Raw genomic sequence first — 140584 nt, 5'->3', positions numbered from 1 at the left:
GGAGTGCTGTAGCCCTTAGAAATCACGAGGTATATTTTTATACCATGGATTTGAAAAGAGGGACCACTGCATTGAGGTTTTATTTCATCAGCCACTAGGCGAAAATGAGAAAATATATTTGGATGTTTCAAAGTCTGACATTCAAACACAACCTTTATCAGCTTGAAGGAAAAAACTGCTACCAGGGAACAGCCTTTCTTAGCACATGTAGTTAGTTCTGGAAACTCACAAAGGGAGGATGAAAACTGGCAGCAATGTTAGAAAACCCCTAATACTGCCCACCAAGCAATGGGCTTAAAATCTAGATAATCAAAATAATGAGTGGATTTTCTGTTATTCACCTGGTTTTCTGTTTTTGTGTACCTGTTTCCCTCTCTGACACCAGTCTGCCCATGTTCCATTTCACCCTGAAATTCTGTTGAGTTTCTGGTGAGTGTACTTGTAAAACACATTGAAGCAATGCTTTCAGTACCTCTTTATCCTTTTTAACTACCCCACTGCTGATGTGAGCACACCTCAGTCCCTTTAGTAAGTAATATCAACAAGGAAAGTTGGGAATTAATCCAGTTATTATTAATAGTTTACTTATGTTTAATAGTTTCTGCCTAATAATATAATGCAGTTTGTCATTCCACGCTCTTATCCCATCCCCGGTCCCTTCCTCCCTCTTAATTAAAAATCAAGTGAACTGTAGAGGCAGTTAGAAATCTCGGGGAGTACATATGTGCCACCTTGTGGTGAGGGGGACATAAGTAAACAGGGTGTTTCACTGGACTGATCCAAAATTAACGAAAAGGTGCACCAGGCAAACTTGTAGTACTCAGCCTTTCCTATACACAGAGAGAAAGAGAAATTTCCTTCCTTAATATCGACAGCCTCCCTGTCAGCACTCACATGGATCAGTCCAATTTGTCACTTGCTTTTTAACCATTTTCACATGTAGTCCAAAGTTGATAGATTTTTATGGTTGCTATCTCTATTTCAGCATACGGGGGCTGGTTTCTGTGTTCTGTAGCTCATTTTCCTACTTTGGCAGGAGGCTCAGTATGTGCACCTTTCTGATAGGAAAGATGTGCTGCTGAGGGCTTTCAAAGGCTGATACCTGCAGCTGTTACACAAAGAAGTGGCTGTTGTTAGTTAACTCCTGTAAACTGTGATCACACCTATCTCCAGTTTGACTTCTGGCTGGTTGACCTGTGTCACCATTCTGACAAGGAGTGGGGACTGAAGTGACTTATCCCAGTTGTGGCTTTTGCAGTACGTTTGCTGCGTTTACATCAGCATGTTCTCTGACCCATTCCACAGTCTGAATTCAGAATGATAGCAATGAAAAAAATTTGTGGTATTCAAAAGGCTTATCTCTTGTGTATTATAAAGAAAGCAATCAAGGATAAAAGGTAATCTGTGTTTTACTCAGCAAAATAGGATGCAAGTAGAAATGTTTTTGTAAATATTCTGGGTCTTTTATGTTCAATAACAACCTGCACTTTCAAATCCGTACTGATTTTAATTTTTCTTTTTCCTTGCTAACTTATTGTTTCTGACAGTTAGTACCAGGAGAAAAAATACATACCTGAGGTTTTGGTTCCAGAAAGCTGGAGCTATTCATGGTCCAGGCATAGGCATGTATTTCTCTTGGCTCTGAAAAATAAATCACTTGCTGTAAGTGAGTTTTCTTAAGTGGCGCCTCACTTCAGATCTCTGGAAACTTTTGTAGTTAAGAATAAATGAAAAGTGGCTTAGATAAGGCACTAGCTCTAATTTTGGCTGGTGAACAATGCAGTTACTCTTTAATTATTGCTGCTAACATTCATATCCTTGTATTTTGTAATTATAGAATAATATCTTTCCACTGTGCTTTAGCTGCAGTTTTCTTAATTACACATTTTTATGTCTTGCTAGACAACAAGTCCAATTCTGTTTCTTTTAATGGAGGGATGCTGTCTCACTGTGCATGTGTACATCAGGCTTCTCTGCATGTGTTGCTAAGCCTCTGAATGGCCCAACATGCTTCTGATAAATCAAGCACAACTAATATATCTCTCAAATTAAATTGGTTTATGTTTAGAGAAGATTTATCTTAATTGACATTTGGTTCTCTATCTGTTTAACAAAGTGCATTCCCGGTCTTTGCATTACAATCCCAAGCAAATCTTTAATAATATATAAAATTTTTCCACCTGAAATGCTTATGACTCTCTGTTTCTTTGGTGATGTGTTCAGGCTTCAGGACCACAGGAAACATGGAATGTACAATATGCACATACTGTAAGCCATCCTTTAATACTTAATGCATGCATTGGTGCTTCCTTCTTCCTGTTGATAAGAGTTTTCCACAGCATTGTTACAGTGCACTTACTGAGAAGGAAACTCGAAATTAATTAAAAGCACTTTGCTTCTGATTCTAAAGATTGTGTATTGGTCTCCAGTTAAAATAGAACTCAATAAAGATTATTCCCTTTTTCCTTACATGGGAAAACATGACCACAAGCACCCGTGCTTTCTTCCTTTCAGATGAAAACATGACCACAAGCACCCGTGCTTTCTTCCTTTCAGATGAAAACATGACCACAAGCACCCATGCTTTCTTCATCTCCAGGCTGGCCTGTTCCAAATTTACTGCCCAACTGTGGCATTGGGTCATGAATGTGAATTTAAAAAACCTACATTTTATCCAGTTTGCCTTAGGGCAACACATCACTGCTAAGAAACTTATCATTCTCTTCCCTCTTATTTCCTGATCCATTTCAAATTTGCTTTAGAACATCTTCCAGAATTTCCAGTTTAAGACAGTAGGAAGATAAAAGTCTCTGTATCTGACTTTAAACCCGAGATCTTGGGTTTTAATGCCCTGCAGCAATAGCTAAACTGGGATTGGAAGGTCCCAGGAAAAAATACCGCAGATGTGAAGGTGCTAAATATTCTTGTGGTTAAATCCTCATCCACAGTTTCCAGATCTCAAAAATCAGCATCAGATCAAGGCTGACTGTTACTGTGTGCAGAAGATACAAGAAAAGTGTTACAGTTTGAGCAAATCTTTGGTCAGCATTGCGGTATCTGAGAAACACAGCAACATGTGTGGAAAATATACTCATATAATGAGGCAGTAAAAACAAGAGAGACAGGGAATATTGCACTTCAGTTTGGATTTATCTTTTCAGGTTGTAAGGCTGAGATTAAATACTGTAACTATGAATCCTTTGTCTCCCTGACTATAAGAATTTATTTTTGGTTTTGGTAACTGGTATGGGTTATTAAAATCATATTGAAAAGACAACAACAATTTTTTCCTAGCAATTTTCAAAACAGATCTCTTCAACAAAATTCCTTTTTTTGTTTCCTTCTATTCATCCAGATCATATTGAGCTGATTTAAATTTACAGGAAGAATTGAATGGGATGCAGCAGATACTTGGAAAAAAACTCCGTTCAAATGATCAAATAGTTTGACTGCTGCATAACTAATTCCTTTTCTTTTAATTAGTTACAGCAAATGTGTTTTATATAACTTATTTTAGGGAAAATGAAGGCTGGGAATACCTTAGCTCAGTCAATAGTGAACATAAAGATAAATCCATCCAGGCTTTTTTCACTTGGACAGTGGAGCATCATGATACTGACTTTTGGAGGCGATAGAATAAAACCAGAATGCAACAACAGCCAGATGAGTCCTTCCTTTCTGAATGGAATGGTTATGTTAGAGCTTCTTGTTATTCATAGCTTAATAACCCTCAGCCTCAGGAGATTCTACTTGTGATGACATCAGGACACTCAGGCTATGTTTATCACACTTCAGATATTGATGCAGAATTGTAACAGTACATTTTTGGTGGAGATATAAAAGCACAGAGCTGATATGAGAAAATACTGAGGAGACCCATTTGGGTCATCTTATTTATTACCAGGTATGATGTTCAGAGGTCTCTCTTCTCTTTCTCAAGTGATCCATACATTTGTAGTCAAACTTTTTTTTTACCAAAATACTTAACCATGCAGTGATTTCTTCTGCCTGACTTTAAATATATTCTTTTTGCAAAATAAATAACTTGCAACATCTTTTTATGTACACAGATGATTGGATAAGAACCAGCTTTAAGACCTGGATTTGTGGAATCTGTGTGCTTAGAGTCACCTCCTACAGGTGTGATACATCCAATATCTACTACCTCTGTTGCATACTGTAGGTGTCAAAATGCTCCTGTGATTTATTTCTAAAAACCTGGGCTTACATATATACACACATACACTGAAACCATCCTAATGCTGTAAAATAAAATGCTCAAAAGGCACAAATTCCAGCTATCCATCTCATGCATTCATCAGGGGGGAAATTATGAAGAGAACAATAGTGATAAAACTTAGTCTGTATCATGGTACATACACACTCAACCAAACCAGTGCTTATCAAAGTAAGCTCTTAGCATTTCTATATAATTCAGTGGGTCCAGGATTTCACCCAAAATTTAATGTAAATTCCTTCTTTATGGTTCTCTATTATTTATGAGTGTTGAGATTTAACTTGACATTTTTTTCAGTGGCAGGTTAGTACAATCAATGCAACAAATACAAAATAACAAAAGGTGGGACTGTGTATGGCAGGAATGCTACTGGATTACTACTGTGTATTTATTATTTTATTTTGGGAAACAGCTGGAGCACAACCTTTCCTAACTTTCAGCTAATCATATGGGCTATTGTTACATGTGTTCTAAAAGCAAAATAACCTACAGGGAAACTGCTCTATTCCCCTGTAAAGCTTTGGTCCTTGTAGAGTTCAAAACTCACCAGTTGATTCGGAGTAAGAGCAATTCCCTGTAATGATTACTTTATTTATTACCCATCTGTCAGAGACAGGGACACCACTTAGTCCCAGAACTGTAAGGTTTTCCAGCTGTTTGCTATTTGAGTGGTTGATAAGCATTTGCTAAACTGAGAGAATCTAATAAAAGGGTGTCGTTCCTAGGGAATCTGTGTTAGTAATTGGCTTACAGAGTGAACTCCACCACATTCCCTCACTTTTTCCATTCCCTCACTTACTGATAATGAAGTCCATGATATCCTACTAATTCCTATGTAAATTCAGGCCAGAATAGTCATTTCATAATCTAGTAAGGGTGTGAAAGAAGGATGTGAAGTGCTAGGATTTGAGTGCAGTTCAGCATATCAAGTGCAGGGTCAGAAAAAGCATGTCAGCATCATTCCTGAGGCATCTGGTGTGGGCATGGATTGCTGAGCCAGTTTTTCTAATTATAAAAGAAAGAAAAGAAAGTGTCAAAATACCTTTGCATTCAAAGGGCAAATTGAGGCTATGTCAAAACTGCATTTTCTTTCAGAGCTCCCTCAAGAGAGTTAGGCAAGAAGGGACACTTGATTTCAAACTGGCTGTAATTTAAAGATGCCTAGGCTGAGGGTTACGAGATAGTGCTGTTTATTTATTTGCAGTATGAACCATCCTGCTCCTCTGTACATATGGTTCTGTAGATTGCAGGAGTGATCCCTTCCTTCTGGGAATAGCTGTGCTTGCAAGAGTGGAATGCCTGCCAGTGCAGCTGTTGCTCTGTTAGATGATTATTTACCTGGCTTGTGGCATCAGAAAGGATTGAATTTTGTCAGCGACTGATGAGGGTCAGGCATTGAAATAGATTGTTATCAGACTTGATGTTGTTCTGATCTGCCTCCCTACTCCTGCCTTACTTTGCTTGTCATAACTATCACATTACTAAAATAATTTCTACCCTTTTAGCAGTAATGCCAGTTTTTCATACCTTTAACCAAGAGTTTCCATTGCAATTAAAGTATTCTCCACAAACCTAAATATTCCAGTCTGTGAAGCTGGAATGCAGAGCATTTGGGAGGTGATAGAAAGAGCAGGGTAAAGAATCTGTGTATTCCTTCCTCACCTATAAAAGAGGAGGGAAAACCTGATTCTCTGATAGGAATTTGTCTAGTGTTGTGGTAAATTCCCTTTATCACCCTTTTATGATATTGGGTTGAGTGCAGCATCTGTGTAGTTTGTGTACCTCTTGCATCTTTGTTATCTCTGCTGTGCTTGACAGTAGGTTATTGCAACAGAGGCCTTTTCTGGAGTAGAAAACTTTTATTGACATGACTTTGTGAAAACTTTTCTCACACTGACTGTGTGTATTGGCTCCAGTGCTGAAGTCACTGTGCTAAACTCCACCATGCTGAGGTACAAAGTGTGGTAGTCCCTTGACAGTGCAATCAACTGAACAAGTTTTTGTGGGTTTTTTAATCTAGTTGACTGAAAGCCCCAGAATAAGAAGATGAAAATATTAAAGGGAAGTTACTGAAAAGCTATTTAAAAAAAAACTTTTGACATGCAGTTTTTTGCTAGTCAACCACATTTCAATAAAATTCCTCTCTGAAGATCATGCCATTGTTTGTTTGTTTGTTTCATAGTATTGTTAGACATGAACAATAAGTTGGCAGTGCCTGGTATGAATTCTTGGTCTCTAAAAAGTCTCTGATGAATGGTTTATCAAATTGAACATGTGTTCTATATTCTTAAATTACAGATTCATGTTTTTTCCTCAAGTAAGTATGCCGTGCCCTTCCTCATTATTCCTAATGTTGACTAACACTTTTTATATCTTTTATTGATGAGAAACCTTTGGAGGAAAAGAGAGCTCTCTCGAATTGTTCTGAAATTTAGGGGCTTGTTACAATTCTGACTCTTCTGGGAGGATTGTTACGTTTTATCAGTAATCCCCAATACCAACATGATTTTGATCGCCATTACTTCTTCAAAAGCAAAAAAAAGCTATATGAGTCTCACATTACAGTGATCCCCAATACCAACATGATTTTGATCGCCATTACTTCAAAAGCAAAAAAAAGGTATATGAGTCTCACATTTTACAGATGTGGAAAAAAATGTGCTAATGCAAAGAAGGATCAGCTGTGTACACACACAAGTTGAAGTAAGGCTTCATGAAAAATATTAATTCTGGTGTTTCCAAAATTCTGTGTTTGACTTTATGATCTTAATTTTCTTCTGATATTGGAGTAATTGATAGTTGTAATTGCTGATTTACACAGTTGTCACCAGCATCTCAAATGTAGCAGGGAACGTGTCAGAAAAGGGAACTTTGTACCAGTCTTTCAGCATTCACCAGTGCTGCTTCTCAGGAAGGTTGTTGTCTGAGTACACAAACTCTATAAACTTCTGCATGAAGGCAGTGATGGTTTCCTGAAGTATCCCAAGGGGCTGTTGATGTATGAGCAGGTGCTGGCATGTGGAAGAGAATGGAGAACCAGCCATGGCAAGAGCAAAATTAGGAGCATAAAAATTATGAGCATTCATTGTAGAAGAGAAGAAATAATGGACAATAATTGGTGAACTCTCAGGAAGAGGGAGAGAGATACAAGACAGCACAGAGGAAATAAGGAGGTCCTCAGGTATGCAGTATGCCAGAAGAAATGGGAGCTGGGAAATAGGGGAGCCTTGGAAGTCACTTTAAGAAGATAGAGATCAAGGAATTTCTCATACAAATCCTCTCTTCTGTCTGTTGCTTTTTCAAAATACATCTAAGAGAAATAACATAATTTGGCAAATCAAACATGTATTAGGCTGTAGTGCATGAAATCTTTCATTTCAAAATTTGTATTTTGCCTGTGGTAACCTGTAGTGAAGGACTTCTGAGGTGGAATGATTGCTGTACTGCATGGTGATGAAGCTTTGTTTACCCAAAATATAAGATGCTGATAGCTAAAAGAGATAATTTATTTCTAAATTATCCCTTCTACCTTTATATGATGTGCTATTTCAAGTTTTGCAGGCTTGATTGTGTGGCGTGTGCATTTCCCATTGTGACACCCAGCTGCAGCAAAATGACCTGGCACTACTGGGACAGTGCTCATTAGAGTTGGTGCTGAACAGGGCTAACCAGTCTCTCTTCTAGGTCTTTTGAAAATAGGGTAGATATGTGAGAGAGAATTTTTTAAAACCTATTTTTGAAATTATTATTTTATCTACCCAATGAAGAAATCCCTTCTTCTCCATACTTGCCAAAGGAAACTGCCACTCTCTTCACTGGTCTTTGGTTCCTGGCCTAGATGTAAAGGTTCAAGGGAAAAAATATGGCTTCATTGGGCCACACTATCTGCAGTAGAATCTGTGGTGTTGAGGAGTGGTCCTTTATTTTCCTTTGTGGTTTGTGATCCCTGTTCCTTTGTGACTAGAAATTTTGTTCTTTTCTATTCCATGTAAAGAAACAGATGGTCTACTCTGCAAAACAGTGCCATTAAGTCATACTTAATCTTCAAGATTGCAGATACTGGCCTGCATTTAGCAGAAAAAGAGCTCCCATCAGGATTGGCACAAAGATTTCCATTTAGTGCCTCTCTGGAGTTGAAGATTGATATGTAGGTTCCAAAAAATTTGTCTTTCTTACAGTCCAGTAAACTGAAGTGGTATTCCTGTAAAATGCTGAAGTCTAAATGTAAATTAGTCTTTTTCCTGTGAGCTTTATTTCTTGTGGATTTATGAGCAAAACTGAAAATAGAGATTTTTCTTTGTTTTAGTGTTGGCCGGTACACCCAGTTGTAAGATAATGGTGCATTGGAGCATAATCAAAATAGGTGTCTAAAGAACTAGATTGCTTCATGTTTCTTAGGGATATTTTTTGTGAAAGAGGAGATTTCTGGGTTTGAGTGTTTTTCAGTTCCTACCCCACCCTTCTAAAAGACACATACACTCTCTCTCTTCAGTTTCGAGAAACACCCCCAGGGCATCCTTTTTATTTGAATTGATTTTCTGGTTGTTTATCTTTTTCAATCTGGTCATGAAAAGCACATCTGGTTCCTATTTTAATCAGTATTCCAGTGGGAGCAACATCATATTATAGAAGGCTAACAATGCTAAAATAATAATCCGTAATGATGCAACTTCTGGTAATTTAAAACTGTTTTATCCACTGTTTGTAGAAGTGTGTTAATGATGTTGGCCAACTGATCTCTTTGTAGATTAAACTCACTCTGGGTACTCATGACAGAGAATATTTGACATCCACCTAGGCGAACCCTTCCAACTGTCAGCAATTCCTGAAGTGTCTGAGCATTTCAGTGCTTATAGAAAGTGCAAAACTGACAGTTGTGCAAACTGAAGCAATCACTGGACAAAGAGGTGGGGTAAAACAGCCCCAGTGCTGTATTAGATGTCTTTACTTTTGCCTTTTATTTGACATAGTTCTTCCTCTAGAGGTGACACAGTTGAAGGTCTTGCTCTTGTTTTCCTTCACTTTGTTAGTTGATTCAATACTCAGCATATATGGTAAGACCACCAGAAAGTGACAGTGGTTGTTTTATTACAAAGCTTATGCTAGAGATAAATGGAGATGGGTTACCAAACTGCCTGCAAGTGATAGGACTTTTTTTCTCTATTTCTTGTCTTGGTATTAAGCCAGCAACAAAGAGGAGAGACTTCTACTGTTTCTCTAACTAATGCATATTTAGCAATTATGTAAAAGTGAAACTTTGAATGTCTGCAGTTTCCACTGGAATGGTCCAGCATAGCAGCTACCCCCAATCCCTTTGCTGACAAGGTGTTTGTTGAAGTGTGGACCTCTCAGTCACGTTCATAATGGTATTGCCTCTTTAAAGTGTATAATTCTGAAGCCATCTCCAGACTAGAATTTCACAAGATAGCAGAATAAACTGAAGAGGCTGTCCTTAAAAAATAGCTTTGAGAGATGGGGAGAACATACTCCTATTTGTTGGGAAAGAATCCTCTGTTATCAGATCCGTCTAAAAATTTCATTCAGCCTTCCAAATATTTATTGGAACTGTCTCATTGATATACACCTGCTTCTACCTTGGCTGTTCAGCAAAGTTTCTCAATGAAGAAGGTTGGAGCATATCTTAAATTGGTATGATCAAGTAAGGAGTGGCATTCTTGACAGGATGATGGAATTATACATTAATTATTTTAGAGACTAAATTTAGATGTGATAGTTGACGTTCATGAACTGTCTTTCTCCTCTAACCTGGTGTTAGGAAGAGCTAAAGCCCAAAATGAAAAGAAACATTAAAATTTTGCAATATCAGTTTTTAGATAGGAATGATTATGTTTTAGAGAACAATAACTGCAGTCACTGTTAGTGGAATCCTCCAGAAGGTCTGTGTTCTTGGTAAGAGAGGATGGAGAAGGTGTACAAGTGAAACTCAGCAGCAGGTTTCTCTATTTCTCTAAGAAACTGCTCTTAATTTATCAACTTAATTTCCTATCTTAAGATAACTGGTTAGTATCTTAACATTTCCATGGTTTTATTCTGTGGAGTAAAACAAGCCATTTTCCTCACAGTTCCAAGACAGTACATTATATAAAACATCAGAGCAAAGCAATGCAATTTTCAGAGGAGCTAAGCTTTTGAAACTCTCTCTGAACTTCTGTGAATGATCTGTGCTCAAGGTCGGAATATCAGGTCAGGGATATCCAATGACTGCACACTAAAGCAGGGGAGCTGCAATATCTCTCATCACTGAAGTTTTTGGTTTGCATTTTTAAATAAACCAGGAACAAGTGCAGGGTATATATAGTATCACAGCCTTATGCTGGAAGAGGGAATCTCTACATAATTTTATTCCAGCATCGTGAAATATGGAGTTGGTTATACTGGTGAAATGTTGTATTTTCAGCTACCCATTTACAAGAGAGACTCTCCAGAAGACTATCAGCCATATTCCTTGCTCTCATTTGAATTTATGCTACATTCCTGATTGCTTTTGTGAACTGGATTTAATTATTTGTTTTGCTTTTTTCCTGTTTTGACACTATGTAATTCCAGAATTTAATCTGTATTTTTAAAACCATTCTCATCTTTAGAATGTTTCATTTTGAAAGGACTTTCTTGAATCAAAAAATATTTTTGTTTCTGCAGAAGGAGGGGGAGTACAGAATCACTGTACTGTCCCTTTGGCACGTTTAAATTTCCCTAGTAGCCCATTTCAAGCTGTGGATACTGAAACAAGTTTCCAGTCTGGATTTCTCTTCAAGTTGTAGATGGTGTTCATTGTTTCTGATGTTGAAATTGTATCCTGAATATAAACCAAATTTGTCTTTCTAGATCCTTGGATTAATTTCTTGTGGTCTCCTTTATGTGCTTCCTCTAGTATGTTTCTCATATGTATCACAATTTAAATTCTATATAAATGCTTTCAGGATACTTGAGGAATAACTGTAAATAATGAAAGGGAAATAAAGCTTCCTATATCTAGATCTATGATTTCTGATATTTAGTGGTTTTCTTCAGAAAAAGAGTTTCCTGCATACCAAGAGGCATATGCAAGCAGCAGGCATTCTGAAGAGATGACAGAGAAGGTCCTTGTAACTTGATATCAGAGCTGGGGAAAGTGAGGTACAGGGAGGAGATGTGCATTTTCCATGGCCATGAAGTGATGTAGCCATAGATCTTGGAGTTAAGTGCAGGTGGCCTCACTGCAGGAGGTTTTAGAATGAGATCAACTGCTTTGGCTGTATCTCAAGTGTGCATTTCACTTCCTGGTTTTCCCCTCTTGTCATCTTATTTTTCCTTTTCTTGGTACTATTTACAGAAGAACGTATCTGTTCAATTTTCTGTGTACACGTACTTAGGAACAGCATATGAATTGTTAAATAAAACACAATTCTAGAATGAGATAAAAGCTCAGCAAATTATGAAGTCATGGAACTTCTGCAACTTTTAAGAACTAGTTTTATGTCCCACCTTACCCCCAATATATTGCTCAGCTGGTTGTAGCTCAAGCATGTAATTTTTCACAATTCTCTTCTTGACTTCATTGTCAGAGCAGATGTTCTTTTTGCCAATTTTTTTTCAGAATACTTCCCCTCCTTTTCTCCTCCATGAAAATAATTAGCTCCACCTATTTTGAAAGATGCTACTGTCTTGTTTATGGAAGCCAGTTCAATTTTTCCTTTGGCTCAAGAATTGTTTGGTTTCCTAAAATTGTTCTTTCTGTGTGCATGGTGCCAATTTGGAGTTTTGCTGAATAAATGAGTGAATAAGTTGTGTGGTAAGTAGAAGACACTAAAAGAAGTATTTGGTGTGTACTTACCTTCTCCAAGTAGATACCATGAAATATAAATTTAGAATTAGTTTATAAAGCAAAATTTCTCATTTTCTTTATGGGCAATCTATTAGAATTAGTTTATAAAGCAAAATTTCTCATTTTCTTAATGGGCAAAATTTCTCATTTTCTTAATGGGCAATCTATTCATAAATCAGTGGCATAATACAGCCTTTTATTTTGCTGATTTTCTTTCACTTTCTCACTACAATTAAGAAAATAGTGGATCACATAATTCCTCTATTCTGAAACAGAAAACCCACCTGACTTCAATGGTTTTCCTTAAAAACTGATGATGTGATAAAGTCACTCTATTTAACATCCAATATTAAAAGATAAGAATATTAAGAGCAGCTTTATTGTACAAAATGAAAGCAGATAAATTATCTCTGCTTTATCAAATCTTTACACGTTCTAGAAACAGATGCCTTTTTAAACCAATACAAAATTCCTAGATATTAACTTTTCAAACAATAACAGCTGTTAGAAATCAATCCCTTTTGATTAACTACTCTTGGAATAGGCCAGATTTGTTTTAAAATTAAACACTATCACAGAAAGACTTTCTAAAATCACTGTGTTGTTTTCATACTCAGTCCAAGGAAATTCATGGTAATTCAGAATTCATTGTATATTTAGCCCATATTTCATAATAAGGGGAATCTTTTGTAACCTAAGTTAAAATGTTGCTTTTGCATTTCCTCATCACTTAAAGGTTGTGTAATGCAGCATTCCTATTTAATTTTTATGGGTGTTTTATTCTATTCACAAGAGTGACAAGGGAATTAGGGCTGGTATGGATCCAGTCAGTTGTATTCCTTGATAATATAATTTTTTCTGTCATCTTCTTGAAGAAATAATCAGTTTAGAAGTTGAACTTGTACTTTCTTTTTAATTATTCTTTTTTATCACAAACAGATAAATGTGTAAATTAAATATTTGGAGATAAAGTTTCAAGTTATAGGAGAGTGCCTGGTGTCCCAGAGCTGGACTCTGGGCTGATCCTCTGCCACATGCCAGCGTACACATGCAATTCCCTGGCCCTCTGCACCTGTTCCAGCTTCCTGCTATTCTGAGAATACATCTGTGTGTGTGGCAAGGGAGCTGCTTTTTAAATGGAGATGGATTTCTGGTGCCTCTGGGCAACAGCAACCTGTGTACTCAGAGACTGGGATAGCATCATGCTTTCCCAGTCATAATTCATTTTAAAGGAAAGCAGTCAATGATTCTTTCTTTCTCCCCTCCTCTGATGTTACTGCAATTTTAGACTAAAAGGTTTGGGGAATTTGGATGTTCTAATCTATAAATTGATGTACAGTTTAGTGAGCAGTTTAGAGATAAGGAGCAAAGCTGAAATTATATTCTATTCATAACCCTTGTGCAAGACAGTGATTTCTATTAACCAAAACCAGCTTCCTGCATTTCAGGTGATCAAAAGCAAGATCCAGATTTACATAGAAAAGAGGATGATCTGTGCTTTATTATCCATCTTGGGGAGTAAAGTTCTAACTTTCCCCTCCACTTGAAACAGCAATAGCTGCATGACAGCACTAATGAACTTGCTAATTATCACTGCCAGAGATACTATCATTTGCAGGGATGTAAATCTTTGCTGATTAACTTTATTACAATACTTTGACACTGAAGACAAGTACAATCCATATTTTATTTGATACCTCATACTAGATTCAAGAATTGGAGCCAGTACCTACAGAAGTACATGCTGTCTTTGCTCTGATGTTGAGTCTGTATCCAGAAAATAATTGTGTGTGAACAAAAGTGTCAGACCCTCAAAATAATATAATCAAGTATGATTAAATTTGTGTTCAACTTGGAACAATGCTTCCTAAGAGAGCATATCTGTAGTAAACTTCTAAAAGGACTCAGATTGTGGCAATAATTATTAATGAAGGATTAAGAACAATAAATTATCTGCTGGCATTCAAGCAGACAGGGAGAAAAAAAGCAGACTTCCCATTACTGTGTAAGAAATACAGAAGTGTGGAAAATCTGGTATTATATGTTGGCAGTTTCAAGCAAGAAGCATTAAATAGTTTTCGGTACTTGCTCTAAGAAAAGTAAATATCAGAAATATTTGAGTTCCAGCTACTGCACCAGTTCTTTTCTGCTTCCATCTTCAAAAATCAGGGAATGTATTAAAGTGTTACCAGGTTCTCATCACCTGATAGTTGTTCATTCAAAATTACTGTAATAATTAGAAACAGAATTTTAGCTCCTTCCTTTTTCTAAGTCTTAAATAGCCTCAGAGAATAGAAAGGCCTTGGAGTGTTTCATAATTTAATGAAAAAATGGAAGCAAGCTGAATTCCTAAAGCCTCTTGGAAGTGGCTCTTTCACTCAAAAGTCTCTTGAAATCTGAGTGGCAGTAATGGGGAACAGAATTTCTGTACCTGTTTTTTGAGGTGTGTTTTTTTTGATGTATGCATATTTGAATGACCAAGATATCACTTCCAAGACTCCCATGTAAAAACTTTTGCCACCATGTTAAAAATTCATCAGCTTTCTCTTACCAGTACTGTTCCTGCTGTTAGTCACAGGATTACATGCAATATTACATGAGGATTACATGAGTATTACAGAGGATTACATGCAGTATTTAATCAGAAAGAAATAAACAGTACACATATATTCTACTTCTTTTATTCTTCTATCATGCAAAAATATGCAGAGCACTTTATATTACTTTATGGCAAATAAGAGAGCAAATTTCTTTCCTAAATTTTTTATTTTGACTTAGCCCATTTCTGTACCCTAAAATTGCTGCTCTTGGTTGAAATATTTTTTTAGTACCTCCCAAGCTGAAAACAAAGAGAGACATTTTTTTCCTGCCAGCATGCAAGTGCTGCTTGGAGAGGTTCTGGAAGCATTCATCCACCGTGTAATCTCTGACAGTGCACACAGTGCTGGTGGAATTTCCTAGATAGGCATGCAACACTCATTTGCCTCATCTCATCAAAGGAGCAGGGGAACTTGACCCATCAAAATTGTCATACTTTTTTGACTAGGTAATTATAAATAAAGCCTCACTTTCAGTTGATAATAATTCCTCATTTCTTACTTTCATTTGTGGTAATTTCATGGCATGCTGCAATAACTAATGACAGCCTAGGTACTCTGGTTTTTAAATTAAAAACATTTTTAAGAGTTAAATGCTTTCATTTAAGTTGGAAAAATCCCAGCAGAGTAAAAGCTTATGTAGTACAATTTGTGCATGATACTAGAGTAGACTCAGAGTTCATTCTAAGTTTCTGCATGCTAAGCATCTACTGAAATCAATGACAGCTGCACATGAAGAGATATTGCAGAACCCATCCACAGCTTAATGATAAGTAAATAGCAAGTATGAGATAATCTGACTCGACTTCATTTTAATTAGAAAATTTTGGTTTAGAATTTAGGGTGAAATTGTACCTAGACTTCCATATGACTTTCTAAGGTATGAATTTACTTCTGAATATGTTCTGTACAACAGGATCAGGTACTCATCTCCAGCAGTTTGCTCATGTGGCTTTTCCTCTGCACCTTCAGTTTATAAGTCTGTTTTTGAAATCAGCTCTTTGTACATATGAGATATTTTCAACAAATTCCTCTGAAAATTTATTACAGCAAAAGTGATATTGTTTCCAGCTGTTTCTATCCAGAACTGATATTAAATACTGGAAGATAACACAACCAGATCACTTTCTGTATCAGACTTTGACACTAGGTCATGGAAATTAATAATGTTCAAAATGTATCTCAGATTGAAGCTGGAAAGGCCAGTCAGAGATATCAACCAGCAGCAGATGTTAAAGTCACACTCTGATCCAATTATTACCTTGCACTGCAAAGGAGGCAAAATCTTCTGGAGGGCAGTCACAAGGTCTGGTGTGTCTGGGTGGCCTGCACGTCTTCTCTGCAGCTGACCTAGTCTGAGCAGCACTCAAGACGCTTTCAGGTCATTCACACAGGAGCACACAATTTCATTCCTTCCCACCACACATTGGGATATTGGTGAGATAAGCTGTGGGTAAGATGTCAACAAAAACACTGCCTGAGTTAATAGCATCAGATTTGTTTCAAGTTTTTACTGCCATATTTTGTTAGGCCATCACATAGCTGTAGGTGAAGTTTCCATACTATTTCCCAGCTGTGTGTGGGAGATAACCCTAAGGGTGATATATAAGGAACAATGTTGAAAGAACAAGAGCTCCCAATTGCTTGTTCACTGAAAGCAGCCAATTCAAAGTTATTGCTGATAACCTCTAGTTACTGCTGATATTTCTGGTGGCATGAATATACCAACAGCCACTAATATGTGTCTGCTTAGACATTTGATCATGAAATAAGGAGTATGTTTTGCTCATATGCAGCAGATAATTTTCAGTGCTCTCTGAAGACTTCAGACTTAAAGAACCCTGTTCCTGAAAACACTCTGGAATTAAGGGCAGTGCAGTAGCTGTGCCACTGAGATGAAACATACCTAAAGCAGCCCGGTCTGAAAGATTTCCCATACTTGCTGGGAGGCAGAATTTCTTTTTTCAAGGATCAAGGTAATCACTGAACTCCAGGTGGTTTTTTTAACTTTTTATATGCTGTACAGTAAAATTTGGCTTCTAAGAAACAAAGCAACTGAGGGGAGAATGAATCCTTCTGTTGATAGCAACAATATTTGGTCTGTAGAGGCAGAAGTCTGGGCAGCAGTGGTAGCAGCAGGAAGATATTAAACTGCAGTAGCTGGTGTGCACAGAACACTCTAATTTATTGGGTTACTTTTGGATTGAATGTATCTGAATGCCAGGTAACGCATTGGCCTGTCTGGAATAGGTGACTTTTGTCTGGCTAAAAGATGTAAAATCATCTCTCGGAAAAGTATAATCTAACACCAAAATATTTGATAAAAGTGCTATTAAAAGTTTTGTTTGTAGTATGAAAACTCAGAAATACTGACTCCAGAAAATGGAAATTCTTCTCTATTAGTTTGGGCGTATTAAATGAGCAGAATCAGGAAAAGGAACGTGTAATGAGAGATCAGCGAGCTTTTGTTTGCAAAACATCTTAATATACAAAAGTCTTTGGCTATCTATAGCAAGATTTTATATGTTACAAGTAGTCCTCTGATTATTTCCTAATTTTCAAACAAGCAAGACTACCAGAATATCAGATTAAAATAAAAGAAAAATTGGACTTTATGCAATGTTGTTAAGCACCAAAGGACACTGTAGATATTAAATTTTAAAAAGTTCCAAGGCTTACTGAAGTAGTTTGAAGAAACTTGTACAGAGCTGTCAAATAGAGTCACTACCTCTGGTTCCTGAGCCACAAAATGCTTGTGGCCATGAGAGATTTCTGTGGAAATATCACTGTGTGCTTGCCATGTTCTTAGTCTTCCTTAGGCATCCGATGTTGGTCAGCGCTGGATCTGGATCTTGCGCTCTGTGTACCTTTGGTTTGACCGAGTACAGCTATTCTTGTATTCCTCTGTTGTAACAGGAAACAACCCAGATATGTTTTATTTTTCATTCTGCTAAGAGAAGTCAGATTTTCGAGTAGAGTAAAGCAGATGCAGCATTAAGATGTGACACTTAGTCATACAAACTCTCAATTTGTTAATTTTGACTTTTAATGTCTTCTTATCTGCTGATAAGCAGACTTACTAATCAATAGACTCTATATTTTAATAAGAAGGAACTGATAGCAAATTTTATTGATTTTTAAATTATCTAGTTCTACTCTTACTCAGAGCCTGCATGATTTGGCTCTGTAGGCTTGTTTAGAAAGCCATCTTTCTCTCTCTCTCTCTTTTTTTTTTGTAAGGGTTTGAGAAGATTCAGAGGAACTGAGTGGTATCCAATGGTTGACCAAGTTGGTTTTTTGCATTAGAACTGTGCTAGAATGATGTGTTAGTTATGTTGCAAAATATCCCTCTATCACTGATCTCTTCTTGAACATCAAATTTTGAATGTTCAGTCCATTTGATGTTTTGTAGTTTACCTATCTTGCACTTATCCTTCAGTACTGAACATCTTTCCCTTTAGTATTCCTTGGGTCACTGGTTCTTACTTCTTTTAACAAATCAATGTTTCTCTAAGACTCATAAGAGCTGCAGTGCAAATAATTTCAAGTAGGAGAAGCAGGTGATACCATGTGTTACAGCATATATCGGAGTTGATTTGTTCAGGATACACAGAGTATCACCATACAATTTTAGAAGGCTTCAACCCATACAGAGTAACACCTTACCACCTCAGAAGGATTCAAGCCCCAGCCCTTCTTGTTCTTTAGCCCAGCCTTTTATCCCCTCATGTTGATGCACTGCCCTGTGTGCCCTCTGCTCCCTTTGTGGTTGGTCAGTGCCCCTGGGCACTCCATGGCTCATTGCTGTCAGTGCTGCTCACCTGCTGCTCACAGCTGAGCCCACTGGGGATGAGGCTGGGCCAGCCCCACTGCCAATCCCCAAAACTGTGTGCCTAAAACACAGCCCCACTGCCAATCCCCAAAACTGTGTGCCTAAAACACAGCCCCACTGCCAATCCCCAAAACTGTGTGCCTAAAACACAGCCCCACTGCCAATCACCAAACTGTGTGCCTAAAACACAGCCCCACTGCCAATCCCCAAAACTGTGTGCCTAAAACACAGCCCCACTGCCAATCCCCAAAACTGTGTGCCTGCAGCACAGCCCCACTGCCAATCACCAAACTGTGTGCCTAAAACACAGCCCCACTGCCAATCCCCAAAACTGTGTGCCTAAAACACAGCCCCGCTGCCAATCACCAAAACTGTGTGCCTAAAACACAGCCCCACTGCCAATCCCCAAAACTGTGTGCCTAAAACACAGCCCCGCTGCCAATCACCACAAAGTGGGTAGCTACAACAATGTTGCCTCATGTAGAATTTTGAGTCCCTTACACAGTGAGAAAAGGTAATTTACCCTTACGTAGTGAGGATAAGCTCTTCAGCTTTTTTGGATGACAAAATAAAAGATTGTGGATCTTAATGTAGTAAAACAGGCTCTCATCTATAGAACCTTTAATGCTTATTTAATTCTATTTATTTAAGTTATTTAATTAGCCCATCAATAATTAGCCCATTGATACTACTGTTTTCAAATTAATTCTTTTTCTGTGGGAAAGTAAGGAGCTAAAAAAGGTGCATCTCCAAGCCTAGTCTGACAGTAGACTGGCCAGTTGTGATGCAGAAATCCAGATTACAGTTTCATTTACAAGGCTGTCATGCAAAAGAAGCCATTTGGTTTGGGACCCAAAAGGATGTCGATACTTCCTGTGAAAGAGTAGTTTAAAATTTCCAAAGCCGCTTTTACAGACTTTTTTTTTTAATTTGTAAGAAAAGATTTGTGAGAAGTAGTGGCTGCCTTTGGTTCTTTTGAGTCTGTTCCATAATGGGCTGTGTGGATGAGGTGTCTGTCTGAGGCAGTTGTTGCAGCTCACTTTAAAGCTGACCTTTAAAGTAAAGTTTTTTACTATCTTTTCAGAATGGATTTTGTCATCCTAAAGAGGACTTTGTAACCTTTTCACTAAGCAAACCAAATTTTTCTTCTCCTTTCATTCCATTTCTTTTCCCTTGTTAGTAACTGAGTCCTGTTGAAAAGAAGGCAGTAATTCCTTACCAGTAAGGGAGAAATGGGATAAAATGAAAGCCTGTGAGGCTTTTCTCTGTAGGATGACAAGTTGTAAAAATACAACTGTATGCTGAAAAGTGACTGTAGAGATGGCATCTTGGGAGTGAGTGGGGGAAGGTTATGTTTATTATCTGTTAATGACTTCCAGATCAAGTTTGCTCAGTTTGTGAGTATTAAAAAAACTCACCCCTTTTTAACGGCCTTCTCTGCAGACTCAATTTGGGATTTAGAAATCATGCTGTGCTAATTTTAATCCAAGTATTACTGTGAGTAATAAAGAGGTTCTTAAGGGTATATTGTGCCTTTAGTTAAACTGTCCATCACTGTACTGTGAATGTTAATGCTGTTGATGAGAAGCTTATCAAAATCAGGATTTGTCTTGTCCTGATTAAGTCTTCCTTAATTAAGTCTTATTGACCCTTTTAAACACATGTCTGTTCTATTGGTTTCTGAGCTTGTCTACTGTGGAGGATTGTAAAAAGAAGAGGAATAAACCTCAGAGCTATTTTGCATTGCACATAAAGATTGTTGGGTGAGGTCATAGGAGTTACAAAATAAGTCCCATTGACACGCTGGCCATCTTGTTAAGTTTAAATTTCTCAAGGATTTGAGTATCTAGTGCTCATATATAGCACAAATGAGAAATTTGTGGGAAGAGTCAGTATTTCAATTAAATCAAATGATGTAATTTGAAGAATGTCAGCTTTCAGGCATGTAGGTCCTTCTTTAAATCCAATTGGAATCATAATAATCATCACTGGAATCATGTTATCAGGTAAAGAGCCAGCAATCTGGAAAATGTTGGGGTTCATTTAAGTGTGGCCTCTGAGGGTGCTTTGATGGCAGCACCACTGAGCTTGGTAGTTACAGTAAAGGAAAAAAAGGAGGAAGATCACCAGTGGTGATCTTGAACCCCTTCCTCTCTTTGACAGATATTCAGGGATCCAAATTGTACCCAAATCTTATCAACAAAGACCTTGTTATTGACTTGTCAGGCTGCAGGGCTCAGCCATGCTCTGAGATGTGACTTTTCCACTGCTCTGCTCGCTTGAGTGGCAAACTGGGCTGGATTCTGCCTGTCTGTCTCTCTTAGCCTGGTACACTTGGATTCTTTCAGGATCAAGGGAGGAGGAGAAAGTGTTCATCTTCTTCGTCATGCTTTTCTTGGTTTGCTCCTGTCAGATCATCTGGCACTCTTTGATGACAGTAGCTTTTCTTTAGCCTCATGTTTTGGTTAGTGATCCTGTTCCATTCTGTCCACTTTTTTCTTTCTAGGGAAAACACTGCTGCACAGCAGGAGAGCACTGTGAGGATTTGAGATCACTCCTGGCTTTAAGAGGCAGTAAAACTTCTGTCCTCAGCACTCTGTCAAAGGGGTCCTCACTGGTTCTGGTAGGAGGGTCTTTCTCCTGAGCTGAACCCTGCACCTATGACTTCTCCAGTTGTTCCTCCTGGTGATCAGCCCTTCAGGCCCTTGTCTGCCTGCTTGCTGCTGCACCTTTCCATGCAATTGTGCATTTTGTGCATGTCACTTCTGCATGCACTGGGAGATTTTCGTGGAGTGCACAGATTCCAGATAGTGTGTCTCCAAACCCCAAATTGTAAGGTTAGATTATAATTCAGTTTAAATCAGGACATTGCTTTATCCCTTTTCTTTCCTAAGCTCTCATTTTGGAGCTAAAGATTTTCTACTCTTATGGGTTTCAAAAAGTCCTGGGCTAGATCTGGAAACTCAGGCCTTTTCTAAGATCTTTTTAAGAATTCAAATTAACTGATTTGGAAGTGCTTGGTACCTCCTTCCCCCTCTTGCTAATTTTCAGCAATCTGGAACATTGTTCTCACACGTATTCGTCTTGTGAATATATAAATTGTTTTGAAGCCCTATGGGATAATTGTCATTGCTGGAAAACTTTTATTGAATGGTGATTGTCTGCCAGCATCAGAACTTGAGGAGGTTATTTCATCTTGGCTTTCATTTCAGTTCTATTTTAGCAGTTCTTTGTCTTCAACTCCATCATCTTCTCTGTGCACTGAGCTGCTGTGTTCAAAGACATTTTTTGAAATAAAATTCTTCATTTTGTGGTTCTTTTTCAATGATGTTATTTCTCATTTTAGGAGCTTTTGTATTTCTTTAAGGCAAATGAGACATGTTAGTGGTTATTTGTAATTCTTTTTTGTTCAGTGGATTTCCTGTTATGCAAAAATGTAAAGCTTTTCTCACTGTTCTTCCAAACTTTTGTTTTCTTGTCTTGATAGTTTTGTACATCTGTGTCTGCTTTATAACCTGTGGCTAAGATGTATTCGCCCATTTAAGATCTAGCTTTGTCTTCATGGATGTCTGACAACTTACTGTAAAACTGCAAGTTAGAACTCCTGCTTGCTTGTTTCAAGATCTTCAAGAAGTGAACAACTCTGCTTTTCTTTAACTGCTTTTCTGAATGGCATGAGGGTACTGAAGATCTACATAAAATTATCAGCATGTTGTGCTTGCATACCATGATTCCAGTAATGATTTTATTCCTTTGTTACTGTAAAAAGAATCCTAGGGGAAGCTTTAAAGCATAAGGCTTGCACTGCACAAAGTGCCACGTTTGTTTGTGGAGCACAGGACACATCACAGTCACTGAATGGTTTGGGTGGGAAGCAACCTGAAAGGTCCCAAGCCCCTGCCGTGGGCAGGGACACCTCCCACCTGCTCAAAGCCCCATCCAGCCTGGCCTGGAACACTTCTGGGATGGGGCATCCACAACCTCTCTGGGCAGCCTGTTCCAGTGCCTCACTGCCCTCACAGGAAAGAATTTCTTCCTGTTACCTAACCTAAACCTGCCCTGTCCCCGTTTTAAGCCATTGCCACTTGTCCTCTCACTTTGTGTCTTTCTAAAGGTTCATCCCCAGCTCTCCTGGAGCCCTTTGGATACTGAAAGGCTTTGCACACTCCTCTGCTTTACAGTTATTTTTCCCACATGGGCAGGTGGGGTGGGGACAGACAGACAGAAAGACATCCACCTTGTGAGACTGGATAAATACTCCTCTTTACCACCATAGAAATTCAGGATTATTAATGCCAGTCTGTCCAGACACAGTCTTCAAAAAACATCTGAGACAGATCTAGGTATTTGTATTTTATTGCTAGTGTTTTAGTGGATCAAATAACCTTCTTAGCACCACTTTTCATTAACCAGTTCATTATCTGTAGAGAAATCTCTTTGGATAGCATTTTGTCTGGGAAGAAAAAAGTGTGGAAAATGTACTAAGGAGAAATTTAGTCTGTTAACAGTTCACTGGAAGGTTGATGTGCATCCTAAAGTACCCAGAAAATGCTATGTATGATTTTTATATTTTTGTTAGAAAAGGATTCAATTTGCAATAATCTACATAAAGATAGGAAGTATATGGCAGATGAAGAAATAAGTGAATATTGTGAACATGTAAATATCGTCCCAAAGGAATCCAAAGCCATAACAGAGGTTTGCTTTACATACTTCTGATTTTAAAAGGATCATACCATGGGTAACATGCTAACAAAAGCCATGATTCTGTCAATATTTATAAACTATAAATTATATGGTTATATTCTGTCAAGTTATAAAATGCTTGACAGAATACAGAGGATTATGGGGGGAAAACAACAATGCATGTATCTGAAGAAAAACTCAGCAATGAAGTGTTTCTTTTCTCTACTGATCTGGCACTTGCAGTGATATTAGGTGTGATATATTAAAAAACCTAGGCAGAAAAGCCACAGGTGAATGTCATAAAATTTGTTGTGTAGGTTAAACCATCAGAGGCTTTGAACAGTGCTGCATGTATGTTGGACTTTTCCTTTTATAACTGGTATTTGTACTGTTTTGGGTTTTTTCTTAATATGTTTTTACCCCATGTTTTTACCAGTCCTTCTTTCTAACATACTTTAATTATTTTAATGTTCACAAAAGGAAAATGCTTTTGCCAGAGATAAGAATCAATTAGATTGAGGGCATGATTGTAGTAAACTGCAGCTTAAAATGTGATGCACTAGTTTAATTCTTGATAAAACTTTATCACACGCCTTGATTCTTCTTAAATAGCTGTACACAAATGTCAGCATTAATTTTTAAAATAACTCAGGCTTGCAGGTGTTTATGCTCCATGCCTATTGTCATGTGCAGTTTTTCTGCTTGAAATGGAGAATGGTCTCCTGTAGCATACTAGATCAATGCCATCAACCTTTACCAGAAATTCTGACCCCTTCATATATTGGTACCACCATTAAGTAGTACAGTACTTCATTTTGGTGAAAAACAAAGCTCTTAGTTTAAAAAAAAAATCTCAGTAGAAATATTTAGTAATATGAGTGTAGAATTTCTTAGTCCTTTCTGCCAGTCTTCTCAGTTTGATAATATCCTTTATTGAGATTTCTCCCATTTTTACAGCCCTCTTGTATCGGCTCAGAGTTGAATGCACCTCTGTGCTCCTCAGAATTCAATGGCCAAAGTCCTTTATCTCCTCCTTTCTTCATGCCCACAATACTGATAATGCTGTGTCATACCCCTGGACTTGAAGAATCATTGTCCTCTGGTTTACAAACAGTGATATCCTTTTGGACTCCCCAGCCAACCTGTATTGTGTTTAAAAACCTTTCTTCAGAAGTTCTTGCCAAGGTGGTTTAAACCAGCTGGGGCAGGGAGGAGAAGAATGCATTACTCAAGTCTCACCCATTTATTTTGTTTCCTTTTTCTGCTATGATCCACAATAGCTGGGACAGTTTTCTCTTTTCTAGACTGAGACAGACCACAGTAATGCAGACAATCTCAGCAAGTGGTTTGCCTAAAAGACAGAAACTTAAAAATACAGAAAAAAGGTTTGATTGGTTCCTCATCTTGTTATCCTTTAACCTAACATATGATTTAAAATGTCTGAAGTGAGACTGCACTTCAGCTTGGTTACTTTATTTCTGTGAGATTTTGGGGAATAAAGCTGAATGAGAAACATAAATCAAACCTCCCAGAATGTAATGAAACTCCTCTCATATCTGGATTCTAGCTTTATATATGGACTTGGTTCTATTATGGCCCTGAATTGTACTATTTGGATCCAAATATCTATAAATCTTGAGGAGGCTTAGAGTATTTTCTGAATTTGGACATATTTCTATCTGGCATGTATCCTTCTGAATAAAGAAAGGACATATCTGTTGTGCTGTACAGATATCCAGAGCCCTTTGTTCTTTTTATCTTAAAACAAAGAGGTTTCACAAGCAAAGATTTGCTCATTAATTAAATTCTTTCCCTGACACACATAGAACTTCTTTAATTACAATGTTTTTGGAGGATTTAATGAAGACTTACTTGAGTTTCTCTGAAACCTTTTCTCAGGGGATTCTTAGCATTTCAGTTTTCTGTATATTGAAGAATTTGCACTCAACACATTAAAGGAAAACCAGTTTGCCACTGCTTTTCAGCATATTCAGCACAGGGACGCCTCAGCTTGCTTGTAAAACCTCAGCAGCTTCTGTTACAGCAGGCCAGCCCTTTTTCAGTGAATTCAGAGGTCAGTTTGTGTTATGGTGCTTTAACTGCACTGACTTCAACAAATTTCGCAACATCATATAGAAGAGTGGAAAACTTTTTTCCCCCTCAACTTTCAGTGTGGCATTTTTATATTTGTCATTGTTTTTATGAACTTCACAAGGACAAATTGTAAAACTTGTTATTAGGCTGACTAATGGGATAAAAAGAAAATTTTAGACTTCTTGTGAAACTGATTATGTTTTTCTCAGCAGATTTTAGGTGACTATTCACATTATGAGCACAATTCTGTCTAAAAATAAGTTCTGTCCACTTTTTTATGGGTTTATTGAGAACAGAAATTTCCACACCATTCTCCCTTTAATGTGACCACAATGGGCAGTCATAATTTGTCCATTTATAAAAAAGAATAAAGTAGCAAATTGGCCACCATAAACTGTTAGTATATCCACTTTTGCTGACATGTTTATTGTAGTTTGCAATATGCATGATGTTGATTTTCAAAAATGTTCCATTTTCTTTTTTGAGAGTATTAATTATAAATTCATGAATCACAAAAATCAAGACTGTAATACAACTCAGGAGTTGGAAACACTACATAGCACTCATCTATGTCATCCTCAAAAAATGGGAGTGTTGAAATTTTTCATAGTTTGAATAAAAGCCTAAAACCTTCTATTCATCATACAGCTGAAGCTGAGCAGGTCGGATAGTTTTTTATGCATTTATGTAGTGAGCAAAGGCAGCCAATGAACATGTCAGGAAATGTTTAGAGAAAACCTAGAAAGAGACAAATATGTGAATTTCAGTGCCCCACCTGAAACCTTATATAGCATAGAGTCTCATAAAATAAACATACAACTTTGCCTAAAGTCTGAAAGTATTTTTAATGGTTTTTTTCATGGTATGTTTCAAAGGAAATGAACTTGACTCCAAAGAACACATCTAGGAATTAAACATGGCCCCTAATGAACAGACAAAGGAATGAAAAAAGCAGAAGACTTTGCAGCCTTAAAAGTAGAGTTCAAAATATCATCCCTCTTACAAAATATTTCCTGAAAATAGGCTTGTGGAGCACAAAAGTCAATTCTGGAAATGCAAGAACTATGAAAGCAAGTCCAGTAGTCGGCACTTTCAAAAATAAATAAAACCATCAGGCAACAACTGTATGCTAATTGCATTTAAGAAATAAAAGACCACCTACATAGAAATAGAATAAATCTCATTAGAGGAGCTAAAGCAGATAGTTGAGATTCAAACTCTGCTAACCAAAACCTTTAGGCTCGCCAGAACAAGCTCGTGAGGTCACTGCCATTTTCCCTGGGATGGGGAGAGCCCTGTGTGCCCCTGTGTGCCCCTGTGTGCCCCTGTGGCAGCTCTGGGGCTGGTGTGCATTTCACAGCCGTGCCCTCGCTTCCAGAGCAGCCAGGCTGCTTGTTCTTGCTGGCTGAGCACAGCCAAGGCAGGGAGAAAGGGCATCGAGGGCAGTCATGTGCCAGGGGCTCATAGCTGAGGCTGGTACTAAGAAATCCCATAAATCTTGACAGTGTTGTTCTGCCCAAATATTTTTATTTATTTAACCATTTAATTTGTTTTATGAAAAATCAGCTTTGGGAAGGCATACCACTGCAGTCTTATAATCAAGAAAGTTAAACATTTTATGCTTTTTAGGCAGGACAATAAATTTTGAAGGTTTTCAGTAACAATAGCAAGAGGCCTGTAGGTCCAGCTCCTGAAGCAGCTCCCAGAAACCATCCTATTCCCTCTAGAGGAAGTATTGAAAATCATTTGCAGCCAGTGACCCCTCTCTCCCCGCTGGCCATCATCGGGTTATAGATCTTCAGAAACAAAAGCTGCCCAGGCCTTCACTTACTCTCTCAAATGGTCTTCTGAAAATAAATGAAAAAAAGAAAATAATTTTTAAAATCAAGGCTATTCAGAGCTCCTCATCTATTTTGCTGCTGACATAGTTAGATTGGCTGTGGAAAGATTGCAGAGGAATTTGACTGGATGTATTTGTAGAGCCAAGGCCTGACCATAACCAACTTGAAAAAAGGCCAATAGGTATTTTTTCCTTGACCTTTAACCCTTTGTCCCCAAATTTTTTCATTCACAGATAGCATTTGGCTCTGACTAAGTTTATGATTCAGCTGTGGAGCTTTAACTTAACCTGACAAAAGTTCTGTAAATCCTTGCTAGATGTTTTTGGTTCTGGTTTTAGCTTCTGGTTTCAGTTAGACTTTTTAATTCAGCTATGAAAGTTAGAGCTTTATGTTCCTAAATAAAATTAGGTTCAGCCCTTCATAAAAAACTTCTTATTCTTGGAGCTGCTATAGATGTTTAAAAGTGGTGCTCTGATTTTTAAATTTTTTTCCCTCAAATACAGGGTCTTGTCTGAATTTTTTTCTAGATAGAAGCCTGAAAAGGAAAGAGAGAGGAAAGAATGTTCTCAGGGAGAAAGACAGTAGAAAGTGATTCAACATTTAATCAGAACAATTTAATTCTGTTGATAATTGATCAGTAGAACACAATTAAAAAATCCTTCTCAATGTCAAAACAGCTCAGTCAAAAAAACCCCAAAAACATGCATTTGTCACATGAGGGACAGATAAGAAACCAGAAAATGTAGAACAGCATGAATAAAACCTTCCACCACATGGAATTTGGCAAAAAAAAAGGTATTTAATTATATTCCTGAGGAATTGCTGTAAGAGCTTCATAAAAACCTGCTTCAGTATCCCTTGAAAAATAAATTTGTAATTTAAAAAAAGAACCCCACACATCTGGCTTGATCATTGGCTGATAAAATATATTTTTATTCCCACCTCAAATCACACACAGCTTGGCTGGAAAGAAGACAGCTGCTTGGGCACTAGTTGTGTTTCAGTCTGAAGTACATCTAATCTTTATTGATTTATTTGATTCTCATGTGCCAAGTGCAGAAAGTTGTGCTTTAGTGGGATGAGAATTTTTTTTTCTTTTAATATTAATGTGTAATTTTGGCCAACAAAAAAAAGGTTTAGAAGATGATAGCAGTTCTCAAAATGCATTAGACTTAAAATTCAATAAATATACCCAGTGCTTTTGTATGAATCCTCCTCAGTTTGTTGCTTGTAGAGGAAGCACTGCTATTGGAAATCAATCTCAAGCATTTTAATGATCAATTAATTCTGAAAGCTCCTTAATGTCTTCTCATCTGAAGCTTAAACATTTTTTATTTGTCTACAGTTTTTCCATTGCTCGGTCTGACACCTATGATGGATTTGGTCTGAGTGCCTTAAATTACTCATGAGATTTGGGCACGTTAGAGCTCTCACTGTTTGTTATTGTATTGCTTGAACTGTTTGCAGGGAGTATGGGCTGGGTAAATCCACCTTATGCTGAAATCAGTAACCGAAGCTGCAGAGGCTTCAGGAGCTCCAGAAAACATTCACCCACAGGTTTCACTGGTCAAACCTGGTAGGTGACCAGAGGAAAAACAGCTGCTGAAGGAGCAGCGGTTGCAGTGTAGCAGCTCCAGCTGTCCAAGGCAGGGCAGCACTGCAGTCCAGGGCACTGGCTGGGCACTGCCCGCCCTGGGCACAGTGACAGCTGTCTCTGTGAACCCGGTGCTGTCACGGGAGGCTCTGGTCTGTCGTGTCTCAGAGAATCTCAATTACTTTTGGACATAAGTCCAAGAGCACAGGGCACAGTATAAGAGATAAGATCAGTACCAGAATTAATCTCTTGTCTCTGTTTTATGAGATATTGAATCTCAGAAGAGCATTTGATGAAAGAACTGGCTGAACTGCAGAGCTGAGAGAGGACAGATGTGTCGGCAGCATTGCTTGGCAGTGCTTCCTCTGCCAGTTCTCTGTGCACTGGGAAAATCTGTCAAACAGGGCTGTATCACAGCGAGCAATTTGCAGTTAGTTTTACATTCCCCACTGTAGTCCTTTCTGCATTGTAAACTAGTCTCTTATCAATACCTAGCCTTCAATCTCAATTCAATGTGCTGCATGATTCACAGCACAGGTTTCATGACATTGTCTTACCAGTCCAGTTTTCATGCTAGTGGTACTTTTTAGTATAAGTTCTTTTAGAGAGGTCATTTTATGTTGATGAACCTTATAATGACAAGAATTGGGGAGCACTATGTCAGTCCTGCCCAGAACAGTTATAATTTGCAAGGTATCTTTTTTTAGAACAGGATACTCTTGTGAATGTTGTGTATCTTTAACTAGATCTAGTTGGGATTTAGCTTCGTAGTTAGCTGAAAATACAAATCTTTCACTTGACTGAAGCTGTAGTGCAGCAGTTGCTCCAACATATCAAGATGTTATTAGAGAGACACATGGACTCGGAGAGGAATTTCAGAAGGATTATACTGCCTAAGTACTCAGCAGTTGCTAAAATAAAAGTTGGCATTCAGGTCATATTAACTAGAAACCAATATTCCCGAAAATGTTATGTAAGTAATTATTATATATTAGGTTGCCATATGTCTGTGTGTGTGCTGTGTCCAAGACAGCAAACGTCAAATGCACTGTCGTGATCCCCTCCCATCGAGTGAATGGCAAAATTGCTCTCGTGCTATTTCAGAGGATGAGCATGTTCCTGTGCAAGAGACACAGTCAGCAAGTGCAGTGATGAAGACATACATGTCAGTGGGATTACCCTAATACAGGGTATTAATGTGGCACCAGGCAATGATGCTGCACCCGGATTTCTAACAGTGTCTCCATTCCAGATCCTTTTTGGAAATGTTCAGAGCCCATTTACTGCACACTAAGATTAAACTCCTGATTGAATGAATTACAGTCAGGCCTTAAGATAAAATTACACTCCATGGATAATCATAGCTTGTGCTAACCTTTATTGGGTGCAGGGACATAGAGACAAAGGATGAAGAAACGCCAGAGGCACTTAAAGACTGAGGCAGAGAAGGCATTAATAGTAAGAGCAGTTGTTCTCCGGGTACCAAACCCCCTGAGCTGGAGGAGAGGGCCAGGGATCAGAATGAAACACCTGTAATCCAAGGGGAGATTCTCAGTGATTTCACTTCACTTGACTTCAACATTCACAAGTGTCTGGGGCTGGATGGATCCAGCCAAGGGAACCAAGAGACCTGGTGGAAGTGCTCACTGAGCTAGTGCTCACTGAGCCATTCCATCACTGATCAGCAGTTTCACCAGAGGGGGTTTAGATTGGATATTCGGAAAAAGTTCTTCATGGCAAGGATTGTCAAGCACTGCAACAGCCTGCCCAGGGCAGTGGTGGTGATCCCTGGAGGGATTTAAAAGATGTGTTGATGTGGTACTTGGGGACAGGGTTTGTGGTGCACTTGTCAGTGCTGGCTCAGTGGTTGGACTTGATGGTCTTAGAGGTCTTTTCCAACCTAAACAATTCTGGGATCTGATTTACCAATCAGCGTTACTCTAGCTATAGAAGAGATTTTTAAAAGGTAGTCAGGAAAAGCTACAAAAAATACAGACCTGGAAAGTCTTGCTTAGGCAATATGCTCGTGAGCTTCTGCTCTAGACTTAGACATTTTCATCAAAATTTTCTTCCTTTACTGTTAGAGATACTTCCAAAATCTTTGCCCCTTATCATTCTCATGATCTGATCATTGGGGAGTTTTACTATTATGTAGAAACATGTCTTTAAAGGTTTAAAAAGCAAGCAAAAAAACCCCCAAAACATTTTTTTTGTCTGTTTAAAAATAAATATTTGCTTCCTATATATAGTCAGAAAATAAAAATGCCTGAGTGCCCTTTTTATGTAAATAGTTTGAATTCTGTAGGTCTTTCCATGGAAGTTAGGTCTAAATTTTACTGGGAAAGAGATTAATCAGAAGTCTAGAACTTTTGGTTTTATTCTTTTGTGCTGTTTTCTTTTATATTTGGTTTCCTTTTCTTTGTTTATGAGAGTATAATTTATAAGATTCATTGTCAGAAGATTTTTGAAATTTACTGCAGCGTGCGTGTTGTGGGGAAGATTCTATGACCTTGTGTGTCATGCTCAACTTAAAAAGAAGAAGAAAAAAACCCCATAATATATTTTTATTCTGCTCATTTGCTGATTACTGTTTCCATTAATCCAGCTGAACTAAAGTTCTATGCAAATATCTTAATGAAAGGCCTGGTATTTACTGTATTCTACTCCATTTCTATGACAGGACAATAAATTGGAATTCACTGGAGTAAGCTCCAGATTGTATTTCATTAGGAAGTTGGTAACAAAGCAGTAGCAATATTTTCTTTAAAATATCTGTGGTTATCTTACACATTGTTGAAGATACTTACCTGATTTTTTTACTGTTTGGGGTCCTGTAATTACAGGTTTATTTGAATGCACAGTATATCTACTACTTTAGAATTGGGTTACAAGATATTAAATTTCAAAGATGGCAATAGGGAATGTTTGAGATTAGCCCATTCTGTAATTCTGCAAATAGTTCAGAACTCTTTCTCCTCGCCCTTGCTTTCCTCTTCTCACATGCATCCTTGTAACTGTCCTCCCTCCAAATCATCTTTTCATCTCCCTCTTGTGCCCAGAGCCCATCCTTTTCTTCTTGAGTGTTTGATTTACTTGACCCAAGCACTCCGTTCCACTTTTCCTGGTTGTCAGAAGTAAGAGATCTTCTCTACTGATATTACTGCTATGACATTCCCCTCTGAGGTTCCTGAAAAGATCTGGTAGTTTGCATTGGCTGTTGTTCATCTGCTGTGCTCAGATTTGGCAGAGTCTTCTCACAGAATTAGGAGCTTCTGAGAATTTGGGTTTGGCCTGGTTTAGCAGGGGTAATGTACAGAAAATCTGAGAGATCTCTAATTTGATGCAGACTTCTGGACATAAACTTGTGCTTAGCATCACAAAAACGTGCCCAGGGCCAACTCTTGCTGTGTCTTTTATGGCTGCAAGGGCTGTGACACAACCAAATCTTCTCTTTGGTTTTCTTTGGAGAGAGCAGAGAAGTGGAAGTTTGTGCAAGAGAGAGGCCACAGGAGCCTGACTTTCCCTTTGGGAGCAGGGTTAGGACATCTTTGGGGGATCCTGAAGTACAGTCCCCTTTCTGCAATCACAACTATTTCTCCTGCTGAGGAGGCAGGTTATGAACTGTGGGCCTGTACTGCCAGAGCAGTTAGGGGGGATGGCAGGAGCAGACATGGCAGCAAGGTCACAATTTGTCAGTAATGTCAATGACATTTTCCCTTGGTCCTACTTAGAACTTACTTTTGCTTAGTACAACTCAGTAAATTCTCTCATTAATTATTCCTTCTACATTTTAATTGTTCTTTTACGTGGTCAGCAGATCATATTTAGTCCTTTATAATAGTTTTGCATAAAATGAAAATGTTCTGTGATGTAGATGCACTGCTGGGACTCAAGCATGAGAGTATGGTGTTTGGATAACTCAAAATCCATTTACTTCATTATTTGCTCATTCACTTAAGTTGTCACATTATACTGCTCATGAACAGCATTCATTTTTGTTGAAACTTTCATACCTTCACAAAGATATCTAAGAAATATCACTAGGAGAAAAGTTGTCCAACTTAACATAATATATTCCTAATGCTTTACTTGGTCTGCAGGTGCTCCTCTGATATTATAATTAATTACAACAGTAATTAACCTACTTGTGGAGAATAGAAAACTTTGAATGTTTAGTAAGTTTTTGAATGCTTCAATTTAATCTTCCTTTTTCTCAGAACACTCCAAACAAAACAATGTCCAGGACCTGGAGAGGAAAAGCACTGAACAGCCCTGCAAACACTGCAAGGTACCCTCCCTCTGCTGAGGCAGCTCATTGCACACCTCATCTTTCATTTAATACAGTAAAGGGAAAAGAAGAGAGAGACACTGTAACAAATCATCATCTTTATTTCAATTTCATTTTGCCCTGTCAATAGGTTTTAGTAAATCAATATTTATACTGAAAGATATATTTAATATGGGGGGGGAAAAGACTTTTATAATCAAAGTGTTTTCTTTTAATTGCTTCTTCAGAAATACATTTTGATAATAGCAACTGCTCGTTACAATACAAACCAGAAAAAGCATTCATGTACTGTGGCATGGGAAGTACTGCCAGTTCTACATGCTCTGCATAGTTTCTTTAAAACTTTTATGTTCTTTAGGCCTCAACAAAAACCAAAGCTCCTCTTCCAGGTTTGGTAGCAAACAGACTGTTATTCTCCACTGCTAACCTTTGGCCATCCGTTTGGTAATAAGCTTTTTTTACATTTTTTAGGAAAGTGTTCAGCTTGTCAGTAGGCACCATTGACACAGTGCAGCCACCCCATCCAGCTCCAGTCAGACGTGACCCAATGGCCCCAAATTGCCTAAAAGAAAATAACAGGGGAAAAAATCATGTAAAATAAACCAAAAAGAGGTACTTTGTCATATATAAAATTTTTATAGAAAACTCAGATGTGTTTTGAGTATTCCCACGTTATCAAGCTTTTCTGATGTTCACTTGCTTGTATGTAACACTGCAGCAATTTGCAGTTACCCTTTTGGACCAAAGAAAAGTGCTGATGCCTTAAACTGCAATATAGTAATTTCTGTCCATTCCAAAAGTTCCCCTGTTTTCTAAAGCTTCAGCATCAGCTGTTTTTGGGATCACAGCACAGCTGAGATGAAGAAAGCAGGAGAAGAAAGGAATTGTGTTAGCAAGATTCATAAGACATCAGAAGTGAAAACAGAAATACATGACAAAAATAACAAAAGAGGGTTCATAAACTAATTGCACAGGATGTAGGCATGCAAGCCATTTTCTAATGTGGCAAAGACAAATAGCTCTATTCTTCCAGGACAGATCTAAACCATGCTGAAGATTCACAGGCTTCTGCAGGACTGCTGAGTGTGCCAGTCAAGAAAAGGAGAGTTCAGAGACTCTCAAAAAGTCATAGAGTCACTGCACTCTATATAAATAAACTCACATAAACCTCTGTTTATGCTGAATGGACATAGCTGGGTATCTCTCTTTTGAGGAACCTCATGAACTTAAGACTGACAGCAGTAGAGGTAAAGTATGAATGTAGTCCCAAAAGAAAAAAATGCTCTTAATGAGGAGTGTGAACAGAAAGAACAATGACAAATAAATGACATGCAAAATATAAACCATTCCCAGCCTCAAGATACTGGCCTGCTAGAAATGTCCTAGAGCAAAACCCATGCTGTTACACAGCAAGACTCAGATGCCATCTCATTAGAATTTAGAATTGTTTTCAATAGTTTGCTTACCTGTGTTCCTGATCTCTACTTGGAAAAAGTAGGAAAAGACCATATAATAAGTTACTTTGGGGCTTTTCTAACCTAGTGAGAACAGAACGAGTCAGATTTAGAAAACTCATCTGAAATCTTATTCTTGTGGGAGATCTAATCTGACTTACAAACAAATACTTCTGATGTGTTTCCACTAGCCATGCACAGAGAGATTCACCAGCCCTAGAATATGTTAGAGGGAGACAACATCATGTGAATAGCATTGGAAAATGACAGCTCATTTGGAGTGGGCTGTTGTAATTCTTCATGTGTGCATTTTATGTTAAATGAATCTGGTGTAGTGCTGGGTTAGTAGAGGTTTAGGTCATATTTCAAGCAAGTACTTGCATATGTGTTTTATTCTAAACACACATCTCTTCTTGAACAGAAACACTTTCTTCAGTGTGTCTGTGTGGTGCCACCCTTCATATTGACTCGATTTTATGTTCATTCTGCATTTCCTGTTGATGTTTTATTTTACTTATTGTTATTCCTGTAAGCCACTCATTCTCTGATGCAATTTTGGTAGTTTCTAGTCCATGGAGCAACCTCCTAAAATGAGCAGGATCCAATCCAGTATCAGTTGCAATCAATAAGGATATTCCCATTGACTTTATAAGGCCCAATCCACTTTTCAGACTCTGTTAAATGAACTGTCTGTACTCATTTTGTCTGTTACCTCAGACAGAACTTCGTATTTCAGATGGTGTCTGGCTTTTATTTTGGTAGGCAACCAAAATCCCTTCAGAATTGTTCTGAACCTTTTATTGATTTCATAATTCTCTGTGGTCATGCTCATGCCTCATTTTTACTGAGTCATTTTCGAATACTTAGTTGAAATAAAGCATAAAGTAGACAGAAAATATGCCTGTTGCAGAGCTGAAGTCACTGTGTTTCAAAATACTGTGGCTTAAGAGTGTCAAATGTGGTGGCAGCAGCCACCTGGGGCTGCTGAGGAACTGATGGGCACTGCTGCACCATCTGAAAACCAGGTACCTGGTACTACATGGGTCCAGGAAGGAGCACCTAATTCTGTGTCTGCAGGAGATGTGGTGCCTGGGAGGTTCCTAGATCAAACACAAGGAAGTTGTCTTTGGAACAGGTCTGAAACTGCCTCATTAAAGTTTTAATCAGTTCAGTACTAAGCTGGACCCCTCTGTTAAAGTGGGATTCCTGGCCAGACACTCCTCTTGTGCACTGGGATCTTTTTGGAGAGGAGTCTGAGCAGACAATCTTGTGGATGGGGAGCTGGCCCCGCCGTGGGAGGTGTGGATTTCATGTGTGGGAAAGGCCCCACGTGCTGCTGGGCTGAGCTGCAGCCCCGGCCAGGGAAGGCAGGGAGCAGGATCACGGTCTGGAGCCCAGGGCTGGGGCACTCGGCTCCCAGCCCCAGCTTCTGGCCTTTGCTTCTGCAAACGTTTATGTATCTTGTTCCAGCCTTCATTGGACACAAAGAGAATTAGCCTATGGGGGTGTAAATGAGTAAAAATATGAGTAGTGCAGCAAAGGAAAGAAGAATAAAAGAATAAAAGGAGGGAGTAAAAATGGAAATCTCGTAGTTTGGTATATGAGAACAGTAGGCAAGACATGGTAGTAGTCCATTTTAAAAATAACTGTGCTTTTAAGAGGAAAAAAAGACTCCAGAACAATATTGTTAATTTGAAATACTTAAAATTATGACGTAGCTTTGCAGAAAGCATGGAGTTACCATGGTAAGATTTATATATATAAACGGGGAGGATTGTGCTTATTCTGCTTTGTAATTTAGTTTGCATTGAATAGCATCTTTAACTGTTTCTGGCTTTGTTGAAATTTCAAATTATGCCATGATTGCAGGCTCTGCAGCTTTAAGAAAATCATCAGTGGAAATGGTAAGAGTCTTGATAAAATGCAGAATTTTGTTGGCTACCATGAGCTGGATGTAAGGTACAATCTGTATCTTTTTAAAGTGGTCAGAGAGGATTCATCTGTCTGTCATGTAAGAGGCATGGCTGGGAACACAAAAATTACCAGGATTTATAGCACCAAAATATGGAGAATAAGAAAATGAAAGTAAGTTATGTGCAACACTAAAGACTGGGAGATTTTCAAGAGTACCTAACTTACTCAGGAGCTCACATCCAATTTTTTTCCCTTAATTGTTTAGTAAATCTGCTGTGCTACCTGCTTTAGAAGACTAACAGGTAAACCAGCTACTAAGAGCATGAGGAGAGTTAGAGAAAGCACAAGTCTTCAATCTTTGCAAAATGAAAAAAACAACTGACCAACTCGTGGTTACAGTTTTCAGCACTACAAACCACAGCAAGCATGGATCCCTTTCTTTCTTGGCAGAGGTTATACAGTAAAACATAAAGATCTAGGCAAAAGAGAAAACATCTGGATATGCAGATTATTCTTCACAGTTTAAACTTTGTAAGGAGAGAGCAGCAGTAGACTCAGGCAATTCTGTGGAATGTATTTTTGGAAAAGCTTTTGAAAGTTACAGGGCGGCTGTATATCATCGTGAGTAAAGAATGTAATTTATGTAGTTCCTGACCATTTCTATAATCACATCAGCCAAGTCTTCCTGGAGTGACTAGTGATTTTATGTCCTTAACTTAAGAAAAGTTAACACTTTTTTTCCAAAAACTCGATGCTGGCTTAAGCTGCATTCATCTAGAAGAGCTATACACTTTTAGAAATCTAATTACTGAACTAGAAAAAGATTTAATATTAAACTTCTAGAGAAAAAAGATGCATTTCTTAGGAAATATTCTTGATGGGACAAGACTGCAAAGAATAATGAACAAACAATTTACTTTTTTCTGTGCAAACAATACAATAAGAAAAAACCCCAGATGAAATAATTTTAATACATAAATTTGAAATCATTCCATGTGAATGACACTCCACTGTGGTACTTAGCTCTGCCCATCATATATTGTGGGCTCTTCTGCTGGTAGATCAGAAATCTGATATAACATGGGCACGCACATCACTTTTTTCCTTTACTATTTATATTTTGCTCCCTGGAACTGAAATGCTCTGATGAATTTTAATTTAATTTAGAAAAAATTCTAACTGCTGCTTTCCTTTTGGTGCTGTGGCTGTGCTCCTGCCTGCCAGCCAGTGTCCCCCTGCCTGAGCTGGCTGGAGCTGTGTCACCATGGAAGCACAGAGCTCAGCACAAATGGGGAACACAATTTCCATTCCCCTGCTGAGCTTCCTGCTGCCAGAGGCTGTCACTGCCATGCTTGCTGCTTTACTGGAACATGGCACAGGTAACTCTGTGTTTAATGGAACGTGGCACAGTTAACTCTGTGTTTAACAGAACATGGCACAGGTAACTCTGTGTTCACTGGAGCATGGCACAGGTAACTGTGTTTAACAGAACATGGCACAGGTAACTCTGTGTTCACTGGAGCATGGCACAGGTAACTCTGGCTTCACTGGAACGTGGCACAGTTAACTCTGTGTTTAACAGAACATGGCACAGGTAACTCTGTGTTTAATGGAACATGGCACAGGGAACTCTGTGTTTAATGGAACATGGCACAGGGAACTCTGTGTTTAATGGAACATGGCACAGGGAACTCTGTGTTTAATGGAACATGGCACAGGGAACTCTGTGTTTAATGGAAAGTGGCACAGGTAACTGTGTTTACTGGAGCATGGCACAGGTAACTCCACACTGCAGAGCACATCTGGCTAGGCTTGTTTTCCTAAGCATACACCTGCTTGTATTCCCCTGCCCAGGGCAGCACAGTTTCCTCCCAGCTTTTCTTAGAACAGGCCCTGTCAGAATGAGCTCCTCAGGTCTGCCAGGTGCATTCACTGGATGGCACTGACTGAGGATGCCCACAGCTCTGGGCATTACTGTACAGAGCAATGCAGATGTTAATTTAGAGCTCCTGCCCTGCCAGTGGTGCCTCAGAACAGGCAGTGCCAGTGCCTTGCACGGGATAAAGACTTCATTGCCCAAGACCTTTGACAATTCAGTAGAGCTCAGTCTCTGTCTTCAGCTGACCCTGGAGATGGTTCTCCCCTCTCACACTCAGATCAGCAGTTCCCTTTGAGCAGCTGGGATAACTCTGGTGGAACTGCCCTGCTGAGTGACTGTCACAGCTTATTGTATGATGTGGTCACTATGTGATACAATAAACTGAACACAGCCTTGGAGTTACACCCTGGACTGGGTCCCAAGAGAAGAATCAAAACTTGTTCTGCTCAGTTGCTATCAGTCTCTCCAGTGGCTATCAGGCTGCTTTGTGTTTTAGCAAAAAAGAGCACGTGTATCCCACATGCAAAAGAATCTGTCAATGTCCAGAAGTTTTCTGTTCAGTTTTAGCTTTGTAGCTTTTTGCCTCAGAGGCCATTCCATCTTGTCTGCAAAAGAAATCAGACCCACCTAAATAATCATGTTTTGTACTCTATTGATTTACAAACCTGATAAATGGGTACTGCAACTTAAAAAATCCATGAGTGCAGAAGTAAATGTGCATGGTAAATTGCATGCTTGGAAAATTAGTAAATTAGTATTTTCATTCTAAGCCAGACTAATTTCTCAATTAAAAAAAAAAAAGCTGGTAAAGGTGGTAAGGTATTAATTATTTAATTTTTTTAACTTCAAATTGAAACTTCAAATTCAAGACTGAAAAGATGTAGAGAGAGTATGGGATATCTGCTTCTAAAAGACAGTGAAACAACATTTCTTGACCCAGGCCTGCAAACCCTTGTGTCACCCCACATTTCCCTTCCAGCAGGCCAGTAATGTTCTGGCTTAGGGCAGTTTCCCAAACTAAGCACACCCTTCTCCAAGGAGAAGGAAGAACAACTAGGGGCACAAGTTAGGAGGGTGGCATCACCAGGGAGCCATTATGGGACTGTGGGGAGCAGGAGGGACAGGGTGGCTGAGGCAGAGACAGGGATGGAATAAAGGTAGGACAGCCCAACTGGGCAACTGTTCATTTCCCCCAGCCACTGTTAAAATGATCACCAACCACTAAATTCCTTCTATAGGCACTGCATTTAGATGAAAAGTAGCATCAGGTGTCTGTTCTGTGATTAAATGTACCAGAAAAAGAGAAATAAGGAAGGAGTGAAATATGTCCATTGTTTGATGGTGACCCTGTGGGAGGGATGAAATGCTGTGTAGGATGTGAGTACTCAGTGCTTGTTTTCACTTTGTGGATTAACACACAATTGTACCAGGTCCCATTGTCCCCTGTAGCCGAGCCATGGAAACAACAGCCTGATACCACAACAACCTGTGTGTGAGAGAAGGGACAAAATGGCACTCAGAGAATGTGCTTTGAATTGAAATTGTTTCCCCATGACCAAACTGAGTTGGGAAGGGATCACAGCTGAAAGATTAATGCTGGGGCAGAGATGGGGACTTAATTATATGTGGAAAGCTCAGCACAGAGAGAAGCAGAGTGTCAGCCCCTGTAACAGCACACTTATTTCTTAAACAGTGAAATGCTGTCCAACCTATCTAATACTCTGGACAACATATTTCTTAATTGAAAAAATGCAAATGGCATTTCAATACATTTCATTATACTTTCAAGACAACCTAAGATTGCAGAACAGCTTGTTTATACCCTGGAACTCCTGTGGCAGCAGTACTGAAATGGTCAAGAAACGTGAAAAAGGTAGATTTAGATTAGATATGGGAAAGAAATTCTTTCATATGAGAGTTGTGAGGCACTGGAATAGGTTGCCCAGAGAAACTGTGGATGCCCCATCCCTGGAAGTGTCCAAGTCCATTTTTGATTGGTCTCTGAGCAGCCATGTCTGGTGCAAGGTGTCCCTGCCCATGGCAGGGGAGCTGGAACACAATGATCTTTAATGTCCCTTCCAACCCAAATTGTTCTATGGCACTATAATTCTAAGAAACAAAGAAACAGTTCAGATAGAACAAGTAAGATGATGTTTTAAGAAAACCACTTATGACTTCTTCTGCAACTTAAAAAAGAGTAGCCAACAGTCTAACGTAACACTTGTGACGATGAGTCAGTCCAAAAGCAAAATCTGTAATAAAGCCATAAACCGTAGCTTTCATCTGAAAGTATTACACAGATGTCAGCAGGGAAACAATTGACCGTGTAATGTCCCTGCAGGAGATTAATTTTGTAAGAAGAGACAAGAATACTTTCATTTTAAGATTGCAATAGCCAAGGATGTCATGTTTTCTCCTCAATTCGAACCGTATTCTGCACAGACGATTACTCTTCCTTGTGGTCAGAACTTACAGGCAGATGTCGACCAGGCGGTCCAGTTCAGGACAGCTGCACTCATACATCTCCCTGCAGCTGATATGGCTCTGCTTCATTAATTCTCCCAGCAGCTGGAGTGCGTTGGCAGGTGCTTCACTGCAAATCTTCTGAAATTCCAGCACTCTGGCAGCCTCACTGTACACGTGCTTTGCACGCTGGTGTAACTTAAAGGTGGAAACTACACAAAAAGAAAACTGCATTATTACTTACTACAAAAGCAAAATACAAAAATATAACAGAATTGTGGTTTTATAGCAATTTATCCTTTATATAAGAACTCTCTAGGCTGAAAGTCTTCTGCAAAAGTTCACCTACATCTTCTTTAAAAGCCCTAATAAAACATAATGTTTAGAGGTTATCAAAATGCAACGTACACATCTTTTTTCATTTTGACAGCTTCATACACATGCTCTGGTTATTTCCTGTACCACTGAACAGGCTCAGTCTCTCCTCTTACTTTGCAGAGGCAAGGCAGAAGCTTAAGGGTTGGCAGTGACAGCATTAGGGCATTAATCTAAAGCTTTCAGGTTTTCAAACAGCAGCAGAACAGAGGCAGAATAGCAGCAGAACACCTGGAGGGTCCCCAGTGCCCTGCAGGCAGCTGTCAGCCAGCACCTGCTGGCCCAGGGCCTTGTGTGTGGCTGCTCCAGGCCAAATCTGCAGCAATTATGGAACAGTGCAGATGGACCTTTGCTTGAAAAAAAACAACCCCCAAACCACAAAAAACACCCCCCTATTTTTTTCTCTTTTTTTTTTTTTTTCTTTTCTCAACAATGCAGGCTCACTGTGACTGTAGCTCATACTGGATTAAAGGTACAGAGAAGAGAACAGGCGCTTTCACTTTGGTTTTCAGGGTTATTTTTGGTACAGGTTACTTGTCAAAGTGTTAGTACTGCCTGTGTGGATGTGCAGAGATGCCAAGCCCAGACAGGTTAGTACTGACCTACTAAGATCAAAGACTAGTGCAAGGATTTTGGCTAAATTTTTTTAATTGTGCCATAAAAAAGCAGTTCTGTTGGGAATGGTCAGGGGCGTGTCCAAACCTGTGTGGCCATCAGGGTAGAGACCTCCATCAGGCCTGAATAATGGGGCATAAAAAGGAAGGAGATGACTGTGGTTAAAGACACCACAAGCCACCCATATTCACAGGAAGGTTTGGTTTGCAACTAATATCTGAGAATTGATCTGCTGTTCCCAAGCTTGTGCTGTAGTTCATTGTTTTCCTCTCCCAATATAGTTCTGTTTGCTTTAATACCATGGCTACTGTTTAGGAAGTATTGTTCACCAGAAGCATGCATGACATAATTTAATTTATGACTAAATTGGTTTGTGTGAGCTGTTTGGGTGGTAAATATTAATGGACTTTAACCTCCATATGGAGCACCTACTGCACTGTTCCTTATTTTAGCACAGCAAAGCCTTGCTAGAGCACTTCAGAACATCCTTCATCTTCTTTTTTTTCTACATGTAAATTCTTCTTTAGATGAAGTTTCTCTCTCAATTCAACTCCTGGTCTCTCTTGCTTTCTAAAATGGCGATAAAACACTCAAATAGAGGTAAAAGGAGAAGCAAGACCAGCCCTGTATTTGAAATAGAACTTGCTGTCTGACCCAGTCCCACAGAGTTTCTACTTGGCTGTTCTGTGGAGACTGCCAACTTCTGGAACCACTTCTGACACTTTCAGTAATCTAGATTTTCAAATACATGTAGAAATCTTCCTTGAAAGACTGGAAATAAAATTAGGTCCAGTATGAAGTCTCTTGTGTTGTACATTCCAGGCAGCAACCCTTACAGACTAAAACTCATCAGCACCTCTATAATGCCTTTTTTTTTTCTCCAGAGTATTTCACAACTGTAAATGCTGAAAATAGTGCTGAGACACAACTAGCCTAAAATGAGACAGAAACATTTAACGTAGCAACGTTCTGCTACTGCTGATATTGCTTCTGCTCCTATTTATTTTGTAATTCAATACAGCCTGCTACTGAGAAACCCTGTGCTGTTTGTCTTGTGAACAGGCCTTCTGAAAGCATTTCAAACTAGGACAGAAATGAGAAAATTGAGTGCCCCCCAGAACCATGGACTTGAGAGTATCACACAGGAAGAGCATATTTTAGTTTCTGATTTTGTTGCTGCTGGAGTTAGTTGCACTGTGTTTTGCAAAGTGGTGCCTCTATTTTTGAACGCTGAAGAAAGGCAGCTTGGCCTATTTTTAAGGAGGGTTTCTCTTTAAATATTCTCTTCTTATGAGGCATTGTTTTAGAGCAAGGAGATTTCTAAATGTGCATTCGTTTAGGGAATATCTAAAGTTGCGTGAGAGATTGCCATAGCTCACACTCTCTTGTAAATCACCATCGAACAGTAGTAACCCAAAGAATGAACTGAAAACATGTCTGGTTTCAATTGTCAGGCCACAGACTTGCCAAAGGCTGTGATTGATTCGGAGACCACCCTTTGGTAGAGCAATGCTCTACTGGCCAGATTACCTTAAAATCTCTGGGGTTGTGTTGTGCTCGTCATGTCAGGAATTGGCAACTGCGCTGGGCGCTGGGCTCTGGTTGCCAGCCAGGGGACCTGGGCCGTGTCCTGGGCACTGCTGGCTCTGGGAGAGCCTCTCAGTGGAGGGGGAATTTGCTACCTTGACACGGCTTCCTTGGCTGGGAACACGCTCCTTCCAGGCAGCAGAGGCTGTGTGTTATTTGCAGACTCCTTTGCTGACGTTTACCAAATGAGTACTGGTTAAAGGCTGGGATCCTGGCATTAGCTATTGCTCTGTTACAGGCGGCATTTTATTTTTTTAAAAAATGTTTGTGTTTAAAAATTTCTGTTATAGCTTGCTTTTCTTCTCAGGCAGTTTTCAGGCAAAATTATCTTCAGGACAGCAAACAGCTAGGTACTCTTTAAGCCTTATTCCAAAATAATGAAATTATTCACATATTTTCAGCTTTCAACACCAAATGCCTCTGATAATACAGAAACCTTCTTCTATCTCTTCTGTTTGGATGGGTAGTCCAAACAAACCCTCTCTACCTAACAGAAGATAGAGTACAGATGATATTTCTAAAAGTCACATCTATACTGGGATCTGTTTGCTATATCACAGCTTGTATACTGGCTCCACTGACTTCCTGAGCCATACTCACTCATTTCCTAAGCCAGTCACAGTTAAAAGAAACTAAACCAGAGGGCCCACACACCTGATTGGTTTATATCTGAGCCAAGGCTGGAGTCATCTGAAAGTGGAAAAACTGAAGCCCTCAAAGAAACCCTTGCAGAATTGCACAGAACTGGGTTATATGGTCTTACTTTCTGTGGTGCTCAAAGGAGAGCATAAAAACCAGGGTTAGGGAACTAATGCCAGATTCTTAAAAGCATATGGATCCTTAAGGCTACTATGATGTATGGAATTAGGTAATTAATTAGACCAAAAATGTAAATATACTTTCCTAATCCACTCAACTAATAAGAAAGGCCTGGTTTCTCCCACTTCAGCTTCTGAGTTCTCTGAGATTTGCTCCTGCAGAGGATTTCTGTCAGGTCACCCATGAACAGGTAAATTCAGTTCACTTACAAACCACCAAATGCCCTTGAAAGAATGGTGCCATTTTCCAGGGCACTAACAGATAACACTGCAGCAAGAACCTTCCAAGTTGCTGTGACCCAGCAGACTAATGTTAATGAAAGCTTGTTCAAAATCCATATAAAATTCCCTAACAGACAAAAATCTGGGCTATTAGACCCAAATAATTGTGGGTTAACTAAATATAACAGAAATGTTTACTGTGGATTTTCAACTGTATGGTCATATTTATAATTTTAGCTTTACAAAAACTGTGCAAACCTGCCCAGTCCATTTAAAGGATTTTTTTTTTCTGTATAAGTAAATGTTGTGGCTTCTCAGCAACTCATACTATTTGTTACAACTTCAACTTCAGCAGATTCCTTTCTTTAGAGGCTTCCTGTACAATTCTATCTGACCTTTAGCTAAAGACCAACCTCTCCAGGCTATATATTTTTTTCTAGTTGCTTTGGCAGCTTCTAAAGATACATTTCACTGGAGATTAATGAGCTGCACATGGCTGATGGGACTGTCAGAAATTTACAACCGGAAAAACTCACGGACACGCAGTTGTGTAGGGGACAGTTTCTAGCACCATTACTCACGTGGAATTGTACCCTTCTCTGTTAGGCATCCTGCTGATTGAACATGATGAGGGTGAAGGTTTCTGGCTCATAATGTATATAAGAAAATGCTGCCAGATGGCTTTAATTTGAGCCAGATTGTGAACCCCCTACTTGAAGTGGGGAACAGTTACTCTCCTGGGACTGCTCAAGTAACTGTTTGCAATCCAGCTTTCTGAAAATAAACCAGGGACGAGCCATCGCTGGATTCGGTGACACATTTAGCAGACACCTGTTTTGAGATTATGATAACTACTGGTTTAAAGTGATTTTTCCTCCAGAGGAATGATGGCTTTACAAGGCTTTTGCAACTAACCTGGACTATTCAGTACCTGTGCCTAACCTGTGGCACACCCCAAAAGGCCCCATCCTCCAGGTATGGGATCTGCCTGGAGCAGCCACATCAATGTTTCTGTAGGATGTCCCAAAATTTCTCCATGACATGGATCAGGGCGAGGCTGAACTAGGCACTTGGACCCTTAAACTGGAAAGTGCTCTGAAGTCTGTTAGTTTGGAGGAGTAACTTCTGGTCCTGCAGGACATCTGATGCACAGAGAGAGCTTTTTGTGCCCCAAGCTGCCTGAGAGAACACTCAGGACCCCCTCACCTACACCCATCAGTGCAGGGAGTGTGAAACTGCTCCTGCACTCAGGTCACCATCAATGCCCATGAATGGCTGTTGAAGCACCAGTGGAATTTGCAGCACAGATTTAGAATTGTCTTTCCAGGGGACAAATAGGAATTAAACAGTCAAATCCACACAGCAAATGGATGCCTACTCCTCCCATGGTGTTTTCATTCTCTGGTTTAAATGTCAGAATTAGATTAATTTTTTTTTTTAATATGAAAAGGAAAAATGGGTTTAAAAAATACCTCATTTAAGAAGAAAAAAACATTTCATGGTTAAAAGAATACAATGTTTTACAGGAGAATATCCTTTTGTGGTGAAGCTTATAAATACTTAATGTCCCACAATCACCACACACTATGTGTTCTGTGAAGCAGTCGAGTCCAAGCCAAAATTATGGCACAGTGCACCTTAGAATGTAATAAATATTATTTTTCTAGAGATGTTCAGAAGCCACAAGTGCAATCCATGTGTAAACATTTGCAAGGGAGCTTTAAACTCAGGATTTTGAGTTGACCAAAGAACAACTGCAAGAAGTTTAGAGAGGCTTTATACACCATCTGTACTTCTCCAAACGTGGGGAATGAATGGGCTGTACAATCCTTGAATACTTGCTGTAAAAGGGATGCAGAGCTGCTGTGGGCTTCCAGACCTGGCCTGGGACTTGACCAAAGGCAGTCCATAGAATGTTCCTTTGAGATGTGGAGTTTTTATCTGGTCACCCTTACATAGTGATAAAACTTTATGTAAGTATACAGTACTGTCACTGGAGGAGTAGAGGAAGGGAAGCTGGACTTAAGGCTAGGTCAGTATGTACAGAGCACTTTTAGATCCTTAAACACGAGACATAATGCCAATACAAAACAGTATTTGTAACGATCCCTGGGCATGAAAATATGTTATGGTTTGTTCTTCATGTTGAAAAAAGAAATTTAATGACACTCTGAAATCCTCTGAAGAGGTTACTTATTTGACAGTATGTTTTCTCTCTCACATGAAGAAGCCAGGCATTGTCATTAAAACAGAGTGGGAAAGTAGAGGGGAAGTAAGAAAAATGTTTTCTTCAAACAGCCTCTGGTGTTCCAAAGCCAACATAATGTGTAATCTGTACAGTGTGTAACAAACACAGCAGATTTAGATTCTTTCTAGGTCTGTCTTATTTCTTCTGCATGTTTTACAGAAATCTGTTATTTAATTTTATATTGTGCATGCAAAAAGGCTTTCAGCATAATCCTTTTAATTGGTCTTATCAAATGAAATCACGGTCATGCAAGTTTAAGAGATTCTGTTCAGCAAACATCTGCAAATGGTATTCAGAGCTATAGTATAAAATTTCCTTTGAGTTTCTTCTATGGCTTTTATGTCTAAATTTTTCATCTAGACTCTGTTTTTTGAAAAAAAAAAATCAAGATAACTTGTATAAGCAACTCAATTTTGTAGAACTGTAGCATTTTGTTTTATAAACCAGGTATAAGGAGTATAAACATCTGTAAGTTAATAGTCTTGCATTGCTTCATAAAGAGGAAAGTGCAAGGACAGTGTAAGATTTACAACCTTGCAGTTTCCCAGGCAAATGCTGCAGAGTGCAGGTACATGGTTCATATATTCCTCATGTACAGACAGCATAAAGTTATCCAAACTCTTTCTATGGAGATAAAGAGCTGGCTTAAGATATCTTATTCCATCCTGGTATCTTCTGGCAGTGTAATTAGACAATAAGAGAGTCTCATATTGTCTGATACCACTGGGGTGCCAAACAGGTTGAAGATTCAGGACCTGGTCCTCTGTTAATATATAAAATTTACAATCACTCCAGATGAATGGATTATTTAAGTAATTGTCAGCACAGATAGCTATGTTACAGATCTGTATACATCCAATGTACATATTCCTGAAAACAGTCTTGGGAAGGACGGATAAGGGTGTAATTTGATTCCAAAATAATACAGGTATTAATGCTACAGAATGGAAACAAGGAAGAAGGATTCTGTGTAGTTCTTACAGAAAGATTCTGATCTTAATTGGAAACCTGTTATGAAAGTGAACAAATGTTTCATAAATTCTCTATTATTTGGTATTATTAGCAACCCTACTGTATGAATCCAGGATACATTTCATGTGTGACAATGCTCATGACTTTGTGGTGTAATCCTAAAAAATAACACATGGGAAACACTTTAGATAGTAAATTGTTCATCTCACCAACATCTTCCTAGAAGAAAAAGAAATACTAATAGTGACAGTAACTTTCTCAGGAAAGACTGAGACTGGCTGCCCAGTGACTGTTTTAGGAAGTGATCATGTATTTATCAGTTAAGAACAGAAGCACAAGCCCATCCATGCTGGTCTTGAACACCAGCTAAACAATCTGCTATTGTCATCATTCTAGAAACAGATCAATCAAAATCAAAGTTTGCTCTATTTTAAGTTAAAAGTTAGAATGAAAATATCAATTGATGATGGTATCAATTCTTTCACTTACCAACCAAGATTCCAGCCAAGTATTCTGGCAAGACTTCCACTTGAACTACTTATTAATGCATAAAACTTTTATATAATACAAACATTGTACAGTAAACCCCACCATTTCATATATGCTTACCATCTTGCATGTTTTGACTAAGGATCTGAGAGTGGAGCTCCTCCAGGCTAATTCCCAGGCATTTACAAATTTCCTCTGCGCTGTAAGGCTCAGGATGTAATACCTCCTCCACAATGGTCAGCATTTCCTCTAGGCTAACTCCTAGCTTGGTTTGCACATCATGGAGTCTCAACATTTTTCTCCACTCCAAGCCTTTTGACTTTGAGAGAAGCTAAAATTTAAAAAAAAACAAAAAAACCCAGAAAACATTGTGCTTTCCTGTTTAAAACTTTTAGTTGTCCATAAGTATCTTTAAGGCCTATTTTCTGTTTTCATTTCTTAATTGAGAACCATCAGAACCTACTTACTATCAGTACAGAGTAGTCAATACATATATTTATTATTAGAGGTCTGTGAATGACAGGTATTCTTCCCTCAACTCAGACACTGTGTGTAAAAGCCCTACTGGAATTATTTGTGTGACATCAGATCAGTGATTTATCCTCTTCCATGGACTTTGTTACTTCAAGCACTTACTAACCTTTTACAATCCCATCTGGACAACTGTTTATACAAATGCTGTGATGTTATAACACTAGAAGTCCTTAAAAAGTTTATTTCCATACTATTAGTATTTGCTCTAACATTTCAGTTTGACATTTCCAATACGCTCCTGGAATTTTCTGATGAACTTTTGAGATTGTCATTACAACCTTTTCTCATAATAGCCTTAAAAATATGAAAGTGGTCGTAAGATTTGTGGGGAGAATAACCATAACCTTTCTCGATCTCTGGAGTTTTAAGTAAAATTTAAGTACCTTCTTTAACATCCAATTTAAAGGAATTTTTGAGCCGTTACAGGAATCGTATAATGTTGGTCTGAATCTGTTCCATTCCTACACGGTTGCTGTGATATTCATTAATTAGATGGATCTGCTTTCCCCACTCCTGGCAATGATACCATGCTTTGTGTGGCTTTGTGATGTTTTGGAAGTTGACAGTCGTTACCACAACACACCAGAATCCTGAAAGACAGAATGTCCAACAGGCTTTTCTCTGGAAGGCTGAAATATGTGTCGATGCTCCCTTGTGTCTAATGAAAATGGTAAAGCAGCTTTCCTCATAAGGTGAAATATTTTGATGTTATGAATTATAGAAGAATAGTCAGTGGTCATTGACATAGCACCTGTAATTTCAACAGATTACAAAGCAAAACAAAGATTAGCAGGTACACAGCAATGTCATTTTACTGTGTTCATAGGCACATGGTGTATGTCCAGTGCTGCACCATTTAAATTGAGTTTAAAACTTCTAGATCAAGCTGTATGTCAGGAAAGAGTTTAAACCAGTACAGAAAAGCCAGGAAATGAAATCCTTTTTCTATACAAATCAGTATTCAAACCTTTTATCAACAAGGCCAGGATTTCACCCAGTGTGTTTTATTCTTTTCAATAAGCACAGGTTTGGACTGAGATTGGTTTGAAATCATTTGTCTTGATTCAGCTAAGCCATTTAATTTTCTGGGTTAAAAAAGTCATAGGATTTACATACATATCTGAAAAATATTTGATTTGTTTTGTGCAAAGTTACAGCATGAAATTTAAGCAGATCTGCTGCCCAGCTATCTGGTGTAGATTCTTACTCTCCCCCAACAGTGCTTTTTTTGCAGGGGCTCTGTCAGTTTTGCTTTATTACAGTATCTAAAAATTAACTACTTTTGGTGCCACCTAGTGACTTGCTGAGATTTATGTGAGTCTCAGCAGAGCAAAACAAACAAAATCCTAATCATATAACTTTGTTGCCATTTAAAACACAATTTTACATGTTCAGTGGTAGAGAAAGAAACAGAACTCTTTAGTGTCTAATGCAGAAATCAGTGTGAGACAATTTTTTCTGTAAAAGACTGGTTAAGTCAGTTCTGCCCTCCTTTTTAAAGGCTCTGAATACCTAGAACTCTACAGCCTTTATGTAATTTGTATTTTAGTTTACTTGCTGATAAGTTAGAATAAAAAGTACTGCTTCATTTTACTTAAGTATGTTGTATGTTGGTGCATATACATCTTCTTCAAAGTGCTAAATGAATGGAAATTATTTTCCTGATGCTTTAATCCCAATGTTCAGTATCCCCTGGACTTTATTATAAGGAGTAAAACAGAATTTACAAACAATAATATTCTATAAGGCAACCAAATTTTTTCTACTTCCTTTTTTAATAAATAAGCCCCTGCAGAAATATGCCACATGCATTGTCACATCTGTTTCCCTTTCTTCAAGGGAGATGCTGTATTTCAGGCAAGCCAACTACAGAGGGGTTTTAGAGGTCAAATGTTCCAAAAGGAAACTGACCCCGTTAGGCCAGCGGGCACAGCTTAGCTGGAAAGATCTGTCCTGCTTATAGCAAAGTGTTGATTCTAACAGCACTAGGAAAAGTATTATGGGCAAACAGAAATGGTTTTTCAAAACAGTCTAGCTGTAGCAGCACGAATTGTAATAGACATAGAACAGAAATGGGGAAAAAAATCCCATCTCTTTAATGTACAAAACCTAATCCCAGTACTTCTCCCACAGCTGGATATTTTCTTGATGATCTCTGACTGGACTGGCTAAAGATGTGGACATCAAGCAGCTCTTAACTGCCAGGATGTAGAATCTTTGGGCTTTATTGTTCTTTATTGTTCAACATAGGCACACTGGAGGACTGTAAATAACTGAGAGGAAAACATACTTGGTAAATGATGGGACAATTATAGATACAAGAAAGTCTGACTAGGAGTAATTCCAGGAATACTTTTACAGCAGCATCACTTCCTTAGACATAACATTTCTGCAATGCCACCTGAGCACTGTGGCCAGGAGCTGGAGGTGCTGTGCAGACACTGCTGGCCCCAGCCACGCTGAGGGCGAACAGGGGAGCAGCGTCCCAGCCCTGCTCTCACCAGCCAGGGAGGGACAGGAAATGTCTTTGAACTGGAAACTCTCTGTGGCACAGTGCAGGAGAGCACTCACAGCCTGCTGGAACTGAGAAAGGGGAAGAGAAAGGCAAAAGAATGATCCTCTAGAGGGAAGGGAAAGAAACAGAGTCTAAGATAATTTGCCAGAATGATCAAGAACTCATTTGCTGTAGAACAGACTGATAGCAAAATGTTCTACACTAATGCTAGCAGGGATATCTCCTGTTGGCATCTTTACCTGTGCAGTAAAACAGGATGAAATTCTAAAATTACTTAAAGCAGAAAAGGGGGGAAAAAGCCTATCCTAAGGCATTTAGAATGAGAATTTCTTTTAAAGCATGATTGCAAGGCCCAGCACGTTAGTTCATGGTTCCATTAGCTTAATGGTGCTTAAAAGACTTCCCTGTTTCCACTTACATACCTGCCCTCCTTCACCCCACTGTGACCTCTTCCCTAAAGACAGTCTTTTCCTGGCTCAATGTATTTTTATAGTGTGTGCAGCTTTCCATCTGGGTAGCATATGTTTAAAAACAGACAGGTGTATGTTGTTAGTCTCCTTACAATTGAGCATCTGCTAAAAGTACATTTTTAGAGATTGCATCACAGCTAACAGGAATGTAAAAGAAAATATGTTTCCTTACTACCTCTTCAGTATACTGTAAAGGACTAATAATTTAAAGCAATTTAGAAAACTGTGATTCAATTCACAAAGTCTGGTATATGGAACAATAACTTCAAAAGCTCTCACAGCTTAATGCACTCGTTGTACAGTGCCTTTTAGAATAGATTATATGTGAAGGCTCTCTATTCCTTATGCAAAAAAAAATGAATTTACAAAAGAAGCTCCTCTTAAAAACATATATTTTGTCCATTAGCAATCCCAAATTAGAGATTTGGGATTGCTAATAGACAACATATACAAAGAGACAAGTCCTTATCTTCATTTTCTTAATGGCTTAAAAACCTTCTTATTAACTTCCGTGACAACAGCTTTAACCATGGTCGTTGGTGCTATTTGTTCTACCATGTCTTAGATACAACTGAAATGCAACTATTCCTTTGATACTTGAGTTTAAAGCCCATTTAAAAAAGTCATCTGAAGTCTAGCTTCTCTCCTCAAAAAATATCTCAGCATATTATTTTATAATAAATTTTGTCAGTGTCTGATCAGATCTTCAACTATTTTTTAGCACTAACTAAAACTTTTAAAAAATTATTTTTAATGGAATCATGATGCCAACAGATGTTCAAAGTACTTTTGAATAATGATCAGATATTGGTATAATGTTCTGTGGCAAGGAGTTCCACACTGCATTTTTCAAAGCTTTCTTCTAGACTTTGTGACCCACATTCTGTTCTTTCCCACAGCACTCTATGTTGGGTACAGCTGCAGTGAATCTTTATGCTTACTTCTTATTTACTCTTATCAAAGAAAAATGTACTGTCTTCCCATAAAGAACTCAAATCAAACCCTATATCTACGTATTCCTAAACATACAAAATCCAGAATTAATGCAGAACTTAGATTTCCCCTGTTCAATTTCCATACATTTTGGAGATCATTTCAAGCTGTAAACTGGCAGTACACCCTGAATGTTGGGGTTTCATTCAAGCCTGTTTTTAAACTTTACACTGAGATACATGCTGCTATTCAGCATTTCTAATATTACTTCCAGGCCTTCAACTATTAGCTTGGATGCTCTCTAAATCCTAGAAAATACACATCTATTGCCATATATACATATAAACATGTGACCATACTGGTTGCTTTCCATTATTTGTCATTAATCACTTTTAATTAGAAACAGTCTATCTTATTAACTGGGAGTATTTTTTTTCTGAAAAATAGACTTATTTCCTCCACTGAAATATAATAAAAATTAATTGAATACAACTAAATCATATAATCTTCTATATAAGGACACAGTCCTTGCACTTCCATTAAGCTCAGCAGGAGTTCTGCTCCTGCATATGGAAGTGTCTGGAAAGAAAAATTATACTAAGAGTAGCACCTAGCCAGGTGTTAAAGACACAACTGGTCAGAATTGGAAAAAAGCACATATTTAGATGAAGGTTTCATTAGAGTTTGACATAAGCCATGTGTTACCTTTGTAGCCAGCCGACACTCCATTACCCTAATATTGTAATGAGAAGTTGCTGCTTTATTCATTTCAACACAACTGTTAGCAATAACAAACGTTGCTCCACTTGGAAGTCTAACATCAGTTGCCCTCAGTGGACTGAACTCTATCAACTTGGCCTATTGAAAGAAAAATGAATGGTTAGTTTTAATTTACTACTAGCTAACAGTGCACTTAGTTCTATAAATCAAATGCAAATTTGCATGTTTTTTCTCTTGAAAATCCAGGCACAGTTGAGGAAAGAAAACTGACATGAAACAGCAAGAAAAGAGATTTAACCTCATTGGTCAAGTTACACATACATTTCAAACTCTTCCCTGTAGCTGGATTTTAAAATGTTTCCATTAAGTCTTTGGGTTTTTTCAGCATTTTACAGAACCCCACCCAACCTATTTTTCTTGCCTGTTTAAGACAACAGTTTCACTTTGATCTGCAGAGAAGTACCAGGCCTGGCTGAAGCTAATGTGCATGCCACTAGAAACAAGGGGCTTTGCATTCCCTGCCCCTTCATCAATGTCCATCTCCCCCTCAGTCTTCTCATTTTGCGCTACAGCAAGATTAGTACAGAGGTACAATGTGGTACCAACGTTTTAGGACTGATCATGGTACATGCAGACAATCAAACCAAGCAACTAAATAAAACTATGTGTAAGAATGTAGTTACTGTTTCCTCCTTTCTGACATAAGAGACTGCCTTGCCTCACACATGCTTACACAAGCTGTGTAAGATGTTCCCAACATTTGTGACCTTTTCATGGAATAAGTTAGGCATCCATTAATTAAATAATTCAGGATGTAATGTAATCAAGAGATTAAATTCACATCTGGTTTTTCACTGGGGTAAGTTGTAAATCATGTGCCCTGTTTTGGCTTCTTAGAATAGACTGTAACTGTGCAAGCAGGGACATCTTACTGGTTTTGGCATTGTTCACTCCCAGAGAGTCCCTTGAGCAGCTAGAGTGCTAAATAAACAATGACAAATCTGCTTGTACATTATGTACAGCATATGTGTTACTCCCTGCCATTGAGATTCTGGACCCCATCACAGAATTACTATCAAGACAGACAGACTTGCTTACATTTAAATATACCCTTTAAGATTTGCTACATTAGACCAGAATGTACCACTAAGCTGGTCTAGTGTCCTGATTCTGACAGTAGCCATAAATGGCTATTTAGGGGGAATATAAAAATAGAACATATACAAAGCAATCTTTTCTAGGGACATGTTTTTCCAAATTCCCATAAGCAAAGATTATAATGGTTATACTTACACTGGAAGAAATATCTGACTATCATGTTAAATAGCTACATTTAGTTTAATACTCTCTTAGTGTATCCACAAAGGTTTTTTTTGAATCCTTTTAAAACTTCTGCCTTCTACAATATATGGTATTTCTCAATTTAACATGAATGTTTTGGAAAAAAACCCAAACTTCCTTGTTTGTTTTTTACAAGCTGCTTGCTAAAGTCATTGTGTTTCTATTAGTTCTTCAGTGATGAAAAACATTGAGTCCTCCATTTACCTTCTCTTTACTTGTTTAGAGAATTTACAAAGTATCACCCTCAAAGCTTCTTCTTTTCCAAGCTGAAAAGTTTTTAATTGCTCAGTCAATGCTCATATTAAAAAAAAAATAGCTTTGATAAACCTCAGTGTCCTTTACGGTACTTTTCTTGGTTTTTTAAGATGGGAGGCTAAAGCTGCATTCAGCTGCAAGTACACTGAAGCAAGGATATTATTCTGGTTTGTTCACAATTCTCTTCTCATCCGTTCTAATGTTTTCTTTGTCTTTTTGGTCACCACTGCTATATATCAGAAAAGCTTCCACTTACATAATCATCTCTGTGTATGGCAGGAAAATATGCTGCTTCCTTATTTCATTATTCATGTCCTGTGTTTTTACCACTAACAGTAAAAACATGATGGAAAGGTGTAGAGTAGGTACAGGTGATGTGAAATTGAAAATACATGTGTCTCATGATGGCATTAAATGTTTGGTGTAATTCTAGGAAATAGTTTTTTTTCAGTGTAAGCCCATCCAAGACATGTCATTAAGAAATAAAAGCTGTAGAGATATAATGCCACGATCATAAAGAAAGTAAAGATTGTTATGAAGCACTACATTAATTCCAATAAAAGTATTTTGACAGGTCTGAGGTTTGAACAGTTGCAGTCCTGTGCACCTTCTGGGACAGCAGATGAACCTCACTGTAAATTCCACTGCAAGCACTCATGTATAACTTGGCAGGTCCTGTTTATCACAGCTAGTTCACCTTCTGTCACCACGTTTAAGACTGCTAAATGCCTTCTGCATCAAAATCCAGCCACAGAATTGTCTGGAATTAGCAAAACTGGTGAAAAAAAAGTCTCCATTGTCTTTGTAACTGAACCTGGCAAAACTTCCTAGAACTGTTTGGTTATAAGAAGTTTCAAGAAAGCATTTTTGTAATAATTATCCCATTTGCACTGAATACAAGGCATGCCGACCATTCAGATTTCATTATATGGGAAACATTCTAAGTTCAGCATGAATTAGCCAAATAGTGGAACCTGGTGCCCTTCTAGAGAACATCTTTCCCCACATCTTTTCCTTCCTCCTTGCCATTTCTGATTTTCCTCATCATATTGATTCAAACTTGTCATACTCGATTGTACCCAAGTTTGTAAGTTTAATTCCTGATTCATTTGTATACCAACGGTCTTATACTGCTTATTGGGGTATTCCAGTTTCTAGTCTTGCCTTTCTTCTAGATACTAATGAAGGTATTTTTTTGCTTACATAAATTAATATTACATTGTTAGATTACAAAGGTAGACATACAGTTCCTTCTTCTGCCAGAAAAGAGATTGACTGGTCCATCCCTCCGCCTTCTGTGCCAATGTAACGTTCGCTCTTTGTGCAAATTTCTGCGAGTTCCACCTGGAAAAATATTAACATATGAGCCTTCAGCCACAGTTAAGGATGATACTTTTATTCTGTTTACATATTAATTAGTGAGAAAACAAAGGAAACAATGTCAGAGTTCTGAAACTATGATCTCTTATAAGTCAAATAACATAACCTGCTGTCAACCAGGATGCCACATGGCCCCTTTTCCCTTTTTGCTCTCAAGCAAAAAAGAAGCAACTACTCAGCCTCCAGAAGACACACCATAGCCAAATGCTTTTCAGACTATCCTTGTTTACACTCTTAACTCTTGTAGCTGTCCTCCTCCCACCTTCCTTGTGCACTTCAAATCCTTCCATCCCAATAGCCAATGTTTTATTGATTTAATTAGATGAATCCATCTACATGTGAATCTCAGCTTAGCAGAAAATTGCAAGTTATTACTTCATATTGTTTTAATGTACTGACTCCATAATCAGAAATTACTCCAAAACTGTTTCTCACTGCAGATATTCAAGTCAATGGTCCTTGTTGTGTCTCCTTGAGATACTGTACTCTGCTTATCTGAACTAATTTGTAACTATATGTGATGTGCATTTCTTTGTGACATTTTAGGCATATCTTTGTGCATTCTAATACCTGCAGGTCAGAGGATACCATGGGAGGGTGGAATATCAATGTTGTAACTGTCAAAAATAATAATTAACAGTAAAGCTTTCAGCCATCAGGCTAAGTCAAATTGAAACACAAGAGAAACCTTGGAAAATGGTCAAAGAACACAGAGTAGTCAAAAACAAGTGGGTTAAAAGGAAAGGATTTGTGTCCATCTATTTATGACCCCTACAAGGAAGATGGTAAAAGAACTTTAGAAAAGCCACAGGCTGTTTTCCAGTGGCAAAGTCAGATTCAGATTCCACAGTAAGGATGTAGCATTACAGGACTGAAAAAAGCTAAGCAGCAAGACAGGGACACAAGCCAGCACACAGCTGTAAAAGGCAGCAGATAGAGGCAGTAAATCACGATGCTGAGAGAGGTATGTGCAGGGTGCCTGCCTGCTTGCTCGCTCAAGTCCTCTAATGGCCCCACTGACACAGCTGTAAAATTGGTGCTTAGATGAATGTAATCAGGCTGAACTGTTTGCAAATGCACTAACAACCAATTTACTCAGCTCACAATGCAGTTATGGCCAATAAGCTTTAGGCTGATAAGCAGAAGTTATCAAAAAACATTAACAAAGTTATTCTAAAACTATGCAGAATGTATCTCTTTGACTCCAACATGGTAAACGACCTCGTAGGAGAAAAAGACCATTAACGAGAGAACACTGAAAATACAGTCAGTAAAAATACTCTCCTTTTTGGCACTGCCTTTCCTTTGTGCATTTTAAAGATGAGCTGAAACAATGTTTCTTTTATTTTTCTTGAAAAACTATAGAAACTTCATGCATTGTGGTGCTCTTTCTTTTTAATGAAAAACATTTCCCAGGTTCATGAAAATTCTTTTTTCCTCTCTGTCCCATGTTCACTCAAGTCCCATTTCCAGTTTGAACCTCTGATCTCTTCATCCCATCAATGAAAGTTTAACATCTAGTTACCATATCTCCCTGCTCCACTATGAGCTGAAAATAATTCTGAATGAAATGCTAATGAAGGCAATGATGCTTTTCCCCATTTTTTAATGCTAAAATACTCAGGAACAGCTCCACAGAAAATAACAAACCTCCACACACAGCAGTCTCTAGATGCTCACTCCTTTCTACATATGAAGGTGTGCCTATTTACAAACAACTGTTGCTGTGACTTAGGAATACCTGCATGTTTCAGCCAGTTCTGCTGAACCTGCCTTTTGTCTCTCTGAGAACACAGCAATACCACATCCCTAATTTTTGCTGCCACTGGCAGGAGCTTTCAGGCTGCAGCTTATGAATATTACTCACTGTGAGAAGAACCACGCTGGCAGACGGGCCATGCGCATTCAAGTAGGAGCTGTGGCTGTGCAAACCTGGCCTGAAGTACAGCTCCTGAGGTACTCCCAACATAAATTCTGTTCTTGGGCACAGCTGCCTGAGCTATTACTTCATCTGCAACTGCCAGATAAAGCTTGGCAAAGTCAGAAATTAGGCATTTCACTCTTCACTTAGTCTGGCTGCATCTCTATCTCCACATACACATCAGCTAGCACTTGACTGCCTAAATTGTTTAGACTTTATGAGCCTAGGCTTATTAAATGAGTATCAGGAGAAGTCTTGCAGAGGAGGAATGTTAACAATTAGGACAGTGCCACTCCCCTGTCCCTTTACAAGGTCTGGTGAACTGTGCCTGGTTGAGCACCAGGCCTCGCTGGGTCCGGCTCTCCAGCTGTCCAGCCGCGTATGCCGAGCAAGCAGCGCTGCTCCAGCTTGAGCAACTTCTGTTTTGAAACTTAGCAAGGATTGGCAGGACCACCAAGTAGTAACTGGCAAGGGTTGCAAAGAACCCTCTCCACAAGACAGCCCAAGGCATCCCTGAAATATTATTTGGTTTCTAATTTAAACGGGCCCTTGCTGACACAGGCTGGCTTTAATACGAGGATGAGAAGCATGTGAATGGAGAGGAAATTGTCATCTGTATAGAGAGCAGTTTCTACTTACTATTGAGACAAATGGGCAAATGTTTGCCTTTTTGCTAAAATGAGTGAAAGGGCAAAGTTTCATTGGAAACTAATGTGAAGACTAAACTGGAGAGCCTTGTGTACATATTTGATGCTTGGAAAAGGATGGTCATATGAATGAAACAGTGAACTGAATTTCAGGAGGTCTGGGCTCAATTTCTAGCTCCACATTAAGCTTCTTGTGAGTCAGGGAAAGTCCCTTTAATTCATCACGGCTCCATTTCCTCAGTAAAATGAGGAGTATCTTCCCCCTCTTTCTAATTAGTAATGGCTACTTGGGATTCTTACATGATAATGCTATAAATATGTGTGACTTCATTACTAGAAAGTGAAAAAAATGCCCATTTTAGTACACAAGTTCTTAAGAGTTTAGGCTTCCACAGAAAATATCTCTAAGGAAAACAGTCTGTGAGAACCATGTAACAAAAGGAAATAGCTTTTGCCTATCTAGAGCAAGGCCTTGTTTCCATTCAATATGCAACACCCAGAATCTCTTTAAGGAAGGGACTGTTTGGATCATGTGCTATTTATATATTTTCAGTGTATGTCTGACCTGTAAAAATACAGAGCTTCTCAGATCCCAGATTTCACTGCATAACTTGGTAACATCCCAAACAAATACCTGGGCACGGATCTTCCCTCTTGGATGCACTGCAGTTTCTGCAGAGAAGTAACTCAGAGCATTCTCTCAGCCACATTTAGGGGAACTGTGCCCCAGGCTGCACCACAGCATCACCTGTCAGGCTGGTAGGTTACAGGGGGCCTACGCTCCTTGGTAGACTTCCAGATACAATTGTTATGTGTATAAAATAATAATGTGTATAATAAGCCTATGGAGTTCTGCAGAAGTCCTGGAACAGCCTTTCTCACTGAACTCGGTGAAGGCAGATATTTGTTGCTCATGGGCACCATGAGAAATACAGAGAATGAATAAACCCCATCTGCACATAGACTCCACTTGCATCCCACACATTCTGATTCATATGACAGACCACTTTGAGCCAGCCATAAAACATGACTTGTTCTATGCACTCAGGTTCATTAGCATGCTTTTCCATCCCTAAAACAGTATTTCAAAAATACTAGTAAATCACAATTTAAATCTTCGTAGAATTTTACATAGTTTACTTTAAAAGCATTCCTATAAGGCTGCTGTTATCTTCAACTTAGAGACAGCACAGATACTTACATGATTTGTTCAAAGTCATGTGAATCAGTCACAAAGCTGAAATGAGCATTCAAAAACCTCCCTATTTCCAGCATTGTGGTTTATTCTGTAAAGAATATAGTCTCATAGAAACAGTTGCAGGATAGATTTAAAATCTTATTCATATGATAGTAATGAGAAGTGGAACAGAGAGATACTAAAATCATAGTTAAAATGGGTCTGAATAGTAACATTATGACTGCAAAAAAACTATTTAGATAAATTAAAAATTTCCTTAGCACACCTATTGTGAGGTCTACATATGTTACTGCCCTCTGAATTCTGTATTATTGTTTCAGGAAGTTGTTCCAACAGGACTGACTAGACCAGGTAAACTATATCATGCAGACAGTAAGTACTAAGCTGTCATCTACGCTGTTAAACAAGCAAAGTGATATATTTAATATAGTAATTCAAAAAGCTCAAACATCAGGAGATGTTTCCTCTGATCTCACCCCTCTGTAAAAACCCTCAAAGAACCCAACAACCTAGCCCAGAAGGGAAGTGCATATAATCACAGAATATCCTGATGTGGAAGGAACCTCCCAAGGATCTTCAAGTCCCTCTCCGGGCCCTGCCGAGGACAAGCCCCAGAATCCCATCATGAGCCTGAGCACGTGCCTGTAAGTAATGGCTTGTCAGCTGGATAAAATTCATTAAAAGACTTGAGTCAGAATAAAAATATAGAATATATGAAGATAAAAGCAGCCTCTGTGGATCAAACCAATACCACTTCTAGTCCTGTATCTTGTAACTGAAAGTGGGTTCTTCGTACGGACCAAAGGCCAAGTAAAGATCTTATTTCCCCAGGATTTGACATTTTGATCAGGAGTTCCCTAGGTTGAATGTCAGTTCCACACCTTAGTTCCTAACAAATTTTTATATGTGAACTTATCCAGACTCCCTTTTAACTTATACACAACTTTAACATGTAGGTCATCCAGGAACAAGGACTTCTACACCTTGTCAGGTGAAGAACTGTCTCCTTTTGTTAATTATTGATGTGTACCCGATTAGCTTTATTTCTCACCTGCTGGCTCTAAACTCTTGAGGGAGCAACAAACAATGACTCCCATCCACTCCATCAATTACATTCATCATTTGATGAATCTCTGACCCCTCCTCCTTTAAGTGATTTTTCCCAGAGTCCTAACATGCTTTTATGGTGGTCATTCTGTACCTTTAATTGTTCCATGTGGCTTTTTCCTGAATCTTTTTCAGTTTAACTGTCTTGTTTGGTAAGAAAGGAGAAAGGCAGACTTACAGCTCTTCCTAGACACCTTAGGGAAAATGTCACTGTATCATTTGCAATTTTAATGTGACAAATGAGCCACATAAAATGTGTGTTAATTAGTGTTAACATAAGCACATTGTAATGCAACCTCAAGCAGTTCAGCATTACTATTCCACCCCGTTCCCTGAGGTTGGAGTACCAGAGTCATCAGGAGGATTGTGTGACCACATCTCCCCCTCCCGTGCAAATCCCTTTGTTTAAACCTGGCAGTGACATAGCTGAAGCAAACTGTTCCCTTCTGCTGACTGCAGGGAGGTCGGTGAGTGGGGTAGCTGGGATGGAAACTGAAAATACCTGCAGTTATTCTAGCAGTACCCCGAGCTGTGTCACACACTGGCTCTGCTCAGCTTCTGAACACGGGGAGGGATGAGCGTAACGTGGCAGCAGCAGTAGCTGGCAGGTGAGTAAAACCTTGAAGTCTCCCTGGTGATCTGTCAAGAAACACTAAATATTGCAGCTTTTGAACGCCAGACCAAATATCGTCCACGCAAACACTGCTTTTATAGCTGTTGGCAAGCACACGTGCCAGGTTGGCTGTGCTTCCATGGGAGATGTTTAGAATCAATGAGTTTCATGATACATTAACATCGGAGGTTTTGCTGTTTATCCAACAAAAAAAGATACAGCACAATAAATTCGAATATCCATAATTAAAACAATATAAAGCCACATCACTAGGAGAAGAATCTCAGTACATACAATTCACTAACAAACACTTAAGCATTAAGAAATTTATGTAAATTAATTACTTAAGGAAGCTGCTCTCATGTTTTAGACAATGTTAGTTGGAGCACTAGGAAATATCTAAAACTAAGTCTTCAAAAGGTATTTTTTAGTCTGTTTGTTTGAGAAGCTTAATTCTAAAGTCTGTCCAGAATGTATCCTACTGCAGAAAGTAACACCCGTTTGTCTAGCAGGCAGCTGCCCCCACTGTGCAGACCTAGGCTAGCTTTTGATCTAAGACTCTCCTAACTACCCCTGCTTTTTGTTTGAAACAATTTAAGGTTCTCCCTGATAAGGAACAAGTCAGTCTTGGGTTACGAAGGAAGAAATTACTACCACTTAAATCCGTTTTATCTTTGAGTCACGAGATTTCCTATCCAGCATGCAGAAAGTTTCATCTGGGAAATCATATCAGTGGAGATATAATTTAGTCTGACAAAGAAAGGTTGTGATTTTTTATTATTAGCTGCCTTATGTGTAGTTACTCTAGATGGAGAGATTTCTTCTAATAAGAATTCATCAGTAGCTCTGCATCATGTTACCTTGTTTTGGATTTTTAATGGAAAGAGTGAGTTTTCAGTAAAATGATACTTTTCACTAATATGTGCTTTTTCTCTACTTATATTTCAATAAGAAACACCTCAAATTCAGGTTTAGATTTACAGCTGAGTCTTTTTGGTCTTTCAAGTCAAAGAACTGATAAATTATAACCAACCCCATACAGCTCACTTGATTCTCTGTTGCCCCATCATTTATTTTACTTTCTATCAGTTTGATGTTAGTGATAATGAGCATGAAGACCTAAATGTAGAAAGGTATTTAGATATCCTAGGAATAATGAAAGTGAACAGATGATCACTTAATTATAAAAAAAAATCCTAAAAATAGAAACCTAAAGAATTATCAGAATGAGGACAGATAAGGGAGTTTCACCTTTAGTAGTCCTCTTGCTCACAAAGAGGCCAAGGGCCAACTGCTCTGATTTTGACTCATGCAGTAATGGGTCTGGACAGTGTGTAAACTGTGACAGAATTTGTCCCTATATAACTGTCACTGTTAATATGTTCCAAATCAGTGATCAATCCCTTTCAGTCTCCCACAACCCTTCAAAGAAGTAAACTTGTGTAAGAGTAAACCTCTTAAAAGAGTAAGACAATTAGTGAGTAGGAGACAGGCAAATATTTGTTAGTAAAACAGAATTAGTGTTGCTTAGTATTTTTTTGGAACAGCTCACCCTACATTACACAGAAACTTGATATACACAAATCCAGAACGACAGCAGCCAAAATAAAGCAATCTTCTCCATAAAATGATAGTATTAAATTACATCTGCCTCAGTGGTTTAACATAGTTCATTTTGGCCCAAGTTAAGTGTGCTAGATTTTCTGTGTACTACAGTGCAATAGTAATGGTAACTAATCTTTAAAATTTAAAACAAATCCATTTTACTTCGTGTTTTAAATTTTATTGTTCGTGAACGGAAACTCCACGAAGAAAACAAATTTGTTAATATAAGTTAGTTTTGGCACTGTCATTTTCAGTGCTCCAGAATTCTCTTCATCATGCAAATTTAAGTAATTGGAGTATTTAAATATCAATTCAGTCAAAAGTGCTGTGCATATATTTACTCCCTCTATGGAAATAGAGTAATGGTCCCCCAAAGAACATTTCTTAACATTTCAGCAAGTTAATCTGAAAAGTCAGACTCAGTCTGCTGCTTTCCTTTACAACAAATAATGTTGGTAATTTAATAGCAAATGTAGTGTAGATTTTCTGTTAAATTCTACAGTTTAAGTCACAATACACAAGACTGAAAATGCAGAAGAGACATTTATAGGTAAAGATGAGTATTTTACAGTAAGAAGGAAATATTCTCCATTATATAATATATTTCAACTCTAGTTACTGTCATTTTTTTCCAATCTGTGCACATTTTATACATATGTGCATAAAGGTATAAAAATAATCTCTGAAATATAAAATACTATGTTTCATTTAGTAAGGTATAAAATGATGCTCAAATTTTTGAGGTTATTTTTACCACCAGGAATGCCTTTATTTTTAATAGTTCATTTTGACTAGGAATTGGTTGCTGAAAGTTACCATCTGCTTCCAGTTTGCACATAAAATTCCAATTAGCTGAACTTCATATATGTTTTGCAAGGTAATTATGCTTACTTTTTTCCAGAATGGGAATATATTTGTCAGATAGTATCTGGATGTCCTCATAAGCACAGCAATCTTAGCTTGACTCTGTCTGCCCCCTAACATGCTCAAATAGAAGGTTATCAATTAGGTTGATGAGAGATTATGGCCTTTGATTACCACTGCTCTCAAGTACTCTGTTTCCCCTTGATTACAAACATACAGTCAAGCTTAACAAGAACCCTGTTTTTCAATTCCACAGAGAGAAAGGAACTTTAGCATTTCTCTGTATTAACAGTACTTTAAAATGCAGTATCTATGTGCCATTTTTTGTGTAAACAATTTTGTTCCTCATATAATTAGCCTGAGCATGCATCTATCAAAGATTTTTGATAGATCAATAAAATAAATTACACAAAGAAATCTTTTAAAAATAAAATCAATTATAATCCAATCCTAAGGAGTATTATCAGCACAAGTTACTCATTTCAAAGTCACACTATCAGTGTGGATACTCACAGGTTTTCTTGCCAAACAGCTATGGATTAGGAATGGTAAAGGGCTCAACTCAAGCACTTTCATTATTACACAGAGGCTTCAGAAACCAAGTAGAAAGGATTCCAGATGGTCTATCTATTCTCCCACTGAAACCAGTGACAGTAGCAAGTATAGTAACTGGTAAAATACGGTTTAAAAATGGTTAACACCCACACTCAAATTCATCTGAGCCATAGTTTTGGAAAAGTTAAACCAATGGACACTGTGCCATTAGAGGTGAGGTTTAGGTCCTTTATTTACTCTGTCTGACTTAGCTTTTTCTCAGTCTAGATAAAGCCAAATATGATTCCCCTTCCTATGCTCAACATTTCACATTAAATTAGATAAACCCTATTCAGTTTTCATCTCTTCTTCCCAATAAGTATGTGCACAGATACCCAGCCTTGATGTAACAGAATAAATGTTGAGGTGGCTGAACAGACCTTACTTTCACAAGATCTAACATTTGGACAACAACATTATCATCACAGCTTTGAAGTAAATCTAGTTACTCAGTTCTAAGTAATTTTCTGTACTCATTAATTCCTACCACAGAACACAAAGCTGGGACAGTTTAGAGCATTATTACGTTTCCTTTACAAAAAGTATCATCTCCTGATGAAAAGTTATACAAAAGATTGATTTTGTAACAGTGAATAAAAATCACTTTAAAATTAAGAACTACTACTACTACTGAGCATTGCTGCTGATGAGTGATGCCAACACAGCCTTAGACTGGTATCCTGTTTGGAGGAGAAAAATGGATTCTTTTTAAAGATCGCATTCTACATTTTCCATCTTGTTATTTGAATGCTATTGCACTGCTGCAACTGGTTAGCACTGCACATCTGGCTGAATTGTCTTGAACTGGTATTTTCCTAACTATTGTGTATGTGTATGATGGTTTTTAAAAAAAAAATATTGTATGCACACTGAAACAATGCCCTGTTTCAGACTGCTACACACAATTAGTGAGAGCATGTTTTTTTCTGATTTTGTTTTCAATGTCAAAAAAGTACTATTTTTAAAGTTAGCCACCATGAAATTCTAGCCATGCTTTTACAATGTTTTTTAATTTGTGGGGTTTTGGCTCTTAATCTCCCAGGCCTGAACTTTACACTGGAAGTGTTATCTCATAAAAGCTCTAAATTTCAATGACTTCTACTCTACAGCAACTATTTTAAACTTACATTTATCAGGAAAAAGAGCATATAACTAAAATATTCTCATAAAAATAGTTTCACAGAAACAAAACAGATAAATGTTCCATTCAGTAAAAGGTCATTTTTTCATAACTTTGGCTACAGAAGCCCTACGATTAAGCCAAATTTGATTCCAAAGCCAAAAGTTTCCTGTCTTCCTGCTACAAACCATCACACTAAGAATTTGCAAAGTCCATCAGACTAGTATGGGGCAAAAAGTCAATCTTTTCTCATAAAATTACCATAATAACCAAATATTGTTACTTATAAATACTACAATTACAAGTTTCACAACTATAAAGCATTTGGGATAAAAAGATGGATGGGAGGGGTAAAGTGATATTTCTTATTTAAAATAAACCCATAAATATCCAGAGCCTTAAAAATGCACAGTCCTGCTTAGCTTTCTAGCAGAAAGGATCTGGAAAGCCCCTACTCGTGCTCAGCTAAGAATTTCCCTGCCACAGGGGAGCTCCCTGCTGACACAGAGCCAGCAGGACTGGATCCTGCACAGATCCCATTTGACACCAGCACAGGATGCATTAGGAGCTGGCAAGAAGTGGCCAGAGCACGTTTTATACTGCTGAGGACTCCCATGCCTAAATTGCTCTAATTTATACTCAGACTAGTCCTGCCTTTTACAAGGCAGTTCTGCAAGGCTAAGCATAAACCCAGTGCAACAGAGGCTCTGGATTTAGCTACATATAAGAAGTCTCTAATGGTAAATCATAAATTAGCAAAAGACACTGAATGAGTTTTTACTGTCCTGTAAGATTTGGGAAAACTTGGACAAAAGCAATCAGAGCTGTTTTCAGAGCTGTCACCCTCTCTCCTAACCATGACAACCAGGTGCCTTGGTTTATGCAAGCATACAAAACCTTGGATATGTTCTTAACTGCTCCTATGGTGGCTATTGAGAAGCCTCATCTGTACATTAATTGCTCATTTTTCATCATAAGTGCAAAATCTCTGGCTGCAAACAGCAGGGTTTCCTGACAAAAATGTGCAATTGTGTCTCTTGTTTTTCCAACTGTATTTCAGACACAAGCTTAACTTTCAGCACATTTTTCTACTATCAAGAAGAGGATTGAATAGGACACATGAGGAGAAGAAAAGACACTCTATCGTCCTTCTGTTCTTCCATAATTTTCTATGAAAATGACAGAAGGAGTTTTCCACCTTTCTTTACGACAAGTCTGGCATAATGCCGGCTGGTACTCCCAAGCCACGTGTAGATTCAGCTCAAGATACACACTGTACCATTTATTCTCTGAAGAACACTGTGCAGAATTGGAATAATGAAAACCTGGTCCTGGTTTTCCAGATAGAGATTTTTACTACCTAGTAAAGTGTGGGCTTTCTGACCTCTGTCAGTTTTATGCTTGTGAAGATACCAAATTTCTGAACACATGCCCTCCAGTGATTTTGATCAGCTGTTCCCAAACTTTGCTCTTGAGGTGACCACCATCAGAGACAGTGCTGACTTGTGGTAGGACCATCTATGCAAAACCAGAAGCTTCTTGTCAGGCCAGGTACACATTCAGTCACCTCCAACCCTTTAACTGCAGTCTCACTCATCCAAGAAGGATCCCCCATTCCATGTTTTCATCTACCATTGCTTTACGCATCTCACCTCCCAAACCAGAGCCTCTCTTATGGTGTCCAATCCCTTACTGACTTTTGATCAGACACCAACACCAGTCAGGGTGACATTAGCCACATTCTCCTATATAAAAAGCTTCTCTGCCTCTCCAACCCTGCTCCCTTCTGCCTCAGCCCTGCCTGATGCCCCTGAAGCCAGCCCTGGGAGCTGGGCAATGTGGGATTGTGCCCTCACTGCTGAGAGCATTCCTGCAACTGCAGCCTCATAGAAAAGCAAATCTCAACAGACCAGCAAAAACCTTCTGTGTGGATCTGTTCACCTCATGGCTCACAGAAGTGCTTGTTACAAGCAGAGTTAACAGCTGCCATCATCATGTGCCACTTTCAGTTGGCTTTGTACCACAATTTGGGAATGTCTGTCTTAGACAATAGGCACAAATATGTGTAACAGTCACATTTAGATCTGTTCTTTTCTCTTCCTGACAATGTTCTAATTTAAGATCCTAGTTTCACTTAACCAGACATTTTTAATGGAGAGAATTTCATTCCCATATGGCACCTTCAAGGACCATGACTCCTCCAGAAATCTGTATTACACAAGCCAAACAGTGCTAACAGTTGTACTGCTAACAGGTCACATACTTGGGGTTTGTTTTTAGACTAATGTTTGTTTAAAAGTGAGGAATACATTTTGGATTGTAAATATGTGTTCCAAAAAAACTGTGAAGAGAATAAGGAGAGTCAGATGGAAGAATTTTACCTCTACTTTGTGCTGATTACATAATTTATCAAGAAATTGTTCCACAGGCCTCCAACAGATGCTCTGTTGTTAAAGCCATGAAAAGTCATTCAGGGAGAGAGTAAAGGCCTCGGGGGTGTGGTCCACATGCTTCAGCACATATATCCTCAGCCCTGGCCTGCAGATAGCACATCTGGTCCAGGCATGGACCTGATGGTTGGCCAAAATACAGGCTTACAATAATGCTCCTTTTTTCAGCTTTAATGTAAGCCTGTTTTCTTGCCAAATTCAAATCCTGCCAAAATTGGGCCAAGGATGTTTGCTCGATTGTGCAATATCTTAAGTTTATATCCAACAACTCTTTGCAAAAACAATTGTATCGTGTTTTTAATGTTTACAGGCATTAACAATATTTAATTTTAAGTAGAATTTTACTGCTGACACTCTCGTGTTTTACAGTAAATTACCTTAGAGAGGGTTTTTCCATTAGCTCTGAGTGTCACGAGTCCTGCACAGCACACCAAAGCACTGGAGCTAGAGAGACCAGAACTTGGAGGGATGGTTCCATCTAGCAGACAATTCATTCCAGTTGGGTTATTGAGACCAAAATGTTCCTAACAATGAAAAAATAAACAATCTTAGTTTCAAGTACAGACAGGCTCAGGCTTGCAATTATCTGATACTTAGAAAGAGAATCCTTCTGCTGAGTTGCTGGAAGCAAGGACCTGCTTCTGGTATCTCCAAAATAAAGCAAAAGCAAAATTTTCATTCTGTTCCTTAAGAACAAAGCCAATGATGGGGCTTCAGCCAAAGGTATGTCTGCAATGGCTGTGCACAAACATATAACTACCCCAAGCAGAACTCAGGATGGGCTGCACGCCCAAGAATTTACCAAGCTTCGTGGGTGGGTTTTGCAGCAACTGGCTCTGCTTTGAGCTGCTGTGGGGACAGTGCGAAGTTACCAATCCTTTCATACCCCACTGTTGTCCTTTTCTCGACAGCTCTTCATTTAGGCACCACAAAGAGCTCAAGGTCCACTTTATGCTTCCCTTCCAAGGCTGGCACGTGCTGTTAGGAGCCACATGACACTGAGGGGGAACCAGTAGCCATGCAGCTGTTTTCAAAGCAGATCCTCGTGTCCTGAAGCACCCACAGGACTGACACTGGGAAAACCACAATGGTACTTAAGGAACTCTGTGCTTTAGGGTCACAAAGACACACCTACCAGTGGGGATGGTCTCTGGCATGCTATTTTTTGAATGAAGTTTAAAATATTCTAACACACATGATAGATACCACAGATAATACATTTTATCCAGAAGTCATATATCCTCATGTACATACTCTTTTAAATATTCTTTAGTTGCTTTGTCTTTTTATTTATAATCACTTTTATATAAATTTCTCTCTGCTATTAGTTTGAAACAAACATGCAGTACTTATTAAAAAATCATTGACTGTATATGAGGGGTATATGAATAGCTAACTTCTGATGCAATGTATATGTCAAGAAACTGTTACAGGGCAAATAATCAGAAAAATAACAGTATTTTCATCAAGAAATGTCCACCTTGAAAAGATTTCTACTACTTCTCCTGAAACAACTTCAACCATAAATACCAATGGTTGAGATCAGCAAACACAAAGAGCCTCCTTTAAAGTCTTCTACCATCACTTCAAATTATATTTTGAATTTCCCGTTTCACAAATAAAGGAAATTCATATCTAGAATACTGTTGCTGCCCATGCCCCTTCATGAAGAACACTAGACAGGCTTGTTCATAAACAGAAAATGCCTGAGTAACCAGAAACTGATCCACAGTTTCTGGATCGTCTTGAATGTGAATCAGGCTTGCAGACTTATCACGCGATGTTTAAATAGAAAACGTACTTCAGTTTCAAAAATGAAAATGGACTTTGCCAAGTTCTGCAACAGTTCTGTCCCAAAAGGATAGCATGTTCAACTTAATATAAACAGATTATCCCGCTGGACCCTCTGAGTACTTGTATTTCAGAGTTTCTTAAGTCTGTAACATTTATGCTTATTTTCTGCCAGTACTAGAGTCTGCAAACCTGCTTTGCAAATTAACCTTCAAATATGAAAGCTTATCCTTAGGAAACAGATCTCAGTAGCAGACTGCAAAATAAATAAAGGCAATTGGTCATGCAAGCCTTAATATAAGAAAGGATATATTGTAAAGAAACCTAATCTATATCTCTACAGTCAGTGCAATTTAAATGCCCATATTACTGAGCAATGCAAAATTGAAAATACTCATGTTACTACACACATAAGTTATTTATTTGGGTCTATGCATAGGAGCAGGGGGCAGTTTAGGACCTGTGAATTGTAATAAAGTGATTTGTGGCACTGATTGTTCTGAATATTGTTATTTTGAAGCCTCCAGTGGCAGGTCTGAGCTGGCTTTTCAGCAGTCTGCAGTCCTCATCTATTGGATCCTCCTGTGGGGTGACCTAGATGGCCTATCCTGAGGCAAACTTCATGTGCTTTAAAAAGCACATTTACTCATAATTTGGGCTGGCTGTGGTGACCTGTTCCTGACTTGCCATCACTGTTTATCCCATCTGCCCTTCCAGAAATATCATTAGATTAACATTGAGCAGAGAAAACACTTTTATTTCTGCCCTCAAAGAGCCATGAATTCTGTGAATTCTGTGCGTCACCTGCAAACAGCAGGTGAGATTTGCAGGATCCTCGATGGTGAGCTGAGGCTGCCTCCCAGGGCAGCCCTGGTGACCAGCACTTGTTTTCACAAGAGCTGGGTTTTCAGGCCAGCCTGGAGAGGGGAGCTCCCCAGGGAGAGGGCAGACAGGAAAAGGTCTGGGAGGTTGAGCTCCCGCCTTTTCCGTAAGTGTGCCCCCTCCTGCACAGCTGCACTTTGAACTCAGGACATTCTGAAAATCCCATTCAAATTCCAAACCCTGAAAACCGGGATGAGTAATGGTTCTTAATGGATTGTTTCTTCTGTATGCTGTTTACTTGGCTTTTGCATTTTCTTTTGCCTACTGCATGAGTCAGCTTCACTCAGCTGCTGTGCGCAAATTACAGGTTTTCAACTTTAATGAAGGTCCATGTTTTTTAAATGCTTCCATAGAAAGGAGTTAAGATATGATCTTTATGTCCTGAAAAAAAAACAAAACAACAACCTCCAAACCTTTTTCAAAGCAGATTTTAATTAAATAATTCCATTGGAAAGCATTCCTTTTTACCTCAAAATACAGAAATGTCATCCTGATAATGTTTGATCACGACTTTCCGAAGCAATTATTTGCTATTGTAATTTGTTTTACAGAGATGAAAATATGCTCTGCCAATATTTTAAAGAAAACCCACTCATATTTCCTCTTCAAGTTTTAACATAAAAATATTTAACTTTATATTAAAAAAAAGCTATAGAATGTAGGGCAACATTTAGAGAGTAAATAGGTATTCTTGTTGTATTTTCCTTCTACATTAATTTCATAAATTAAATGGATTTGGCTTACCTGAATACCCTTCAGTCCACACAGGAAGTAGTTATGCCACTGAGGTTTGGTTTTGTTAATCTGAATGTTATTAACACTAGTACTGAAATCCCTGCAAAAACAGAAAAACCTTAAGGCTTTAATTTGTATTAAATTTAGTTTGAAAAAACATGGCTTGTTACTGCCACCTGCTGATGGACAAAACTGGTTTGATGGTTTTCAGTGCAATGTTCTCTGGCTTGGTTTCTTGTTTGATCTTTTTACATATCTTCTTTAGTAATCATTTCTATATGGTTATTTTAGATGAAAGCATAAGAATTCTTGAGTAAGTATAAAGAATATATTAAATAAATCCAGAAATTAAGCTGCCTTTGACATCCTTAATTAAGGCAGGATGCCTCCTATCATGTATGTGTATGTTATCATTACTTTTTAGAAGTGGAAATTCAAATAGTCATATCTGTCAAACCATGACTAGAGACAGATAAACTTCAGGCTCTCTGGTAATTCCTGCTCAGGATTTAATCTTCATTACCTTTGCTCTCAATGGCACTTCACAAAAACAAGCCTAATGCTCCAGAATTATATTATGTATGTTACAAGACAAAAATATTTAGTTTAAATATTTTATCTGTTTCCTCCTACTCCATATTTCTTTCAAGTTACTAAAAATACTGAGCTTGAATGTTCCTAAAGAACAGCCAGGTGCTGTCAGAATGGGCATAGGTGACACACAGAGGCCTCAGGGAGGTGCAAGTTGTTTGGCAGTCTGTACCCTTCTGTACCCTTGAACACCCAGGAACTTCATTTGCTTGATGTTGTGACAGCAGGTGCCCAACACAGAAACAGCAGAGGCACTGAGAACAGCAAGAAATCAAATTAAAAATATTCAAAAGTTCCAGACTAAGGTGTGCTCTACAAGGCAAGGTCTGCTAAAATATATGAACAGAGGCAGCTGGAAATATTTAATTTAATTCCTGGAAATATTTAACAGGAATAAAACCATTTTCAAGAAATAATACTTCAGGGGACAGTCTGCAACTCCTAAAAGGATGGAATTTTTCCTTTTTACACTGGTCCTAGTAAACTACATAGATTGTTGATTTCCTGGGCTTATTTTTGTCCAAAAGGACATCACTGATCAATACTTGTGATGGATACCAGTGAAAATATGGTTTTATCAGTTAATTATTCTGTTACCTATGGAGAAAAAGTTGTACAAATATAAAGCATCCATGATATAACTGTATTCAAGCAATGTCTGAAAAGCTCATTTTATTCTGGTGCATTAGAGGCTGCAATTTTTGTGTCATGCAAACCCCCAAGGCAACAAGCAGTGTTGCAGTGGCAGCAGAATTCATCTGGTCTGTTGCCTGCCCCTCTGCAGAGAGGATCTCCACTTGTGCTCCCAGCCCATTCCCAGCTCCATGGCATGACACATCTGGCACTTGGACTATCACCTCAGAATTCTCATTTTGCCAGTTACACATTCAAGTTCAACCTTAATCACAGAGCAAATCCATCAGGTTGCTGTACAGTTTAATGTGTAAGCTGCTATCTTAGTGCCACAAACAGGATTTTATCAGCAGTGCAGCAGCAAGAATTGCACAAAGCTAGAGTAAGAAATTACTAGGTTTTGCTCAGGAACACAAAAGATATGAAAGGGAGTACTGAGCTTAGAGTACTAGGAAAGTTTGAGAATGGCTGTAAATTCTCCCAGTTTGAGATTCATGTGTATTTAGAATGATCTCCAAGAAAATAAAACATCAACTTGCTTATGGTTTTTGAATAAAATAAACCCCCTACGAGGTATTTGTAAAATAGAAAATACTTGTCATAAGTAATGAAGATTTTAAAATTCTGTGTTTGTTTATTCTTGCTTCCTAAAATAATCCTAAATTATTGTTGTAAGAAACAAGGCTGGTGGAAAGCAATGTGTGAAAGTGACTAAGAGAAAAGGAATCTTAAATCTTCTTTGCCTCAAAGAATTCTAAAATATTTTATCTTCATAATTTATTTTACCCTCTCAGAGAAAAATTTCAATGAACATGAAGACACATATTATGATTATATATTTGCTGGTTCTCAAGATAAATTAAAATAATGACTTCTTAAAATGCATTTTGCTATTTTTTGCAATCTTCTTACATAGAAAATGGAAGAAAAAAAATGGCTTTGATTTTGGCAGGTTTTATAAGGACATAATTCACACAAACACAGAATGTGGGACTGTCAAAATCCCCAGAATACTTAAGTCTATTTTTTCATTCAGTTTTTTATAAAAAACAGTTCCTAAATATCCAAGCCTTATCTTAAATCAGTAAATCATCAGGCTTGCCTTTGAACCTCCTACTGAAAATTAGGCATTTTAATATAAGAACTTTATAAAAAAATAAATAAAATATTGGGAAAAACATACCCATGAAATAAAAATACACTGATATTGTCTGTTCCAGCCTTTCTGTTTTAAAGAATGCTTGGGGAAAAACTGCCAGTTCTCCATAACCAGACATAAAAACTTCAGTTTTTCTGTATAATTAGAAGAGATGGGATTTTTAAGTCGTGTGACTGGTTTTTACTGCTTGAATAGTAAATAATACTTATTTTTGGGAGATCAATTTGGCTCTTTCTCACAGAACCTTATTGTCTTGTCAGTCTGTTAGTTTATCTGTTTGAGTCTTCTGTACAAATACCCTGATTTAAAAACAAACAAACAAAACTTTCAGGTTTTGTCGTGAGATGGAAACTGATTGGTAATTACCATCCTCTGGTACTTCTGAAGGCACTTTGAGAAGTATAATGTCAGTTATTCTCTCTACACATACTTCTCAATTACAAACATGTCTTGTGAAGGGGAGGTATCAAGAACTTCAAAAGAATGTAAGTTTTGAATACCTTTTTAGTCCCAATAACATAAAAGGCATCAGATCAGTTGAGATAATTTATGATAAAAAACAAACAGGTGGTTTTTCTAGCAACCTGTTCTCTGTTCTATTTCTACTGAAAGTTAACGTGAACTATCAGGGTGGAAGAGTGCTACAGAACTGTTCCACAGTTTACCAGTTCACAAAATAAGAATGAAATAGGAAATAGTAATTCTACAGAGGATTCTGGTTAGTCCTTGTTCACCAAAGGCCTATAGATACACATTCACCACAGGCATAAATCTACCAGTGCAACAGGCTGGGAAAAAAAGACACACTGTCATCAGTTTTGTTATGTGGTGTAACATTCAAAGTGTTGAAAAAGATTTCTTTGTTATGAAATTATGGACATGTTTTAGCTTTGTTTTTAAGCAACAGTGTCTCAACAAAACCAAGATGCTTAATGCTGTGTTCTGAGATCTTTTCTTGGTTTATGGTTTGAAGCATATGATTTTAAACTGAAACCAGGGCAGATGTAAAAATATAGTGACAGTGTGTGCAATTTAAATTCAAAGGCTGTAATTCTACATTTTGTGGAACTGTCCTGAATTGCAAGATAATGCAGCAAAGCTTGAAGACCAAGTGAAAATATTTACCTTTTTATTACTGCTTTATTTAGTGTTCATTATAACAACTTTTCCTAATCAAAACTATTGTAATTCTGAAGCTATTGTCTCTTGCAGAATGGTTTTGCAACACAGCTTAAGCCCTGGTGGGAGGTTGCTGTTGAAGAAAGGGAAAGGTCCCACACATCTTCCATTTCCCTTCCCTGTTCACCACCACTGCTTGCTCCCACTATTAACCCCAACTCAGCTTTAGTGCTGGGTGCATGGCAGTTCACTAAAATGACAGAAAATTATCCAAGCAAAAAGTGGGGGAATAGTGCACTTCACCTTAAGATCAAACAAGTACTCTACACCTGCTAAAAGGCAGAGGCTGAGTTGATCTTCGAAGCAGGTACAGGGAGACGAGGGGTAAAAGAAGCCAAGCCATTGCCTTTGGCAGTGGCAAACATCTTAATTCAGCCCAGCTGTAATGTGAAAACATACTCCACAAGTGAAAAATCTCAGGGTATTTATACTTAGCATGGAAGTACAAATTCTTTTCAACTATCTTAGTCACAGGCAGCAGTTCAGAATGTGTTTATAACAAACTGAGCTTTAAGCAGGAGTATGTGTGCAAGTATTTCCCACTTTTGACATTATGTTCCTGTCCCTGTGCTGCCACACACTGTGCTTTCAGGAACTAATTTACCAATTAAAGCAATGGCTCAATAAAAATGGCTTAAACTAAGCTTTTGCTGATTCTGATTTTTGCAAAATGTCCACAAAAGCTCATGTGGGTGAGTGACCTGATTTGAACTGCCATGCAACTACACAAATATCAGCCTGTTACAAAGAGGCAGAAAAACGTGCCTGAAGTTGAAAAGAGTGGCAGGATTATTTCCCTATGTTCAGCACTTGTGAGACCATAGTGGAATATTGCATCCAGTTTTGGGGTTTCCCAATACATGAAAGACATTGGCATGGAGTTCAGGAGAAGGTCAACAAGATTATTTACAAGGGATCTTCAAAGGTCCCTTCCAACCTAAATTGCCCTATAATTCTGTGAACAACAGCTGTGGAAGAAGTGGAAGCAAGGGAATACAGATTTTTTTTGAGCCAGGATTGTTGGTAAAGCTGTTGTGCTGTGAAAACACAGGCCCAGGTTCTCCAGAGCAGGGGAGTGTTACCTTACTTTGGCAGTAATTGATTACAAAACATTCCACTCCCTTCTCTAGGGGACATGGAGCTGCTGCCAATTATGGGGATTATATCGAGAAAGATGACATAAAAGAAGGAAGGACAGAATTGCAGAATTTTAAAAGGATTGAAAAATCAGAGGCCTTACAGAGTAATATGGACAAACAGGTGGGGGACAGCAGCTGCAAAGCTATTGCTCTGAACTAACAGACACGGCATGGAGTCAGGGATTCCATCTGCTGATATAAATTGTTTTACACGATCAGACTCTGTATTGCAATGGAAGTCTGTCAGATCTCTGAAAAGGTAAACTGTATTGCAATGCATGAAGAGGTTCATAAAAATAATTAATAAAAAAGTAATTACGTACAAGTACGAAGAATTGGTATTTGCCAGTTGCACAACTTGAGTTTGCACAGGTTCTACTGCAATCAGGATATCTTGTTCTATAGCCATTGGGAGCACAGCATAGCCACAATAATCTATGTGTTCTCCTAACAAAGAAACAAAGAAAATACTTTGCAATAATTCTTTCTAGAATAGCAATAACACGATTTCTACAGGGCTTCAGTGTTCTTTACTGGATGAGACAATTTCTTACTGTAGTTTCAACTCTTATTACCTAAAGTTTGGGGCACATTTCCTCCATTTCTTATTACTTCACAAAAAGTTTTTCTTTCTTTAGTGATTTTTATCTACTGCCTGTTTATAAATGGTCATATTTTAACACTGACTTACAAAAATTATAAAAAACCCCCACCATGTAGATTACTGCCCAAGGATGAGAACTGTCATGTGCATACAATTTCTGGACCTTGTTTCAAGAAGATAACTACTATATTTAAATAATCATTAATACAATCAAATAGAAAATGTATGTAGTAAACATCCTCTCCCTTGGGAATAATTCCCAGTTACCACATGCTCGTTAGTCTATGTGAGATGTTCACATAACACTGATATAAAAATTAACATTAACTGCATAATAAACTAATTGACTTTTACAGCTCTGTTTCTCAAGATCCTTTTACTACGTCTTCAAATGTGTAGGGTTATTTTATGAACATATGCAAGAAACTGAGCTCCAGGGAGAACACAATCCTAACGCAGACAGAGGAATCTAAAAAATAAGGCTGCTACAGAAATAAAAGTAAGTCCTAAACACAAAATAATTGTGACTCTCCATTCTGCCAGTGAATCACACCCACTATTTTAAGTTCTGCGGACACATCTCTGTGGAAGAGTAAACAAAAGATGATGGTAGAATAATTTCATGCTTTATCATGTATATTGTTGTGGGACTGGTTATATTTGGTAACTTTAATTAATTTAAAAAAAAAAAGTTGGCAAGTTACTCCAATTTTCAAAATCATCACTACTGTCTATAAATGTTTTTCTCCAAAACTGATATCCATGTAGAGTTGTTTATAATAAGATACTGTAAAATCTACTAAATTATATATGATTTTCCATTTATCAAAAGAAACTTCTTTGAAAAATAAAATTAAGATGAGCATTTTCATTCTGTGTTTTAAACTACTAGATTTCCATGATGACAGATGAAGTAAAACACTGTAAGGTTAATTTTTCTCTTTTACCTATTAAGTTGACTCGTCCTGGTGCACGAGCATAAAACTTGGGAGCTGATCCAAACTTGGATATAAACATCTCCTTCAGTTTCTGCAATCTGAAAGGCAGGTTAGAAACATTTAGAAGGACTATATTTGCATAAAAGACAGGAAGCTTCAATGCTTCTTGAAGAAAATTCAATTCAGCTTCCTGAAGTATGTGGAATTTTCTGTACTACATCAGGAGTAACATTAAACTGGTTATTTCTGCTCTTCATATAACATTGAAGACTCTACTTAGATTTTGATTTTTATTAATTTTCATATCTGGCACTACCCCATCTTTGTATAAATACATTATAGTCAGATTATCCCCATGAATTATGACAGCATTTACTCCACAGGATTCCAGCAGAAGTACTTCAGGTTTTCCATTTAGAGGTGCCTGATGTGCTACTGAAAGTTCAAAGCAAATAAACTTTGTCATATTGCTTTACTTCCTGCAACTGTAAAGGTACCAACCTTCTGCCTGATGTTTGCAAAGTTGGAATACTTTAGTGTGTCATGCAGAACAGCAGGAAAACGAGGGCTGAGAACAGATGAAGCCATTTATTTTAGTGAAGCATAGGAAACTTGATAGTAATTCATTTTGAAACTACCTTAAAGCAAAATTTTAGTCTACTGACAAAAATCTGATAATAGGAACCCTGATAAGGTTTCTACATTTAATCTAAATCTAGAACTGGAAGCCTACTTAATGCAAAGTGGAAGAAGACTGCAACAAGAAACAGATGTTAGAAAATTCCACAATTACTTAGTTTCTACATCTTTGTGTTACTGTTCAGCTACATGTATGCAAATGTTTCATAAGGTTTTTATAAATGGAAAGCTAAAAAATTAAATTTGTGGTGGTATTTTATTTTTTAATAGATCTTTCAGTACCTTTCTATCTTTGTGCCCAGTTACAAAGCTGTATTAGGTCTATGATTTCTCCTTATAATCTCCCCTAGTATTGACTGGTATATCGCTCATCCACCAATTAGCAAAAGCAATTTCTGCCATTTCATTGTTCAATCCCTTCTCTAGATTGCATTAATAATATTATAGTCCACCGGGGAATCTGTTGGCAGAATTCTAGGTGTTAACTTTATTCCATTTTGTGTCAGTATTTAGAATGTTGCTTTGTTTCACAGATATTTTTATAGTAGCGTTGGTACCAAGAGACAACAAACAAAGCAGTCATGAGGGCATGTTTATCTAAGTGCTGATTGATCTCTTTTTTTAATGTGGGTTTTACAAGCAGGCGTGATGAAAGGCTATTTACAGGCTGTGGCCTTGATGTTGCAAGACGCACACTGCATTTCAAGCACCTACATCGAGAAGAAAATTGTCAGGAGCCTTAAAGCAAAGAGGCACTCCTCACAACTTCACACTTCCAAGTCTGGAAATGCCGGACTTGTCGTTTCCGCGGGATTTGCGGTGCAATCGTATGAAGTAGCCGGTGTTTTAAGAAGTGCCCGCAGCGCAGCGCTAAGGCAGGCACAGAGGTTCGTCTGTGTGCGTGCTGACTGCACACACCGAGCGCAGCTCCATGGGACGGGCCAGGCCAGCGCTGCTCCAGGGCCTTTTACAGCAAAAAGGACGAGAGAATAATCAGCATTCCCCAAAAACTCTGGGGAAAATGATGTAGGCGAAATGATGGATGAATAAATGAATGAATGAATGAATGAACGATTGCTCCTGCTGCCCCAGCGCCACCCTGCGAGAGGCGTCAGGGCGGGCCGGGATGCTGTGGGTGGGAGAAGGGGCCGGAGCCCGGGCAGACTTCGCTCGTGTCAGGGAAAAACCTACGGAGTGTGGACGTTACGTGTCCACGCCTCCTCGCACCTCAGCCCGGAGCATGAGGACGGGCTTTCCCACCCGTCCTCCCACCTCCGCCGGCCGCCCGCAGACCGCCCACCCGCCCCGGGATTCGCGGCGGCGGGGTCGGGGAGCGACCCACCCACCTGGGCTGCTCCACCAGCTGCACCGGGAGAGCGCTGGGGCTGTCCCCCGCCATGGCGGCTCCACCGCGGTCACGGGGCCCGCGAACGCCGCGTCCTTCCGGGCGGCAGCGCCGGCGGCCCGGCCCCGTCCCGCCCCGCCGGCCGTGCTGGGCCCGGGCACCCGCGGCCCGCTCGGCCCGGGAGCCGCTCTGCCCTCGGCCCCGTGCCCGCCGCAGCCCAGCTGGGACCGGGGAGCTGCTGCGGCGTGCCAGAGAAATGTTTGGGGTTTTCCGGTGTTCCTGCCCATGCTCCTGCAAAAATGCACGTGCAGTGAAAATAATAAATGGACAGGCGCATCCCTGATGGCGTGGAGGGGTGGGTGTCTCTGTCCCCGTGTTTTTTGCGGTGTGTGGTTCCTCCAGCTCCCCTCCCAACAGGCAGCCTCGTGGCTCCTGTTACCCTCCGATTAATGGCTACAGACACTTGCAAGGAGCTGAGCATTTCAAAAGTGTTCGTAGGCTGTTCACTCAGTGTTTTGGTGTATATCTTTGTCCATTTCAGTATCTTACTCATCCCATTCAGGGAGCTTTAACTGCTCAGACTGAAGGAAGCACAGTAACAAATCTCATTGTGGGTTTTCCAAGGTAAAATATTTATTTCCCCCTTAGTACAGTTGCAGAATACCAACACAGCTTTTAAAAGACTTGTCAGTAGCTGTAGGGGGGAAAAAAACAACCCAAAACCCCACTGTCAGAAACCGTAACAGTATAAAATGACCAACAACAGGAAAACCTGGAGACCTAGTAAATATTGCAGATACATCTGGGTGTCTCTGAGGCCCAGGAGATGGGAAGGCAGAGCTGGTCTGTTGGGGGGTTTGCCTCACTCAGTTGAAGGCAGCAGCAAAAATTAGCATGTAAAAATCTTTATAAAATCATTGCTTTACAAGGCCTGTGGAGTTAAAGAATTCAGGCCTTTAAAACTGCTGCTTTGGTATTATTTATTTATGAAGAATGCAGCCCAGGTAAACAGTTGAGCGGCACTCAGTAAAGCAAAAGGGAGCTGAACAGTGATGCCGGTCACAGAAACAGGCTGAGCTTTCACAGAACGGGTCAGGGTGGAAGGGACCATATCTGGTCCAACCTCCCTGCTCAGGCAGGGTCATCCCAGAGCACACGGACCAGGATTGTGTGCAGATGGTTCTGGAACATCTGCAGCCAGGGAGCCTCCACAACCGCTCTGGGCTGTCTGTTCCAGTACACGGTCACTTGCACAGTAAAGTTCTTCCTCATGCTCACGTTGGCCTTTCTGTGCATCAGTTTCTGCCCATTCTTCCTTGTTCTATGGGATGGCACCACAAAGAACAGCCCAATTCCGCCCTCTTGACACCCACGTTTTACACAGGAGCCCCCCTCAATTGCCTCTTCTTGAGGCCCAGCTCCCTTAGCCCTTCCTCATGAGAGGTACTCCAGACTCTTGGCCAGCTTGCTAGCTCTCTGCTGGACCTGCTCTAGGAGTCCGATATCTCTTTTCTACTGTAAGTCATAATTGCACACAGTACTCTAAATGCGGCCTCATCGGGGCCGAGCAGAGGGGCAGGATCACTCCCCTCGACCCTCCCAGAGACGCGCCAGTCACCAGACTCGCAGCCTCCGCGGGGGATCCGGGCTGGCAGCGCCGGCGCCGGACCCACGGCAGCGGCCCGGCCCCAGCACGGCGCGCTCCGGGCGGCGGCAGCGCCGGCCCCGGCGGTTCCGGCGCGCAGTGCCCAGGCCCCGCCCGGCCGCCGTTGCCAAGGGCCGGTCGCTACCAGAGGGAGGGAGCCGGCGACGGGGCGGCGCGGATTGGGCTCCGAGCGCCCCGGGCCGGGGGCGGGAGAGGCGCGGGCGGCAGCAGGTTCCGGGCGGAGCGGAGCCACATTGGGCAGCGCCGCGCGGGGTTGTGGGAGAAGGGGCCGTCCCCGCCGCCGCCCCCCGCCCGTCCTCCGGCCAAGATGTCTGACATGGAGGATGATTTCATGTGCGATGATGAGGAGGACTACGATCTGGTAGGGCGCGGGGCGGCGCGGGGGCTCCGCGGTACAGCCGGGGTGCGGCCGGCGCGGCGGCGCTGCGGGCCGTTCTGGTGCGGCGCACCCGCCGCAGCGGCCGCCCCGCCGGGTGCTGCCCCGGCACGGAGCGCGGACACCCAGGATGAGTTTCCCTCCCGGGGAGGAGGGTGCGGGCAGGGGCTGCGAGGGGCGGGTGCTGCGGTCGGAGCAGCCGCTCGGCCGCCTCTCCGCCGAGGAGCAGGCCGGCTCGGGCGGGCAGGTGGATAGGCCCGGGCCGGTGCCCCGGCGCCGCGCTGGCCCCGTGTCCCCCGCAGGGCTCCCGCTGAGGGGGGGCTCCGGCACGCCGCCTCCTCCCCTCTCTCCTCCTGCCCGGCCCGAGTGTCGGGCACGAAGTGAGCTGATAAAGTTGCCCGCCTTTCTCCGCACCCGCGGCTGCGAGAGGCCCTTGGGGGCAGATACCGTTCGTGCGCTTGTGTGAGCAACAAAGTGAGGCAAAAGTAGGGGCAAGAGAAAGGGGAGTGAGGAGAAATGGCCTCGGCCGCTTTCTGATCCAACGCGCCGAAGGGTGCACTTATTTCTAACTTTTTGTCTTTGTAGTCTTTGTAACCTTTCTACCACTTCCTTTTTGTTTTTAATTGTAAGGTTTGGGGGTTTTCGTGTTACATTTAGTTAAAAGTTAACATCAAGTTTTGCTCTAAGCTTTTAAAGTTAAAAAATTGCTGCTTGTTCTGATTAATTATAATTGTATTGCTCATATGTTATGTTGGAGCTTGAAGTTTGCTTGATTGGGTTTTTAGAACTAGAGACTTTTTTTAAAAAAAAAGCTATGTATGGTACAAGCTTGAGAGTCTATTTAATTCATTTCAGCTAAACCTGTGTTAACAGTATTACAGTTTCACTGAAAAACTCCAGACACTTGCCTCTGGAGGACTTGCTTTGTGTCACATTATTTGGTAGTCAGTGCCACTTAGGAATTCACTTACAATGTTTACCTAATTTTATTTGGAATAGTTTCTGGGCAGTTTTTGTTAGGAACTGCTTAGAATAGTTGGATGACATTAGATATAGAATAAAAGTATCTGCTTTTGGTTTTGAGGGCTTTTTCCATTCATTAAGGAGTGCTTGTTTGACAGGCATCGTCATCAAAACCTTATGAGTTGCTCGTGTCACTATTCCAAAATTTGTTTGTGTTCCCCTTTCAGTCTGTGAGTGAATTCACATACTGTAGAGACAGGGTTACTGAAGGAAATACACAGAAACCATTAAAAACATTTTGTTCCAAAATTGATTCCCATTCATTTTTACTAACACTGAAATTTGTGTCCTGATTTGAAATTCTGTGTTGTTTTTTTTTTTTCCATGTGATACAATCAGAGGAATATTAAAGACAGCAGAATTAATGTTCCCTATCCTTTCACAACATGAGGACTGGGCATGTAGAGAAACCATTGGAATTGCATTTTTCAGTCTATACAGATATGAATAAAAGTGCAGTTCAAACTTGCACTGCTTTATGTCAGTTTTCTCCAAGAATAATTAGTCTAGTGCTTTTTCCTGTATTTGTTTCTTCTGAAGTACTTTATTTCTCTTTGGAAAAACCTTCCTGAAACACCTTGCTTGTGGCAGATTTCCACTTCTGACTGGAGTTGCTTTTACTGGAACATTTTCATTCTCATTAATTACCTTTAGCTCAGACCTTTCAAAAATTTTAAAATACTGCTTGTAATAATTAGGAGCACATTAGTTTTTTTTTTTCTTTTCAGTGTGTAACACCCATGTAAAGCATCAACGAAGTACCCAAGCTTCAGATTTTTAAAATTTAATTTCAGTTCATAATTGGTGGGGGGAAAAAAACCCAAGAATTGAAGTGTAAAAATATTCCATCTAGATTAGTTTCAGCATTCTGGGACTAACAAATCATGATTGACTGTTGTTTTCAAAAATGCTTGAGACTGTAATTGTAGTGTTCCACAGAACTGTTTCAGAAAAAAAAAATTTAAGGGCCCTGAAGACAGGGCCTGATTTCTTCCTTTCATGTTGATAGCTCATTAAATTAAGAGAAGTCTGTGAGGGGATGTGTGATTCTCAAGTTGAACGTCATGGCTGCTGCAAGAGGCTTTGCAACAAAAGAATGAGTACAAGACATAATACTCATATCAGTGCAGAATTGAAAGTAAAAGAGCACATGTGAGTGCTGTGAATACTCTTTTAAAGAACCAGAGGAAAGGCAGTGATTACAGAAACAGTCAATGAAAGAAGCAGCTATTTTGTCAAAATATGGTGAAACTAGGTTCAGGTCTCCCAGGGTAGCTGCAATCATAACAATAGCAGTGAAGACTCCCCAAAAAATTAATTTTGTCAGCTTTTATTAGACGTGATTATGGCTGTTCCTCTGTAATGTGCACTTGACCTGCTGATTATGTAGAGCCAGTCAGTTAAATTTCCTTAAGTATGCAAATGTTTCACACTTGAACGGAAATGTGAACAGATATTCCAAAGTCTCACATCTTTCCCAGCTTCATCATGGAATTTTATATAATTAGAGTAATTACTACACTGTTAAACAATTGAAGACTACCCAGGTTGTAGTGGATTGTTTCTGTTTAGTTTTTCAGTAGGTAAAAAGTCGAAGTTTTACATGTAAATGACCTCAGCCACTCCTACAGAAATGGAGTTTATTCACTGGAGTCTTGATATAAGGAAGAAATTCCATTTATATTTGTGGGTGGCTGAACCTAGATTCACAATTTGCTAGTAATGTGCTGTGACAGCTTTGATTATAACATGAATTATTCCACTTTACGCTTCAATGAACAGAATAATGTTTACTGGTCATTATGAAAGCCACTCAATTTTAATTTCTAGTTTGGTGCTGCTAGGTGCCTTACATGATTTCAGTACAAGTTATTTTTACTGGATCCAGCTTGAGGGTGGAGAAGGACAAAGAGGGAAGGACCATTGTAAATTCCATTTTTGTTTTTGGTCTGGGACAAAGGACTATATTTAGAATTGACTTGGAGGCTAAACTCAGTCTTCCTCCAGAAATTGATTCTTCCAGGCACAATGACAACACATTGACAGTTGTTGTAGTACATCTACTGGTTTACTTGTTTTGTTTTAAATAAATAAGGAATCTATGGTGTTCTTAGTGAGTCATCTTACTGTGTTCTGAAATTCAACTTGAAAATTAATCTGAGGAAAGGTTGGACAAATATATTTGCCAAGCAACTTGTCTTTCTGCCTTCCGAAGTTGTATTGTTGCAGTGACTTGTGGAAGATCTGTAACAATTCCAATGAACAGCCATCAGTTTGCACCCTGGTGAGATGGCTGCAGCTCGTGAGGATTGGCATGACTCAAATACAGGGAGCATCCCTTCAGATTTCTGAGCATTTCCCATTTCAGGATGTGGTGATATCAGGACATGGGCAGCCTTACTGCTCACTTCAAACTACATGAGTTGGCTCTGTCTTTCTTTCCAACCGAGTGAAATACAGTCCATTGCAAAAGGAATTTTTGTTTGCTACCAAACTTGATAAGCAATCTCATCAGTAGACAGAGACATTATTCTGTCTTTTATTGCTGGATTTTAGTAGATACAGTTGAAATTTCATGTGGATGTTGTCCCCTCTTCCCAATTGCTCATATTTCATATTATCATCGTTTTATGAAATACATATATATGTTGCAAACAAGAACGTGGTAATGCTGCAAAAACAAGCACTCAGATCTAGGGAAGTACCAAATCAAGCATATCCACTTGGCCCTCTTCTCTTTCTTAGTGAAGTTTAATTATAGTAGTATGTGATTTAAAAAAAAGTGTACTTCACAGAGGACATAGAATGTGCTGTTCTCTAAATTAGTTATTGTTTCATATTTTATATGGATTCAGCATGTGTTGTGATTTTTTTATGCATTCTATTCAGACTCGTCTTCAAACACAGAATTAATATATTTGAGGCTTATTTTGCTCATTGCCATAATGTCTCAGAAGGAAGTATTGAGGCAAAAAGCCTGAGAATAATTAGTCAGTAAATTCTTTCTATCGAAACATTGACAAGTGTTGCTAAGTTCTGGGTTTTATTGGCTTCTTTTGACAGTTATTTAGGGCTGTGTTTAGAACGGTGCTCTCCAGGATCTGATGTGCAGTTGGGTGTTAAACAGACATCAATTAGATCTAAGTTATGCTGAAAACTGGACTTTCAGAAAAGGGTGCACATAACTACAGGAGAGCTGCACAACAGAGGTAGAAAGAAAAGGCACTTTTTTCCGTACTCTTTACTTGTCATAATACCAGGTTTTTCTTTCTGCAGTCTCTCTGTGCATCTTCCAACTGAAAAAAAAAAATAAAACAAAGGCAGAGCACTGTCTTTCATGGAACTTTTGTGACGCTATTGCAGATCGCTGGTTTCACAGACTTCTATTCCTGGTGTCAGCCCTGGTGTGAGCCAGCAGGCTCTGGATGACTTGCAGAGCTAGAGAGCAGCAGAAGAGAGACCTGGAATGTGAAGAAAAAGAAACCAGGACTCCCAGTGCATGGCTGGGCGGCTGCAGGCTTCTCACACAAATGGCACTCTGGTTTTTACTCTCAGGGTTTGCCTCTGTTTTTTTCCTCTTTGCTCTTTTGCATTCCAGTCTGGTTGCTTTCTTTATATTCATGTGCCTGAATACCAACTGGCAAATGCACATAGAACCTGGTAGTTGCTGCTTGTCCTGGTGCCTGCAGGTGAGGAAGAGCAAATGCAAAGAAAGTTGTGCTCAGTAGACCTTGTAATGCCATGGTTATGAAACAAAGTTAGCTGAAGCAAAATCAAATTTGTACCAGACTTATTCTCAGAAACAACTGCACTTCATAAAAAAATTAATTGAGTCAGCCAAATGGATGAAATTTGGTAAGATCCCCAGCAATTGACAGTTATAAGTATTTCAACAGTGTCCTTGAAAGATAATTTTTTACAGAAATAGAACTCTTCGTATTGTCTTTTTTTCTGGAAAGTTGCCCCTATATAGCTCTTTTCCCCCTACTCCTTTTTTTAAAAAGTGTTTGCATAGTAGGAATTCAGTTCCTGTAGTGGTGGTGAATGATGAACAGAGGAGCCCAAGTTTAGGTACACCACTCCAGTTTTGGTGTAGAAATTAGGGAAGTGCTTCAGGCAAGAGAGGAGACCAGAAAATTGGTAACAACAGCAGTTTTCACAAAATATTTGTATCTTTGTTCATGTAGAGCTTGACCAGGTCTGTGTACCACTCTAATAGGTAGAATGCCACACATCTACATCTAAATGTCACTGATACACTGTTACGGTCTCCTGTCCCTGTCCCTTATTCTGGCCCTGAGCACCGGGCTGTGCTTCAGGACCTGCAGTCTCTGGAGGCCGCACTGACAAGGCTCCTGCCACAGGAGCAGACAGCCCAAGCCCCTGGGCTGCTGCAGGGATGGAAGGGGCAGAATGGGAGGAGCTGAGGCTGCTGGATGCTCCTGACGTGCCTTTGCTGCTGGACAGACTGCAGATGGATCCGTGCACCAAAAAGGGTGACTGAAGCTGACTCGGGTGAATTGACTTCTCTGTGTGCTCATTTGAGAAGCAGAGGCTCAATGTTTTAAAGCTGTTTACTAGATAAAATTCTATGAAAACTTAATATGTAACATGATAAAGACTTCTTAAATAAATTGGTTTCTTGATACTAATTTAACTCTTATTAAAACTATTTGAAAGAACAATGTTCCAGACAGAGTAAATGCCATCAGAGGTTTCATCTCTGTTACAATTGAGCTAGTGTAGTAATTTCTCTTCCTCCAAAAAGCAATGGGATAGTTTAGGATTGAATATAACTGATTACATTTAGAACATTCAGATTTTCAACATAGCAATGCTTAAATAATATCCTAACTTATTTAACTGCATTTTTTCAAGCTCTTATCAGGGCTTTCTAATTTCTTGAGTGATGATTAAAAACTCCAATCGTTTGTTTTGATGATCCTCAGAGGAAGGAAGAATTCAGTGGGTTTCAAAGAGCAGTTCTGTGTGCTCAGACTGCTCTTTTTTTTCCATTTGTACTTATAACGTTGATGTCCATTTGAAAAATATCAACAGAATCTTAGTTTTAAAAATTCCTAGGCCTTTTACTTTTTTTACATCAGCTAGAGATAAATTATATCATCCAGCTGCTTTTATATCTCAAAGTTCTAATTAAGGATGTTCGTCACTATGTAAATTGTTAGGTCTGGATGCTGTAGTGGAAATTTTTAGAGTTATGTAGAAATCCTATTTGTAAACCATATATTTCTACCTAATTTGCAGCAAACTTCTTACCTAGAAGGTTTGAGCTGGGGAAGTTGTTCAGGCAGGAATCAGGGGTGTTGAAAATGAGGGTGAGGAAAGGCTAGGTTCTTGCTGTCTGAATTCATTGTTAAAATACTTTTCTGTTTTCAGAACTGAGAAGGAAATTCATCTTTTTCTTAATTGGAACTTTGAGGACACAGCTTTATACTTTCCTCCTTTTTTTGCTTTTGGCAGAAGCTTAATGTTCTTGCATTTGTATCCTGCTGCACTAAGCCATCTCTGCATCAAAAGAAGACAGAGTGCTTGTCCTTCTGAATATCAGCACTGGCATAATTAGCATCAGTGCTTGAAATAAGATTCAGAATCTACATGGCTGATTTTTGGGTTTTTTTTTTAACATTGTCTAAAGATTAATGGCATCAGCCATACTTAGTTTGAGGTTTTAAAGTTTTCACAGCCATTAAGTCTAAATATGTCTTTTTTAAAATAAACCACCTTACATTTTCTGGAAGTAGGAAAGCCTTATCTCCATTACAGCTTTGAGTCCATATCGTCATCCTAAGTCTGATGTGAGACAAATAGGCATCAAGTGAGGAAAAAATATAGCCATGAAAACGTAAACCAGTACCTTTGATGCATTTCAATGCATTTCCAGTAGGGGAAGAAATATCAATAGACTTAACACTTCTTTATTATGTGAAATTATCTTTATGGGATATTTAAGTGGCATTGAGAAAAATTATCTGAAAAAAAGCTTCCTACATGAATCCACATCCAGAATCATTGCCAGAGCTAAGATGAAAGTTCAGATGTTTCTGGCTTGAGGCTACCAGAGCACGTTGTCTCCTAAAAGGAATTAATTTAGTTTGCTTTCCTTTTATCTTTGCAAATAGGCACTTCTGCCAAAAATATTCCCCATTGTCCAAGTTAAGCATAAACAAGGCATCAGCTGATTACACATATCTTAAATGCTGTGTTGTTTATTCGGCAGCCTGTATGTATAAGGTGTCTGATACAGCTGTTGACATCGGGTGTGTGTACCCATAGCTGCTCATTGGAGTTGGATCAATAGGATAAGGAGTTTACAAAAACAAGCCAACCAAAATGAGAGCCTGCCCAGTGAAATAAGACACTTGCTTCCTGTTTTCTTTGCTGTTTTCAGTATCACGTTTTTATAGTTTTGTGGGAATTCAGAAAACAGGTTTGTGGAATTCACAAGACTTTTCAGCCCATTCATTCTCACTAATGATAGTACTTTGTTGGGTGAAAATAAATACATAGTTTGGCAACTTGCCTACATGTTACAAATAGAAACATTAAAAGGTAGAAGGACAAATGTCTCAAGTACCACGTTTATTAAAACTTGGTTTGACTGTGGGCTCTCGTAATTAATTTTTGCTTTAGAACTTCAGCAAACTTAAACTTGGAGAGACTGCTTGCAGTGCAGGGAGGAGAGAGCTAATTTAAAACTTCTTTTGTCTCATCATTTTTTTGCTCCTTCCTCTGATTTTGGAGGAGTCCATTGTAGGAATATACAAATGAACAAAAGAATAAATGTGCCTGATGAAATACAGCAAGAGTAAAATCCACCCTAAAGGAGGGGACCTGATTATGTATTGCTCATCTTGGTGCAAGGGAATGTTACTCTGACAGCAGTAACTTTGAGATTTAAACAGATTCTGTTAGAACAGCTCATCTCCTAATAGCCAAAATCCTGTTCAGAGAAGTCGGCTTGAAAATGCAGAGGTGTGAAGTCGTTTTGAGTCGTGTAAGCATCAAATGAAATCATTATTTGAGTTTTATTAGTTTTTGTAATTTGGATATGGAGCATTGTCCTTTAGCAAAAGAAGATAAAATATGCAGGGATTTTTCATCAGAAGTAGTCTCAGAGTACTTCTTAAAAAAATTAAGTAGCAATTGTTAGAAGTAAATACTTCGGTTTCTTTAGCACAAGTGTACATGATGGATAATTATTTGATTAAATTATTGTGCCTGTGCTGCACCCCAACATCTCTGACAGCATTTTTAGCATTTTCATAATCTTCTGCTTCTGAGGGCAGAAGCAGCTGGTGTTATTGTCATTATTCTTTTTTAAAATTTCCTTAGACAAGGATGAATCGCTATGACATAGAAAGGCAGATTACAGAGGGATCCATGGAAGCATTGGCTACCCTCAGTAGCTGAATCATGACTTGTGTGGCAGCTCAGCCAGAGCCCTTTCTGTGCCTAGCAAAGGCTGGATCATCGAGTGCCTTCAGAGCACCAGTGGGCAGCATGTTCTGTCCCCTCCCAGAAATGACATGCACTCCTGGGCCTCTGTGCTTAAACTCCAGCTTTGGCAGAATTTCAGTAATACAATCTGTACTTGTCATAAAGGTGAAGCTGGTGGAACTAGGAGTTCATTAATCCAGAAAGAAACCTGCTGACAGGCAAATGTTGGTGGGTGGTGAGTCTGGCCTAGGAATGGGAGAGAGGGAAGATCATTATGTGGGTCCATACCTGTTATGTGCTCTAAAACCAAACACTGCCTGTTAATACACAAGCCAGTTGGACTGACATGTCTTACTATTTTTCAGCAGATTATTAGATGTTCTGAACTTTTTCTCTTCTCTTCTTCTTATTTTTTTGTTAAAATGTAGGAATATTCCGAGGACAGCAATTCTGAACCAAATGTGGATCTGGAAAATCAATACTATAATTCCAAAGCTTTGAAGGAAGATGACCCCAAAGCAGCATTAAGCAGTTTTCAGAAGGTTGTCTGTCTTTATATTCTATCTCTTCTTTTTATACAAATTCACATTTTAAAATATTTGGTACCATTTGAGTTATTTTCTGAAATTTTAAGAGTAGGATTTATCTTTTAAATTACTAATGTGCTGAGTTTATTATTGAGTATCTTGAACTCCTGGCTGACTGCCTTTCAGGGTCATTCATAGGGATAATAAATAGAACATGGTATAGTCTTATCACAGATCTGACTTTTTAATCTTGAGGATTTACTAAGTTAATTAAACAGTTCTAAATGTGTTTTCATGCATCAACAATAGAAACCAGATCCATTTGGGTTTTTTAAATGAAATGGTGTTTTCCCCAGTGTCTTATGTAACATTATATTTGCTTTGCTATCTGATTCCAAAGCTTTAAATGTATAAATACTAACAGTTTCTTTTCTTCATCTTTTAAATTTTTAATGTTTGCACACTGCTACGAGAAAGCAGTATGTTAGATGCAACTTTTTAAAGAAATAATAGACTGTTGCATCTCTTTGCTCATTTATAGTGTATAACAAAAGTATATACATGACTTAAAAAAAAAAACTTTCTAAAGTTTTTACTTACAAAACATTTCCGTAACTATGTTGCATTAAAACCTAGAAGCATTTCTCTTTTGTGGAGGAACTGTAGTAGTTCAGAAAAGCTTTTTAACATAATTTGTTCAAAATTTAGTTGGCTCAGTTTTGCAGGAGGTGTTACAACTATTTTAGCTTACGTGTTTATGGAGTGGTGTTAAAATTTAGTGTTTGGCATTCAAGTGCTTGCTGTTAGACAACAACAACAATCATGTTCACCCTCCCTATGTCAGCTAAGTTGTGAAAACTGAGGAGATGCACTCACTTTTTCAATAATACCAGGAAAGAATAAAATTGAAGAACAGGGCAGAGTCTAACATTACTTTTTAAGGAGCAAAGGTGGCGGGGGAAGGGCATGTATGGGATATGTGTATTTTAAACAATTCTAGTTTGAATAAAGCTTTTATAAATATTGTTTTAACAATTCTTCTTTTTCAGGTTTTGGAGCTCGAAGGCGAAAAGGGAGAATGGGGATTCAAAGCTCTGAAACAGATGATTAAAATAAACTTTAAATTGGTAGGAATTACAACTATCACTTGGGAGTAAATAGCATAAATATGTATTTGATCCAGAGACCTTAAGTTAGTATTCTAATTTATGGCTCTGACAGCTAAATCTACCAGAACTTGCCTTTTGCAGCCTTTAATGGCTACTACAGATATGGCAGGGAAATGATGTGGTGTTTGCAAGTCAAAGGCAAAATGGATGCAAAAATAACTACTGTAGTCAGCTGGTACTCCATGAAAGTGTGAGGCTCAATCCTTGCTGTGCTGAGGTGTCACACCACTGAAAGTGGTCATGTTTCTCTGTGTGTACTGCACCAGGACAAAACAGTGAAAAATGTATATGCTATGTATGCAGCCATTCCAAAGAGTTGTCTGGCCAGCTCTGTTTTCTTCACTGAGATGAATATTTTAAATGTGTGTTCTGTGCAGTCCTGAAGTTATTTCTGATTCTGCAGGTTATGAATAATGTGGTGATATAAAAGTTTTAATAGCAACCACTGCTGTATTGTCTTTAAGCTTTCTTTTCGCTGTATGTAAACTTGCAAGATATCTCAGTTTCAACAATTAAAACAAAACATTATAATGTGATTTTGTTTTTCTTTTAGACTAACTTTCCTGAAATGATGAATAGGTATAAACAGCTATTGACCTACATACGGAGTGCAGTTACAAGGAATTACTCTGAAAAATCCATCAATTCTATTCTTGATTATATCTCTACTTCCAAGCAGGTTAGATCATCAATTCTTTCATCTTCATAGTTTTCAGTTTTGCATTTTTAACTGTGGACATTTTTTTATGTTTGGTTTGGGCTTAATAGAGTAATTTTAAGTATTCATTACCTGCCATATGTAAAAATATATTTCCCACATGTAGTGGATTCTGTTAACACAGATAAATCTTCATAAACTTGTCCTTTTTTGGCAACGTGTACCCGAAATTTCTATGTTAATAAATAAGAACTTTTTTTAGCATAGCTACACAATATAAGTGCCCTCTCAAATATAATTTTTAATTAAATAATGTGGGTTGTTTTTTTTGGGGGGGGGGAGAAGGGAATCTTTGCAGTGAAGTGTTGGTATGCAATACTGCCTGTTCAGCACACTGTGCTAGTGAGGTACCTGACCATGGATACACAGCCCAGCTCTTTTTGTGTTGCTGATTGGGTTTACAAAGAGTAGGAAGCTCCCCTCGCTGACTACCTGAAAGTAGCACCTTCATATGGAGCATCATTGGTCTTCAGTGCTGAGTCCTTGGTCATCAGCACAATCCTGCCACTCTTAGAAGTGGAAGTTGAATGCTGGGTTACTCCTGAGGTCTAAAGGATTGTCTTAGACTGTCCCTTCTTGGCAGAGGTCATTGTCTCTGGTTTGTGTTGAGCCAGACCTGGAGGAACAGTCTGGAAATCTTAACTTGATGTATAGTCACAGATTTGTTACCCTCAAAGGAACAGTGACCATGAACAATACTAATGCATTCTTTGTAGAACCCTTGTAAAATACAACACTCAGCACTTTAATTTCCATTTCAGATGGGTTTGTTTTTTTTGGTTTTATGCAAAGAAATAGTTTGATGCACTCAAGAGCTTTCTTCCAGTCAGCATTGGTACTCCAGAAAGAAGAAGGCATCTTTTCCTTTGACCATATTCCTCTTTTTTGTAAAGCATATTTTCTTTTTGATATGTAAATTATTTGTATTCTTTTAAGTGGGAATAATATTGCCTGTGTTTGTTACAAAACATCAGAGTTCTATTCCTTGGTTATATAAGATGGGTTTTATAAGGTGGCCTTCATTTTTCACAGATGGGTACAAATCTTAAAATGTGAATACTTTTTAATTATATCTGTTTCATATAAGAAAAGGTAATGTAGTTAGTTTGGTCATTTTAGAAGCTGTTTGCAGTTTAAATGCAAACATTAAGTAGATGCAGATACCTTTCTTATTTTGAAGATCAAGCATGCACTTTTAGTTTGTTCAGATTGACTTTATTAACAGGTACAAATTTGCTGTTTACAATTATAGAATTCTGATTTTTTATGTCAGATGGATTTGCTTCAGGAATTCTATGAAACAACACTTGAAGCTCTGAAAGATGCTAAGAATGATAGATTGTGGTTTAAGACAAACACAAAGGTAAAATATATAACTTCCTATTTTTTACTTTTCTTTGACACCTTCAGCTAATTCTTATAATTGTAAGATTTTAATAGACCTCAGCACTTTAACTTTCTTTTCATTACAGCTTGGCAAATTATATTTAGAACGAGAAGAATATGGAAAATTACAAAAGATTTTGCGTCAGCTGCATCAGTCGTGCCAGGTACCTTTATATTCTAAATCACTGTGGCTTAGTAAACAACATTGAAGCTTTTTTTTAAAAAATGTATCTGTTGTTGGCCTTTGAGGCAGTTTGCTGAGCTTTAGTATAGAGGGAAGAAATACTATGCCTGGTTCTATTTGTTATCGGCTTGATAACATGAACAAAAAATGCTAAGTGCTTTATTCCTTCCTTAAAGATGATTTTTAAAAAATTATTCACAATTGCTGATTGGGTTTCTCTTCAGGTGCAAGGCTGAGAAGCACATATTGATAATCTATGATGCATGGACATTCATTTTAAAATATAACAAAGATTCCAAGTGAGCTTTATTCAAAACTGAAAGTGCAGTTGATACTTTCTCGTCTGGAAGGAGAAAAAATAAATTAGCCATGCAGTCTGCTGTGCTTGTTTCTGACACTTTTCCTGCTTCAGTATGGAAATAGGTTACAAATATCTGGGAAATGGTTCTGTTAGAGGCAGCAGAAGAGTCATATGTGTTATCTATATATATATATATATATGCATTTGTGTCAGTCATTGTGTTTATATACTAAGAGTGTGGCTTAAGGAAAATGGAAAAGAATTAAAGTTTTGAGAAAAACATTTAATGGAAAATACTGACGTTTTAAATAAAGGGCTTCAAAATGTAGTCTGTGGTAAGTGCTTTGAGTACATCAGAATTTCAGAGTTTCAGGAATATTCTTGTTTTTGACAGGAAATTACTGTGAGTATTTGGTTATCAGTGTTTTACTAGTATAAAACTGAAATTGCTGTTCTCTTAAAATTTCACAGTATTTATTACTTAATCTGTCCTAGACTGATGATGGGGAAGATGATCTTAAAAAAGGTACTCAACTATTGGAAATCTATGCTTTGGAAATTCAAATGTATACAGCACAGAAAAATAACAAAAAACTTAAAGCACTATATGAACAGTCATTGCACATCAAGTCAGCCATTCCTCATCCACTGATCATGGGAGTTATCAGAGGCAAGTTCATCTTGAAATTTTCATTTGTCTTCTGTTGCAGAGATTTGTTCCATGAAAATCTGATAACCAGTGTTTTTTTCCAGTTCCACCTATAAAGACAGAGGCTTCTGTAGATTCAGTCTCATCATGTTCTTCTTGCAGGACTTCAGCTCTGCAGTTTTGGTGCCCAAGTACCAGAGGCACTGGTCAGAAGGGCAGGACAGATGGCTAAATAACTGTTAGGAGAGAAGCAATAGAAAGAGAAGAGGAAGAGTTGCTGTTTGATACCATGGCAGGCAGCAAAAATGAATGCAAAGGCATCTGCAGGGCATAAAAACAAAGGCTTGACAGGACTGCTGGCAGAAGGCACTGCTGGCAGAAGGGACTGCTGTTCCTGCAATCCCCTTTTATAAATTTGTGTCTCACCTCGCTAAAACTCAGCAGGAGCCAAAGGGCTTTAAAATGTGTTTGAAAATATTATTTATTATCTGCAGTAATGAACTGTAGTGGAAACAAGCCGTGTGTCTTGAAAAAAACCATCTTTCTTCAGAACACTGTTATGCCTTCCTCCTTTCCCTGGTGTAGATACTGCACAGACAATCAGGCAGCGGTGGGTACTTCAGAAATAAAAGGATATAAAAAGTATTTCTCATTTTTTCTGTGTGGTTTTGCTCAACAGATAGGGAAAATTCCACTGAAATGGAGATAAATTCTATCTCAGTTTTTGCAGTATTTTAACATAATGGTGATGTAATTATTGGCTGTGAGGATTAGTGTTCTTTAAGTTCTATGGTGTAGGTTGGGTTTTGTTTTTTCTTCTTTGGAATGGATTTATTCAAATGGCAGTGCTGTATGTTAAGGCCCTAATGCTTTTTTTCCTAGTGATTTCAGAGAACCAAATGACTTCTGAAAATGTTTCAGTAATCTATTTAGAAATAGCATGGAACTTGAGTACAATTATTGTAGTCAGTAACAAGCACACAGTGTTCCTTTTCATCTGTGTTTTCTTTTCAGAATGTGGAGGCAAAATGCACTTAAGAGAAGGAGAGTTTGAAAAGGCACATACTGATTTTTTTGAAGCATTCAAGAATTATGATGAATCAGGGAGCCCCAGAAGAACCACTTGCTTAAAATATTTGGTCTTAGCAAACATGCTCATGAAGTCTGGAATAAATCCATTTGATTCTCAGGAGGTATTTTTTTCTTTTTCCTTCACACACACACCCACCACCCCATCCCCTCACTCTTTTCTGAATATATAGAGAAATTACCCAAACGATGGAAATGGAAAAAAAAAATCTGAATTTGCATATTATGCTTTCTGTTCTGTGTAGGCTAAACCATACAAAAATGATCCAGAGATTCTAGCAATGACGAATTTAGTAAGGTAAGATTTTCATTTTTCTAGAGAAAGGAACAAAATGATAAAAAGAAAAAAGATATGTTGTCCAGACTTGAAAGGGAACATTTTTAGAAATGGCTTTTCTCTGCACAGTTAACACAGTTATTCATAAACATTGGGCAACTTGTTTTTCTTTAGAAACTTACTATGAGAGACCATAGTATAGATGCCACACTATGTAGGGGTATAGAAGCTGTGTACTTTTGTCACTTTATGGTGTGACAAAACCCTCATTTCTTCCCGTAAATAAAGTTGTCCCATCTTGTACTGCAACTGGTCTTTTTAGGCTCTGGCTGATTACATAAAATTACAGAAATTGAGTTGAGTGACATCTCATACCAAAGCCAGTAGAATAATTTGCTGCATGGATATGTCATTATTTCCTAAGTTAGGAAAATGAAACTTAACTCTCAGTGATCTCCTGTATCGTTCATACACGTGAAAATCAAAAGAAAGCCTCATTTCCTCTTAGGCATCTCATTACCTGTACCTTCTAGTGTATGAAGGTCATTAGGTGAGTGAACTGAGGCAGGTTTTGTACACTGGGTTTTGACGCTCTCCTACTGTATCCTCTCTGGCCTGCTCTGCTCCTTCTCCCATCTTTTCCCTGCATAAGAAGTAATGTCTGCTCACATTTTGAAACAGTTGATCCTGTGTTGGAACCAACTGCTGTGATACTGCTGTTGTGCTTTATCATTGTACACATACAAATTTTTTCTGAAAGTGAGGATACTCATTATTGACATGGTGATTGAATAAATTACTTGTCAGTTTATTAAGGGACTATTTCCAGTAACTCATTCCACTTCAGAAGTGTTTTTTTTCTAATTCACTGTCATAGTTTCATGTGAATCTGAGGCAGAAGGAACTCCAGATGGCCTTACCCAATCTGATTTTATTCATATTTCTAATTTAGATCTTTTATCTTGACATTTGAGTATAACTCCTTCTTTAAAATTAATAATGTAGTTAAAGCAGTATTGATAAGAAATATGCAAAGATAAAATTAATTTCAAATATTGTAATTATGTTTTTAATCCTTCCTATACTCTACAGTGCGAACTTGCATGCTTTACATATGATAAAAAGAATTGTAAAATAAACAACAAAATATACTGAATTAAAATTTCTTTTATTATGAAGTAAAATTTACTGGTTTCATATGATACAGTCCATGCCACTCACATAGCTATTTATAAGCTGCTCAAGTTCTGCCTTAAACTTAACAGGTCTTTTTCTTGGACATTTTAATAACAGATGAATCTTTTTTGACCAGTTTCAAAACAATTTTAGAATGTAGAGAATATGAAGGACAAATAGATGTTGTTATTAAAATGTTTGACATTAGTATTAAGCAGAAGTTGAAAGTTTTGTTTTGAAATAATGTTTTTCAAGAAAAAGGCCTTTCTTCAGAGGTTGTAGCTCTTGACCTTTAAATGATGCTGTGGTGGCACCTTCTTTTGCAATGCTTTCTCAGATGACAGGATTGACTCATGAAAGGATATATACACAAATAAGCTATAAACAAAAATCTAAAAAGTAAAATTATTCCCAAATTACTGATGAATAATCCTGGAAATCTGCATTTCTTTCTTCTTTCAGTATTTTTAGCATTCAGCTTAAGCTGGACATTGTATAGACAGCAACAGCCTTGTAGACTCTTTTTAGCTCTTATTTGTTCCATAAAGTATGACTTCATGAAGCCAAAATTCATGTAATGATACTTTTCAAAACAGGGTATTTAAGAATAGCTTCTTAAAGTACAAAAGTTTTGAAACTAGAGTGCACTTGTGGAACAACTAAATGTTCATACCAAACTTCAGTAAATGTTGCTAAAATTGAAACAGGAGAAAGGTAATTTCTGTTGCATTTCATCTTGAAATCGAGTTTTTGCATATGAAGGTTCTGAATATAAATATTTTCCACCAGTGCTTAATACAGGTTTTTTTAGAAATTGTGGAACATAATATTATGAGTATGTTTTACTTTTAAAATTCATAATTCAGTCCCTTGTTTTTTTTCTGAAGTGCCTATCAGAATAATGACATCACTGAATTTGAGAAGATTCTGAAAACAAATCACAGCAACATCATGGACGATCCCTTCATAAGGGAGCACATTGAAGGTATTTTAAAGCCTATTATAATCATTTCTGTTTTCACTACTTAGTAAGCTCCTTTTTTTTCCTTCCCCCACCTTGGTTTATTTTTCTTTTTGGTACAAAGAGTTCCATGTAATTACTTGTGGACTATTCCTTTACAAGTTATTTAGAAGTCAGTCAGGGCTAACTTGCGTCCAGGCATGTGGCATGACTGCAAAGATATGCAGAACTGATGGAGAAAGTTCTAGAGGAGTGGATATTGTAAGTTATCTATGGTGGTGTTAAGACACTTGAATATTTTGAGTATTTTTGGAATAGTGAAATGAGACCAACCCTCACCTGTAAAGATGGTTTGTATCAGTCTCATCCAGTTTGATGTTTGCTAGTTTATAAAGTTAATTTACTGCTTCAGATTACACAAAAGACATAGACAATGTAATGAAGGTTGTACTAATAAATATGTAGTAATATGTGAAAGGGTGCATGCTCTTAATTTATAACTTGTAGACAATAGTTGTAGTTATAGTACCTCTACGTAATAGAATGGGAGCACATTAACACATGTCTTTCTGCTCCATTAATGTGACAAAATAAAGTTACCTCATCCACTTTTCATGCATCTGAGAATTGAAGGGTCTCTTCACTTGAACACGGTGCTCAGTTCTTCAGCTAACTACTGTTTTCAAGAGTGGTCTGACTGTGGCAGTGCAAGATCATTTAGCTGGATAGTTACATGAAACAAAAGAGTTAAATCCAGAGACCTGGTTTTCTTATACTTGTTTGTAAAAGAGAACAGGGCAAACAGCAGGGGAAACTAAATATAACCCACTGCTGCTGTTCCATGTGGACTGCTGGTGAGCTGCAGAGTCTTGGAGGGAGACTCAGTAAGATTGGAGCTGGATGCTCATGGAGGAAGGTGTGACAGAACCGGAGAGCCAGAGCAGGAAGATTAATCAAGGCATTGAAGGCAATTGAGTGGCATTTTTTATATGCTGCTGATGGCTCACCATGTTCACTCTGTAGTGATACACAGCATGTTCATGGTTATGTTTTCATGCCTCGCCTCATTGTTTTAATCTCCACAGTTTATTGAGACACATAATCTGGTGTTCTGTGGTATATTATAGAAACAGTCCTTGTTTAAACAGGTAAAAATGGACATAGGTTTTTTTTTCTCTGTTAATTTATAATTATATTTTATGCTTTCATTTTATCCAACTGTCTTTAATAATGTAAAAAATTATAAAACAATGACTGCACTATTTTATCTAAGCAAAATGAGCCTCTCCACACAGACCATTTTATATGACTTCAGTTCCTATTGTAGTTACTCCATTAGGCCCTGATCTTTGAAGGTAGCATTTTTCTGTATGGAGTGGTATTGCAGCTTTATTTCAATACTGTTGTTTTTACAGTTTATGTTTTCTTCTCTTACAGAGCTTTTGCGAAACATCAGAACACAAGTGCTTATAAAATTAATTAAGCCTTACACAAGAATACATATTCCTTTTATTTCTAAGGTATGTGTCAGTAGCCTTGCATTTGCTTAAGTAAATGATTAACTGTGAATAAAAGCTTTTAAATAAATACAGTGCTTCCAGAAATAGAACATCTAAAATACACTTAAACTATAAATGATGCACTGCTGGCAGCTTTGCAGTGCAAAAATGTAAATTTCAAGTGTCATCCAACTGCTTATTATAATATGTACTGTGATATACTTCTAAAATACTCAACTACCATATTCTACTTGGTGTAGAAAAATCACATTTCTTAGGAAAAGTGTAAAAAGTGAAATTTATATAATAAAAAATGTTATTATGAACGTACATTTAATGGACGTAAAAATTAAAATTTTAACACCTTTTGCTCATAAGCTGTCTTCACATGTTTGTGTTGTACGAGTTACAGAACTGTGGCAGTAGAACAAAGCAAGTATTGCCATAGAATCCCTGATTTCACTGCCTAATCTGCAAAGAATGAAATAAAAACCCAGTGCTTTTTATTATAAAAATGTAACAACTATTTCCATCTCCTGTGGGTCTGTGATTTTGCCTGCAAAAATTCACAGCATTACAAAATACATCATGAAGTATTAGGGTTGCCTGGTTTTTATGCTTAAATTCTCTTTAGAACTTGGTATGCTTTTTTTTTAAGCTAGACTTAACACTTGTAGAACTTGCTTGAGCCAGAAGATGCAATTATGTCTCTAAATGGTTTTGGGTGCAGATCCATTCTTTTTTGATAATTGTTGGCTTATTTTTTTTCCTGGGGTTTTGTGGTTATGGTTTATTTTGTTGTTATTTGGTTTGGGATATTTTTTATCTGTTTGTTTTTTCAGTAAGTCAGCAAAGGAACTCCTGTCTGGAGCTTCTAAAATTTTGCTTTCACCTCTTCAGCTTTTTCTGAGAGGTTACTGGTCTCTTGGTTCTTGACCATGTGTCCTTGGGTGGAGGTCTTTTGCTCAATAGATCATTACTGAATTGATACTTATGAACAGTAAGAAGCAGAGGTTAAACCAAATTCTGTATATGAAAATAAAGATTGGAGGGTTTAATGTTGCAGAACATAGTAGCAGCATCATGAGTTTTCTTTTTGTTTCAGGAGTTAAACATAGATGTAGCTGATGTGGAAAGCTTGCTTGTGCAGTGCATATTGGATAAGTATGTATCTGATTCTTGATTTTTGATCTTTGACTACTTTAAAATAATCAAACTATAGAAGAAGCAAAAAACCAGTATTTTGGGACATTGTGATAATAGTGGTTGATTGTAGAAGTGAAAGGTAATGGTGTTGAGTTTGGATTTGCTTGGTTTCTGAGCAGTAAAGTATATTTGAAGGATGGGAGCCAAGAAAATTATACAGGGGGATTGAGTAGCATCATTTTACTTTAACTCTTAATTACATAATAAATTCCCTGAATTGTTATGAAATTATGAAAGTTGTTATTCTTAGTAATTGCTGCTTACACCCATGTATATTTTTGAATGCATTTTCAAGTTGACAGATTGGTAGTCTGCTCTCTTAACTAGAAAAATTTAACTACAATTTGTAAAACCTATTTTTCTGGAGAGTAACTTGTTATAACTACTACAAATATATAATCTATACATGGGATTGTATTGTTTGACTTCTCTTCACATAGATCTCCATTTTTCGTGATTCTTTGACTTTCAAGAACTGTTTATGTCATATTGCTTCAGACTTTGTGTGGGGTCATAGCCAAGCAGATAAAACATGCATTGCCCAATGAATTAGTTCATTTGATTGCCAGTGACAATGACAGCTTAATAGGCAGTACTGCCCAGGACAGTAATTATACAAGTGCTGAATTCTGAAATGGACTTTGTGCCTCTCTTGTATAAGACCTCTTATTTTACCTCTGATTCATTGTTAGCTCCTATTTCCATGTCCATTAGCAATTTATAGCTTTTATTTATTTACTCCTAGCACTATACATGGCCGAATTGATCAAGTCAACCAGCTCCTAGAACTGGACCATCAGAAGAGAGGTGGTGCACGTTATACTGCGTTAGATAAATGGACCAACCAACTAAATTCTCTCAACCAGGCTGTAGTCAGCAAGCTGGCCTAACAGAAACCAAGCTTCTACAAACCTACTTAAGGCAACAGTCCAGTGATGTAAACCTTAAAAGAACTGGGAATGGCAAAACTACTGTCGGTTGGTGTGCCCTGAAATTATTGGAGTTATGGCAGAAGTGCTTTTTTGATCAGCTGGTTTGTGTTTTGCTGCTGCATTTATCCCAAGAAAAAAACAGCTTTAATCTCCAGAAGAAAACCAAAATGCCACGGGATTTATGCTGTATTGACATCTTGCCCTAAACATACAACATCCTAGTAATTTGTCAAGGGGCAATTAATGACCAGAGAGAAGATTTTTGTCATGATTTTAAGTACACTGACACGTTACTGTTGGTTAAATTTAAACATGTTTTACCTGCAGAAATTCTCTCACAGAAATAACCTGCAATAACTTGAAATGCATACCCTTTTGAACACTTCCTTTTCTCATGTATAAATTGAAATGTTTGCTGCATTTTGCAAAATGTCAGTTCTCCAAAAATGTGTCCATATATTTCTGTACCTGCAGTGTAGTAAAGGTTTAGAAGAAACCCCATAATTATAGTGGCATACTGTCACTTAGGTTTCAAGCAGCAAAATAAACAGTGCAGTTCAGAAATTGTACAGTTTGTTTCTTGATGTGCTTTCATTATACTTGAATTTTACTTGTGGTATTTTTAAAAGAAAATAGGTATTACTTGATCTCATCATATTTGTGAAGATTCTAAGTCTAAGATATGGAGATCCTGCCCCTTGGTATGTGTGCTGTTGATTTTTCTTTCTTTTTTCCCCTTGAAATAGTGAACCATAAATACTAAAGAGCTGACATTTAGCAGTCTTGCTAACTGACTTTTAGCTTCAAGATGCCAAACTATTATCAGTCCTGTCTAGTTATGTTGGTGGGTATTTGGCATTTCTCAGGGATATGCTTGGATTTTATTCTGCTACTTTAAGAATAGAGATTTTCCACACAGCTGGGTGGGAATAGAGATGCAGACCCTGATTGTTCTCTCTTTGCCTAACCTGTGGTATTTTTGAGCAGATTCAGTGTACACAATATGACACTGTGTGTATGGAGTGGGGACCAAGTGCAGTGACCTTGCTGGTAATGGAATCTGTTCTGTCCCAAATTTTTGGATGTACTGCAATCCCTTCAGAGCTGCTGTTTCCTGCCATAGTATAGCCAGTGCCTTTTGTGGCCTAAGATTTTGGGATCATCAGGTCATTTTAAAATAAATACAGTGTTGACCACAGCAGATTTTATTCCTGTAGCAGATCAGAGCTGACAGAAAAATTCTCTTGCAGGTCTCAGAAATGTAGTAAAAAGGGTCACATTTTCCTTAAATGCAAGTATTCCTGTTTAAAGCAGAGAGTAGTGGGTGATGGTACACAAGCAGTGCCACAAAGACATTGTAACAGCAGAAGGAAAAATCTGTATGTAGAGTAATTAACAACACCTCAAAAATAATCAAAAAGTCTAATAAATTACAAATGTTCATCACATACATGCAAGCCAGCATGGCAAACTCAATGTTCTAGGGCAGGATTTAAATTGGTAACAGGATATAATTAAATAGGATAAAATTAACTTCAATCTGAGGAATAGTATGTCCCTTAGAAAATTATTTTGCTGTGCAGTTGTCAAACCAAGTGATTTTTTTTTCCTAATGTTTACACCATAAAACTTAATGTGTACTATGAGTAGCATGATGTTGAATTTTGGGTGAGAATTTCTTCTTCACTCATGTATTTTTTTACCAATAGGTGTTTTTAGTTTATCCACTTACTTAAAATAATAGTAAAATTTAAATTTTTAAGCGAAGTTTTTTTCTTTTGTAAAATCTGTATATAACATTTGACTAAAGCACTTTGTATTTTGTTTCCTTATAATGCTGCGATGTGTAATGTAGCTTTTACTTTGAAAAATCCAGTAATACCTGGTGATGTGAAGTTGAATTTAACAACAGTGCACAGTCACTGGGACCCTTACCTGCAGATCTTTATGTTGGATAGCAAATGTAGCAGGGTTCTTCCTCCCTTGGGGACGAGGGATTGTCACAGCTCTGTCAAGGTTTTCCTTCCCATGGGGACAGGGGACAGTGTTTGAGTATTTGTTTGAGTAGGTTTCCTTTCTGTTCCATTTCCCACCACCCTGCTGTGGGAAGGAACAACTCCACTCTTCTAAAGGAGGGGGGAAAAGAGAACTGTCCATAAACTTAAATCACTGAAAATAAAAGTCTTCTTGACTTTGTCTGTTGTATCTCATGTAACCTTTTCCATCCCAGCTATGTCTGCTGAGGGGGCATTTTGGCATTCTTGGATTTTTTTCAAGAAGGAAATGGGAATACTGCAGTACATCTTGTCATTCCATCTAGTTCTCTTGTTTTACCTTTTTCTTCTGAAGGGCTAATTGTTGTAGGACTAGTCCAAGTAGTGAAGGACTCTCAGTCTGAACTGTGAGGGCTAGCAATGTTTCTAGACAGAAAAAGGGTCAGTCTACCTCTAAGAAATGGTTGTGTGTTTTGGCATACTTCAGGTCTTACTCGTGTGTACAGTGCCTTAGCATCTGTGCTCTAGGCACATAAGGAAGATTTATATAATCCCTAAGGGATTCTACCTATTTTCTGAGTTCGCACAATTCGTGACCTGGAAGATGAAGATTTTCCTTGGGGAAGTACTGAGGAGCTCTGTTGTCATGAAACTGCAGCAGAAATCACCAGTAGTTGCTGTAACCCACCTACAGCCCCTGGTGGTTCTGGTTCTGATGTCATTTCTGTCTCCTCAGGAAAAGTGAACAAGCACTTGAAGGAAGAGGGTGAATGATTTTTTTTTCCCAAGAAACACCATTGCACTGCAGGTTGTTTGAGATATGGTAAGCAGCCTCACTGCATTCTCAGTCTCAGGTCCAATAATTAAATTCCTGCAATTGTTAATTGTCAGAGCCACATTTGTCACAACTACTTGGGTGATTTTATACATCTCTTGTTGCTGCTGGTACAAGACAAACTGGCATTTTAGCTAGTTACCATAACACTGTTTGCAAAAGAACATCTTAATGGCTGTTGTAATCTTATGTAAGATTACAACAGTGATTAAGCTGTGTATATATAAACCCTTCTTTTGAGTTGCTGGCAGTTTATGCATTAAAACTACAACAGGCAAATCTGGGAGGATGTGGGTGCTATGTCTGCATTTTAGATTTTTATTATTATTTTTAGTCAAACATACTTTGAAGGAATGTATTCTTTGTGCATCTCAAAGTCCTGTTCTAATGGATTGGATCTGAAACCTATTTCTTTTCATTTTCCTATTAAATAGGCCTGAAAATACATTGAACAACAACAAATGCCAGAAAAATGGCAAAGCAGCTGAAATGCACCCAGCAAAATAATACAATGAAGTTATTTGAATTTTAGTCTGTAAATAAACTCCTATTTCATAATTACTCAGAAGTTGTCAGCTGTAAAACATTATGGCTGTAATTGAAGATTGTATTTTATTTTTTTTTTTCTTTGAGAGGTAGTGAATTAATTTCAGTAGGAACTGTGTATGTATGGAGTAAAATTACATCACTTGGGACACTACCCCTTGCTTTCTCAAAAATACAGCCTAAATACAGAACTAAATTTCTTTATATAGATGGTAATACGGAATTTAAATTTAAAAGTGTAGCTGTTACTTTATTGTTTTCAAAGTGCCAAAAATATATTTTAGAACCAGGTTAGTGAACTAGGTAAGCTACATTACAAGCTAGTCAGCTATTTAAATGTTAATTAAGATATTAAGAAAGGATTATCACCATCTTAAATGCCTCTAACTGTGTGGTAAGATAGATTGCAAACTATCTATGATAGAATGATTGCATATGTAGTGCTAAATTTGAGATGTAATAGGTGTAAGCATTACAGCAAGAGTGAGGGCTAATCCTTTCCTGGCCGTGTCAGGAGGAGTTGCAGGGCAGCTCTGTCCTGGCTGCCTCTGCAGCCGCTCTCAGTGGCAGAGCTGGGCTCCCTCTGCCTGCTGCCAGGCAGCAGTCGCTGTTGGAATCGTGATTCCCAGCCTCCTGGAGCATTCCCAGCTCACCTTCCCTCTCTGGTTCCAGTTCTGCTCCCTGCTGTGGCTGCCTGTGCAGGACACCTCATGTCCCATCACCAGATATGGTTTTATTTGCCAAGATACACGTTGCTTTGTGGACTTGTCTTTTTTAGTAATTATGCTGATGATTTTAGTCCCAGGCCAGTAAAACTGTTATTTTGGTGTCTGCTTTGTTCCTGCTGCCTTTTCCCCTTGCTCACCCTGGCAGCCTCCAGCCCCACGAGTGCTGCAGTCCCTGTTCAGGTGCTGCTGCCGTGGAGCTCGGTCTGAGCCTGCCTGGACGTCAGGGGCAGGGTGTTGCTGAGCAGCCCTTGCTTCATGCTTCCATGCCAGTGCCACTCAGCCCATACAAATGTTCAAGCTTTCCATATAAGAAGCTGCCTTGACTTCAGTGAGCTGTGTGTAATCAGATCCTTGTGTACCCACTAGATGTAAACAGAGCCCATATAAGTAAGGGTGTGAGTAGCCACACATGTGCTGTTAGATTTGCTTGTAATCCTATGATTTGAATTCTCAATACAGTCATTACCAAGTGCCTTTCCATTTTGCTGAGATATGTTGGTTTAGTCTCCCATTTTTTATTTTTCTGTCGACCTAGATTTTCTTCTTCATTTCATTTGTTTCCTCCATTGTGTTCAGGAAGGATATCTCCACTACCCTGCAGATGCAGCAATAAAGTCAAAAACTTAGTAGCAAAATTGCAGTCAGCACCTGCTGAGTTCAACCATTTTTGCTTATGAACTATTCACTTACTCCATGTTGCAGCAAAGAAGTAGCAATAATTGTTCACAAACTGCCAGCTTTGAGAACTGGACCCTTGTGATTGAGTATGAAAAATCAGCTGCCAAGGATGTTCAAATTTAATCACGGGCAGCTACCAAGTATTTTAAAATTCAACAGAGTTTGTAGAATTTTTTGATGGCTTCCTTAAGAATTTTGACACTGTCAAGTTCTCTTACACAACACTTAATCAAGATGATGTTGTAACCAGATACCCTGGCATATTTGTGATAGCTGTGGATAGAGGATCTAACATAACTGGTTCTGAGTGCTTTGGTTTGTTTTTCTTTTTGGTGATAACACAGTTAAATTTTATGGGAGGCTTGAGTTTTTTTCACCTGAGTGGCCACTCAGGTCACCCAACACGATTTTCTGTATTCTGCATATTGTATAGATTTATGTAGATCTCATGTCTATTTAATCACTGCCCAATTTAGATCTTAGACATTCCTGTTATTTGAGTGTGCATAACAGCCCTTTCAAGTGTGACCTTTCTGGTGGTATGTATCTTGGGAACAAAAGAAGAATTTCATAACGGACAGCCTTGCCATAATGAGTCATTATTTTTTAAAAACACAGCAACTATCTTAAGCAAATGTCATAATATATATTCCATGGTCAGCATCAATTTGAACAAATTAAGCTGCATTCCACACTGAAACACTGGTGTGATAACACAAGAAGACGATTGTTCTAGTTGTTTCAGTGGGATTTTTTCACTGTTTTCTGTCCAGTCAGGCAAGTTCTCCCACATTACTTGGAGATAAGAAGTGATTAAGTTTGAAGTAAATCTACCAAATTTCACACAAATAAGCAAAACACATTCAACTACTGGGAATGAAATACAATTTCTCAGTAGAGATTTGTTGTTTAAGAGAGATGAAGTTTAGGTAGCTTATGTTTCATAATTATTTATCTGTAGATTTCCATCTCATATTTAAGTTCATCAATTACTGATGAAATGCTGTTCCATTGCATCAGCTGAAAGCTCTGTGTACAACCAGCTCAATACCCAGTTTTACTTTCATGACTTCTTGTGTTGAAATAACAAATCTCATTGTGTAAAAGCCCCTGGGAACACAACCTCATAACCTCAAATTAGTCTGTCTTACCACCTTGAAATGGCTCCCCAGCATTATGAACACTTATGTGAGTTCTGCTGACCATTTAATCTTGTCAAGAAAAGTGCTGGGTTACAGAAGTGCATATAAAGCACACAACTGTGCAGCTTCTCCAGTTCAGATGAGGTTTCTGTATCAGGACACTGCAGCAGCTCTTCTCTCCACTGGCAGTAAAACACTGTCCTCACTGAAGTTAGTAGAAACCTGAAAGTTCAATTTAATTAGGATTACAACCTGGCCCACTCCCTTTCCTATATGCTCAATGGGACCTATGAATTTGTGTACTGTGACCTCATGAAACCTTAAATCACACAACATCCGTAATGTTGCAGACATCTAGGCAAAAGTTACACTTAGATGGTGATCCTGCTGCTGTGGCTGGAATAGCACAGAAGGCAGTGACAGTCTGCACAATTCTCTGTTCGTTTCATCTGTTCACAAAATGAGATCTTGCTGTGCCATGCAACAGCCCTCTTCATAATCCCATATGTTACATATGAAGTTATAATGGTGAAGAGCAACGCCAAGAAAGTACAAAGAGATTATATTGGTTTATCCAATAAATACATTTTTTATAACATAGGAAAAACTATGTGGTATCATAAATCTAGAAAGATTAATTATAAAGTAAAGGTTCAATTACGAAGCTATAGCAAGATTAGTCTGTGAGGACATTCTTGACAGCTTCTACTGCTGTCAAATTCAGATACCGGCTTTTTTACTTGTTTCTTTAAAAAGCAAGCCATTTATTCCTCAAAAGAACCTCTATCAAGCAGGAACCTGAGTCATGTATTAACATGTAATGCTTTTATAATGTATTTCACCTGGAAGCGCTCGAGAGTCTGATCTGGGATATCCTTTGTATATTTCTTTCACAAAGGTACTTAGTCTAGTTCTGGTTTTTTTGGGTTTTTTTTTCCCTTGCCATGAATCAACCACGTTGTAAATAAATCATGCCTCATTTCCATTAAACCCAAGGCAGCAGAGCTATTAGCTAATGAACGCGGGGACCTCCCCTGCAGAACACACGCAGATCTCTGTTGTTTTTGCAGCGCAGGCTCCTACGCGCGTTTCCCATTCTCCGGGCTCGGGCTGAACGCGGCCTCACGGATTTCACTCGTAATTCACCTCATGTTAAATGAAGCAGGGCAGCAAAATAAAGGCAGGTCACACCAGCCGTGCCAAAGCTCAGCATCCCCCGCCTGCTGCCGCCCCGGGCCCTGCTCACACGGGGCCCGCTCCACGGCCCGCCCTGCGCTCCAGACGCTGCTGCGACATTTTTAGATTTCTGCCTCTAAATAAATCACAGGGTTCCTTGGTTTTTTTCTTCCCTCGGTGTTCCAGATAATTTCAAGGACACCGTCGGCCCGAGCCTCCCCCGGCGCCGCCCGCGAGCACTCGGGCCCGCAGCGCACCTGCCGCCCTCGCTCGCCGCCGGCGAAACGGCCCCGGGCGGGGGCAACAACGCTCCCCGCGCTTCTTCCCGCGGGTTCCGCACCGCTGGTGCCACGGCCTCGCTTGTTTTCGGGCGGCCGCAAGGCGGGAGGGGAACGCCCGCCGCGGCGGGAGCGAAGGCGTTCCCAGCCTGAGCCCGCCCGGCTTCCGTCTCAGCTGGTCCCTCCCGCCGCCCGTCCCGCCCCGGCCGTGGCGTAGCCGGTCCCGGTTCCCGTGATAACCGCGAGCGGGGCCGGCGCCGCTCCGGGCGTGTGCGGAGCGCGGCGGGGGAAGCAGCGCCATGGGGGAGGCGGCCCGGGCCCTCCGCCGCCCTCATTAGAGCCGCCGCCCGGCGCAGCTGGAGCCATGGACAAAGCGGACAAGGTACGGAGGGACCGCGAGCAGCCGCGGCGGGAGGGGCGGCGGTGAGGGCGGGGAGCGGAGCGGGCCCGGCCGTGTCAGCCCCGGCAGGGCGGCGCGGCCCGCGGGAGCGTCGCGGCCTGCGGGGCGGGGGGCGCCGGGCCCGCCCGTGAGGGGCACCGGCCCCGAGGAGCCGCCGCCCCGCCCCGGCCGAGAGCGGCCCTGGGAGGTGCAGAAAGGGCGTTCTCCGGGCTGGAGCGGGAGCTCGGTGTGTGTCCGCCGCCGCCGTGCCCTCCCGGGCGGGAGGCGTCAGGCCGCGCCCGGCCCGGCTGTCCGGGGAGCCGGGAGCGGCTCCCCTGGGCGTTCAGAACTCGGCTCTGTTCTTCGCCCCCCTGTTCCTTCAGGCTTTGTTTCAAGCTTAGGGGAGTATTGCAGTTAGTGACATTTAGTTTAAGCCTGCCTGGTCAGTAGTAGAGGCTCGGTTTCTCGAGGAAGAAACAGGTTTCTTTGAGAACTTAGCAACACAATCGAGGTTTCACTCTTGTTGGTTCCTGTAAATGTCACGGTCGGGTTGAAGTTTTCAGTGATAGGGCACAGCTGATGGTCTCATAGCTGAGTGGGTGTAGCTCACTAATTCTACAGGTCGCTATGTTTTTTTCTTCCGTATTAAAATTGGCTCTGTGAGGTAATCAGTTTGCATTATTCTTAAGAGCTTTTATAAGTGTGGGTATGAAGAAACAGAAGAAGGGACTTAAGAATTTGTATGATTTATTACACATATGTAACAAAACATTTCATCATCAGGAGGTAGTTCTAAAACATGTATCTGAAATGAATGATGTCATCTCTTAGAGCCTGATATTACTTCTAAGCCTCTGTTTCAGCAGAATATGTTGAGAATCGGTGATTTACAGTTCTTTGTTTCCTAGTTTTCAGCTTTGGTGTCTCCAGGGGTTCTAATAGTAGGGTTAAGGAATAAAATAACACAGGTTCCTGTAGCAAAGTAGATAATGACTAATAATGTACTCTGTAAAGATAACACTGCTTTTCATTCTGTACATATGTCTAAGGAAGTTTGTGAACAGTGTGTCTTATTACAGTCTGGCTCCCACTGTGGCTTTCTGGTGTGGTAATGATTTTAATTTTTTTTTTTAAATACTTTTTATTTGCCTTCATGTAGAAAACCTGATCTTATTCTGTAAAATTTACATTTGTCCAATCTGTAGTACTTTTTGCTTTAAAATTTTGGAATTTGGTGTGGTGTTTTTTCCCCCCTTTGTTTCATCTGCAATTAGTACTGCAGTACACTTGTGAAATATTTATTCCTTGTTGCTTGAGCTCTTCAGTACTGGAGGTTCACACGTGTTCTTATCAAACCACTCTCTTTTAATCTGTCAAATACTTCATGAAAACAGTTGTTATGTTATTTACAGTATAAAATGTTGACTCTGAGTGTTAACTAAGTGCAGTATTTCAAGTTGAAGGTGTAGGTAAGCTCTGAAGCAGGAATCATCTTGTTTATTATGCTTGCAGCATATCAGGTCCTGTTGGTTCCATATCCCCTAGTAAGGCTTCTAGGCAGACAAATAATTAATACCTGATGAGTTTCTAAAATGATTCAACAATCTTGTTGCTTTTGTCTGTTCATTATACAGTAGCATCTTGATTAGGAGACTCCTAGATGCTTTGGGTTTGACCCTTTTGTGCTGTAAGAATTGAATGTAATAATTTGTTATCAGTGTAAGTGTTTGGTGAGGTTGCATCAGTTTTGGGAGCCATTTCATTTTCTCTTTTTTTATTTGGGCTCCTTTCTGTGCCTGTACTGCATGACATCTGATAAATGAGTATTAAAGCCTACAAATGTGTTAGCAGTACTCATCCTCTCCTTCTTTTCCCTCAGAATGCTCTCTCAGGCACAGTATGGTAACTGTATGTGCTTATAGGAGTAACTACTGTGGAGTTGGAGTACGAGCAGCTAGGACTGTTGTGTTAGCATGGTAATCCAAGAGTAAAGGAAGAGCTTTTGATGGGTAAACAGACTTTTGTGGTGTTGGCTTAGTGAATCAGTATGAGATTTTTTTGTTGCAAGATCATTTGGCGACCTAATTGATAAAGATGATATTGCTTTTGGATTGCCTTTAAGGTTTCTGTTACCTAATTTCTGATATGACTTGTTGTGATATGCTCAGTGATATTTTGGCAGCTGACATAGATAAAATGGAGTAAAGCTGCTTAAACTCAATTATTTTATGATAGGAGTAGTTGTAATTTTTGTAGTGGGTGTGTAAGGTTACTTCTGTCTACACCAGAAAAAAAAGTGTATGGGTTTCAGCAGTTAAGTGTAGGTTATTTTCCTACAAGAAACAAACAGCATCATCTGCTGAGTTTTCTGTTTAAGCAGAATATGACAGAAAACTGAAGAGAAACTACTTCCCCTTTCAAAGGTACTGCTGTGCTTTGATTTTTCTCAGTCTTACACTTTTGTCTTGCTCTGTGATTAAGACAGTTGGTTCCTTTAGTACAGTTGAGAAATCAGGTAAAGTTGCAAAATCAGTGACCTGTGTTTTGTTTTAGTATTGCTTAAAGACAGCCTGTTCTGCTTACCTCTGCTCTTTGTGACCACTCAACAGGTGGCTTGATAATGTGATTGTCATAGGAGTAGGTCTGGATCAATGCTTTGTGCTCTTTTATCCTGTCCAGTTTCCCTCAGTGTTTCTTACCTAACATGGCAGATTTTTCAACTGAGGAAAACTGGAAAATGCCTGGTTTCCTGTACATTGCTTTCTTTTGAATCTTGAAAGTGCAGAACAGTTTTGGATTTTGTGAGTTTGTGTTGTCTTACTTTAGAATATGTTCTTTGGGGAATTTAAATGTTATTGATGTGATTCTGTGAATATCTTAACTGTTTGAGAACAAAGTTATTTATCATTGACTAGTTTGTAGAGATCAGGAGACTGATTTGCATAAGTAGGTTGGATTAATCCTCTTAGTACACTGTCTACAAAGCACTCAGATATTACTACTTCATTTGGGTAGCATGAGTTTGGAAGTCTGTACTATTAAATGCTCTAAAGTAGGTAAGTGAAGAGGATCCTTTTGGTAGCTTTATGTCTTTAAACAAGCTCTGTGTGAGTATTAAATTTTAGTTTTCCCCTCTTTTTTCTTAGAATATTCTGGCTTTGAGTTTAAACATGCCAGCTTGTTGTGTTGTGCCACTTGCTTGTTTTCTATATATAGGTAAAAATGTTAAATATTTAGCTTTATGATGTTCTGGACATGATCCTTAATCCTGTGAAAGGGAAGAGAATTATGCACGATTCCCTTTTTATGAGCTGAGGGAAAAGGCAAAGACTCACTTCATAGTGTATTTGCTTTAAGTGCTGTGTTGAAATGACTATGTTAAATGTAAATAGGGAAGATTAAATTTTGTGCTTTGTTAAATGGCCTGCTGCTGGTGTTTCCAGTTGGACTGCATATTTACCATTCCCGACGTATCTGCCACTTAGAAGCAACTAATTATAGAAACAATGACTTCCATATTTGTAAAGTTTATCTTAAAATAGATGAACTGTGACTTGCCTTACTACTAACACAGCGTTTAAATGATGAAATCCAGAATTCAGAAGCAGGATTGTTTTTCTTAAAAAAAAAAAAAACACCAACAAATTTTGAACTATGTTTTTATTTTACTTTGGGATGAGACTTCTTGTTTCCAGACTTTGAGACAGTAAAACAGCTGATTTTATTATAGCCCTCTGAGATGTGGCATCTGTGTCTATTTTCTCACCCTGTAAATGGTGAGATTGATATCTAAGCGTTCTCCTCTGAGAGCAGGATGACAGAGATCCTATTTAATGGAAAATGCTGAATGATATTAGGCTACAATGAACAAAAACTTTTCTAAGATTAAATGTACAGTGCTATAACTATAGGACAAAGTTTACCAGTCTGTTCCTGCTTGTGTCATCTTCTGTCTTTGCAGCTGTTGATGACTACAGTAGCTTTTATATAGGAAACAAAGGAGCTCTTCAGTATATGTGCTGTCTTGAAAGACTTGTAATTGTTGGACTGAAATATGTAATGAGCTACTGCAAAATGTTTTGTAAATTGAAACTAGGGGTATCTACAAAAGAGGCTTCTGTCTAAATCTGGGTTTCTTCTGAAGGGGTGTGTTTCCAGTAATAGACAGCTGATTGAAAATCTGATGTTTCAGCATGACTTAAATGTATACTTAGAATTGAGTTTGGTTATCAAAGGTTGATTTCAATAAAGCTTTGTTTGGTTTTTGTGATGTGAAAGGTTGAACAAACATGAAGAATTTGCAGTCAAAAATAAGTTTGGTCTTGCAGTATTTGCTTTTAGATGGCGTGATCAAGCCACGTAGTATTTTGTATTATGGTCTGACCTTGCATTTAGTGATGGCAGTGGCAAAGCACTGATCTGTTTTAGAGGATGCGGACTCGAATAAATCTCAATACTGAGAGAGCAATTAAAGCATAAACTTGTATCACACACGCTCTGTTGTAAGGATTAGGGAAAGCGTAGCAGCCTTCTCCCAGATCTTTTCGTGTTCCACAAATCTTTCTTGTCTGTGGTTACAGACCAGTGGCATGATCAGTCCTGTTTGTGCTGTTCGTGTGCACTTGGCACTCCATTTCTACTGTGTGGGTGAAATCTCTGAGGAATTGTGTTCACACATATTTGCATGCACTTTGTTTTATGCATTTTCTTGTTTGCTTCAGAAACAAAAAGGAGCTTGTCTTGTGTTCTGGAGTTTACTTCATTTGTTATTGGTTGCATTTTCCCCCTGAGTCTTAAGCATGTCAGTATTTAAAAAACCAAACTCCCCACCAAACTGCTTCTTTGCCATTGTTGTTTCTGTAGGTCACCAAAGGAGCCTTTCCTGTTAGAAGAAATTATAAGTTTCAGTAGGAGATACCTTCTGTTTGTCCAGCTCAGTGAGAAATTAGCAGCACCTTTACTTGAGACTCAGTTGATTGATGGTTTTTCTTTTTGTTTCAATTTTTCTGCTTACACTATGAAGGAAGAAGGCCATTTATCAAAAAGAGGAGGTACTTTGCTGTCCGTCTTGACCAACATTTCCTCCTAGCTGAGAAATCTATGGTCCTAAAAAGATCTGCTAAGATATCTTTGGACAAATTAGCTAGCATTGCTTTTTTGTTTCCCTCACTTGTCCAGTGAAACCACTGGTGTCTGTGAGATGTGCTGAGATGTCTGGAGAATCTCCCTGCACAGTTGATTCTGTTGATGTTTTGGTTTGGTTAGCAGTCTGACCTGACTTAGTACATTTGTTTCCCGTTTTTGCTTTAAGTTTGGTAAGTTTACTGCCCTCATCTGAACACACAGGCTGTGTGACACAGAACTCTTGAGGTATTTTTGAAAGACTGGTAAAATGCTCTAAGGAAGCAATATGTTGAAGTTAATTTAGTTTAGTTAGTGATACATGAGCTGCCTTTGGTTTCTACCCCAAAGTGAAAATGAGGCCTTGTTGTCTAATGAAATGTGTAAGTTATGTGAGAATTTGATGTATTATGCTTGCTGAATGATTTTGAAACACCTGTACTGAGGTTTCTAAGTTTTCAGTTGCTGTTTTGATGAGTTGGCATCTATATGTGTGTGCATTACAGAAAAAAACGCAAAATTTGAAAACAGAAGTTTGCCCTAAATCCTTTGCCAAAACAAGTTTATTGAAAGGATTAAAAAAACCCAACTGCCATAAACCAACCAAGCCTGTAGGCGCAGACTAAACTGCGCAAGAGAAGTGTTTAAGGTATAATGTATGTAAGAGGTATGTGAAATACAGTTTTGATTCCTTTAAATAACAAGCACTCCCCAAGTTCTGTAAGCAAAAAAAGGATTTAACTTTCAAATGCACCCATATGTGTTTATGATTACAAGATCTGCTGTATCTTTATTTTACCACTACAGGTAAGCTAAACTTGTTTTGAGCTGCACAGAAAATGATAATTAAATATATCAGGTAATTGCTCTGTCATAGCAATAGTAATCATAACCTGTATAAGGGACTGGACAACAGGAAAGGAAGAATTAAAGTTGTCTTTCTAGTCTGGGCATCTCTGAATTGTTTGAACCTGATAAAACCATGCAGAATAATGTGAATTATTTTCCTAAAATCATGAAATTACATGATAAGAGTGTTGAGTCTTGTGGAGGTTTTTAATAAATTTAAAACAAACAAAAACCCCAACATACCCTTTTTTTGCTGGACAGATTTAAATAGGTCAAATTTTATCCAATCCACCTTGGATGTAAAAGTGAGGTAGGGATTATCTTTGAGAATTGACAAGAAATATTTTGCTGTGGCAGCCTTGCAGGTGGGAATCACTCGCTTCCTGCTTGGATCAGTTACAGCTCTGTTTCTAATATCTGATGTGAAACTGTTCTCTCACAGTCCTAATAATGAGTGATGATATAGCACAATATCACATAAATCATTGTCATGAGACTATTCTGCAAGAGATTTGTCAATAAAGAATGATTTTTGTATTTTCACGTAAATCTCCCAAATAAGGGAAAGAGCAGACAGCCACATGAGAGAGATCCTTAAAATGGGAAATCTGGTCCCAATATGAATGACAAATAGAATGTTTTGACTATTTTCTGAGCCAGTACCCATTTATTTTTAGTATCTTGGCTAAAGTTCACTTGGCATGTTGTGGTAGGGTAGTGACCAGCAGGTTAGGAATAGTTGTTTGACAGTTTTCAGTGTTTCCTTAGGATACCACATTTATAAAGCACTCGTGCTGGTTTTACTCCTGCGTGTTGTGTGATGAAGCGCCCTTGGTGTGTTCCTTTAACCTTTTGATTGCTGGGTTGGTTAGAGCAGGGTGCTAATGATGCTGAGATTGTGAGTTCAGTCCCCCTATGGGCCACTCATTAAAGAGCTGGGCTCAGTGACTCTTGTGGGTCTCTTCCAATTCAGAATAATCTGATGTAGTTTTTGTAGGCCAGCCCATAAGTGAATTTATTCTTAGGCAAATATTTTTTGCCTCACAGCCTTGAAATCACATAGAAAAAACCCTCTTAGCTTTTAGGGAGGGATTTCAGTGTTGGTATTTCTGGTACTTATTATGTGTTCACTGTACATAAACACTTTTAAAAAAAAATTATGAGAAGTTTTCCTCTTGTGTTGAGGAGAATGCCTTGGAGCTTTGCAGAGGGGTAGGCGAGTCACGAGGCAGCTGAGGGATGTGCCCGAGGCCAGAGAGGAAGCTCTGGGTAGAGCTGGGCTTGATTTGTGTTGCACAAGTTCGGTGCTGCTGCTGCAGCTGCCCCACAGCTTCTCCTCTGAATGGAGCTTCAGGAATTAGAGTTACTGCAGAAGAAAGGAATGTTCACCCTCTACTAATGATAAAGAAATGCATTTAATTGATATGAAGGTAATTGTTCTGCTGTAGTGCAGATTTTGTTGTACAGCAGGAGTGATCCTTCTCGGTCTGTGCTTATAGAATCAGACTGCCCTGCATTGGAACGGACCTTAAAAATTGTTTGGTTCCAAACCCCTGCCATGGGCAGGGACACCTTCCATTACACCGGGTTGCTCAAAGCCCCATCCAAGCTGGCCTTAACACTTCTAGGGATGGGACATCCTTTCATATATTATAAACTATCCATCCTTTCATATATTATAAACTATCTATCTGTCTGTCTATATATATGAAGTCCATAGTATGGCCATAAGCATTTCCAGAATAGTCATTAAAAATACTTTCCTACTAAGAACAGTGTATCTTGTCAGTTAGAAAGACATTTTTCATCGGGACAGCTGTATTTTCAAAAAAACTTCTGAATTTGCCCTTCCCACCTCTTCCATTCTGCTAAACCAGTATAGGATCTTATTTAAGTAGAAGTTTTGGGGACTTGGAGATTCAGACATTGGGTGGGAAGGCTATCTCAGGTTGGGTTGTGGATGTGACACAGAGCATAGGCATGGAGTGAGAAGTGTGTGGTAGGTGTTGGGCCACTTGCTATGATACTGCCAGAGCTCCCATTTAACTGTTTCAGCTCCTGTGGATGTTCTGGAGGTAGTAGCAAGGATGTAAGACTGTCCTCAGCAAACCTTTAGGATTTCATTTTTCTGCTATGAGAGCAGAAAGCCTGTATTCATACAGGTTATGTGTTACCTTTGAGATTATTTTGTAGGCATATGAAAGGAAAAATGTCTGGAGTCCTTGTCTGCTTTATAAAAAATCTTCTTAGGATTTGATACTCCATGAGGTACTAATCTGAAACACATATAATTAAGCTGAAATCTTGTACAAAAAACAAGATTATTTTCATCTGAATGTAAGTTATAGTGGAATACAGAACTTCAGGGTTCTTTGGTTCTGCAGTTGTCTTATTGAATGCAGCATTTTTTGTTGTTGGGGTGTAAGATGCAGCTATGTTGTGCAAAACCATCGTAAACTAAGGATACCTTCAGGATTGAGGGAGAGAACTTTTCTTTGAAGGCACAGTTTAAAAGCTATGTCTAAGCCTTCTTCATGACAACCTTGAATCATAATCTCAACATTTTAAAATACATTCCAGTTGAGCAGATAGAATGTGTGGGGAGGGTTCTTCTGTGATGCATCATCTCTTAGCAGTTAAACCACAGCTTAGTGCTGAAAAGTCTTTTTTATAATTGCCTAGAAACATGGTCAGTTTTGTAGAGCAGTCCAGTTTTGTAGAGCATTACTACATCTTCCATATGTTGGTTTCACTTCTGAAAGCCTACACAACTGTGCTCCACATACAGTGCTAATTTGGTTTTGTTCTGTGCTCCGACTCATATCTCCTCTGCAAGATCTGGGCTTCAGTCCCTTTTAAATTAATTAGTGTTTGCATTGCGGTTGTAAAGGTTAAAACAAATGCTAAATGTTAGTGATCTGTATTACACCCTGCATTGATTGGAAGGATGCAATAAGCACTTGCCAACTGTTTTTCACCTCTCTTGGTTTACTGCAGAAATCCTGTAGCCTTGTCATCCATTTGCCTGCTGTTCGTGGTTCTTTGCGTACAACTTTATGAATCTAAATTTTCACAAGCAATTTATGATTGTAATTAATGAAGACGTTCTTTCTTTTCTCTTAAGAATGTCAAGCTGTCAGCTGAAGTAGAACCATTTATTCCTCAGAAGAAGGGTCCAGAAACACTAATGATCCCAATGGCACTTCCTAACGACAGTGGAGGAATTAATGGCATGGAACCAACTCCAATCCCTAGCTACCTGATCACTTGCTATCCATTTGTACAGGAAAATCAATCCAACAGGTAATAAGTGGTTGTGATCTTCATGGAAGATGATCTGGTTTTGAATGGGTTTAAACTTGTAGGCTTGAGAGGAGTCAGTGATTCTGGGCTATATATTAAGGGTTTTGTTCACCATATTTAACCCTTCATGTATGAGGAGGAAGTTTCTCTGCATTCAGTTTTTTACCTATGTTCTTCCTTTGCTTTTCTCCTATCATATTTTGTTGCCTTTTTTTTCCTGGCTACAGAGGTCTGGTACAAATCGCTCCCAAAGTCACCTGCTGTGCTCTTGGATCTGGGGCAGTCAGGAGGGCTTTTTGTCTGAATCTCTGAATGAAGCAAAGCTTTGGGTGTCCAGCTTGGATCCTGCCATGGTGAAACACAGCATGGTGCCCTGTAGCTGATTCAGTATTTCGTGTAACTGTATCCAGTTTTCTTTGCATAACTAGTGAAGAATATGTTGAGTTTAGGAACTTATTGTAATAGAACTGTTATTTTTGAAGGGGTGATCAAGGCTTGAATTTTCTTTGAGTGGGGGAAGACTTACTGAGCAGTTGTCTTTCCTTTTTTTTTAATAGGCAGTTTCCATTATATAACAATGACATCAGATGGCAACAACCCAGCCCAAATCCTGCAGGACCATACCTTGCTTATCCTATAATATCTGCACAGCCACCTGTTTCTACAGAATATACTTACTATCAGCTGATGCCAGCCCCATGTGCTCAGGTCATGGGTTTCTATCATCCTTTCCCTACGCCCTATCCTGCACCCTTTCAAACAGCAAATGCTGTAAGTACAGTTACTGCAGAGTGCTCTGAGCGTCCCAGCCCGTCAGGCCAGGTCTTTCCATTGTCCACTCAGCGCAGCAGAAGCACTAACAGGGGACCAGTCATTCAAAAAGTAAGTCTGCTTTTGAATAGGATAAGTAGAGCTGTATAAAGAAAATGTCTTTGCAGAGGAAGCACATATCTCATTTTTTTATCAACTTTTTTTTTTTTTGTATATGGCAATGTTTGAAAGCAGCAGCAGCAGCTACAGATGCACATAAAAAGTAAACGTCCTCCAGTGAAAAATGTCGCCACTCAGAAGGAGACCAGTTCATCAGGTCCTGAGAACAGATCAAAGATTGTTTTGTTGGTTGATGCATCACAGCAAACAGGTAATTTTATTTTTAAGTTCTGGGTGTATGAAATAACTAGAACTACGTGTCAGTTGTCATCTTTTCTAAAAGAGGGTGGACCTGATTCAGATGCAGGTTTTAAGAGAAGTCTTTGCAGCTCAAAAGGATAATGAAGAAAAGGTGCTGATGGTTGCAGATACCTTCTAAGTATGTCACCTTATAATGTTCCAGTGACATGGTTCTCCTGCAGAGACTTTGCCAACTCTTGAAGGAGTTTGCTATCAGTGACAGTTGGACCTAGACATAATTCAAATTAAGTGCTGGTTCAATGCAAAGACTGGCTTTTTGTATTTGTTTTTATGATGCGTAGCTTTTTCATGTCTCAACAATTCCTGCACAAGTAATTTTATTTTTGTTTCTTGAAGACTTTCCTTCAGATATAGCCAACAAGTCACTTTCTGAGAGCGCCTCCACGATGCTTTGGAAGTCAAAAGGCAGGCGCAGGAGAACCTCTCACCCTGCTGCAGAGTCCTCCAGTGAACAGGGCGCAAGCGAGGCAGACATTGACAGTGACAGTGGCTATTGTAGTCCCAAGCACGGCAATAACCAGGCTGCAGCTATGGCTTCCAGAAATACAGATTCGTGTGCAATGAATGTATGTAAACATAACTGAGTAACTTCACTGTATTTGTAGCCTACAGACTAATGAAAATTACTAAATTGGTTTTTTTCCTTTTCAGGTTGTAGAACCATCAATAAATACAAGTAAGCATTGCCTTGACTGGTGAGCTGTTTAAAATTTGGCTGGGTCGCATTTGTATTTTTGCTTTACATGCTTTACATATTTTTGCTTGATCTACTTCAGCATGCTGCTCTAAGTGATCAGGTATTTCTCAGGATGTATCTTTACAGATGCATCTTTACAGATTTTGGTGATTTCCAACCACCTCCACTAGACACCTGTTACTTGCTGAATGAACAAGTATATAGCTATCACTAATAATTTATTGACAGCTGTCTTTCTTTAATGGGGTTAAAAAAAAAGCTAGAGACTCCAGTGGTAGCATTCAGACAAAGCTGTGCTCCTGTTTAGTTTGCCCTCAGGCTTCCTTACCCTTTTGGGCTGCAGTTCATACCTGGGTAGTAATAGACCCAAGGAGTTCTCAATCTCCATTTCAGAAGCACTATCAGTGCTTTTTTAGAAGCTTTACATATACCATGGACAAATAGTTGGATTAGTCTGGTAGTAGTAGGTAATGCCAGGGACTGCTTTTTATGACTGAATGGAAATTGGTATGAATGTGAATCTGAGATTTCCTTTCTCAATGCTTTGTGGTGATCAATTCTTGGCAGCTTGAATGTTCCATAAAGGTAACTGCCAACATCTGAGAATAGCTACGGAAGTCAGTGTTGTCACAGGAGAATTAGACTTTCTCCAAGAACTTTATTTGTATCAGCATTGTGTTCCTTGCTCTGGTGGCATATGAATCATTATGATGTGTTCTGGATGCTAATTCAGTTTTTCATAGATGGCACTTCTCTTTCAGCTGGTATAGGTTGGACTAATGTAAATTCCCAAGCAACTCAAAAAAAACCTTGGATTGAAAAAACTCCAACCTTTTCTAGAGGTGGAAGACAAGCTGAGCAGAGAAATAATCCACAGGTATGCTGCCAGTGGTTCTCAGTTGAAGTATTTGGGGCTTTTTATAATATGGGAAAATAAGGAATTTGGAGGGAATTATAAAATTAACATACAAAAACTATTTAATGAAAACAGTATAGAAGCTTAACCTTAAAGTCTAGTTGCTGATTTGCACATTTCTAACTGGTGTGTTTTGTAAGTTAGCTCTATATCATGTATATATATATATATACAATTTAATGTCCTTGACAGTTCTCTGCCTATAGCCTGTGCTTTATCAGTATCTACCTAGCAAGAACATTGCATATATAAAGCAACCTGTGAAATGACGATAGTGTGGGTGTAAAAAAGTTAGTTCAGTTTTTGACCCATTCACACTTCAGAAGAAAAAAAATTCTCAAACTTTCTAAAGAAAGATTTTGATGTGTTGGTGAACTAGAATCCTGTGTTCTCAGTCCTGTTGTCTTCAAAACTTCTTAAAATTTACATTAGCATACCAATTTGATTATTTCTTAATGGCTTAAAATTATTTTATGCTGAAGCTTGAATATCTTTCTGTGAGACTTCCTTCAGTTGGGACAGGATTTCTTTTATTAGTATGAGAGGAGAAAAAAGAAGGTGGCCTTCCTAATTTTGAGAGATTTTATTGGGGCAGGTGATCCAGAGGGGTACAAAGAAAGCTGAAACATTTGCCTTTGTTTAAATGTAGGTTTTGTGTGAATGCTGTTATTGCAGACAAGAAATCTAAGCTCCAAGTGGGAGCTTTGTATAAACATGCCTGTTTTTGCAAACATATGTGAGCCAGCTTGGCCTGTTTAGGTTTTTAGATGGAATTGTTAAATTGTCTCAAATCCTCCTGTTTGGTAACTGTGGGTTTATTATAGCAAGTTTGTGGATGCTTGTATCTGGCAGTGTAGCAGTTCTGAATCTTTTTATAACCTGCTGTCAAATCAGAGCCTTTGGAAGCCACTATTGTTAGTTTATGGCATTGGGAGAGCAGGAAGAACCAGACTTTCTTTCATCCAGTCACAGTTTAGACTCTAAATCTGGCAGTTTTTTAGATATTTAAAAACAAAGCTGGCACAGAAAGTTTTAAATGAGGTTGCCTCAGCCAAATTCACTGTACCTCAAGGCAGAATTGTCCTAGAAACTATTTTCTGTTGAAACTAAATTGGTATGAGGTCTGTAGGAAATTTTCTTGACAAATAGGTAAGTATAAATATGAAAGTCAAGTCATGCACTGGTTTTTGCCAGCTACTCACACATGGGTTTCCACCAGCCTGTCACATAATAAACAGAAAAATGCTTATACCACTATGCTGCTGTCTCTGGCCTTTAGAGAATTGTGTACATGGGCATTGTCATAAAAAAAACATGTTGAAAAGGCAGTAACTGCATGCAGAATAATTATGTAGTGGGAGAAAGTTCTCTGGAGTGATCAAGGTTACAGACAGTTCCTCAGGGTTCATGGCTGTCAGTCACCAGCAGCTCCTGAGTTTCTTCATATTTGGCCAAAAGAAACCTTCTTATTTAAGTTAAAAATTTAAAGATTGTCTTGAGTGGGAGGAATAATCTGGTACTGTCTATAGAATTTTTTTGCAGGCTTTAAAGAAAAAGACAACCAAAAAAACACACCAGAAAGCCCCCCCCCCAAAAAAAAAAAAAAAAAACAAACAACCAAGCCAAAGCACAATTTACCCTCTAAAAACTGTACCTAGTTGCTAATTAGCAGGGATGAGAAAGCTTTATGTGCATGCACGTACATAGCTTGAAATATTGAAATTACAAAATGCCAATCACACATGTGTTTTTCAGTCTGGTTTCAGATGCAGAGACCACAGCACTTCTTCAGAAAGAATGCAGAGTTTGCAGAAACGACACGAAAAACCTTCAGCTACGAGCCAGGCGAGCAGGGCAGAGCAAAGTCCTGAGCCTCTGTATTTTGAGGTACTGGTGTATGAAAACTCTTTCCACATAGTAGCAGTGCCAGTTGTGGGTGGAATAAGTGATGTTCTCAATGGGAAGTTACAAAACATCTGGCTCTAAGAGGTGTGCAGTCAAGGTCACTAATTTATTAGATGATCCCTGCATCGTGTACAGAAAGAGAGTTCTATTTGGGTGTTTTGGAAAGTGTAGTAATTTAGCACACTGTGGTTGACAAATTAAATAAGCAGCCTTCAAGTAGCTTTTTCTGTTCACTTGTGAATAGAAATTGGTGTGTTTGCTGGCTTATCCCCTCTAGTTGTAGGGATTTTTTATTTTGGTGTAAAAAAGAAAATTTTTCTTCAAAAATACTATTTGGATACAGAAATGCTTTTCTAATTCTTCATTGTTTTCTATTAGTGTCACATAATCCCTTCTAGCATATGTGGGACTTAGGGATTCAATTTGTTTTTCTACCTTAAGCAGTTTCAGTTGATGCTTTTCAGGTGACTTTAGTTCCATCCTTTTTAATCTTAACTTCTGTATTGTTTAGGATGAAGATGAATTTCCAGAGCTAAATAGCGACAATGGTAGCAGCAAAAGTAGTAGCATCCAGCAGAAGATTTCACCCAAAGTAGTAAGTAATTATTTTATTTTGCAAAGCATTGTCTTTTGAGACTATTCAATTTGTGTAATTTTTTAATGAATCTCTGGTACAAGACTTATATTGCAGTAATTGTGATGATCTTGGGGTGTTTGTGTTACCAGCCTTGGATGCTAAAAAAATGCTAATTAAAATAAGTGGTGAGGGAAACTCATCTTAAAAAAAAAAAACAAAACCAAAAACAACTTCAGGATTGTTCTCTTTTAAGGAGATTGTAAGATACATGTCACAGACACTCAGTATCACAGACTGTCCCAGGCTGGGACTGCTGCATCATGATCCTTCATGCAGACATCTCATAAAATTGTTAAATCTGCAGATGTCAATTTTTCAAAATAATTACAGTTTTTGTAGTTTCTTTACTTTCAAACAGCTTTAAGGCTGTGGGAGCAGTTGTTGGAAAGGTAGTGGTTTTTAGTATGTGATCTGCTTAAATATTTTGTTGCAGAACTGTGCCTGTAGACTGCTTAATCTATTTGGCTGCTTTCCAGGAAATCAAATCCTATGTGAAATCTTGGGGAGGGGAAATTCTTTATTTAGTAATCAAATTGTAAAACCTTCAGAAGCCATCACTGGGGTTAAATACAATAGCTTTCCCATACAAAAATGAAATATAAATAAGTTCTATTTACTTGCTTATTAACTTGTGTTGTGTAGCTGTAATTAATTAGGATGTCATACTGGTAATCAAAACCTTGGGTGATTTGATTTCTGAAATGCTTCATACTTGGTGGTCTGTAGAGAAAGGTCTTTTAATTGTGGGTTTTTTGCATTTTGTTTAAAATTCTAGTTGGATGACTTACCAGAGAATTCTCCAATCAATATAGTCCAAACTCCAATTCCCATTACAACCTCTGTACCAAAGCGTGCAAAAAGTCAGAAGAAGAAGGCCTTGGCTGCAGCACTTGCCACAGCTCAAGAGTATTCAGAGATAAGCATGGAACAGAAAAAACTTCAAGTGTGTAGCACCCTGCCCTCCCCCAGCACTTGGTCAAGAGGAGGATTAGTCTTGCTCCTAATAGCAGTAATCCTCTGTAAATAATGTTGCAGGCACCATTTCTTTGTATTTATTGTATGTGATGTTCCTGTTGCAGGAGGCTTTGTCAAAAGCAGCTGGAAAGAAGAGCAAGACCCCTGTTCAGTTAGATTTGGGTGACATGTTAGCAGCTCTTGAAAAGCAGCAGCAAGCAATGAAGGCTCGTCAGATCACCAACACCAGGCCTCTCTCATACACAGGTATTTCTAATGTGCCTGGCAATGCCTAAATACATTGTGTGCCAACATGAATGTGGTTATCTGAGCATCTTAAATGTTTTTGTTTCTGTCAAGTTTTAGTTTTTGAATATAAGCGTGATAAAAACCTGAGAAGATTATTTTTAATGCATTTCTCAATAAATTACCTGTGCTATCATCCTCTGAGCTGCAGTACAATGGTGAAAATCCATCTAGAACTGAAGCCTAATGTCTTTTAAGAAGATCTGCTATTCAGAACTCAGTTGTGTCCTGAGAGTAATTCAGTGCTGAAATAAATATGTGAAAGGAGCATCTCTACTAAGGATGTTATGAAATACTCTATGAAAGAGAGGATGCCTTTGACTGTGATATGGTTGGGGATATGTCACTAGGGTGTTCTTCCCATTTCTGCTGTTTATAGTTCAAGGTCTCAGACCCAAGGCTTACTCAAATCAAATGTTTCTTAAACTGTCTGTTGTTTCTACCATATGCTTTTACCATCTATAATGTCCTGTGGCAAGGAATTGTAACCTTACTACATCCTGTGTAGAGAAACTTTTCTTTCTGCTGTGTTTTTTGGGGATGGAGATCAGTATTGGGCTTTTTTGTGGTGCAACTCAAAATTTTGTTAGCTTTCACAGCCTTTGTATTGCAAAGACTGAGCAGTTATTCCCTTCTTTCCTCTTCTGATTCTTAGATGTCTGTGAGGTCTCTGAAGAGTCCTAGTCTGTTTAGTTATTTAACTCTGGAAGAATCTTTTCTGAGAATCCATATTTCTTTTTCTGTACCTTTGTGTAGTTCTACCGTATCCTTTTAAAAATAAGATCAGACCAGCACAGATCAGGCTATAGTTCCATCATTATTGTATACAGTGGTTTAGTTATGCTTTTTTGCTATGTCTGTATCAACACAACATTAAATTACCTTTTTTAATACTTGCTGCCAAATGCAGAATTGACATTTTTGTAATTACTTATTATAACCCTGCCAATCTGATTCCTAAGCTCTCGTGTGTAGCCTGGAGTCCATCATTATGCACATAGTTACCATTTTCTTTCTGGTGTGTTGGTTCCTTTACCTGCTTTGAGTTTCAGCAGTGTTCAAACATTAATTCAAGTTGGCAAGGTTGTATCAAACAAAGCTCAGCAAAGAACTCTTGGCATTTCCATTGGAGACAGCACTTGTTTTATTCTTCCTGGCAAAAGATCCACTTAACTACATGCTGCTCTCTCTCATCTGTTTTGTCCTGTCAACTATTCAAGTCTTTAACAACTGAAAATCAACGTTTGGATAAATATTTGCAATTTATCTTACCATAGTCATCTACCTAATAAAGCTGCATGTAGTCTTTTGAGAGAGACCCCTTACCATTTATTAAAATAATTCCTGGAATCCACAGTTTCCCAAAACATGAGGCTAAGTTGAAGAAAGCTTAAAACCATCTGGAAGCAACAATGTCTGATGATGTAATTTTCCTGTCATTATGAACTGCCTTTTTTCCAAGGAAGGAAAATCTACTTAGAGAATTCATCAGTGGAAATTCTGAAAACAGTGTTGAAATAAGGCTGACATGTCTTTTGGTGAAACTAATATCTATCTTGTATTTAGTTGGCAGTGCTGCTCCCTTCCATACCAAAGAATCTGCCAGCAGAAAGTCCTTAGCAAAGGGACAGCCCTCTATGGGTTGCCTTAATCCTTTGGATTCAACTGCCCCAAAAGTGAAAAGAGGGAAAGAGAGAGAGATTGCAAAACTGAAACGCCCTACAGCACTTAAAAAGGTAAACGTGCCAACCTTGGAGTGTTTGGACACACACTCATACTTCAAAAAAATATTAAAAAAACCTGTTATTTTCTTAGTTGAGCACTAGTTGTCATGAGCACAGGGCAAGGGAATTATGAGCTTCTGCCTCTAGTTCTGCTAATCTGATGCCCTCTCCTTTGGATCTAGACATATAGCATAACTTTTATATCCACATAATCAGATGAAGTTAATAAAAATATATCTCCATACAGATTGCAAGGGTGTTTTCTTTTTTTAACTGCAGGCAGTAGGACACATGGAAAAGCTTCCATAGTTTTTTCATGTGGCTGATTCCTAGTTTGTAGTGCAATTTAGTATGCTAACCTTAGTTTTTCTTACTCCTTTTTATAGAGATGGGTAAAGAACTTGAAGCAAACCCAAAATTTTTGAGTAAGCTTGGAAATAATTGCTTTTATATATATATATATTCATGCAGTCATAAATTAGGTATGTGCAGAAAGCATATGTGGAGATCAGAAGGTAAAATATTAGAAAGTGAGCCCTAAAAATGCAGGCCTTTTTCTGACCTGCCTGTGATCTGAGTTAGAGGAATTCACCTGTTCAGAAAAGTTTTCTAAACTCTTTATTGCCAAGGCTTTTATGTTGTTGCTATTAAAAATTATAGTAATACCAGTATATCCATGGCTACGTACCTTTGCACTTTCTTTTATAGAAAGGGTTGTCTTTATTGAGGTGCTCATAAAGATGACCAGTATGCCTGCATAAGGTAGTCTTTTACAGGCATGGGGATGAGGAATTGTTAATAAGTGAATGTTATGTATCAGAAAGGAAGTTGTGAAAGTACTTAAACTGTTGAAAGTACTGTTTATGTAGAAGTGTGTGAGTATTGAATATGCCATCCATAAAATGCTGCAGTGAAATACTCCTTATGATCAAAGAGGAAACTGAAATGATTTCCAGGGTTTCTATCCGGGCATGATAGGAAGGTTCAAAACAAATTGCTTAACTTTGTGTTATGTTCAGTGAAAGGGATGGTTTTATTTACAAGTATATTTAATTTTCAGATGCTGACAGCTGTTGGTTTTGTTTCTAGATTATCTTGAAAGAGAGAGAAGAGAAGAAAGGCCGTTTATCAGCTGACCACAGCCTTCTGGGTTCTGATGAACAGAAGGAGGCTCATTTAAACTTGACTGCTGACCAGTCTCAGGAGCTGGCCTCTCAGGAAGGTTGGTCTCTGTCTTGAGATGCCCATCACTCCCCCTGAGCTGTACTAATCTGCTTATTTTCATATTTTGTATTTCTCTTCTTATGCCACACAATTGATAGATGTTATCTCTTAGCTTTTTTGACTTTATGAAATACTAGCAATTTAAACCCTCTTCTAAAATGCTTTGTCTGTCCCTCAGTTGTGGAAGGCTCAATACACTGTGGGTTCTCAGTACATGATCTCCATACAGCATTTTGATTATCATCTGAAGTGGATGTTCCCACCATATGTCAGAGTTGATAATATTTTTGATAAGGAAGCAAAATGTGACTCTTGCCAACCATGCTATGTTGATCACAGTACTTCTTAATTATGAATATACTGAAAGTTTTCCAGATGTAGAAGTTGCAAACTGTAAATAGCGTTTTCCAGTTTGTTGAACATGTCAATCAGCTGCAATTTCTGAGTTGTCAGTTTGCAGCAGCAGCCCTGAACAACTGAGAAACTCCAGAGAATTTTCAATGTCTTCAACTTGTTTGGGCCAGTGGAAGTGGGAGAAAGAGGTGTCTGTCAGGATTCTGCATGTACTGCTTCATAACGTTTTCTTCTGAATGACCTGTCTGTCTAGAGTGGGAAAATCCTAGACATTCTAGGAACAAGTTAGTTGAGTTTTTTTTTAAATATATATATATATATATAGTAAGGAATTATTGGAAGAAGTAATGACATTTACACAGGCTTTCCCTTCTGTTTTATTAATTTCCCAAAGTAAGCTCGAGATATTCAAATATTGCTTATTTGTCCAGTGTGTGCTGTGAGTGGTGGATGTGGGTTCAGAAGGGGAGGGAAGAATCATGCTTAGTGTTTTCAAAATGGAATTTGTTTTTTTTAAATATATATATATATATATATAGTAAGGAATTATTGGAAGAAGTAATGACATTTACACAGGCTTTTTCTTCTGGTTTATTAATTTCCCAAAGTAAGCTCAAGATATTCAAATATTGCTTATTTATCCAGTCTGTGCTGTGAGTAGTGGATGTGGGTTCAGTTTGTTTTCTCCCCTTTCCCCTACCCCTCCAGAAGGGGAGGGAAGAATCATGCTTAGTGTTTTCAAAATGGAATTTGGACATAGTAAGGGAGCAATAATACAATGTGTGGTTCTGTTTCTTTTGCATTAAAAATGTATTTGTATTTTGTAATGTTTAAAAATTGCCTTTCAGAAACTGGTCTGAGTATGCCTAGTGACACTTCACTTTCTCCAGCAAGTCAGAATTCTCCATACTGCATGACCCCAGTGTCACAGGGTTCACCTGCTAGTTCTGGGATAGGCAGTCCAATGGCATCTTCTGCAATAACCAAAATTCACAGCAAGAGATTCAGAGAGTGAGTTTTGCTTTATTATGAAAAATTCACGGCTTGCACTTCAGTCACCCTTGTGTTTCAAGTGTGGGTAGATTTAGTAGACTTAAGAGCTTAATGAGCATAAGCTTCCCTTTCAGAAATAGAAGGTTCTGCAAGTATTTTCTTTTTTTCCCTCCAAATGCATCGCTTGTGTTTGCACACAAACGTGTGTATATATGAACAAACACTCACTTGAGACTTTCTTTCATTGCCACAGCAAATAAGCAAGGTGGGAGTCTGCTCTGAAAAATATTTTTTGAAGGAAGGCTGTGTATGCTTTGAATGGGAAAGGAAGGAATACTTAGGAATGCTTAAAATACTGTAATAGTACTTCTTAATGTGTTAGGGCTTTTTTATTAATGTATCTTTGTAATGTACTAAATTAGTAGAAGAAAATTGCTTGCAGCACTTACTGCAGTATTTGTATTTTTAATATTATTTTTATTGGCTTTTTGAAGTAAGGGATATTACTACAAATACAAATGTTTTATGGATGTGTTTTAACTTTATTTGCAGTCTGATTTCTAAATCCTTTTAATGACTTTAGTAAAAGTTAAATAACTATTCTGAGGAAGTAAAATTATTTTCATTTGCAAAAAGGCTGTGTGAAACATTGGTTATGTTAATATTTGTGAAGTAGCAATGCTGACACTTGTCAATGTTGTTTGAATTGACAGATACTGTAACCAAGTTCTAAGTAAAGAAATAGATGAGTGCGTGACTCTGCTATTGCAAGAGCTTGTCAGCTTCCAGGAACGGATTTACCAAAAGGATCCCACGAGAGCTAAAGCGAGGAGGAGACTCGTTATGGGGTTACGTGAGGTTACAAAACACATGAAACTAAACAAGATCAAGTGTGTAATCATATCCCCCAACTGTGAAAAAATTCAGTCAAAAGGTATAAATGATAAAAACAAGTGGTGCACTTGGCTCTCTCCAGTTTTCTTGTGCTGATTAAATGTGTTAATTAGCGAGGTTAGAAGCGTTTATTATGTGTGATGTAACATCCCAGACTCCAACTGGGTAATTGCCATTCCACATTTATTCTTTTCTGCTCCATTCTGGAAGAAACTCTTTTCATGAGGGTGAAAAGCTTAAAGAAAAATAGATATTGTAGAATTAAAATTTACTGTGTATTGCTTGATTCTGTGTTCAATACACCTTCCAGAGAGTCCTGAGCTCTGGGTGCTTTTTAGGTAGATTCCTTAAGAGGAATGTGAATTGTTAGTTGCCAACTAAAGCATTTTGCCACAACCAGAGGCTTCCTGAGATGGGAGAATAGCAAAGCTCTGCTTAAGAAAAGACCTGTGAAGCTCTGGTTTGTGTGCAGGACTAATAAAGAATACAGAATATCACCTTCATCTGTACTCATTCACTACCCTTGAAATGAATTGCATGTTATCCTCTGGGACATAGGAGCTGCTGATGTCTGTATTGAAGTTTTACTGGCTAATTGCAGTTCAAGTGGATTAGAGAGTTATATCATGCCATATGATGACTTCAAGTGACTACATATCTATTTAAAATTGCTTTCCTCAAGGTGGACTAGATGAGGCTCTCTATAATGTAATAGCCATGGCACGGGAACAAGAAATTCCATTTGTCTTTGCTCTGGGCCGCAAGGCTCTCGGCCGCTGTGTGAACAAGCTGGTTCCTGTCAGTGTTGTGGGTATCTTCAACTACTCAGGTGCTGAGGTGAGTAACTCCAACCACAGAAGTGGCTGGAGTAAACAATTATGTAGTAAAGAATTGGTTTGGCGTTGGAGCACACCTAATACACCCTGGATAATAGCCCTGACCTCATCTATACTATGGTGTCTTTTCTTTGAAGTTCAGTTTTATGGTACTGAGAGACTGTGCTGAAACACTTTGGTCACAACATCTCATTGTAGATTTTAAACAGACTTAAACTGTAACCTGAAATTCTCTGGAAAGCTTAAGAATGTATGAAAAACAGTATCCTAAAGTATGTCCATCTCCTCAAACTTGCATAAACCTGGAGTGGTGTTTTTTATTATTAAATACAGAGAAGAAATAATTCTTCATTGAAGTTGAGGTATTTGGTGTTAATCTTGAGGCTGATATGAGGTGTACCTTGGACTGAAAGGAGTGAGGTAAAGTGAAAACTATTAGTAAGAATTACTGCTGATAAAACTTCCTTTGTACTTAGGATCTGTTTAATAAGCTGGTATCCCTAACTGAAGAGGCCAGGAAAGCCTACAGGGACATGGTGGCTGCAATGGAGCAGGAACAGGCAGAAGAAGCCTTGAAGAATGTCAAGAAGGCCCCACACCACATGGGTCATTCTCGTAACCCTTCTGCAGCAAGTGCTATCTCATTCTGTAGTGTTATTTCTGAACCCATATCTGAGGTCAATGAGAAAGAATATGGTAAGTAGCTTAAAGTTACCTTTGGAAATAGAAGCTGAGGTTTTCCAGATGTTTGTTGTGAAATGTAGCTAAAGACCCAATCCTTCCTGATTCACAGTATTCTACAATATCCAGGGGTAAGAAAAGATCAGTTAGTTTTCAGTTAATTTCATAAGTAATTTTTCCTGAAAAAATACAGAAAATAATTTCTAATCCTCAGAAGTGTTATAGGTATCTAACATCAGTGGAGGTGGCTTCTCCAGTTTTATTGAACTGTTTTAAAACTGATAGCACAGAATTGATCATGTGACTGAGGAAGATCTGCTGACAGCAGGAACTAAAATATGAGGTCTCTGAAGATAGGACATTTTTAATGTAGCTTACATTAAAACTTGAGATGGCAGTGAGGGATTCTACTGTGAGCAAAGGCGAGTTCATTTATCCAGCTGCTTAAGCCCAGATGAAAAAGAATATAAAAGGGAGACTACTTGTTAGAAGTCAAAAGCCTTCTCTTTTATTTTTGGTCTGAGAGTGAATTAAAGAGAATGCTGTCTTTTTAGTGAGTTTTTTTGTGGTATCTTAAATTTGTTTCAGGAGTTAAATATTATATAAGAAATCCTTAAATGAATGACTGAAGATGGTGGCAGTTTTCTTTTAATTTATACTTGAGAGTAACCTCTTTGACTAGTCTTAGTGCTACAATTGGTGTTTACAAAGGAAACAAGTGGCACAAACTCTCAACTTTGTAATGTCTGCTTTAGGGTACTGTAAAAAACCCCAAGTTATTCACAGCTCTTTCCATTGTCTCTCCTTTTCCCTTCTTCCCCTTTTTTTCTAGTAGAAATTTTTCTAGAAAGCATAGAATATTAGCTCATTTTGCTGTTTAGGCTATTGTTGCATGCTCGGGAGAAGTATTTTTATGTACAAGGAATTAATGTTTCCTACTTCAACTTCTTTCAAAATTTGTAGAAACAAACTGGAGAAATATGGTGGAAACATCTGATGGGTTAGAGACCTCTGAAAATGAGAGAGAATCCATGTGCAAGGCTGCAGTACCAGAAAAAGCTGGTAATGGCCAAATGGAAAAAACCACTCTTAGTAAACAACCACCTCTGGCTACAACTGGCACTACCTCAGCAACAAATCACGGAAAATCCACCGCAGGTGACAAAGATGAGGTGAAACCAGATGACAATCTGGAGTGGGCCTCACAGCAGAGCACAGAAACAGGATCCCTGGATGGCAGCTGCCGAGATCTTTTGAATTCCTCCATGACCAGTACCACCAGTACTCTTGTGCCAGGAATGCTGGAAGAGGAGGAGGAGGAGGAAGATGACGATGATGAGGATTATGCCCATGAACCAATTTCTGTAGAAGTTCAACTTAATAGCAGAATTGAGTCTTGGGTTTCAGAGACCCAGAGAACTATGGAGACGCTGCAGCTCGGGAAGACCCTTAGTGGTGCTGAAGAAGACAACGCTGAACAAAGTGAAGAGGAAGAAATGGAGACCTCGGAGCAGGCTGAGCCCATCACTGACGGGGAGGAATGGACAAATGATAAGCACGCAAGTAACACTCAACATAAACCCACCATCTGCAGTTCTTTGAATAAAGAACACACAGATTCCATCTATATGCCCTAAAAATAAGCAGGAACTCAGGAACTTTTTAGAAACTGTATTATTAAAACTAACTGTTGTAAAAGTTGCAGCCATTATTCCATATGCTTCATCTCAACATTTTGCACTGTTAAACATTTAATACTTGTATTTAATTCACAACAATATTTTTGTAGCTGTCTGTTACTTTTTTGATTTAAAAACTATCTTAGCTCTTAATCAGTATTGATTTCCCAGATTAGAAACTGTGTGGAAAAGTTGTCAGTAAGCATTCATTTGATGTTTTGTAAAAGGAAACATCTTGTAACTGACCAGTTTTAAGAAAAATGCTTTGAACTTGTGACTCTTAAGCTTATTTTCAAACAGGTAATCTACATTAACACTGACAAAGTACCAACAATTCATGTTGGTGGTATAGTGTTATACTAGGCCTGTCAGTGTATTTGGCCATGACTTTCTAATTCTATCTAGAAGTAAAATGAAAATTTTGATTCTCTTTCATGAAAAGCTAGAAAAAGCCCTTTGCAATCTTAATGAGAATTAAACAGTAGAGAAATTGTGTGTGATTCTTATGCTAAGATAGATGCAGCTTTTTAGTTGATGTTGGTGAATGCATCATTAAAAAGCTGCTGATAGCTGAAATGGTTACAATAAGCTATAATAACTTTGATTCCAGAAAAACTTTAAACCAGAGGGATGTAATTAATGTTTTGCAGGTTTTCTTTACAAGGTAGAAATATTGCATTAAAAAGAAAAAAAACCCCAACAAACAAAACAGGAAAGAAAACAAAAATTCCCCATTCTCTCTGCAGTTGCTGTCTGCCAAACCACACTAAGTGACTCATTAACCATACTCCCTATTCAGGGCTTTTAGTAAACTGATGACTTCCTCTCTCTCCTGTCACTTACCTCAGGAATGCTGTTTTGCATTTTGTATTCTGCATAACACTGCAAAAAGCAAGAATAATCCTTTAACAGCAAGTGTGAATGATGTGGTGGCTATCTCTGCACCTGCATGCTGTCATCCTGGCCAGGATGTATCTTGAGAACTACTGCTGAAAACTTGACCTCTTTGTCTGTTCTTGCAGTTGTAACAGCTTTGGGAGTTGACCTCTAGATAGAGAAGAAAGTAGTTATTCCAGGAAATGAGGAAGTGCCCTGTAGTTTGGGGAAGTATTTCAGTGGTGCAGAGGTAAAGGAAACAAAAATACGCCCTCCCTGGAACATAGCTGTTGCTAGAGAACTGTTCCATGTTCTGTCCTGAATACTGAAGAGAAATGCATTAACTGGTGATGAATTTGTTTCAGACTGAGGATGGAGTGTGTGCCTAAACCTGGCACGTCAGGAGTCTGTTTTCCATCTTTGGTGTTGGCAAGGGATGTACTGAAACTGCCAGCAGCAGGAGCTTCACCACAGGGGTAGCCAAAGAGTAACTCACGTGAATAACACTTTCATAGCAAACATGTTTCTTTTAATTTCACTTCGTTTTTCTTGATTACTTGTATCAAAATGCATGAAAAGCCTCTGGGTAGGCTGAAAACCACAGGAAACTGAAATTAGCTGAGTTGGGTGTTCAGTCCACACTTAGGAACATGGGACCAATGTTTATAGTAGTGATGCTGGTGTTTTAAGTTGCACTGGGAAAATAAGACTCCAGGTTTAGAAGTCATCTAGCCCTGGGTTTTTGGATGCTAATGAGAATAATAGAAACTGTGTATTATGTAAATAATGCTTTGATAGCTATAGGCATAGCAAATGCTATGTAGATAAGCAGTGTAGAGAGCTGCTGTGACAACTGGCTGTTCTGTCATGTTCTTAGCTCCTTAGTGTAATCTTCCTAGGTGTTAGAACAGGCCTTTCCTATTTCACAGGAAAACAAGGACTAAGGAATGATGCCTCCTGAATGTTAAACCTTTCACTGCCCCCATGGCAGATTTCTACTGTCTGTATGTTTGAAGAGTTTTTGCTTTAGGACATGACAGGTGTTTGAACTGCTGACAGGCAAAACTTGCCCTTGGATGTGTAAGCACATCTCGGCACAGGTGAGATCAGTGCATACACTGAGGGCAAAACTTCGCCAGAACATCAAAAAACAAAGGTGTTTGTAGTTTCTCCTTTAGCTTTTTCAGTGCCAGTGATTCAAATAACTTTTGATCTTGAAGTATTAACATCAGAGGCGCATCTTTTTATATGTCTTTCTGAACTTGGACTGTCATTTTAAAATTTTCTGACATTTCTATCAAAGAAGTCTTGTAATATTCAGCCCACTATTTAACTGCAATTTTGCTACAACTTTAATAGAGTTCTTGAAAGTGGTACAGCACTTATAATTATCTCTCAATTTGCCAGCAAATAAGGAACTAGTTTCTTTTTAAAATGTGGCAGATTACCCTTAGGGGAGCAAACTGAAACTGAGTAAAGAAAACTGGGTTTAGTGCTTCCTTTTTGATAAGCTGGGAATAAGCAATAACTGTAAGAATGAAATTGCAATTGCTTTGGGAGCGATCCATTTGCATCGGAAATTAGGGAAGTTCCTTGCCACTTGAAGCACTTAAGGAGAGTATCTCACTGTGGTAATTTTGGTTCTATTATCAGCAGAATTTAAGAAGAAAGCATACAAATGTTCTACAATACCATGATTTTTTTAAAAAGTAGTTGAATTTCTATTTCAGTGTAAAAGTGTGCAGTTTATACAGGTTGTTACTGTCCCCATGAAAAGATGTTTCTGTAGTTATAGGTGTATAGATATTTTTGTTGTGAAAATAATTACTCGGGAAACAAATCTACTTTTCTTAAGGCATTGTTTATAGAAATGATTTCACCACTTACTTTATCTGGTAAAATCAAAAATAATGTATCTGTGGTAGGGGTAGGGATCTTTAAAACTGATAGAGGTGGCTATATATACAACCTATTTATATAAATACTCTTAAGTATCTCTGTCAATAATAAAACATGGATTATAAATCTGTAAAGGGGAAAAATTCTGAAGAACTTCAGTCCTTAGTTGGACCAGGTAGCAATGTCTGATTAAGGCAAAGGCCCTGATCCTGCTCACACATACTTTAGAGTGTTAGTGCCACTGGCTTAAATTGGTGGCCTGTTTATCTGCTTAAGTTGTGTGCAGGCTGTTGTAGGATTGAAGCTAAACAGTGACAGAGAGTATTGACCTGTGTTTTAAAAATTCATTATAGAAAATGTTCAGTAATGCACTTGTTGGTGTTCTTCTGGTAAAGCTAAGAGGTGTCTTTATGGGTGGGTGGGAGCTTACACAATGTGGTTCTGTCCAGTTCTTTAACACAAGCTTAAATTTTAATAATGTTACTTTAAATATGTATGTAAAAAAAGTATTATTGTTTGAAAAGCTGCTGTTGCTGAAACTGTCATTTAGTATTTCTTGTGAAGTTGTGCCAACTAATGAAACTGTTCAGTTGATTTCAGTGTCAGCCATTTAAAAATCAGACATGGCAATTTGTTAACAGAACAAAACCCAGCAGAAACAAGCCATAGAAACCAGGAACGGGGGGTTCACCCTGCCACACACAAGGAAACATGAGAATGTCTAACCCAAAACTTCCTCACCAATGAATGGTAATGCTGAAAGTAGAAACTCAGTTGGCACAGCCCACGTTCTAAATGTTCATCAATAGTTCATATAATTTACTTTTTAAATAGATTCTAATAAGAAAAGCTGTTTAATCTTTAATGTCTTAAAATTTATAGTAATATTTAGGTTAAAGTAGTAGAAAAACCATTATAAAATACAATATGAAGGGGTTTGTTCCATTTCTTTTTTGCTGTATGAAGGATAACTGTTCTGTCTACCGTACTTTTTGGAGTAATAACAGCTTTTTTGCACTATGTAAATACTAGTGGGGATTCTTCCATAACTAATAAAAATGATTGTAGAAATTTATGGCTGTATTACAGTGCTGTGTTCACGGCTCTTGGATGCTGAGCTGCCTGGCAAGGGCTGCCCTGGCGCTGCAGGTGGGGACAGGTCTGTGTCACCCTGCGGCCACACGGTGGAGGAGCTGTGTGGTGACAGCCCATGCAGAGAGCTGAGCCCCTCAGCACGGCAGGGGAGTGGCTGAAGCAAAAAGCAGGATTAGCAGAGGGCTTTTCACATGGATCCTAGCCCTCTGTTGTCACCCACTGTGTCACTGACCAGAAAAATATTAGAGAAACCCACCCTTCTGCAGAGACCCTGAGACTGAAGCAGGTCCAGAATATTGAGTTGGAAATAATGTTTTACTTCAGAGGAAATGAGCACAGGTACTTCCAAAAGCTGGGATTTCTCTTGTACTCTACTGGATGAGAACTTCAGTTGACCTGTCCTTGTTGGTGGAGTGATGCATGAAGTCACATTTGGAAAATAGCATGAAGTTCCCTGTATGCTGTCCCCTCTTGAACTTCTCCCACCTCCACGTCAGTAACAGTGACCTGTAACAGTGTCATTAACTGGTTTTGCAGCTCCCACGTGTGAAAATATCTACAGCAGTTCAAAAAGGATAAAGCTTTGTCCTGTAATTCGGAGGTTTCTATTTATGTACCTTAACTTCATGTTTCAGTTCTGCTGTTGCAGTTGTCTTCTGGTGGAAGTGCTTCTGTTACAAACCTCACTTTTGGAGGTTCTATGACTTGCAGTCAGAATTACTCCACCAACTACTTCTCTTGTCTGGGTTCAGCCTCTGTCTTCTCAACCTGATACAGATTTTGGAAAGTACAAGTGGGTGGCACAGTGTGACCTGTGCTGTGGAAATGACAAAAATTTTATACCGTTATGCCTTTACAAACTGAATTTTTTTCCTCCCTCTTCATTTCTTTGCCATTTGAGAAACACTAACATTGAGCAAATTTCCTTGCCTCTGGTGAGTTTTTAAGTGGTGCTTTGCACTTCTGCACGTACCAAAAGAAGCACCATAAGAAAATAATTGCTCCTGCTAAATTCCTTCTGGCAGCACTGCCCTGCTGTGCTCCCACAGCAGCATGGGCTCTCCAATACCAGGGCTATAGGGATGGGGCCGGAATCTTCTGAATCTGTGTGTCCACAATGTGTGGAAAGACCCCAGTCTCTCAAGCTGCACTAAGGAAAAATAACAGCTCCTTGGACTTGCTTTTAGATTTTTAGGCTCATTGTGAATAAACACATGGCTTTATTATTATTTTTTTGTTTGTTTATTGTTGTGGGTTTTTTTTAAAGCGCTACTGGACAAAACCAACCCACCCCCCAGGAGCTGATGCCAGCTGCAGGCTCTTTACCTCAGGGGCTCTTTTCTGAGTTAGCAGATGCAGGGGAAGCCCAGCTGGAATGCACTTCTGGCCCCAGCTGCAGCCCCAGTGTGCTCTGAGGTGTTAAAGGAGTTTCCAGGGAGCCTGGGGAGCTCCCACACGAGGCAGATGCATGGGGGCTCTGTCTGGGCACCTTGAGAACGCCCAGCTCTGTCCTGAGGTGTTCTCCAGGAATACAGCCTCAGTGAGTAATGAGGAATTTCATCATCATGTAAGGCTGATAACAGACTCGTTCCTCTGCAAAGGGAAATGGGAGAGGGGGCATGGAATGACCTGCATGTCCCACAGTTACCTGTGAGGAGCTGTGTCTGTCTTTGGCTTCCTCTGGAGACCTCTGGAGACTGCAGCAGCAAGGCTCCACAGCAATTCAGTCTCTGTTTAAGAGAAAGGTAATGTGTCTCCACACCAAATTTATAACGACTTCGTGCCTCTCTAAGGCTTTGTACTGCTGTAGTAGGTTACTCATTTCTTACAGAGTTATATAGCAATAATAAATGTTGTCACTCAAAACATTTGGGGGTTCTGTACAGTTTTCAAAAAAAATGTAGCAAAAGTCTTCCTGTTAAGTGGGATCTCTCAGGGGAAAGAATCCTAAACGTATGTTTAGAGCATTAAGCTCCTTGTAACGCTTTTCCTGCAAGGGAAGGCTGCATTTTCAGATGCATTCTGCCCAAGAGTGCTGTTTCAAGCTCTTGGGGACTTCCTGCCTGCAGGTGTAATGGTAAGTGTCCCTTTTGCCATTGACTGTCTTGAGGAATAGGTAAGCACCAGAGAGGTGAGGATGTTTGGTAAAAAAAAAATAAAATAAA

General features: G+C 38.7%; 3 protein-coding genes across 9 annotated transcripts; 2 read left to right on the top strand and 1 right to left on the bottom strand.

Moving 5' to 3' along the window:
- Positions 1 to 33077: 33077 nt before the first annotated feature.
- Positions 33078 to 80067, bottom strand: GALK2 (galactokinase 2). 2 transcript variants are annotated; one of them, XM_039723010.1, is made up of 11 exons: positions 79934 to 80055; positions 79302 to 79551; positions 77958 to 78046; positions 76730 to 76853; positions 71715 to 71805; positions 68675 to 68821; positions 56044 to 56142; positions 53188 to 53340; positions 48151 to 48361; positions 40715 to 40916; positions 33078 to 33556 (listed from the first exon to the last, which is right to left on the bottom strand). In XM_039723010.1, the coding sequence occupies exons 3-11, from the start codon at positions 78025 to 78027 to the stop codon at positions 33349 to 33351; spliced, it is 1305 nt and encodes a 434-aa protein (XP_039578944.1). In that variant the 5' UTR covers positions 78028 to 78046; positions 79302 to 79551; positions 79934 to 80055; the 3' UTR covers positions 33078 to 33348. The 2 variants fall into 2 exon arrangements, with proteins under 2 accessions (XP_039578944.1, XP_039578943.1); XM_039723009.1 differs by lacking the exon at positions 79302 to 79551 and having other exon boundaries at positions 79934 to 80067.
- Positions 80068 to 81689: 1622 nt separating this feature from the next.
- Positions 81690 to 103098, top strand: COPS2 (COP9 signalosome subunit 2). Of its 4 annotated transcripts, none has more exons than XM_039723012.1 (13): positions 81695 to 81959; positions 90884 to 90997; positions 92032 to 92109; positions 92705 to 92830; positions 94122 to 94232; positions 94342 to 94419; positions 95236 to 95410; positions 96404 to 96582; positions 96724 to 96776; positions 98819 to 98916; positions 100330 to 100412; positions 101497 to 101555; positions 102343 to 103098. In XM_039723012.1, the coding sequence occupies exons 1-13, from the start codon at positions 81906 to 81908 to the stop codon at positions 102485 to 102487; spliced, it is 1353 nt and encodes a 450-aa protein (XP_039578946.1). In that variant the 5' UTR covers positions 81695 to 81905; the 3' UTR covers positions 102488 to 103098. The 4 variants fall into 4 exon arrangements, with proteins under 4 accessions (XP_039578948.1, XP_039578946.1, XP_039578947.1 ...); XM_039723013.1 differs by having other exon boundaries at positions 81700 to 81959; positions 94143 to 94232; XM_039723015.1 differs by lacking the exon at positions 81695 to 81959 and adding an exon at positions 87364 to 87512.
- A 7022-nt stretch (positions 103099 to 110120) lies between these two features.
- Positions 110121 to 138399, top strand: SECISBP2L (SECIS binding protein 2 like). Of its 3 annotated transcripts, none has more exons than XM_039723008.1 (18): positions 110121 to 110288; positions 119380 to 119558; positions 120116 to 120440; positions 120567 to 120699; positions 121086 to 121315; positions 121401 to 121425; positions 122208 to 122323; positions 124118 to 124249; positions 124779 to 124862; positions 125680 to 125847; positions 125984 to 126125; positions 127731 to 127900; positions 128978 to 129110; positions 130315 to 130477; positions 131173 to 131393; positions 132036 to 132190; positions 132666 to 132885; positions 133834 to 138399. In XM_039723008.1, the coding sequence occupies exons 1-18, from the start codon at positions 110271 to 110273 to the stop codon at positions 134505 to 134507; spliced, it is 3288 nt and encodes a 1095-aa protein (XP_039578942.1). In that variant the 5' UTR covers positions 110121 to 110270; the 3' UTR covers positions 134508 to 138399. The 3 variants fall into 3 exon arrangements, with proteins under 3 accessions (XP_039578942.1, XP_039578941.1, XP_039578940.1); XM_039723007.1 differs by having other exon boundaries at positions 120564 to 120699; XM_039723006.1 differs by having other exon boundaries at positions 120561 to 120699.
- The last annotated feature ends 2185 nt before the right edge of the window (positions 138400 to 140584 follow it).

The sequence above is a fragment of the Passer montanus genome, unplaced genomic scaffold (assembly GCF_014805655.1).
Source record: "Passer montanus isolate IOZ18808 unplaced genomic scaffold, ASM1480565v1 scaffold5, whole genome shotgun sequence".
Taxonomy (NCBI): Eukaryota; Metazoa; Chordata; class Aves; order Passeriformes; family Passeridae; genus Passer; species Passer montanus.
This window is presented reverse-complemented; position numbering and strand designations above follow the sequence as displayed.

Coding starts and splice junctions, on each gene's coding strand:
- SECISBP2L (XM_039723006.1), top strand. Junction 120,441..120,560: donor GGGGACCAGTCATTCAAAAA/GTAAGTCTGCTT, acceptor AATGTTTGAAAG/CAGCAGCAGCAGCTACAGAT. Junction 131,394..132,035: donor TGAAAAAATTCAGTCAAAAG/GTATAAATGATA, acceptor GCTTTCCTCAAG/GTGGACTAGATGAGGCTCTC.
- GALK2 (XM_039723009.1), bottom strand. CDS start 79,986: ATGGCGGGGGACAGCCCCAGCGCTCTCCCGGTGCAGCTGGTGGAGCAG. Junction 53,341..56,043: donor TTCTGGCAGAAGAAGGAACT/GTATGTCTACCT, acceptor TTCTTTCAATAG/GCCAAGTTGATAGAGTTCAG. Junction 48,362..53,187: donor AGTGTCGGCTGGCTACAAAG/GTAACACATGGC, acceptor TTTAAATTTTAG/CTTCTCTCAAAGTCAAAAGG.
- COPS2 (XM_039723012.1), top strand. CDS start 81,906: ATGTCTGACATGGAGGATGATTTCATGTGCGATGATGAGGAGGACTAC. Junction 96,777..98,818: donor GCAATGACGAATTTAGTAAG/GTAAGATTTTCA, acceptor TTTTTTCTGAAG/TGCCTATCAGAATAATGACA. Junction 98,917..100,329: donor CATAAGGGAGCACATTGAAG/GTATTTTAAAGC, acceptor CTTCTCTTACAG/AGCTTTTGCGAAACATCAGA.